This window comes from Anas acuta, chromosome 12 (assembly GCF_963932015.1).
Source record: "Anas acuta chromosome 12, bAnaAcu1.1, whole genome shotgun sequence".
NCBI lineage: Eukaryota > Metazoa > Chordata > Aves > Anseriformes > Anatidae > Anas > Anas acuta.
In genome coordinates this window covers 5435073-5579251 of record NC_088990.1, presented here as the reverse complement: position 1 = coordinate 5579251, position 144179 = coordinate 5435073, and the positions used below count along the sequence as shown (strand labels likewise).

Below are 144179 nucleotides of genomic sequence, written 5' to 3'. Positions count from 1 at the left end.
TAAATAAATAAATAAAAGAGGGAGAGAGTGAGAGAGTGAGAATAAAAGGAACTATCTGAACTTTGAGAGTCTGGAAAACCCAAACTGAGACTAAACTTCATAAATATCCCTAATCTCTGGTTTAGAAGCCAGGATTGTTTATGATTCATGGCATTTGATGACATTTAACAGCATGCAACCCATTACAGCCCTTAAGTCATTACACAACACGGCAGAAAATGTCATCAGGTGCCACAACAACAAGGCAGGTTATTGGAGGGGCAGGGTTCAGTTCAGATTAGTTCAGACTTCTGATGGATGCTAGCCTAGTTCCAGAATGAACCCAAATTCTGCTTGTCAGGCTTATCTCTCCAACAGATCATCCTTGCTTCTCTTTATGTTGTACAAGTTACTCCCCTGTAGCTTGAAATTCAAATTCCTTATTTGCTATTTTGCCAGTGAAGCACTGGTAAGATAACCACTCTTCTTATTCACAGATTGCATTATTTATTTTTCTAAGGGCAGGGGTCAGTCTGGAACATTTCTGAATAGGCAAAGAGTTACTTACATCTAATGATATAAGTAACTTAGTGATTTGACACTTCAAGATGCTTTCGTTGGGCCACACACTGGCGAAGCAGGTCTGAGTAGATTACACCATCCAGGGATGAAATCACTGTTAGGCATTGGTAAGGGAACCAAAAGGGTTAGTGAGTGACAGCAGTGTGTGTGAATTACATGCTTCATAGCCATGTTTCAGGGCAGTACAATTAACCTTAATAAAGTTACCAGCATCTGGAAACAAATGGGGCATTAAAAATCTGTATGAAATATTTAGCTGGAGATCTTCTTGTAACAAGTGGAGTGTGACATACCAAGTCCTAATCCTCTGTGCTAGGGAAGAATTTCCTCCAAAATAAGGAAAGCTTACACAAATTCCTGGGAATAAATGTCAACAGATAGCAAAGAAGACAGTTTTGATGGAGCTATGTTAATTTCGAGAGCCAGCTTCAGAAAGCATCACCTGTATTTAGTAAAATTGAACTTGAACAGGATGTGATGACTTCCAAGAAAAAAATCAACGCCTGCCAGAAAGCTGAGAAGTTCCCAGCATCTTATATGCGCCTTCAATGTCTAAACCCTACCAACCTTTCACATCAGAGCAGAAATTTCAGAAAAATGTTGTGGGGCTGTCTGGGGACCCTGCTTTCTGATTGTTGCTGATTTTTCCATTTCCGATGCTAAAAACAAGTGAAGCATCTACGGAAGGGCACGAGACAGAGTGTTAAGGGTAAGTAGATGGTGACCAAAGGAGACAATGAATCTTTGCAGCTTGAGAAAACTTTGGCTTTTAGATGTTGTTTTGTGTTTCCATTTGATTTATCTGAACCAATTTAGACTCCTTGTAACTAATTATAGTCTAGCTATCTTTTAGAAGCTTTTAAGTGGCCTAAAGTTACATGCAATGAGACACAAAGGCAACATTTTAATCTGTTGACATTGTGTCTTGTCTGGTCAAAAAGACAGCAGTCTTGTACAATTAGATTATTTATTTTGGGGAAGTCTTGGGGAGTAGATAATTTGATTCAATGTATATATCTTGCATAATAATAATAATAATAATAATAATATAATATACATGTATCATGTGCATGTGATTTTCCCTTCCATCTAACAGTGAGAAGGGGTGGGTATATCTACACATTTACACATAACACGGCACTGCATTATTTTGTCTCTTATTGAAGAAAAAAGATATTAAAAAATCCAATGACTGATTTTGCTTCTTGAACCAAGTCAAATATTTTCTTGTCAGTATGCTCATAACTTCAGACTGCAGAGGTCATGGCCTTGACTTTCTCCTTCAGATGGTTTGTGAGTGGAATGTCCTTGAGATTAAGGTTCCCTTTGTTTTCCTTGGGAGGGGCTTTGCTTACACTGGCAAGCAGCTGAGACTTGCCAAGGTCCTCCAGACTCTGTTTATTAGATTTTTATCTTCTTATCAGAGTCTTCCTCCTTAAATCATGTCAGCATTTTACCACTCTTCAGGGATTCCTGGTGTTTTATTGTCTCTGAACTGCTTGGGGGGTGGGGATGAAGGAAGATATCCTAGCAAAAATAACATTTATATAAGAGCGGAGATGGGAAAGACACAACTGTCTCCATAAGTTTCTCATTCTGACCAAAGTTACCGATAACTGGCCAGATTCTGAAGATTTAATTAAATCTGTGTTTAAACAAACAACAATTGATTTTGTTGAGAGTTTCATGACTGGTGAAGGAGTTTATAATATGGCCTGGCATTCTTACCCAACTCCGACATGAGAAAAAGCCAACATAGCTGGTTACTGTCATTATATTGTTTTTCCTGGCAAAATGGATTTTCTGATATTATTTTCATGTTAAAAAGTATATTGTGGCTTAATGTAAAAATACGTATAAATATTCAGTCTTCTGAATTCAATTTCTACTAAAATTAGGCAGTTCTGTCATGTAAAGATGATTCATATAAGTCTGCATATTACTAGTTTAGTATGTATAGACACATATACTCCAAAAGAACAGAATCTCAATTTTATCTTCAGTTGAAGATCTCTATAATTCTGAATATATAGACTCTTCTGAATCTGCTTTGGATTGAACTATGAAAAAATAATATAAACAAAGTGAACATGGGTCATTTCTAGACTGAGAGCTTTAAACTGTGCAAGAGAATGTAAATGATTCATGGCAAAGAGATAAGCAAATCACAGTTTGTGCCACTTGTGCCTACAGATTAACAGTGGCTGAATCTCAAAATGTTTGAAAGCACATGAGCTTATGGTGTGAAGTTGAAGGCTCACTTTCAGTTCTAGCAACTTGGTGAAATAATTAACCCATTTGAGAAGATGACCTGGAACAGGAATCCAAAGAGAAAATTCAACCAGTGGTTAAAAATTTTTAAGCAGGTCCAGACATAGTTTAAAACATGTCATATCATCATTAAAGGTATTTACCTGTTGGCATCAGCTAAAGATGTGCCCAGCCTGGTAATACAGCAATAGGCATATTAGATATGCATAGACAGACAGACCAGATTTGTACTAGTCTTTGAAATATATTCATCTTGGGATTGCTGTCACACTTTGTCAAGAGAATGAATCAGTGGGTCTGTTCATACTTTTCTGCTTTAGGTAACTATTCTTTTGATAATGAATCTTTAATGATAATTGCTCTTCTAAAGAGAGCATTTTCCACCCTTGTTAAAGCAATACTTTCTTGTGGAAATGTGCTTAACATTAAAGCTTCAAGACCAGTGTACTTTTCCAATTGATAAAGATCTCAGTGAAGGACAGAGACACAAAAAATTGGCGTAAGTGTCCAATACACAGAAGATATGAATTAATTGTGAAGAAAGATGTATGAGATGTTATTCGTGATGCTTTCTACAACATGTTAGAATAACTTATTTAGCCATAATGCTAAACCTTACCTCAACTAACCTACTATTCTTCATAAAATGAGTGAGAAAATATCCTTTTAACCATCTGTTATATGGACAATGTTGAGCTTCAAAATAGTTCAGATTTGGGGGCAAATATAAACCATATCATTCTATGGTTTGGTAATGAATCTCAGTGACCATTTAAAAGTAATGTCTTTACAAACTCAACCCAGTTTGAGAAGTTTACATATGACTGTTTTAATTTTCAAACAAAATTAAGCCTTTCTAGAGTGTTAGGTCTCAGGGTAGGCTTTTGATTGCAAAACTCATGGAATATATATTTAAAAGAAACTCAATTTGTAAAGCAATTTGGTCACTATGAGAAGTCCTAGAGAAGCAAGCCCATAGGGGTTTTTGCACATGGGGAGGCTTGCAGGAATGCACTTGTGTTTATTGCTCTATCTTCTACAATGGTAATAAACTACTATGAATGCTACATGAAGGAAGAACTCACATTTTTATGGAAATAAATATCACTTTCAAACCAACAAATTCCAGTGGGCTGATGTCTTTGTCTTTTGTCAAGTAAAAGTAATGGATGGAAAGTTCCGATCCACAAGAGGCCATGGTACTGGTACCACTTGTAACTATGCGATTAAAATGGTTCCAAATTATTACATCAGCTAAAAACTATTGTGCTGTTAAAGCACACTGGGCATGTACTCCAGCTCCAGTCCCCAGCTACAGATATGAGCCAGAACCAGCAGGACTGATAATGGACTCAGAGATGCATCCCTATGTCTAGGTAGATCACTGAATAATAGAATCATTAAGGTTGGAAAAGACCTCCAAGATCATCTGTTTCAACCATCTCCCTGCCACCAATATTACCCACTAAACCACGTCCAACCAAACCACATCTGACCTTTCCTTAAATACCCCCAGGGACACTGACTCCACCGTCTTCCTGGGCAACCCATTGCAATGCCTAACCAACCACCATGCAACCATGAGCTGAAAAACTGCATCACATGTTCAGAAACATAACACTACTACGTTTATCTGGCAACTGACAAATGGTAAGAACATTTTGGCTTTCATTTACTATAAAGAGTTTAAATGATAGAGGGAACTTTAGGCCACCGAGTTCCCTCTCTTGCCATTGCTTCTCAGAGATTTGCCCTCTGTATATAACCTGAGGAAGTGTAAATATTTTACCAGCAAGTCATTTCATGACAGTTAGAGCCATGTGCAGGAACTGCTGCAGCATGTGCCCGAGATGTGACTCTCAGTGAAAGTCTATTTACAGGATGGAGCATGTGATTTTAATTGCAAGTATGTTCCTTCTTCCTTTTAAATTCCTCATGCTTTCACATATACCATTAAAAGATTATCATATGAGCTTTCTGTGCACTCTTTGGCATGTCTTCCAGAATGAGAGGAGAAAAAAAATCCCTGCTAGTGCCAACAAAATCACATACCAAAAATGAGAAACAGATAAGAGAGCAGATTCAGTATGAAGTGGAGTGGGAGAATGATTCAGATAAGAGGAGATCCAAACTCTCAGGCTTTCCACACTCCACTCATTCTTTTACAGACTTGCTTTTATCCCCAATCCTCACTCCCTATTTTTTTTTTTTCCTGGGATCCTCTTTTCTTCATTATCTGACCTCACACCTCCAAATGCTGGGCATTCATTTCCATTACCCAGAAAAGCTCAGGGAAAGACTGAGAAAAGGATGAGGGGTTCAAAAAGGAGTACAGTGACTTCAGCACACACATTTGACAGAGAAAGTGTCATTCTGGTGACTGTGGGCAGCTCAGCACTGCCTTTGAAAGTGCAGAGGGAATAATAGTGCAGGCTTCAAGGCATTAGGCTTAATAACACTCAATAATTCAGGCTTCCGGATTTATGTGCACCATATAAGCAAACTTAAAATGATTTTACTATTAAAAAAATTGACTGTATTTTTAATGAGCTCACTGTATATTTCAGTGGGAAACATTCACAGTCTCCTTATTTCTGCTTCAGGCTGGTGGTATTTCACTAGCACTCTCTTTAAAAAAGAGATGCTCATGCTGGAACAAACTATAAAAAAAGGCAAACAAAGAATTGCATAACTACGTTTTTTTTTCCCCAGTAATTTATGGCAGTGCCAGCTGGTTATGCACGTCTTTTGCTTTTCAATGTAGTTAATCTCTTAACCAGAATTGTTTCTGGCCTTCATGAACCATTTAACAAAGTTCTGGTTGATTTTTGTAGGGCAAAAGTATAATGAAGAATCTCAAGGAAAAAGTATATAGGGAATGACATGTTTGTCTCATAACAGATAAACACCTCTTAAACAGCCCTGACATCATAATTTTCCATGTTCATGTCAATGTGTATTGTACATAATCTCTATCATGACAATGTCTGAGTGGAGATCAGAAACATAGAAAATGAATCCAAGCCACAATGTCCTGTAATAGAATCAGATCCAAACTCCCCAAAGAGTGGAGTCTGGCAGCCATAAACCTAAGTGTTGAGCTCAGTCACAAAACTACAATTTATATTCAGAACCACAGGGGGGGAAAGAGAAAAAGGAAGGAAGGAAGGAAGGAAGGAAGGAAGGAAGGAAGGAAGGAAGGAAGGAAGGAAGGAAGGAAGGAAGGAAGGAAGGAAGGAAGGAAGGAAGGAAGGAAGGAAGGGAGGGAGGGAGGGAGGGAGGGAGGGAGGGAGGGAGGGAGGGAGGGAGGGAGGGAGGGAGGGAGGGAGGGAGGGAGAGAGGGAGGGAGGGAGGGAGGGAAGAAAAAAAAAAAAGAAAAGAAAGGAGTCCTCGAGATTTGAACCTGAGTGATGTGCAAAAGTACTATTTGAGGGTCAGATTCAATTCCAGAATGAGTATGATCCTGTACTCCTACCCAATTTGAATAGTGCTTTCCTGCCCAATTTTATTTGTGCCTTTCCCATGTGGTGAGGCCACTTAAATTGTCAGAACTAACTGGAAAGTCAGGGACAGATCAACCCAGCCAAAGTCAGTGCAGCCTGGCCTTGAGAAAATGAACAAACTTACCCAACTGGCAAGCTAGGTTTGAAGAATTGTCACTGTTCAAATTTTCTCTTGCATCTTTGGTACTATAAGGTGATGTAGGAAGGTCCAAGAGGTTTTCAGCCTAAAAATATTGCTCCATAATCACTTGTTTAAAAAGAAAATCTACATTAATATCAATATCCCCCCCCCCCCCCCCACACACACACACACAAGTTTTATGCATTTTTTTTTTACTATTATTATTTGTGCTATATAAAATGTCATGTGTCATGGCAAATGTCTTGACCAGAGACCTGAGGTAAGTGGTAAGAGCAGGAAAACATCCTGCAGAATTAGAGTATGTTACTCTGGAATTCATGTGTTATGTATGTTCTACCACATGTACCATGAGAAACACAGATGTTTAGTTCAGTGCTGTCTAAGGTGGCTTTCACTGGGTTTGAAGTGGAGCTTCATATACTCCCTGCAACAGATCTCCACTTTATATAGCTCTTATTTTCAAAACAGTGAGTGAACAGAAAGTTTGGAAAGTGACGTTCTTGGAGTGGTAGTAAATTGTTGGTCTGTTTGCTTAAACCTACTTGCTGGGATTAGCTCTGTCCTACTTTGTGCGTTCTGGATTGAAGGTTAGACAAGGGTCAAGTAGGAGATTTCAACACTATCTGATACAGGCTTACCCCTCCAATAAGAGGAAGGCTTTTCAGCAACCCAGTCTAATGCTTCCATCTCAAACTTCGCTTTGTTTTGTTTGTATGTGTAAGGAAGTTTGAGGGCAAGAGGGCACAATTTTAAACCCCAATTCTCAATTCCATAACATCCATCATTATCTGTTTATGTGAGGTGATTATTGCCTTGCTTACAAAGCCCACTGTTCAAACACACCCAACTCTCCAGAAAAGGACATGTTCAACCAGGCTGTTCCATTGTTGAAACCTTTCTGACTTTTTCACCCATGGGCATACTTATGGCTACAAGAAAGGCCAATACTTTTACATTTGGCTGGGATTATCTAAATTACCTCCAAAATTGAGAATACAAAACCCAATGAAATGTTGTAAGAAATAGGCATGCAATATCTTAAATAAATATCCTTCTCCTCAATTTCTTACAAAACAAAATTAACCCTCTTATGTGAATCAAATTTTAACTTCGTGCTAATGAGGGGAAATTGACTATAAGAACCACGATCCAACATGATCCATGATTCCAAGCTGGAAACACAAAGGGATGGATAGGCAGACAGGGAGGCACAGACAGACACTAACCTTTCCCCCTCACTCATTTAGGACTCAGAAATGAGTCCCACTATAAAGAAGCTATGCAAAATGAGGAAGTTGTAAAGAATTACTTATTATGGCCTTAAATTTGATTAGATCATTTCTTTGGCCTGAAAGTAACAACAGGTCAAACTATACCTTTTAAAATGTAAAAATCAAATATTTTTCATGAGAAAGATAAAACATGCAGTGCTGTGGTATATTTTCTTACTGAGGTTCCTCTTTAGATATGCTCAGTGAATGCAAAACTCACTATCCTCAGAGTCTACACAAAGCAGATTCTTCACAGATTTGTTCAGGTTCACAACAGCAATGCAGAAACTAAGTTTGTCCTTCGAACCCTCAGTGCCAGCCCTGAAATCCAAATCCTCAGCTTCATTTCTCTTATGGCTTCATTTATATGTTCTTCATTTTGAACTGGTTTAAAGGTTCCAGGTTAGACAAGGCCCTGGACTACCTGATCTTCTGGGTGGCATCCCTGACCATGACAGGGAGCTTGGAACTAGATGATCCTTAAGGTCCCTTTCAACCCAAGCCATTCTATGATTCTATGATTCTATACGATATTATTAATATTCCCAGCTGATAGGGAAAAAATCAACCTTATATTCAATGTTCTTTGATTTAAAGTTTCCTTCCTATTCCCGGAGGAAAAAAAAAAAAAAAAAAAGGAAAAAGAAAAAAGACCTTCCTAGACCAGAATGCCAAAAAACAAACAAACAAACAAACGAACAAAAAAAACACCTCTTTCCAGATCAACGTGAAAAGATTGACTCTGGTCCTCAGAGTAATGGGGTAGCCCCTTGACATTTATAGTAAGCAGTTGCTGAGGGAGAGAATTGAATACTGACCTTCCTAATTCAGCAACAGAAGTAAGAAGAACTCTCCACTCTCCAGTACACTGAAATTGCACAGCATATAAAGGAACTCCCCCTTCAACATTATTTATTTGGGTGAACTCTATCTGTATCACAGAAAACACTATGGCATGCTTATTTTGCAAAAAGATCATTTTGTCCAGTTCCAAAGCAAGCACATTAGAAGAATTTCACATAGCCTTCATAATAAATCCAGCCAAGGCCCAACACCCACTTGCTGTTGCGTATGGGCTTTTTTTTTTATTTATTTAACCACCAAAAAAATTGCACACATAATGAGACAATGTCCTTCTCCTACTAGAGGAGAGTTCAATAGTTTAATTCTTGTTAACCAAAATCCCTTGTACTAAGGTAAATTACATTGCATTTTCTATTACTAGTTCTGTTAATTGTCAAGCAATAAGAGTTTATGCACTCATCCAAAGCAGCAGAGAATTTCCCATAATGTTACAAAATAAAACCTGACAAAGCACAATAATCTTTAGTTTATTGATGTACTACTAGGCTGTAGAAAGCATCAGATCTGTAATGTGCTTTTGGTTAGGAAATTGGTGGCCAGAAAGATATATTGGGAATGGCAGTGGAATGTCAGGTTCCTAGAATATATATATATACATATAACTACATGTGTGCATAAACTAAGGTACTTTTTTTTTTTTCTAAGGAAAATGATGATGAAAGACTTTAGCATTTACTGTAAAGGTTCTAAGACTGAATAAGAGCAAACAAAGAAAGTAAAAAGTGTGTGAATGCAAAAAGAACTTGTTAGCTAATAGCGTGTTAGGTAAATAGTGTTTAAAGGCACTGTAAAAATGAAGTAAGGGAAAGGCTTGATAGCTAGGATGGGTTATTAGGTGTTTCACTATTTCCCGGTTGCCCCCAGCATCTTCAGATAGTAGATATATGTCTAGGAGTCATGAAAGAATATATATGCACATTTGTGTGCCCCAAATCTGCTTGGTTTTGATGAGACAACCCTACTTCATTTAAGGTCAGAAAAACTCTTGGGAGTGCTGCAAAGATGATTGGAAAGCAGCATTAGAAATAGGTGGTGATTTGGGAAGCTCAGGTTTGAAAGAAATATCCCCCCAAAACACTCAAGGACTTGAAATTCCTTCTTTCTGTACTATACTACATGCTTTCAGGGATTTCAAAGAATATATAAAACAAGGGCTTAACCAGAACCCTAAAGAGTCTTCTGCATTCAGATAGGGGCTTGATAAGCCCACAGTTAGAGCACCTGCAACCAAGAAGCCAAGGGCCTGTGGCTGACAGCATACTCAGGTTTGGCTTTGTGGTATTGCAGTCCAATGGCTCAAGTAATCTTCAGTCATGCAGTCACACAGAGTCAGCACATGTCCACCTGCAAGAAACCATATAGACATCCCCACAGGGGAAGTTCTGCACTTCTTTCATGCCCTCTCTCAGGTTCTTGTGTAGGAGGTTGCAAAGTGCAGTCCACTTCTAACACTCAAAGTACATATCCATTGTACTGGTATTTGTTTTTTTCTGGTTTCAGTAGAGTCTATTTATGCCAAGGACAATGAAACAAAGTTTTTCAGTTTTCACAGGAAAGAAGTAAAGTGAACTTGTCTTTAGCTGGCGTGGTTAGGTGAACAGCTAAGAGGAGATTCTTAGTAATACAGAAGTAGCTATAGTTTGGAGTATTCCTGTATATTTTCTAACAGGAACCAGTATGGTTCTTGTCCTTCAACAAGCAAAGATGGAGAATGATTATGTAAGTTTCTGCTTCTTAGAACATTTATTTTAATTGCAAGTTCTTATAAACAAATAGACAGAGGGAAGAACTGGAGAAAGAAAGGGCCAGAGGGGGGCGGGAGTGGGGATGCTCTATTGTCCTGATTTTGCATTTAGAAAGTAGAAGAGAAACAGAGATTGAAAGATTCTCTACCTTGCAATAAAAGATGGCAAGGTGATAAATTAGTGTTCTCAGCTGAAATAGATTACTTTGTGTTCCTATCCAGTTCATATGAAAGCAACACAGATGCTCTGAAACACAGTAATGACACATTGGAGAAAACCTATCAGGTTGGCCTTGTGGAATATTTTTTCCCTTTCACTCCTCTTACTGGCTCAAAGGATAAACCACTATGTGCTCTGTCTGCACTAGGGAAAGACACACTCAACACACCCAAGACTCCTGCCTGGGAACTTTTCAGACAACCTAAATACTGAAATGACGAATGTCAGTGATTTTTTTCTTTCTTTTGCCTGGATATAGTTTTAATACTCAGAGGAAGCAACTTATGTAGCAAAAGGTTGAAGTAACATCTAATCACCCTAAGGCAATTATAACTAAGATGATACAAAGAAAACAAGCAATGGGGCATGGTTTATCAGCTTTTTCATTTGAATTTAGCTTTCCAGGATTCCTGCTGATAAATTTAGAGGGAGTGTCCCTATGGATATTGTGTTTTAAAATAAACATTTGGATTTCTGCAATGGCTAAAATGCTTCATAACTACTATCATTTCATGATTATTAAACCAGGGACTTGACAGCTTACATGGTATGAGGTATATGACCATTATGCCCTTTAGGAGAAGAAGGAATCCTATGCAATAGAATAGGTAGAAAAAATATGCTGAGAAAAAGTGCTGAGCAATTTATTGTTTTCATCTGTCAGCTCTCTATGTACTGAATGCATAATTAAGGAGATAATCCAATATGATGTACCAATAGAGAACACCAGAATAGCACCCTACATTTCTACCATGGATAACTAGACTCTAAAACTATTATTGAAAGCAGATGGAATGAAGGAAGACCTATGCAAGAAGTGATATAGTGTAATTTTGCAAACTTAAAAATGTCATGATCATTTTCATGGAAATGTTCTCCTATGTGTGAACCTACTCCCTCTCTTCTTCACTTGGCTTCAGTAGATATGATCAAATAAAGTCAAGAACCTTTCTCAGAGCGAGACAGTCAGCCAAAAACTGAGTCCTCTTTGCCCATATATATTTCTTTATATGCTTTGATGTTCCAGTATGTCCACTGATTTAAATCAGTTCAGGTCTTGTCTCCAAACCCTTTATCTTGGCAAAAGAAGGACAGAAAGCTTAGACATCCTTTGAAAAATGCCTAGTAATCACTGCAACTTGTCCCATGAAGTGGCCTCAAACCAAAGCTGTTCAGAAACTTCCAGCAGAGGAGAATCGAGCTTGTCCTTTAAAAGGAAGTCTTTCATTTAGCAGTGACTACATAATTTAGATGAATGGGGGGAGTCACATAAAATTATACTTACAAAAATTTAAGCAGACTCTTGTTGAGGTAGTTTTCTTACATTTCCCTATATTGTATAAAATAATAAATTATTTGAATAGTTCTATTATCTGTCCTTAACTGAAACGTACAGTGCCTGTCCTAGTTCCTCAAAAAGCTTGTTAATATGCAATCACCTAGTACAACTGCTAAGTTTTTAAAGGTCACCTATGTTTTATTCATAAAGGGTGGTTTTCTGGAGGGAAAAAGGTTACAGTGTCATGTAATATCATATTCTGATAGAGGCTCAGCTTCAAAAAAATTTATTTCCTTATAGTTTGTAGTGAAGAAAGGTGGATTTGTTTGGGTGCTCTTAGTTTGACTGAGACCTGCCATGTTCAACACAATATTTGCTATATGGAAATAGCACATCATTTTTCAGACATATCTAAAATGTTTAGATATTACTGGTGTTTCTCTTGTTTCCTCACTACCCCAGTTTCAGGAGAAGAGTTCAAATGGCCTGGTTGCATTTTTTTATTTACATTTAAAACACTATTTTATATAATGGTAGCAGAAGACTGTGAATAAATGTTGGGACTGAAATTCTGCATAAGTTTAGTGCAATGGGAAAAGCACAAGCTCCAGAACAAGGGGTGACTGTGCTCGTTGTGACATCAAAGTCTGGCCTGGCAAATTCTCCATGGTAGTTTATATCTGCTCTGTAGTGGAATATAGAGTATACATAGGTAGCTTTATGTCTCACAGGGCCCTGCACATTTCATAATATATTGAGTTGAGAATTCAACTTCCAACTGAGAATATATTCCCAAATCAGTGCTCCTGCCAACTTATGCCTTAGATGGCAACTATTGCCCCTATTTTAGAAAAATCCATTCTGTCCCTATAGGACAGAGCAGAAAACTGTATTGTAAATTACCTTGAACCCAGGTTATAATCTAGTCACCAAACTTTTTAAGCTGTAGACAAGTTTCTATCTGGACAAAGATTCAAGCCTCTGCGTTAAGGGTACCTCAGTCAAAAAACAAACAAACAAACAAATAAACAAACAAACAAACAAACAAAAAAATAGATTTTGCAGAAATGCTCATCCCTAAAATGTAGATATAAGGTTTATGGTGTCAACAAAACATATACAATATCTTTTGGGAGAGGTGTGCAATGGAGGGATGCTTTATTTATTTGTTCAAGTGTCCCATATTTAGTTGGACAGCTGGTATATGCCTTCCCCAGAGAAGCACTTACTGAAAGGAATGAATTTATTTTTCTTTATGGATTTCTGTTTGCCACAAAATGGGTGGTACGGATCACCATTAAAAGCAGTTCATATAGGGAATGTGACCCGAGCGAGTTAATTGGCCTGTTTCAATGAAAAGCTCCCAATTTGAAAGTTCCAGCACTACTGGCAAGGGTGCCAAATCCAGCAAGGTTACGAAAATAAATGTGAACCCTTCAAAACACTTGAAACACAGGCAATTGATGGAATAAAACCATTTTGCTTAGGACAGAGTAAGCTGACTGTTGTTATTCACTCTGTCTCCAGCTGAACTCAGAGCTAAAAGCCACTTTACTTGCTGATCTGTGGATCTGCTGTATTATTAGCATTTTATTCAATTTTGGGAAACGTGACTTTGCATTTGTAAGTGGATGGTGAGACTGCTTTTACCAAATGGACGGGGTCTTTGGAGTTATTAAATTATTGAGGAAACAGTTTGTCCCAATTTTCAGACCTAAGTTGGCTTACTAAACAAATTTCAATGTAAATAAGGTTCTAAATCTATGCATTCATTAGTACTGTTTAACAGCAATGACATTTCTTTGGCAAGAAAGCTTTCTTTGAGAGCCTATTTAGCCTCAGGTCACTTTAGCTGAGGCCCCAATGGTGAAGACAGAGAGGGGGAAAAAAAGTGTTCATGTCAATAAAAGTTTTGTTTTCACTTTTTCTTTAATGGCCTGGTACAAAACTTTAGTTTGGCAACTCATGGAAAAAAGAGGGCCAGAGTAAAGAATGTGTAAGGCAAAATTGTATGGAATCTGGAGAACAAATAAAGCTTTTTTATTCTGTGTTTTTATTACCCATACGAGAACATCATCTTAGTCATGAAAAAATTGCATCAGGGTGAAGACACAAGCCAGGAAGTGATAGCTTTGATCAAAATCACCCTCTGAGCATGCACACAGGCAGATGCATACCATGCTAACCTTGGAGAAGGGGATTGCTTTATAAAATAATAACCCAGTCAGAATTCACCACCCCTTCCCAGTTTGGGCCATCCAACTCATGTATAACGCAAAAAGTCTAATTCATTAGAAATCAGTGGTTGTAGAACACCAAATTAACCCATTTCTGTACAGAGCAGTGCTCAATGGGGAGCAGAGCAGCTTTGTGAGGGAAACGTCTCAAGAAAGAATTTGCTGAGAATGAATGAGAGGTTACTATCGCATTTCTTCCTTCCCTAACTTCTGCAGTGTGCAGATGATATCGCTATGGTTGTTGCAGCTGCCATTTAACCGTGTACCATGTATTATATGCTTTGCAAAACTTCTCTGCCTCTCCAGGTAACTAAAAGTTGACATGCTGTACAAATGGACACATTTCAGCTCCTTGACTGTGGACTAAGGTAGTCTAGAAAAATAATCTGATACTTATTTCATAAATATACATAGGTACGAGTGTTTGGGTCATGGGAGAATAAGTCGGTATTTCTAATGTGACCTGGCACTCTGAAATGCTGAACTTCTGTCTCTGTCTCTGTAATACTTGTGTAATCTTTAATTTATTTATCTCTAAAGCACTGCTTTGATATGGAAAACAGCTATTTGAACTCAGACAAGTAACAGGAGACTAGAGGCCAGGTCCACATTGAAAATCAGGCTTGATTCTCCATCCCTACAAATTTTCCTACTTATAATTTCAACACAAATCTGTTGTTACTGTTCATAAAAGTGTCACTGTTCATCTAGTCTCAAGCAACTAACTTTATGGCACAGTGGTTTTGTAGAATGAGGATTTGAAATTTACATCTATCAAGTTCAGACTAGTATGTTAATTGCTGGACTAGTGCTCATTTTTCCTATTTGATAATCTGTTTTGGAGATGGTATTGCTGGTTATTAGGGAACCAAGCCCCACAACATACTTATATTGTTTGCATTCAGTCCATTACCAGGCTGATGTCTTCTACCTTCACCAATGAAAACAACAATGTTTCATTCATGAGGTTCTGCCTCTTCCCCCTGCAAAGTTTTTTGTCCCTTTATCTTTTTATTTCTCTTCCAGCCCAAGAAGCCAAGTGCAGAGCATTCTACCTGCAGCTGGCAGATGATGAAGGAAAAAAAAGTGAATGGGAAGATCTCTCCAAGAATGTCTGTTTCCACTATATTTTCTATCCTATAACTAATTATTCTGGCTGGACAAAAAATAAAATAGAACACAATAAAGCACAATAAAAAACCTGGATGTGTATTGGATTCCCAAGTTCGCTTGAAGCCAAAACTTCAGGTACATGAAGGGGAAGCAGAAACGGTCCTCTTTATCCCTCAGCCAAAATATCAACATAACACTTGCCAGTCATTCTCTGCTGTGATTATCAGATTGGCATATAAACTGATAATTGCCATCCTGCTCAGAATGGAGCACACACACAACTTCAAACAAACTATTCTCTAGTGCTTGGCTTTATCAGTAACTCAAAACAACAATCGTAAAGCACGTCAGCTAAATTTCCCCCCCAGGCATTGCTGTGCCTCAGGTTTTATGTGCCAGCCTCCAGCAGGTCTGAAGGGGAGGAAGGAGGGAGCACAGTTTCCAAGTGTTGCTACAAGGCTAACACAGCTCCTTCAGCTTTCCATCACCATTCTTCTCAGAGCTTCCCTTTAGCTACAGAAATGGATGGCACCCTGGAAATGATTAGGGGCTTTGTGGTTTTCCACAAATCCAACATTTTTGTCTCTGTCACCCTGGCAAGAATCTCTTCCCTCCCTATCTGGCTTTCTTTTTCTCTATCTGGATTTCTTTTTATTTTTTATTTTATTTTTTCTCTATCTGGATTTCTTTTCCCACGAAAGGAGATCAAATTTCTCCAGGCTATGGAAACAGTGCAACTCACATTTATTGAGGGTACACAAAGCCTTCTGTTTCAGGAGAAATTATAAGAATTATAAAAGTAGTTAAAAACTTGTTGAACTTGTTGTTTTGTGTTTTTGTTTTGTTTTGTTTTGCTTTGTTTTGTTTGTTTTTTTTTTTTTTTTTTTTTTTTTTCGAATTATAGCTACCTGGAACTTTAAAAAAAAAAAAAAAAAAAACTTTCTTTAGGATGGGGAAGAGGGAAGGAAATCCAATAAAAACCTCTGTCATTAAATCTTTTAGATATTCTTCTCTGTGAAACACATGTCCAAATACAACAAGAAACATACTTGGATGGTATTTTTGATTTAGCTTAAGAGACCATGTCTATATGAGAGTTAGCTAAGAGGTGTCTCAGGAGAACTCTGATTTTGGCCTACATTCTGAAACAAAGTGGGTAACTTCTGTCTGGGACTAGCCTTCAGGTTTATCCAGGCTTTTAGCAGAAAATAAATAAATAAATAAATAAAAATAAAAAACACAACCCAAGATTCAAATGTGGGTATACATAAGAAAACTTGAGATAGAAATCCAAATGTAAACGTGGATCGGGGCTTATCTGCATGCTCCCACATTTCTAACTCTACTGGAAATCCTCTAATAGTGTTATTGCAGCTTCTCCTCATTTATCTATCTGTAGAAAACTTAAATCTTTGAGAAAATTTTATTTTCAGATGTGCTCCAGGTTTTCATAGATGCTGAGATCAATAAGATCTGCTGTACGTTAAATGAGCTGTCTGTTTGTCCTGTAACGTAAGAGCCACTTGCAAGACAGAGCCATACAAAACACACTAACAGCATCTTGCTTAAACATTACATGTTGCTCTGCAGTTCTGGACTGTTTTCTAGGATAGAAACATTCAGATAAAAATGGATAAATATCTGGATTCTTATCCCACTCTTACAAATAAAATTTCAAATCATTTGTGATTACTTTCTGGTCATTTTCACTTAGGTGTAGGCATTTCAGTGTTATAGCACACACGATTTTCTGTTTTCTGTGTATTATTTAAAAAAAAAATCTAAAAAAGCCCATACTTTTAAAAAATGGTCTTCTATAATATGGCAGAAAATCCTTCCAATGAAGATGCTGGTTTAAAACCTTTATTAATTATTATCGTGATAGACATTTCCAAGAAATTTCAATTTCAGAAGCCTCTACGGTCAACTAATAACTTATTAAATATTACTCAGTCATTAAATATCTTCAGTTTAAAAATGAATATTTGGGGGATAGACATCTGGTAATATGTCTTAATCCTATTTTTAGATTAGATCCTCTTAAGAAATTCCCATATGCTTTTAGATAAGTCTTGAACCTTGCTACTCTTTCTGAATATTCTTTGCCTGCTGCTCTGTACACACCAGTCCCCAAAAGCTGTACTTAGGGGTCATGTTAAGGTTCATATTTTACAAGGAAATTTCACTCCCTCATTTTCATGTGCTTTAGCACTAGAACCACAATAAGGGAGGAGGTGGATGGAAAAAAACAGGAGGAATCTGACAATAATGCCTGCCTATTCATGAAATTACTGCAAACTGACTAAAAGTCAGAATCAAAAATAACCCTGTCATTAATGGAATGCCTATGTACATCAGTTTTATAGAAAACTGGACTGTGTGTTGGGACTAACTAAAAAAATATATGATTAAATTAGTTCCCTGCATTAAAAATATGCTTGAAGGGATCTCTAGTATAAACCAATGGTGGGTGGTGAGTCTCTTTAGCAATGTTCCCATATTTTAACAGCATTGCTTTATCTAAATATATTTCTTAGAGTCACAAACCCTAAAAGGTATAAAATAAAGTAGATTGAGATGGATTAGGTTAATTAATGGCTATGAACTGGCCTTTCACCTCAACAATTGTAGACAAGTTCAACCTAAGAGCTTAAATCAGAGTTTGCTGTTCTAAGCTCTAGTAGACATTAATTCACATCATATAATTTGGCAGAGTTGGCCCAGAAATGAACTTGCCATGGATTTGACCCTCCAAGTCAGAGATGGGGCAGCAAACAAAGAAAAGAAAAAGAAAAAAAAAAAAAAAAAAGCAATGTCTTCCAGCTGCTCCCTTGACTTGTGGATAAAATAAGAGCATGTGCTGAGGGTTCACCAATGTGGACATCCTTTTGAATGGAGCTGAACACTGCAGATCCCGCCCCCCCAAAAAAGGCAAAGCACTGTTGGGAGCAATGGGGTGCATGGTGGAATTTCAGCTGGAGCCTTGATTTTAGAACTCCTGCCTCCTTTTTGGGAGGTTGCACCTTGGGAAATGTGTGCTTCGAGGTCATATTGATGGACTTGGTGTGTTTGCACAGTTCCTCAGTGCTTACAACAACACAGCAGTCACAGCTTTACAAACACCAGCTTTTTGCATACACAACCAGGGAGGAGCTGCAGTATCAGAGCAGTTTATTTGCCCTTATTTGCATTCCTGCAGCCTTCCAAGGGGTCGCTCTAGTAGAAATTGAAGAGAAGTAGATAAAATGAATTAATCCTTTGTTTTGTTTTTATTATCTACCTGGAATTCAGGCATGAAACCACCAGATCATTATTCACTGATAACTGCATAGGCAATAGCAAACTGTTCCACGAATTAATCTTTTGCCTGAATAAAGCAACAGCAGCAGTAATATGCATTTAATGGATTTATCAGTTTTACATTAAATGCCTTTTATTTGAAAGCCCCAATTAATTTCATAGATGCTCTTTTTAGGTATCAGCAGCGCAGTTTATGGTGGTCTCCTGCTGCAGCTGGGTTCACCTGGGGAACACCCGGTGTTTGCATGTATACCTGAGCATCCACTGCATTTATTTGACTGTAATCAGAAACCATAGCTGGTACCACTTCAGGAAAAGCAGACATGGGGGCCCATCTGTCTATAACTTTCCCTCCTGGTGCCCTAGTTGACCTCCTGAGATGAAGAGCATCAGCTGCGAAAGCTTGGCCACAGGAACCAGCACAGTGCTTGCACAGGCAGAGCAGGCTGGTATGAATCAGGGAGCTGTGAACAGCTGAGCAGTGGATGGATTTAAGGGAAGCCTTCTGTCAAAAACCAGGCCAGAAGAATAAGATGAAGCACTCCTCTGGGCCTGCAGGACTGAAACAGTTATTAGTGAATATTTGTACATTTGGCAGCAGGATTATTGTTTCACTGCTAATGCACTATTTTTATTTTTTTTTTCAACCCTGTGTGGCTGTAATATACATCACAGCCTTTTAATGAAAGTTATAGATAGTTTTAAAAAATAAAATAAAATAAAATAAAAAGAATGTCATATTCTAAAAATAGGTTTGTGCATTTGGAATTGTGTTCAGAGACCTGAAAGCATGGATACCAGCACAGCTTGACTGCTCTTAACTTTTTACATACTATAGGCTGTGTGTGCAAGCCAGTTGAAGCAAATATCTTCTATTTATATGGATTTGGGATACATAATAACCACAAAAGGAAAATATGAAGGGGACTGACAATGTCTGGATCAGAACTGTAGTTAAATCTGTCAGAAATATGTTGCTTAGATAAATTCTGTCAGAAAAAGGGTCTGGGCAAAGAACCAAAACATGGACAAATTAGTTATTTCCTAGTCTTATTTTTCCATCCAGTTTTACTAAAGAGTTTCTGCACTAATAAGATACTTGGGTTCATTTAGTGCTTTGGAAGAGGTCTGCACCTTAGAGGTATTTCCAATATGGAATTCTTTTAACTAGCCTTTCTTCAACCAACTTGAACTGAATTCAACCAATGACTGTCTCACAGAGCAAGCAGAGGGAGCTTGCTTAACTCTCTTGCTGTATTTTTGTATCATTATTTTTATTACTTCTGCCCACAACTAAGTCTATTCTTTTTCTTCTCTCTCACTGCATCATCTGTACATCTTTTCCATTCAAAGTGGGGTTCATAGATTGGTGTGAACCTCCTGCCGTCCTAAAAAGGATGAAACATGAGCAAACTCTGATGATACCTTCAGAAAAATTCCCCAAAGACAGTCTATACATGGGGAAAGATGAAGTCTGCAAAAGCAGAAGAGGTTGCCAGATTAGGAGACCAAATATGCAGAGGTTTCAGATAGTCACCAACCCCAAGTAAACACATTCCCAGAGAGAATACAATCCCCTTCTTTGCCACACAGTGTTCGTGTTGAAATGTAGGAAAATGTTATCAGTGAATGAAGTCACCCTGCCCCCCCCCCTCATCCCCCATATTTTGCACAGGTAGGATTTTTCTTTCCTTGCTCCAGGAGCACAAAAGGGAAAAAGAAATCAAAGAACAACACTGATGAACTATCATAACCCAAGTTCATCTTGGGTGAATGCAGAAATCTAAGTCAAAATCTTGTCCCACTAAGTGCTCGAGTATAATCAGAGTAGAAAAGTCCTAACATACTAAGATTACTCCATCTTATGTTCCAAGTGAGTGAGCAATTAGAGAAAGCTCCATAATTGCATTGGCCTAGCACATTTTTTTTTACTAAAGCTTTTCATATGAGACTTTTCACTTTCAACAGTATTTGGCTTAGTGGAACTATTTGACATAGCAAAGTCAGATCCCTATCTGGATGGGAGGTTTTATTCTTACCTGACATATATTCCGGGATCTATTTGCCACACTGTGCTATAGCCAAAGCTTCTTGAAGTTGTAGCCAGGATGGATTTTATATAAATACTCTATTTGGTATCTGTAATAAATTTCACAGAGAATGAATAGTCTACATGAATAGAAATGAGACGCAGGAAAAGCACTCGCTGCTGATAGGGGCTGCATGGCATGCCAAATTGGGTCATTGACTTCTGGCCTTTGACAGTCCTGAGGTTAGATCTGGCTTACATCACACGTGAAATGATCATAGGGGTTTTGCTTCAAAAATTAACACTCAGTTTGATTGAGTTTGACAGAAATAGCACACAGATGCCAAGAACCAAGTTAGACAGAACTGGGTTGTTTGGTGGTACATCTGTTGATGGCAATGCTTCTTTCTTTCATTTGCCCAGAGCCAATTAAATATATATATATATATATATGTATATATATATATAAAAAATCAGGTATGTGTATATATATATATATATATATATATATATATACACATACCTGATTTTGGTCTCTGACATAAGAAACAGCTGAAAAAAAATGTGGTTTTGAAAGCATCTACAGCATACAGAATACAAATTGTAAATACGTTGGTGGAACATAGAAGTAAATATACTATTTTTACTAGTAAGATTTACTTTCAGATTAGACTAACCTAAAATCTGCCCGGTACAAAAATCACTTAATCTCACTCTGACATTCTAGGTGTTAGATATTATCTAGTGAAACTCCAAACCTCAAAGTCCAGTTAGGATTCAAACTCACAATATCTGTGTGGTCTTAAGATCAGAAAATATCTGGCCCACAAATCATAACAAATCTTTTGTCTGTAAATCAGGGGAGAACTTGGATAAAAATATGAGTTATGTCAGGATTTTAAGTGCATCCTCCTTTTAGCCAGATCTAAATTGCCATCAGGATAACAAGTTTTTCTCATGGTATTTCAGCCCTCAAGTCTGCTCCCAAACAGGAAGTGCTGAAATGTGTACAAATAACTTCATAAAAAATAATTCAAGGCACTGCAAATAAAGAGAAAAACATTACACTAACTTTCTCATCCTTTTAAATGACTTAAGCTCCATGAGAATGAAATACCATGAACTCCCAAAGAACATCTTGCTGTTCCTTCTCATAGATGTGCTCAAACGTGACATTATGGAGGGCTGAGGAGATTGGTAATGCTTATAGGATGGGTTCAAATCCACTCTCAGGATTCAGTCACGGGGGTGGATTTCCTAGGGAAAATGTCTTTTTTTCTTTGGGCCTGGTTCTGGACTCTTGAGTCAAAGGAAATACCCATTAAATGGAGAAAGCACGGCACTGGGCCTCTGGAACAAAAGAATAGCAATGTAACTTCATAGAAAAATACTGGTTCTGGCATCAGCTGCACTTTAAGAAGATTTGAAAGAGTTTACAAGGTTGGCACTGACTTCCTGAGGAGCTGGGAAAAACGATCTGCTTATTCCCAACAAGACTGAAACATTTCATCCAAACACAAAAATGCAGCCTGTTGCTGTAACAACCATACTTTTATCCTAAATGCAGACTATTTTTCATTATGCCAGAACTAATAAAACGCTAACAAATATATCACCCTAAACCTTCAGAGATGGAACCAATTCTCAAATTTGTTTTTATTTGGTTTTATTCGGCTGAATCACTATTGTCATGGAAGATTTCATACACTTTTGCATCTTTCCAAGGAAGAATCTGGATATGTTTTTCAAGGTTTCTCACCAGACAGTAGGTAGGGGCACAAAGCCAAAAGGAGCACTAATGACTGCTTCTCTGCGGAAGCCTGGATAGGAATTTAATGGTATTTTTCCAACTTGAAAGGAGTGATCAACTTGCTGATTCTAAACAGCCACTGAGGAAATCTGTCCTAATGGAAGAGGCTTGTTTGTGGCTCTTGTTGATGAGAATGATGTTTTGTAGAGAGACCCAAAAGCTGAGATAATGTCTGTGTGCAAAATACTGGGCACACATATCTAATCTCACTCACAGGAGTGTGAGGTTGACAACACCTTGAAGGAGAGAGGCAGTCCCAAGCCAGGGTGTTTTCTTTTGATTCTTCCAAATGCCTGTTTTTCTTGGGAATCTCTTCTGAAAATAAATAAATAAATAAATATAAAAAATCACAGCTTTGTCTTTTCACACTCTTTTTGCATGGAATAAAGTCAGGAAGATGGAAAACTGTGCACATCACCTAACTCCAGCCATATGATTTAGGATTACATGATTATAGTTAGGATAAAATTAATTTCAATATGTTTTCCAAAATATTTTACTCACTCTATTTTTTCTGTAGAGAAACGGAGGCAGAGAAGAACAGGTTTCAGCAGGAGAGCTGCAGTAATCACAGGTGGTGCTCTGGACTTTCAATTTCTATCCAGCTCTCAAAATACAGGGCCAGTTACTACAGTGGGCATGGTCCTACTGGAAACATCTACACTGCCTTTGGTAGCCTTACTAGAAAAGGAAATCAGGTCCATCGTGCACCTGCACTCAAGCTGATAGCATTGATCTGGTCCATCTCCTGCTGTGCCCACACTTCTTTTATAGGCAAACCTCAAATTTCTGGCCCTATCATGTACTTTCATCCCTGTCCTTTATGAAGGCTTCCTGCCATTTTTAAACTTCTCCACTTTTTAGAGCAGAACCCATGCGTGTGGTGGGATGCAACTTTAAAAGTTGCCACTGTTTGACCTTCCTACTCTAAAATAGAAGTAGCTTAGTTAGATATAGAAGTAGCTTCGTTAGATAACTGCTGTCATCAATAGGTCCAAAAAAGCAGTGATCGTTTGAGGATGTTTTGAAATTATTGTACATGTAATGCATCTACACAGTGGATGCTTGCCTGAAATTTCTGATTGCCCAATGGCACAGACTCCTACAAACTCATAAATTCAGGAAGTAACTACTCAACACAGTTGTTCGCCACTCAAAGGAGCAGAAGCAACAGGTGTGACGGACCTATATTTCATCAAAGTGACGTAAAACATGGCTCAGTAACTTTTTTTTAAATACTGTTCTTTCCAAAGCTTTTGCTTATAAAACTACAGGCATAGAGCTGTCAACTGGGGGAAAAGGATACCTTTAAATCCAGCCTGGCATGCATGTGTATATTTATTTTTTTAAGTGAAATATAAACGGACATGCTGAGTTCCAAGTGCTTGATGGATAAAGGAATTAAATGATTTCATATATCTCTCTATATAAATATACAAAAAACTTTCCCCGATGGGTCACAGAGGATTTCATGTGGATGTGAACTCTGTTTACTGTTAGTATTAGGGAAATAGTGGCTTTTTAACAAGTTACTCATGCCTGGAAAAAATCCCAGTATTGCAAGTTGTCCTAGATTCTCTGCCAATTGTCCGTGGGAATCGTCAGGATGGGAAAAGTTCAGATGTGTTTTAAGGAACCAGCTTAATGGAAAATGGGAAAAAAAAAAAAAAAAAAAAAAAAAAAAAAAAAAAAAAAAAAAAAAAAAGCTACTGTGTCACTCTCCTGGGTAAGAAGAAGTAAAAAGTGATTTGACTGTTTTATTTCTTCTTTTTTTTTTTTTTTCCCTTTTCTTAATGTTTTTGGATTTTATTCTCACCCTTGCAAAGAGTTTTGTTCAGTTCATTTGCCCTAATGAAGAATGGCCTTGCTTCAGTTCTTTGAGAAAAATCAACTCCAGAGTCTCTTTCTCTATCACGGGAGGGTAATTATAAATTCCCAGAATTCATTCTTTAGAGCCTGTCAAAGGGCTCAGTGCTGTACAGATGCCCAGGGAGCCCTGGGCTCTGTGTTCTAGGATTTTACAACCCAGAATTTGGTCTCAGGAGCCTCCTCCACCTCACCATCCTGCAGGGAATGGGGCCACAGAAAGCCACACGCTGGGCTAGGGACAGGAGGGTCCCCAGGGACTTGCACAGTGGGAACTCACCATGGCTAAGGAAGGCTGGGACCCATTCCTCTGCCCATGCCAGTGTATTTGCATCCCTCTGAGAAAAGTTTCCCCTGCTCACTCATTTGCAATAAGGAAGATTGGAGCCTGCATTCCCCCCTGGGCTTCCTTGGGGAGAAAAAGTTGAGCCCTTCAGGATCTGGCTCTATGGATGTTCTCCCCCTCCCCATCTAATTTCACCAATAATCACTTGTTTCCTGTTGCAACCAAGACTTTTAAAACTCTGGGCATTGATTCTGTCACTCTGGAGACCACCAAGTGACTAACAGTGCTGGAGTGAGAATCCCTCATGGATGTCACATTTCGAGAAGCATTAACCCACTGATTTAGCTTTAAATAGCAATGGTGTTACAGAACATGTCACTAATTATTTGCTTTCCAGCAACAGTGTGGTGCCTTCTGGTACGTGCACACACAAAAAGATGAAGGTTAAGTAGGGGGCTTTCTTCAGTTTCGAATAGACACATTGTGTCATCGTGACACCCAATAAATCCACCCGCCATAGGGGGGAAGGACTGTGCTCTTCCCTTTAAATCCCTGGTTAAGATTCTGCAAACCAATTTTTTTACTTTTTTTTTTACTTTTTTTTTTTTTTTTCAGCCGCTTGTGTGGGCACCCCAGCCTGAGCCTTGCAAAGCAGAGAAGGTCAAAATCTCTCTATATAAATCTCCCCATACCCAATCTCTATGCCACACAACCAAGTTCAAAAAAAAAAAAAAACTATTTTGGAAAGTAAAAGGAGTAAAAGGAGCATTCAATATCATCTGGAAACAAGCTGTTAGTCTGGATGCATTTTTAAGATACAGAGTGGGGGGAAATATGGATTTTGTTGTGGATCCAATATTTTTTCATCTCAAGACCTAGCCAAAAATTAGCTTCATTTAAAATAAGATTAGTCATTTATGGGAACTGGTTGTACAGTTTGGAATTTTTAAGGAAGTAGAGAAAGCAGCTTTTTGGTATCTTAAATATTTATATTTGAAGAAAAAATTATTGAATACATCTAACGGCTACAGAACTTGCCATCGTTATTTTTCTTATGTGAAGTTCTGCTAAATAACAGCACTGCCAGATCAAATCTCTCCCCTCTCTCTCCCTCACACTCCAGCACAGGTATTCCCAGATTTGAGGGGTAGGAGGGTATCTGTTGCCTTGGCTATTTTAGATCACATTTATAGACTCACGGGGGGAGATGCTGCTAGCGTATTGTCACAAATATAAAACTGGGTTGAATTCTTTGGGACTACTTTTTATTTACAGAGCTAATGGGGTGTGGGGGGGGAAGGCTTAAATGACATTGGAATCCAAAAATTCTTCGTTTGATTTGGGGGGATTTTATTGTGATTATTGTTATGCTTACTATTATTAGTAGGACAGGAAGCTAATTCTTCATGTGAGATAAAGCCTGTTAGCATTTTCACACACACATAAAAAAGGCAGTGTCAAGCAGCCCCAGAGTCCATGTCATTTGCATTGCGCAGTTTTTATTTCCTTTTCTGGACCCTACCACGCAGAATTACCGTGTGATGTTTCTCCTCTGCAGCATGCCACTGAAATGAATAAGATACTGTTTACGACACTGCTCGCAAAGGGACATTGCAGTGAGAACACAACGCAGCCGGGTTGTGCAACATCCTCCCGACCTCAGCTGAGCAGAGGGCTGTGATCGCTGCTGCTTCTCTGGCAAGTGATGGACTCGCCAAAATCCATTTGCTGCCGGTGCTGAGAGCATTCTCCTGCAAAAAGCTTGGTGCAGTGCCAAGGCAGGGCTGAGGCAGCTCTGAACTTTGTGCCTTCTGAGGAAAGGTGAAATCTCTGCAGTGGCTTCAGCTAAGCTTAGCTGAACGGTTGGAGCAGGGGAATTTATTCTGTGACTACACGCAGCAGCAGGCTCAGAAGTTCCCAATAGCTATCACACAGGAGAAAGCAAAACCTTCCTCAGAAAAAAAGAGTTTGACACCATGATATCACCTTGTCTATTTATACCGTATCATGGAGGACATCATTTGTTACCTGGATACAACTTGTACCAACACTCATTTCTGCTACTTAAAATCCAGCATTAAATAACAGAGCCAAATAGATAAGATGACTGGTGGTAAATCTCACATGAGCCAGAACACTAACAAACACATTTCCCGTTAACCAATTCCCCCTTTTTCCATGGAAATTTTTGTTATTTCAGTGTTGGCAAATATCACTATTATTTGTTATCTTTAATGTATTAATTAAGAGAATAAGAGCCACAGAGAAACAGCTCTTCAGTTCCAGGGACATTCCTGTGATGCTTTTTTAAATTTTGTTTTGATATGCAATGAAAAAATTGTAAATCTGAAAAAAAAAATAGTAATAATAATCAGAACAATGACAACAAAAAAGTTGCAATGTCAAACATGAAAAATATTATATTTTGATTTTGCATTGTCATTTTTAAAATTACATTTAGCTTACTTCTTGGACATTTAAAAAACCCTTGTCTTCAAAATGTGAAACTCTTCCATTTGAAAATATCAAAGTGTTTGTCACTGTTTTATTTTGTTGGTTTTATTTTATTTTATATTACATTTTTTTTCCCCCCTGAATAAGATGTTAGACAAAAAGCTTTTCTTTCCCATTAACAATTTGACATCTTGGAGCAACAACAACAACAAAAAATGTTCAGTGAAAATTATGGCTGGGCCATAATTTTGAAGTCTTTTATCTAGATCAGGGACCTGCTGCATGGGGTGAGACGCTGAGAATCTTGTCTTGCAAACAAAGTGACCTGCTCATCAGCTGGTGTTTATACAGAAAATTTTCAACCCAGGGGTCAAAATCAGAAGTACATTAGAGTCAGCATTTGTTTACTGGCAGAAGATTAGTCTGTAAAGTAGCGGTTGCATAGATTTTTAGCAGGACCAACTATTCTTTTGACTGCTATCCAGACTAATAACGGGTGTTCAGGTTTCCAGCTGAGTGCTCGATGTTGGAAATACTTCTGCTCTCCAGCATCACTGCCCTGCTCACCACAGCTAGGGCATGTGTAGAGTGCAGCCACTTGAAGGCACCTTCTGAAGGAGGAGTTCACAGCTTGGGAACTTCCCACAGATCTGTCTGCAAACAGCAACTTCTGATGGCACAAAATTCATAATCTGCCATGAAAACACCTTGCAAGCCAAGTTGCCTGTGAGAGTTCAATCACGTGAAACAGGAAATCCCAAACCCTTTTCACTTTGTGGGTGTTCCCATCACAACCTGCCTAATAAAAGCCCCTACCAATGTGCTTGCAAGGCTCTAAGATTAATATTGATATAATGTCTCTATATTTCTCCTTGGCACCTGTTGAATTGTTGTACTTGCCCATTAGCACTCCATTTAACATCAGAAGTCAGTTAATAAATTCTTCCTTCCTGCATAGGAAATTGACTAAAAGACACAAAATTAGCTTTTAAATTTTAAAGAATTAAGATCTCTACAACTCACTTTTTCTCTTTATTACATTACCTTGAAAATGAGTGTCAAGCTGCATTCTCAGCACTGCTCTAACCTGGTGAGATCCTTTGCCTTTCAGCCCTCGCATTTAATGGCTGCAGACGAACAATGTGCATCTTTTCTCAGCCTCTGCCCTCGGGCAGTTCTCAGGAAAAAGCCCAGCTCGGCCAATTGTCCAGGCTTGAGGCCTGAGAGGTCAAAAAGTTCAGGCTTTTGTGCTAGGATGCTTCTTGGATTTCTTTACAGTCTTTGTCTGGTAACAGATAAATAACTGTGGGTTTCTTTTCCCCTTCTGCAAACAACTTAAAAAAAAAAAAAAAAAAGGACTATCAGTCCCTGAAAAGGGTAACAGAGTGGAAGAGTGGAGAGGGAGATTCTCTCCTTCTTGGACACTTTTTATTATTTTTATTGTTATAATTTTATCCAAATAATAATAAATAAATAAATAAATGAAAGACTAAAACTCATCAGAAATAACAATTAGCTATTTTGACATTTTAGCTCATCCCAATTTTGTCCGAAAAATCTGAGAGCCACACTAAACACTGGACCCAAAAAAACATTTCCTCAATCTTCAGGAATGCCTGGGTCTGGATCTCAGTCCTAATGGGAACAGCCCCATACCTGCAGCATTGTCATTTCAGTTTCCAACCTGAAATGACGTCAACGTTGGGCTTGGAGCCCAGTCTACTTCCCAGCTTCTGCCCATTCCTGTTTCCACTATGGAACAGTTATTTCATAAATATTGTTATGATCAGTCAGCCTGTCTCTGATAAGATGTTACATATTCAAACTTCAAAACAAATTGTTTTAAAGGTAGGTTAGAGTCAGTTCCTTCTTGCTTGAGCAGACAACGGAGGTCATAGGCAGGCTACTGGTACAATTCAATACAGTACCCAAGTCCTAGGGACAGACAGACATAATTATTGCTGATGGACATAATGATTTCAATTTTACTTTTTTCTTTTTTTCTTTTTAAATGTTTGCTTGTCTTGCTCATGATGCCCCTTTTATCAAGCAGTCTTTGAGGTGAATCCCACTTGTCTCACTCTTGGGAAAATCCCATTTCCCATTTACTAGGCTCACTCAGCTCAGGCTTCACTTCAGTCCAGCCAAAGGTTTGGGTTAAAAGGGGAAGGTTTGGCAAACCTCTGCTCCTCCACGGCCTTGTTGTTGAAATCATAGAAGTCCAGAACCAGGGTGTGGAAAGCTGTATTGTATAAACACCCTAATGCATGACACATGACTAAGTGATAAATCCTGACACATTTACAAAACAAAATGAAAATCTTCATTTGTCTTTAGGAAAGGGAAGTGCTCCCACGTGTTTAGACATCTGCACACTCAACATGTGGCAATTATTGCGCTGAGGAATTGGAGCACTTAACTGCTGCAGCAAATTACGGCTGGAGTGATCAGTACCTTCTCGACACCGCAAACAAAGCGATTGGTGGTTTTAGGACTATTCAACTCAAGGGATGCTTCTGAGTGGCTTAATCCCATCAATATAGATTTACCTCCAGCCTGAGCAATATCAGTTGTATCAATTTCGTTTCCATCTCCTTTGACGGTGCACAACCGTTATATCCTAAAGCAGTTTGTAAGCCTTACTATTGTATGTTTGCTTAAGTACTGAAATTAAATACACATAATGAAACCATCTGCAATGAGCAGAATTAATAACTGGCATACCATATTGCTATGAGATTGTTGTCTATACAAACACACAGTACACACACACACCGATCTCCAAAGAATTTGGCGTTTCTCAAAACTTTACAGTATTTGTTTGAACATATCCCAGATTCTTTTTTTCTGGTGGGTTTCTTGTTTATTTAGACTGGAAACTTCACCAGTAAGTTTATCTCATAAACTAATCTTTTAGGCTCCCTGTAAAAGGCCTTCTATTTAAAACAAAATTTTAAAAATGTAATGTAATATAGACTTTAAATAATTTGTTTGGGAAAATGGTCAAATGAGGATTGCAAAATGCCAGAAGTGATTTATTGCAATGATGATTCCTCTTGCAAATCTGGATATATCTGTCCCACACATGTGAACCTCCACTAGCTAAACAGTTCAGAGTTGCCAGTGTTTGTGGGTACATGATGCTCCAGTGCCTGGTTGTGATGACCTGCTATTATCTACCAGGATTTTCTGTGAAAGCAAAGAGAAGCTAAGAAGCAATCAACACTGGATTGTACCTGACTTCTGTACAAACATGTAAGGATCTGATTATTAATGCCTTCTCAGGCAAACCTGTGTTTGTCTTTATTTCACAAACCATTTTCATATCAGACTGAAAAATCAGAAGAAAAATCTCTGCTGAGCCAAGGTTAAACTGAACTTAACCTTTGAACTCTTACCAAGAAAGTAAAATTAAGTTTAAACTCACTTCTACGGAGTGACCTCTTTTGACAAATTAAGGCATATATGCACACACACACATGCACATGCAAACACAAATATACTTACATAATCCAATCAAAACATCCACTTAAATTAACATGAATGGAGTGCACATTCCCACATTTCCTTCTAAGCCCAATGTCACAAAGCAATAGTGCTTTAGTAGCAATTGCATTATATCGAGTTTCGTTTCAGGTTACCTAACACCAGTGGAAATCTAGGCTGTTTCAATATATTTTAAGAGTAAGAGCAGAAAAGTAAACTTAGTCTGAAATTACTATTTGTTTATTTTTTCACGCTTACTATTACAGTGGTTAAAGGGCAAGTGAATATGGACCATATTGCATTAAGAACCCTACAAACAGTTTGAGTATCTAAAATGAAATCTCAGAATATAACAGAATGGATAAAAAACCCCCATTAAGAATGCATCCGCTCAGCTCCTTTATTTTGTGGGTTTACTTGATTTTTTATATCCTTTTGGGCTAAGGGGGAGTTGTTTGTCTGTTTGCTTTTTTTTTTTTTTCAAGAAAGGTTTAAAAATTATCTTGCAGAAAGGATCACCTGGATTCCCCCAGGGGAGATGAACATTTTGCAGCCTCAGAGCAAGTAAATAGAAAAGCAGAATAGGGAAATAAAGTAAAAAGTAAATTTGGCATTGAAGGTGTCAGAGCTCTAGGGGCAAGTGAGAGGTAACAACCAATGTAGGAAACTGCAGCTGTGGTTTCAAATTTTCTTTTCTTCATTCCATCATTTCAGACTCTCCATTTCCTTTTGTTTACGTGAATTACCGAACACGCCAGGCGCACATTGGGCACCTGTCGCCTTATCAGATTGGCAGGAACATCTGACACCGTAAGAGGATGCCACCAACCCCACTTCTTCTCGTGGCCAGGAGGAGGTGTCCTGGGACCAGTGTCACGGCCAGGTATCCTGCACCCACTGAAGAGGGACTTCAGCCTCTTCCTCAGAGGATTCAAAGCCACTGGAGATGTGCAGGAGAAACCCAGCCCTTGACTACAATGAGCCTGTTACCCAGCAGTAAAAGCCAGACCTTCTTTTTGCCAAAGTGTTTGGGAGGCCGTTTGTTTCTCACAGCAATTGAGCCAAATCATGAGTTTTAATTTTATATATATATATATTTATATATAAATATAATACTTTAGGACTGTTACTATCTGCAAAGAAATAAATCACTTTTTGTAAATCCACTTAAGCTGTTGGCAAGGGAACAATTTTCTGTTTGTCAAAGTTAATGATGTTCATGGGCCTGAGAAAGCCCTCTTTGGGCCCGCTAAATTATTTGTTGCAGCAAAGCTGTGTCACCACTGGTACATTGCGCCTCTTTGCTCACAAACATCTGTGTTTAAGTTGCTGAGAGCATCTCCACTGCCCTCACATGCATTGATGCTGTGCCAAGGAGGCAGTGATGTAGCCAGCCCGGCCAACACGCGCTCAGGCAGAGCTCTTAAAGAGCAACCAGGAGGCTTTTGTACAGGGACCACAAAGGTTCTTTTTTATCTGTAGCCCTTCTCAGCAGAACCGGCTCATTGCTGATGCTGTGGCAGTTGCAGCCTTTCCTCCCGTGATGACACTGGGAAGAGCATTGTCCCGGTGTGATGCAGAGCCCAGTCCTAACTCTGCTCCCCACACAGCACAGAATGATGCTTCAAGGGGGTGTCTTGTTGGGACTTCTCCTATGGGTTGCATGTACCCCATGGGCATGGAAAGGGAAGATTTTTATTTTTATTTTTATTTTTATTTTTTTTCTAAAGGAACAAAAGGAGCCTCAGTGCTCTATGTGTTGGCTCCTGTATAAAGTTCCCACCACAATACTATAGGAGCAGGATTTTGGGAACCACTCACCTAATGGAAACACTTTGTGGAGCAATTATCACTGTCACATAAAGGAGGTCACTCACTCTGGTTATTTGGCACATAGGAGCAGCCTACACAGGCTTGCATCAGGAGATTCCTGTCTTTATTGGAAGCATCATAGGTAACCATTTTCCAAAGAGGAAAGAAAAAGGAGAGAAGGAATAAAACCACAAAAAAAAAAAAAAAGCTAGGAAAGAAAATAAAACTCAGGAACTTTAATTGTCCTGACATAGCCAGAGTATTAACAGAATTTCCCAACACTAGATTCTTTTACATACATGTAAAACAGCAAGTGCACTTGGATGCATTTGCAGCACTGTGTGTTTACCGTATCTGTGTTTTCAGTCCCCTGCCTCCTTCCACATTCTCTATTTTCCTTTAGGGCAGAGATGGAAAATGCCAAAGAGCTTGCCCCAAGCATCGCTACAGGAAAATAAAGCCTGCATCTGCAAAAATGAGTGCTGCTTTTTCACCTGAGAATTGCACGGCTGGGCAAAACAGCCACATGCAGTTTGCACAGTCACACACGAGTTGTGCACAAAGCCATTGCAGGATGCACAAGGCTGCACAAGACTCACAATCTGAACAGGGAAGATGTGTTTGAGTTTTGCTAGCATTTGAGAGTTTCACTGAGTTTCAGTAGCCCAGGTTAGAAGAAATTTTTTGTCAAAATCATTAATTTACATAAGGAACAAGGGGAGGATGACTTGGATCATTCTTTTGCTAACTCCGGGCAAAAAGCAAGATTGACCAGAATGACACTGATTTAAAACCAATGTGAGGAGAATCAGGCCCAATGGGTTTTAAATTTTCTATTAAAATGCTTACTTGCATTTCTTCAATAAATACAGACTATTTTAACACATGGGAATTAACCTCTTTAATGGTGCATTCTTCCTTCTGGTTGATGTGGGAGCTGGGTATTGATGTGTGGGTAAAGATTATGCACTCGCTTCCATGGGACTGGAGCTGAGTGCAGTCTGAGGGGACTTCTGGGAGCTTTATGGCAAGTGAAGAATTTCCTCAACCACTCTTCACTGTATTGAGGAAAACCCAATTAAATCTGACCAGGGACAGCTATAATTTGCTGTCCTGCTCTTTTGATATTATTACTGTGCTATATTTTTTCACTAACTTCCTCCACCTCCCACCCCCCAAGGGAAGCAAGAGGATATATTTCTGTTTTCTATAGTTATACTATGTTTGGGACATGTGCTCAATCCTTCCTGAAATAACTGTGCATCTTAAAAAAAAAAAAAAAAAAAAAAAAAAAGTAATATAGCCTTAAAACTTTGGAAAGCTTTGTGGGTCTCAGCTTTCCATACACATCACAATTTTCCTTTATTTAAGTAGGAGAAGACTACGAGTTTTAAGAAGGGTGCCAAAGGTCTTATTCATGTGAATCTAGAATAACTTCTTTAATTTCTACCATGTAAGATCTGACCTGCCATTTTTTGTAGTGAGTGAAACCAAGTCTGGATGGCCAAACACACAACTTTAGATAAAATCATACAAAAACCCTAGAGAAAACTGGATTGACAGCTAAATTTTATATATGGTCTTTATCTTCATCTTGCCTCATGTTTTGGAACTTGTAGGAAATTGGTGACACTTAGAAGCAGATGTGAGTTGAGTGAATTGGCCTTATTTGCAGTAATAAGAAGGAAATACGTGAAAATGAGAGCTGAAAATCTTCCCTAAGAAATCCCAAACAAAACATTTGACTGCATACATTTCTCTCTCACTGAAAAAAAAAAAAAAAAAAAAAAAAGGGAGAGAGAGAGACAACATACATATGACAGATGTTGGTTACATTTTTAGTTACATCACTTAATGAAGCCCTAGGAAGAAATCAGAATCTATGCAGCTGAGTAGAGCAGAGGATCAGAGGATCAGCAGAAAAGTGCGTAAGAGTTGGGTAAATCACTCAAATGTTTGAAGCCCCAGAACTATGTTTCAGTAAACTTGCATGATGAGTGCTTACATTTCAAAGGGATTTCATTGATATAATTTTAAAGTGAAACACCTTGTGAAAAAGTGCATTTTCACAATTAATCCCAAAATTTTCTCTGAAATTGTGGATTGATTCAAACGCCAGGATAGTGGCACCTTGCCTGGCCCAGCACAGTCTGCCTGTGTCACCAGAACTGAAATGTCCTGCTCCTCCATGGCTAGGGCCATTGAAGTATCATGTAGAGTTTGCTAAAGAGAACCTTCACATACTCTCAGGAAAAGACAGAGGTCCTATGTGCCTTGAATGGATCAATCTGATCCTTGGATATTATCCTGATACCTTTGCCAGACTTTGCATTTCCCATATTAAAGTTGACCCAGAGCACAGAATTTAATTCTCCAATAATAAATAAATAAATAAATAAAAGTTGTAAACAGTCAGTTAAACAATTTCTGGCAATAAATAAATAAATAAAAATGGTTATTTGGCTATTAGACCAATTGAAATAAAATTACTTTTCTTCCTTTAACTCAGGAAATCATGTTATATTTATAGCTGATGTCACAGAGGAACATTTTACTAAGAGCAGCATCAATAAAAAAAATTAATCCACACTAGTTCAGGTGAATGGAACAATAATAAAATATCCTCCCTTAAATATTACCATGTTCTCATCACATACCCCAGGATTAAGCTGTGTGAATGGGCAACAGGAAAAACCCAGGAGTATCTGATTACAGGAAAGAGCTGCTATTTATTTATTTAATTTCACCCCCCCTCCCCCCAATCTGGAAGGAGGGTGGAGGTGGGGGGAAAGAGGAAAAAAAAAAAAAAAAGCCCTTGTAACCGACTCCAAGAGCTGCCCCTGCTTGGGAGTTTGAACACAGGAGGAACAAGATAAATTCCTCAAAATTCTAATTGGGGAACAGTTGACTTAATTGGTGGCCATTTGGCAGACAATGGGAAAGGAGTCCTGGCTGGCGCTGATGGCACCCCAGGGGGATATAACCTTGCAACAGGCCAGAAAGCTCTCAGGGACAGATTGTTTCCTGAGAAGAAACCATGAGACCAAGGGCTGGATTAACCCTCCAACTGTCAAGCTTTATTAGGAGTAATCAGGCTAGATGTAGCAAGGGTTAAACACAGGAAACTGAACTGGTGATGATGACATATGTCTCTTTAAAAACAAGAAAAGCAAGGGAGAGAGAAGGATTTGGGGAAGAAAATACATCTAAATGAATGCAAGCGTGATTCTTTCTGGTTCAGATGAAGTACCCGCTGAACCTCAGTGGGGTAGCACATCACCTACTTGAAGTTTCTGGCTTATGGGCTGCACCAAAGTCCTGATTGTTTCTTTTACCCAAGCAGGATTCAACACTGAAAATTAATTGTTGCTTTTCTTGAGAATGTGCCAGTTTCTAAGGGTCTGATCCTGCACTGTGCTGAGCTCTGAAAACCAAATATATATATATATATATGGAAAGGTGCACAACAGTTTTTAAAAGGGACTTTCTTCCTTGCTCCCTGGACATACATAACTGCAGAGAGAGCTTTTATTAAATCAGCTGATACCATTGTAAAAGCAGACTATCCACATGGCTTTGGGAGCACAGACTCTTCTCTACTGTGAAGCATCCCAGATACCTGTAAAATCCCAGCCGAGCAACCCTGTTCCTTGCACACCCTGAACCAGGGCCTTTCCCAGTCTGTCCCCTCTGGCCTGACTGTGGGTCAGATTTTTTTAATGGAAAGAGGAATGCAAAGAGAACATTTGGGATACCTGAGCTTTTTAGCAAATACATCAAAAACATCCCACAGCTCAGCTTTAATCTTATTCAATACATAAAATGACAGCATATTTATATTTGTAATACATGTATACAGCAGAAAAGAAGTAGGGGGATATATATATGTGTATATTATTTTCATGATTTTAAATAGAAACAATTAACCTTAGGGTCAGGCATTCCCAGGCAGTTAATGACCACCTGGATTAAAAGCCCTCAGCTTTGCCTCAGGCCCTCAACTCCTGCAGTCAGTCATTAACTGCTGGAGATTCCCCTCCTGTCAAAAATCATTGTTTAATTACAAAGATGGGACTGAACCCAAATTGTCACTCTCTCTTGCCCCTGAATTTGGGAAAAAGTCAGAATTTGAGTTCAGATCCAAGCTTTGTTGTTCAGGGGTATCTCCACTTAATTATAAGCCTATCAGTTAATTACTAGCTATAAATTTCTGAAACACAGTTGGTTATTTGACAGCTTGCTAGCACTACAGTACAGCCCATATTTTGGACAAACCAGAGTGTCCATGGCAACCCAGTGGCCAACATGGGGAAAAGGTAATTACTGGAGTTATTTCTCCAGTTTCCACATTAAAGTTGCTACCAAATCCTGTTTGCAGCAAGCAGCATCGCCCTCCAGATGGGGTGTTCCTTGCCTGCTCATGTGCCTGGCTGACAGATCCTTGGTGGCCATCACTTGTTGCCAACAGGTCACTGCTTTTCTTGGTTGGTAGTACTCAGAGCTGAGCAGGGGTTAGGTTGGCAAGGGAAGTGATGAACCACTTTGCGGTCCTTTCTTCTGGTATATCTCATCTTTCTCTATTACACATTTTAAGAAATAAATGAAAAGAGGGAGGGAGGGGGAGAGAAGGAGGGAAAGAGTGGGATGGAGAGAGGAAAGGAGAGAGGAGTTAAGTTTACCTGGACACATGAAGTATTTCACCTGAGATGGAAACCAAGCGAGGAACCGTCAGCTGAAAACCCACTGCAGAGAGCTGACCTTTACAATGGAAGGTTGCTGAAATCCAATGTGATCTGTAGTCACCTGTCTGCCGCTGCCCCTTTCCTGAAATGTCAATCTTGTGGGGAAATTTGGTTATATAAGAGAAGAAAAATCCTCGTAGGCAAAAAAGGGAAACTGCTCTTAAATATAGTCCTTTCAATTCATATTCATTTCCACTTAGCGCAGCAAAGCAGGCCACAAGTCTTCTCCATCTAGGAAATTTGAATGGAAGTTGTTCATATGGACATAGTCAGCAACTGCGTAGTGCGGAAGAGATTTTTAATTTAGGACCGAGAAGGAGAAATTGCCAGCAACAGATCCAATTCTGCAGTCAACGGCAGAATTTAAAGGGGGAAAAAACGTGTGAATAGCACCGGATATCATTTGAAAAAAGCAAATAGTGTGTTTGATTCTCACTACATTTCAGCAATGTAATTGAGCAGACATATGTTCAAAAAGGGTTTGGGTACCAAAATAGTGCTTCAGCACTTTGCAGGCACCAAACTCTTAAATCCATGCTTGCAATCTGGGGACTCCTGCCCAAGCAGGGAACGTATTGTCCTGAAAATCCCCCAGGTGCTCCCAGCTGTGCCCAGCCCCACACTGGGTACGTGGGGTGTCCCCAGCATGGGCAGGTGGGACCCTGGGCAGCAGGGATGTCCCCACCTACCTCTCCCATGGGTGCTGCTCTGAACAAAGATGCTATAGGGAAGGAGAGGATTTGGGTCTCCAGCCCCCAAAAGGACAGAGCCATCAGTTTGCTGCCTTGACTCAGATCATCTCACGGTACTTTGCCTTTCCAATCTCTGAATTCTTACCTAACTAATCAGCACAGTGTTTGATCAGAAAATAGCATTTTGAATTAACTTTACCAGGAGCCTGAATTCACTGGTGGAGAGAACAGAGAACACACCCATGTGCCAAAACCTGCCTGAGACCCTGAGTGCTTCCTTTATCCTCTCTGCTGCTAGCAGCTAAAGCAAATATATAAAATAAATAAATAAATAATGGCTGGATTGTACCCAGACTGATATACTGTCTTTGTTTTCCCATTGTCTGACAGTCCAAGCCGAGTCAGATCCCTGAGACTCAGTCCTAACAATTTGCATTCTGAGTGTACAATCCTGCCTGGCACTTCCCATCTAATAACTGCTCCTTTTGTTTATCTATAATCCACCCCTGTCACTGTATACCTGTAGTGCACCTTTATCTCTAGGCCTCCTATCTCCCGTACAGAGACCATTCAGCCCTGGGGCTTGTCAGTTTTATGATTCATGGGTATATTGTACCTAAGATCCTACAAAGAAGGTCTTGAAGTAATTTAAAGAAAAAAGAAAAAAAGAAAAAGAAAAAAAAAAAAGGAAAGAAAGAAAACAGGTATTTCAGATGGCATGCTGTGTGAAAGAAATCCCTTATTGACTAGTCTAATCTTGTATAATGTAATCTAATAATAAAGCCTGTTCCCAGAGGTACTGCTCAATAGATGTTATAGTGTTAAAACATGTTTTATGCTGTGTTCTGAAACATATTAAGTGTAACAAAATTGTCCAGCTACTTCTTACATACCAGCTACTAAATATGGCATGAACGCTGTCAATAAAGCAAGCCATTACTATATTTTAGATTTCTCTGAGGCATAGGATTCGGTTATACTTTCAGTAATCAATTAATTGGCTGCTCATTACTGGCACAGATTGCTGGCAGCCTCCCAGGCTGCATGGGGTGAGCTGGGCGGTGCAGCCAAGCCCATGCTCTGGAGCACCTTTGCCTCAAGCATCATAACAGGTTCTTGTCTTGGAGCTGAAAAAAGAATGAAAACGTCTCCTTCTGGTGCTTCTTTCCAGAAAGAAAATGAGGGAAAATGTCTCTGTGGTCTCATGTAAGACTGTTTCTGTGGGTTATTGTACAGGGATGCCACACCTGACCAAAGAGATGCTGCTCTGGGATGGGAATGATACACAGCGGTGAAAGAGAAGCTTCTTCAGCTGGGTTCAGTACCACTGGATATGGCCATATAATGATGTCCCAACTACCATGCCTCATAAAGCTCCCAACCAGCAGTGGAACATCAATGTTCCCTGCCCAAGGAGGGTGCACGCTGCCTGCTGGGACCCAGCCCAGGCAGAAATTTCCAACCGGCCCCAATGACAAAAGGCTCTATCTCACCCAGATGCTTTTCAAAGCTTGGACCCCATCCTCTCTCTCAATACATGAATTTTCTTTGAACAGCTGCTAGTTTGTGTTTTTTTTTTTTTTGTTTGTTTGTTTGTTTGATTGTTTGTTTTTTGGTGTAGACACAGACTAGAAATTATGTCTTTCTTTTTTGTTGCTTTTTTTTTATGATTATACTTTATTGGGTGTGTGAATCATACAGCATTGCTTCCGTTCCTTGATTAAATGAGTGTGGCTCTTAGAACCAAGTTTTTAATAATAAATGTTGAATTTACAAATTCATAATTTGCAAATACTCTCTAGGCTTCTTTTAAATTGCTGCTTTCATCGTGACTTTTCTCTGTAAACTGAGTCGCACAAGTTTGATTTTATCTGTAGAAAGCAGACACAAAATGGGAGTAAAGACAAGAAAAGATAATGCTGTTGGTGTTGGTTTTTTTTTTTTTTTTGATTGTTTGTTTGTTTTGTTTTTTTCCTAGAAGGAAAATTTTTCATAAATTACTTGTTAATCATCTTATAGGTGTAGGGCAGATCCAAAATAATTTTATTGCTGTCATATAAAACGAGAGGCAAAATCTAATCTGTTTGGACAATAGGAATTATACTGACAGTAATGTTGTACTATGGATAGATTTTAATAGCAATAATTAGTGCAAATATTATTAGTGATATAATTGCCTGATCTGTGGTATTGTACACAGACTAGAAATTAGCAAAACAGAGAGCAGAATCACATACCGACACTTATATTATCTATATAATCATCACAAAAGCATGTATGGACTCTATATGAAAAGGTGTACATGTTTCTCCGAAAAGTATGTTTTAAAATGCCAAGATATGCATTGTTTTTTCCAGATTTGAGAAATAAAAAGGCATTGACCATGAACAAATATAAATAATTAAGACAGATTTTCAGCATATTTTATAAATGCAGTTGTTATTAGCATATGAGAAACATTGTCTTAAAATATGTGATATGTCATAAAACAATTACCAATTATTTATAACATTAATAGTCAAAATTGTATCCTGGATGGGCTTAATTGTGTATTTAAATTAAATAAAGACAGTCCATGTAAAGGAGAAATCAATCAATATATTGTAATTAATATAATCATATCTCTCTAGAGGTCTAGCAGGTATGATAGATATATATAGAGATGCAGGTTGTATGGTTTATAAAATAGGATATTCATCTGGTAGGAGGGCTGAAATACAGAGACTAAATATAGGTACATATTAAGTAACATTAAACATAGGTGCATGGTTATGGACCATGAAATTGTCAGCCTTTATGTAGTCCTAGCATCTTTTCAGAGTACAGTAGAATTATCACTCTAGAAAGCATTATGTGTTGACATCCAATTGGTACTTAACAATAAGACAATTGCCTTATTAAATCTAAATTAAATCCTGTTTAAGATAAATTTAATTTAAAGCATGGCTTAAATGGCTCACAAGAGTGACAAATGTCCCAAATGAAGCAGACCTATATCGTTTGTATTGCTTTATCATTTCTGCTGGATAGCTGCTTATTATTTTTGTATTATTATTTTAATTTATTGATATCCCATCTGCTTGCATAGAGTTATTTGAACAACCAGAACTACAGCGCTGTCAGATACTCTCTAATTCTAACCCAGAGCTGCTAACATTCCTCAGAAACTTTCATGAGCAGACAAAGTCATTAACATCATTTGACCATTTCATTTCAGGATTCATTCTACACAGCTGGAGCTGAGTTGTTCTGAGAATAAGGCATGCCTATAATTGACAAAACACAGGACTGGCCCTGAGTTGGTGAAAAATATAATAATGTGTTACTTACACCAGCTAAAGAGCTAAAGGTGCTTATAATTTCAGAGCTTTTTTGCCACAGTTTATTATTATTTTTTAATCTAGAAAAGAACAGTTCCAAAATAATCATCCAGCATCAGATCAGCATCCTATAATATCCTATATCTCCCTGGATGTGGTTACTACCACAATATCCTGTTAGATTTGTTAAAAACAAACAAACAAACAAACAAATGAACAAACAAAAAACAAAACTGACTTTTCCTCCTTAAGCAAATAATCACACAGGTATGTTCTGCATTTTCTATTCTAGTGAATTGAATCCCTCAGCACTCCAATTCCCTGAAAATTTTCCACATTGATTTGTAACCTTTGGGGGAAAAATTCTTAATTCTCCATGGTTTCTGATCACTTAGGTTTTTCTGGGCTTGGGTAACACAGCATGCCACATGTTTTCCTAACAAATTGCATTCGGACACTTTCCGACACTTTCATTATTTTAACTCAGGTAATAATTAGTCACTGTCAGAGCTAAGACTTAGGTTGTGCAAATCAGAATAAATTTACCTTGCTGTAGCAGCAGTCACAAATGAAGCAATAAATTAGAAATAGCAAATTGTTACAGACTTAAGAGATCACAACTCAGAATCGCTACCTGAAATCCAGGAAATGTTGCAGCACTGCCAAGATTTCCTTGAGAGCTTAATTTTTCCAGATAACTTTGTGTTTCAAGAATGTTATTGCAAAAAGCCCTGGAGAAAAGAAAGAAAACACAATGGGACTCTGCTATTGAGAGAAAAAAAAAAAAAAAAAGAAAATGACCAAAGAGTGTTTCTTATTAGTATGAAATGCATGTCTTTTGAAGGTCTTCAGGGTTCAAAGTCTCTCCCCCTTCCCAGCTTCCCTCTCCCTTGTCCTTACAGTTTGTATAGATTAAATGCATAGTGCAACCCCATGGGTTCTCTGTTGTAAAGCTATGTCTAATATGAGGCCACTAGACACTGTCACATAAAATCCATTAAAGTCCATCAGATGCACTGTCTTGGTAACATTCGGCTCATTGTCATTGGGCTGCTGCAATGAAGCATAGAGTGCCTGCTTTGAAACTTGATTAAAACAATTCATTAAAAGTAAGGCAACTAATCAGAACACAAGGGTTGTCTTCATAGGACTAGAAAAGTTCATTAGTGCCCCCACTATGAAAAACAGGAGCGGGAAAAAGAAAGAGGCAGGAGAGAGAAAGAGAGAGTCTCCTCCTCCTCCTTTTCCCCCCCTTCCCTCCCCTTCTCTCCTCTCATTTTCTAGCTGTTATCTAGTGGCTGGGGAGCCACCGTCCTTCCCCAGAGCTTTAATTGGTTTGCTCTGGTACCCCAGTATCATCCCAAAGCCTTCATTTGATATTGTTGCTCATTACAGTTTGGTGCCTCTTTTTCTCCTTTTCTTAAATAATGCTATTGAGCACAGTTTTATTCCTGATTTCACTTCTCTCACCCAGAAATGCAGATTTTGTCATATAAATGCCCTTCTTCATAAAATCATAAAAAATGACAAGAAAGCATATCTCAGTCTATGTTTAAAGTAAATGTTTGGCTTGTTTTTTTTTTTTATTATTATTATTATTATTATTTTTTAAACTATTTTCTCGCAAATCTCCTCCAATTTAATTTTTATCTAAAAAAAAAAAAAAAATTGAAATTGAAAATTGGTTAGAATTTGTCAAAACAAAGCAGTTCTAGCAAGCATAATTTATGCTTTTAAATCGCCAGAAAAATGTTCAAATTTGTCATTTTCATTCTCAACAAATTTATTTTCAATTTCAAAAATGGAAACAGCTCCAATAAATCAGTATATTTTGGCCAAGCTCTGTTTTTAACTCTTCAGTTCTGATTGACCTATATGAATCTCATCAAAATTGGTACCTGTGCCTGAATATGATCTTTCTTCAAAGCCTAATTAAAATAAAAATCCTTCACACAAATGGCATCAGTGTGTAGCAGCTGCTTTCTAGCACTCCTGTGTAGTGTTTGAGGATGGAAGGGGCTGCTGCAGGTCTGGCACATCATGTCGACTGCAGAGGTACGTTAGCTCCTAATCTTAACAGGTAAATAGCAGTAAATTCACAGAGCCTATTTCACCGGTGTTAATGTTCTTGTGAATAGTAATAGCAGAGCACCACTCCAGACATCCTTCAGGAGGGCTGTGATTTACGTGCCAAGGGAAAGGTCTATTCTCTTTGTTCAATATAAACCATAAACAAAATTCTTCCAAATGACTATTATGAAAAGTAGCTTCACAATATTGCATGAATCTTTCCACATCTTGTATCTTATCTAAAGTTTATGCCTGGAAGATGGACTACTTGTATTGCAGGAACTCTATAGATTATCTCCATTACCGATTAAAGAGGCTGTCTTTTTCTGTGCCTTGTGCCTACCCATTTGTTACCTCCTTAAATGAGTGAAGGGTCTTTTGATTACAGGGTTCTTTGCTCAGGAAACCACCATATTTGCAAACACAAATGCATATATACACTCTAATGAATAATGAAGGTTATTTATTGCTTGTGCTTGAAATAATGGTTGATTTTGGAGTGCCTTTCATAAAACCCACATCAGAAAGTGTGTTATGTCCTGACATTTTCATTGCAGTTCAAGTAAAATTGTCCTCGGAAATTGTCTTGCTACCAAATTGCAATCATAAAGGCATGGCTTCAGACTCTGAGAATCACTTCAGATTGTGAACTTCTGGATAATATATAACATAAAGAGTTTAATTGAATCAGCCAGTTGGGTTTTTGCCCAGAAAAGTAGAAATTTAAATGCTGATGCAGCTTTAGCTTCCAATGACACCAGTCAGCACTCCTTAGATTGGATTGTAAATAATCTTATTTGAGGATATGCAGTATGATAGGGATATACTTGTCTGTAAACTTGCTAGCAAAAGTAATTAAATAATTCCATTGTGTACTAAGACATATGAAAAATCACTGACCCCAAAGAAAGATTTGATAAGTATTTACCAGCAGCTAGGAGAAAATAGTGACTTTTTAGCAACTCTTATTTCAGAGTTGCCAGGACAAAGGAAAACAAAATAATAAATCAACACTCAGCAACAGTGAAATCTGTGTCTGACCCTCTTTGAAGATATTTGTGGCAAATGCCTTCCAGTCCACGTGGATGGCAATGAGAATTCACTATCTGAATGAAAGCTTGATTCATATCCCAGTGTTTAAAAGTTCATTTTTCTGAACTGGTGTTCTGAACATCTCAGATGAGCTTTTCCAGTCTTCTAATACATGTGATAGAAAAACAGATACAAATAGATCTCCCACAAGGTCCAGCATAAGGTATTGAATCCATTCAAGATTAAAATAAAAGGGAATCTGGTCAACACTTTTGGTGAAAGCAAATTTCACAAATTTCTCAAAATGATATTCCAAAAGTATTGCAATTGTTTGATGAAAAATTCTAACAGTGAAAAGTGGAGCAACTAACAACTGCACCTTTAAACAACTCCAACCTCTTTCTTTTGACTTTAGTTTCAGAGACAATGGGACAAATAAAATGAACTGAAAGAATTAAGGGGGTAAATAGAATATAGTGAAGCAAGAGTTCAAAAAAGTGTAAATATTGGTTTTGTTTATAAAATACAAAGCTGCAAGTGTTAAGGATTTTATTTTGTTTTTAAACACTGTAAAATAAAATTACAGCATTCACCTACATTTTTTCAAGAAACCAAAAACCTGAGTTAAAGCTTTCCATGAAATATTACCATTGTTTCCTGATCTCCAATTTCACTGAGGTGCAGTTATTCAATGTAAGAGGCATCTGATCTGAAAGACCTGAAGGGGGAAAAAAAAAAAAGTTTTCCATTGCCTTAGTCAGAGATAGCTTAGTTAAGATGGGAGATGGTCACCCTTTTTATTGTAGCTGTTAGCGTGTAGGAAAGCTAAAGAATTTGTATTAAGTGTGAATTAAGAATTCACACGTCAGATGTTCTTGTTTCGCTACCAATACTACAAAGCTTAAAAGCTACAGCTGCCTTCACCCATTCTCCTTCATGCTGTAGTAACAGCATGCAAATGCAAAAAAAATAGTCCATGCAAATTCAGTTATGTATGTCAGACAGGATCACTAAATTGGTTCCACTGGATCTCTAACTAAACAATTTGAAAAAAAATCTCAGGCTTTTCATAGAATGACGCAGATTTCCTGTAAGATCTTCCAGCATGGGTATTTCACTGCCATAATTGTTGTCTATGGAAAAGTTATAAGTTCAGACACTGTTGACTTGTAATTTTAAAGATCGTGTTTCACCTAGATGTATAAGAGTGGAAACTTTACAGATTTAGTCAAATTCCAGTTGGAGTCATCTTCAATTCCTAGCACAGTTAGCCACAGTTACTAAGTATCACAAAACAAACTTTGTTCGACTTGGAAAATGGCTCCCTGTCGTCAAAGCCAAGAAAATGTATCTCTGGGACACATTCACTCTTCTTTCCTTATCTTTATTTTCATTGAAATGTAAGAAAATAGCTGTTTGTCCCTACTCAAACTTTTTGTTTTTGAAAACTGCAGTGAGAGCTCTCAAGATATCTCATCAAGCTTCATTGTATAATACCTTTATTTTATTTCCCCACACAGTCTTTCTGTTTGTTTTCTCTTCGCGTGTTTCCTCATGGTGATTAGCACTATGCCTACAAGGAAATCATCCGTAGCTAATGCAAACCTCAGTGCACTTGTTTCACCCAACTGAAGATGTGTCCAACCATGTCTTTTCGTCTTTCACCATAAATATTCAGGATGCCTCAAAATATATTAAATTTGCTAAATAAAATATAGATTATTTTTTTTCACAGCTATCTTACTATGAAAACTTCTTACTAAGAAAACTTCAGAGGGACGAAAACCTAATATACAATGATAATTTGACTAGGTCACCTTGTTTACCATTCTAGGTAAAGGCTACCTGGCCGGGGCTGTATGGCTGCAGTGTATTCATTCTCAGATGCCAGCTGGAACCACAGAGTTAGAGAGAAATTACACCTATTCTGCACTTTTTTCCGTGTGTACTGTCTTCACCTGCCCCTGTAATACTGGCCTTCATTTTGCCACAGGTCTGTATTAAAAGTAGGTATGCCAAGTTGGAGAGTCAGCACCCCTGTTTCTCCCCAAAACTTATTAGCCACCAGACCTACATCACCTCCAAAAAATGTGAATATGTATCCAAAATCAACTTTTCAGATGGATTTTGCTTCCATTAAGTCTCACAGTGAAAAAAATAAAAAAGGGAAAAAAAAAAAAAAAGCCATACATAGGTTTTAATGTAATTATGGTCATACAGCACTTGGAAAAAAAAAAAAAAAAAAAAACTTCATATTTGGATTTATGGAATTATTTTACTGAAAAAGAATTACGTTACATATTTAAATCCCTGGTGGCTACTAATGTTTTATTAAATACAGTGTAAATCCAGCTGCGACCATGCAATAAAACCTCCAATGGGCAAAAAAAAAAAAAGAGTGTTTTATATTTGATTTTTGCATGCAACAACTTGGCCTCCTGAATACTGCCCATATGCCGTTATGCTCTCCTTGACATTGATCTTTAATAGGGGCTCAATGTACTGAACCCTTGCTTAAATGTACACAATGAACAGGGCAAGATTACACATCACTTATAAAATTTCATATATCTGGTCCACTCACAAAACAAAATATTGTGCAAATATTTTTATTATACAAATTATACAAATGTATTTACGTTAGTTAATAAAATACATAGAAATTCAGCTTGTCATAAGAGAAGTTTTATTTCATTAGAGAATTTCAAGAAATAATGGTATGACTCTATGGATTGATAGTCACCCATAGTAATTAGCTGGAGAGTAAATCCATTTGGTTTTTGCCTTTTTTTTTTTTTTTCCTCAGGACATGCATTTTCACTATCATGTGCTCAGGGTTTGAAAGGTTTACATTACATAAAATTAGGACTATATAAACTATGAGCTTCATCTGTTTTCTAATGCGATTGCCCCTTCCCTCGAAAAGAGTAGCCTAATTGATAGCCTCCATTGTATGCAATGCACGTCAATAAATACTGAACATGAATGTGAATCAATATTGTGTTAGTACTGGGATTAAGAAAGCTTCTCTCTCTCTCTCTCTCTCTCTCTCTCTCTCTTTTTTTTTTCTTTTTTTTTTTTTCCAGAGGAGATGAATATGAGTAAATAAAATGAGTGTCTGTCTGAAATTCTGCCTGGGGATTTGGTTTTACATTTCCCTGTAGGAGCACATCAGAAGTCACCCTGGGCCCTAGGACTTCGGCCTAACATGAACATTAGAAGCAAATCCCTCAGAAGACTGCTGGAAAGGACAGTCCTTTGTATTAAAAATACAGGTGCAGTTGCAGAAGCAAAGAGATTTTGCTTCTGATATCTCTTCTTTTTCAAGCCACAAATTAGAGGACAATTTATGAGAGTCTAGACAATAATTTATAGGACCAGTATTGACTGCTCTTGACCCTGCGTGTTATTTTGCAGTCTAAACAATGCCAAATCGCTTAGATGACCCAACACCATGCCAAAATCCATAGACACCTGATATATATTACACAAATTTTTAAAGCATGGCAAAAAAAACACAACCCAGTGATAAATGATCACATTATTTTAGACCAGTTCTTGCAAATGCACAGCAGCACAGCTTCTGCAAGTCTCTAAGGTTTGGGGAAATGAGGATTGAAAAAAATAATAATAATAAAAAAAAATAAAAAGGTGTATAATGTTAGGGGCTGCTAGCCATTAGATCAAACTTAAGATCTAAGCCTAGAAAGACAGGAGCTCGCTAAAAATCTCTAGACTAGTCATTGCCCATAAACACTCAAGTGCTTCAGATGTAGGCTAGACTACCTGCAAAAGTGCTTGACATCATTTTATGTGCCCTCGGGGAAACCTCCTCTGATTTCCGAGGGGTCAGAACTTGTTATCCCAACAACAGTGAGAGGTTGGTGCAGAAACTCCTTGCATCCCCTGCCCATTCCAGCAGCTGATTCCTGCGTGGCACTTACTGCTTGCTTTGAGGCTGAGGGCAGTTGTTTTTCTTTCTGTTTTGTTTTGTTTCTTTTTTTTTTAACCCAAAAGCACCTAAGTCAAAAGAAGTAGATCTTAGATCCAAGATCTTTAAGAGACCTAGGAATTTAAAGTAAAATTTTCCAGAAACATTTAACTATACTATCACCTCCAAAGACCTAATCTTCAAAAGGGCTCAACACTAATGTAAACATCAAGGTTAATGGCCAAATTCTCTAAGGAGCTAAATACTCCAAGGCTGGGGCAATGTTCAGCTTTGTGAGGGCTAATGTTTAGATTGAATATGTTCATCACCAGAGAATTTATTTGGGAGGCAGGAAAACTTCAGTATAAATCCTTTTTGTATTTTTTTTTTTTCAGAAGTGAAATCTAAGTCAACCACATCTGAAGACTGCCTGAACCACAGGTCTTTGTAAGGAAAAGTTCTTTTTCAGTATGCCATTGTAACTATTATTTTAAACATAACATTTTTATTAGAGAAGGAGCTGGGACATGGGTCCCCCATTTTACTCCCCTAATTGCTTGGAATCATTCCCATATTTCCTTTAGATGTGTTTTTTTTTTTTATTATTATTATTTTTTTTACCTGCACAGAAATGAATTTATTTTTATTTATTCACAGGCCATATGTGTATGGGCATTTCTATACTGAAAGTTAGTAAAACCTTTTAATTAAATATATTTGGATGTATATATGCATTCATATTTATACATGTAAATATGCATTTGCAGAGACTGTATGTTGAGTATGCATAAATGCATAACATGCAGAAGAGACAAATCATTGTACCAACCTCTTAAAATTAATGAATTATCATTTTTCTGTCTTGAATCTACAACAGTTAATTTAAATGGTGACTTGTGGAGAATGTATGGCTAAATCAAGTCTTCAGTTGGAGGGCTCAGCTTAATTTTCTGTGGCATTTTGTGTCACAATATGTCACATCACTGTGGCTGCATGGGTGGATGGGATACTCTTAAAGAAGGCATCACTCTTAAATGGGTTTTGCTGAAAAGCCAAACAAACAACAAAAAAAAATGTTAATGAACTGCATCACCATGTGTCAATCTGTTCTTACGGTTAATTACTGTACCAGTTGAGGATTTGGGGGAGAAAAGAGGACACAGATTTGCACTGAACACACATTTCATATGAATCTTTTGAACTTCAGTCTGCACTGACAACCACTCTTAACCTAGAGTACTACCCCAAAGTATCTGGGACATTAACAAGCCTGCAAATTCCCCCCTTTTATTTATTTATTTATTTATTTATTCCTGCATTTGCCTCCCACCCCTTTCCCTTTTGTTGCTATAGTAAAAATGTTTCTACTTTTCTACATCTGTCTGCTGTTGCCAACAAAACACTGGAGAACAGGAGGTGATCTTTCTGTTTTCGTTCCAGCAGCCTGGCCCTGAATGAGTTTAATCGGCTGAGAAACATGACTGAAAAGGGCTTTGCTACCCTTTCTAACTTCACTGCGCTCAGGCTTTCTGTAGCCTAGAGAGTGACACCCTATGCCTTATTTCACTGTGGATTATTTAGAATGCTTCAATTGTGACTTGTCAATGTGGTCCAGGATAGATCAAGGCAAAACCTCCGACAAGAAAACAGCAATGCGAATATGATGTGACTGACTGCTACACAATGGGCTAATACCTCTTAATTTGGACTTTTAGCAATCGTTTACCATCCCTATGCCCTTGAAGATTCCAAATCCACTCTTACAGAGAAGAAAAAAGTCCTTTGCTTTTTCATCCCTCTCCCCACTCTCCCCCCCACCCCATAACTCAAGTGTATCAATCAATGTCTCCGTATGCATTTAATAGCTTTATTTCAAAGCACTTTAGACTTAAAATCACCTATCACCAAGGCATACTATTGGAATACTGTGCAGGTGTAATTAAATGAGCCAAATTTTGGCCCTTGACTGCATTCTTGTTCTCTCTTTGGCATTATTACTACATGATGATGTTTGGTCATTTCTTATCTCTGGGCGGAAGTGATTTGGGGTTTGTCTCTCTCTCTTTTTTTTTTTTTAATTAAAAAAAATAATTAAAGTGAAATTAATTGGTTAAAGGTTAATAGATGTAGAGATTGACATCCTTACTAAAAGTACTCCACCTGAAATGACAGTGTAGGAGCCTTAATATATTGCTACATAGTTATGCCTGTACTACACCCAGGAGTAATATGGCCTGGGTGAATGCCACTGAATGCCAAGTATCCTGTGACTTTGCTGTGGAGACTGCTTCAAAGTTATTCAGTTACTCATGGATACTGTGATTGCATTTCTTATATTCACTAAGAACAGGAGTGAAACTACACATTTATTTCACATGGGAAGTTTTCACACAATGGTTTTTGCTCACTTCAATAACTAGGGAAACAGTTCAAAAATAGCATTTAAGAACATCAGTGTGAAAAAATTTCCTCTTTGATATTATTTCTGTTCTTGATCAGGCACTTTCTATTAACACTTGTCTGCATGAAACTTTGCCCACAAAAAAAAAAAAAAAAAAAAAAAAGCTGCAGTAGAGTCTTGTGGATGCTCATGCATATATATTTTCACCAAAAGGTTTAGGAGGTCAGTTGAAAGCTCTTTGCAATATGGGTGTCATCCAATAAAGACAGAGAAATGTAGCTATGCATCTTAATCAGGCATCATGAATAGGAAATACTTAAAGCAACAGTCATGGTGGATAGTCTGTCATTAGTCCACAAGCTGAAGTCAGACCACACAAAACACATGCCAAGTACTTTTGAATGGTGATCATATTTGTAAAAATTTCAATTTGTCAATAGGTAAGTCACAAGGAGAAAAAAAAAAAAAAAAAAGTATGAATTTATTAGAAGGTATGAATTTATTAGATAAATTGTTCACAATGGATATTCAGAAATCCAACCTGGGATAATATTGAACTTAATGACCTCGAGGAGAAGGGCTGGAAAGTCCATAACTAATCACCTCTGAATTCAGTGTACTAAACTGTCTATTTGAAAATTAAACAAAGACCCAACTGTAGTAATTGTATCACCTTATGTACTTAAAGCAATTTCCTCAGTTCAGCTCAATATCAGGAAAAAGAAATGGAGAAATTACTTCTTGTGTCTCTTCTCTTCTCTTCTCTCTCTCTCTTCTCTTCTCTTCTCTTCTCTTCTCTTCTCTTCTCTTCTCTTCTCTTCTCTTCTCTTCTCTTCTCTTCTCTTCTCTTCTCTTCTCTTCTCTTCTCTTCTCTTCTCTTCTCTTCTCTTCTCTTCTCTTCTCTTCTCTTCTCTTCTCTTCTCTTCTCTTCTCTTCTCTTCTCTTCTCTTCTCTTCTCTTCTCTGGCATTATATCTACTCATTTTTGTCCTCAGTGCTTACCTACTGCTCTTCACTAAAACATTGCAAAGTTCCACAGAACAGGCAATAAAATGCACAGATGGCTGACCCAACAGAAATAAAACTAAAACTAAGACCTTCACACAAATGTGAAAAGATGACACAAAAAAAAAAAAAAAAAAAAAAAAAAAAAAAAACTTTGCATAGCTGTTTTCCTTAAGTATTAGTCCATTTTGGCTACACTGGAGTTACTGAGAAAAATGTATTTATTTTCCAGATCACTTTTAGAATAAAATTACTTTATGTTTTTTAATTTAATGAAGTTAAAATAATACTTGATATGAATGGTATCAGTAATCAGGATGTGGCATAAACATTACCCTCTAATTTTGTGGGGTTATTGACTGAATAAAATCACAGTCTGCCCCTGAATGGGCCAAGAGCGCAGTTCCACTCCTCTGCAGCTAACATAGGCTGCTTGAAGAAGGGGTTTCATTCAGGCTGCTACTAAGCAGGCCTTTCAGATCCATGGAGAAGGTTTGAAAGCCTCTTCTTGCCCCAAGCCTCTGGGAGGGGTCCATGATTTGGTCCGCACAAGCTGCTACTGGATGACATCCCGTTTGTATCGCTGCCACCTGTCTAAAGAAAACATGAGAAGCCTTAAGGACTCCAAACCCATTATGATAATGATATTGATTATTTTAAATTATGATAACGGTAGCCTAAAAATAAATAAATAAATAAATAAATAATAGAATAAAAAAATCTGTCTATTAGCATGAAGATGGATTTAGATGGATTATGATTATTCACTGTTATTTTTCCATTATGTTCCAAGCTACTAAGTGATTTAAACCAGAACAGAACTGGTTTTAAATTCTCCTTCAAGACGAAAAATAACCCTCTCAACTAATTGTGCTTATGTTACCTCCTTCAGCAGCAATTATTTGGTTTCATCCCAACCTTCCTACTTACCCATAATTACCATCTCCTCTGACATGGTTAAATAAAAGCAAGTATTAATATGGATTTAATGTTGTTTCAGAAATTGGTGGAGCACTGAGGGTGCCAATGACCCTAATTTCACTTTGTACTAAAAATGTGTTGATCTGTGGTTTTTGGCTGCTGCTTGAATTTGACTTGAAGGTTGAAAGTAAACATATCACTCAAGCGCATGGTGCATGAATTAAGGTCTTTCTGTCACCAGCCTCTGCTTTTTTTCCCCTACTCCTTGGGTCAGGCACCCCATAACCCCCCTTTCCCCTTTCCTCTCATGGGACCCTGGGGAAATATTTCTCTTGACATGAACTCCTGCATGACTAACACCTGCATTTCTTTCAGTACACATTTCCATGGCGAAAGTTCTGCTTTTTACTTCTTTTTTTTTTTCTTTTTTTTTTTTTTTTTTTCTCCTCCCCAGAAAATATTTCTCTAAGAATGATCAGATTTTCCTAGCCACTCCACACACAGAGACCTGTTGCACTTCCAACAGTGGAAAGCACATTGCTTGACTTTGAATTCCCTCAGGCCAGGAGATCATCTACCAAAAATGTGTGTTTTAAAAGAACAAAGTCTATTTTTAATATGCAATATTATGGGTTGTGATGGAATTGGAGACCTAGCAAAACCAGGTTTTTCTGCCTCTCAGAATAATAATAAAACCTAATGTGGCAAATTTCTCTTGGCTTCCAGATATTAGAATGCATTCAACACATCTTTGACAAGTTTACACCTCCAAGGGTTTGATGCATCAAAAATCTCCTTCTTAGTGGATGCAGTTTTGAACAGCAAAAAGGAGCTTTGTTTGTTATAGTTTGAACCAGTTCCCTGAACAAAATAAAGCTAAGCTGTAAAATAACTTTTCTCAGCATAACTGTCTACACGAGGGCTTTTACTGGCATAAATATATTGGTTGGGGTGTATGTTGGGGGGATTGCTCTTTATTTTTTTATTTTTTTACACACATAACTGACATCTTTATTCTGGGGAACAAAATTAAGTGTAAACCAAGCATTACTGTCTACAGCATTTTCTTGGGGTCAGGGTTTCCAGGGAATAATAGAAGGAGAAAGCTTCCTAAAGACATATCTTTGTGGAGTAGGGATGGGGGGTTCCAATTTACTAGTCTTCATCTTATTGAGGGCAATAATTTCCCTGAAGACTTTATTGGCAGGGTATCACTGCAGAAAACGTTTGCTGCCGGCAACCCTATTATTTTCCATGAGAAATACAGTCCCGTGAGAAAGCACGTTCTCACTCTATTTCTGTGGGAAACACCAGGAGAAGAAGAATTCCAAATCCCGCGAGACCAAGCAACTGGAAACAACACCAGAAGCCCTCTTGTTTGTGTAACTTATTGCAAAAATATCAAAGGGGGGGAAGAACATGTTTTCATAAAATTTTCACTTTGCAAGAGCTCAGTTTAGAAAAAAAAAAAAAAAAAGGATTTATATTTGACAGCCCAAAATCCCAAGGATGCTCAGTCTATTTCAGTTGTCAATTTACGATCTTTAAAACATTTTTAAAATTGACTGAACCTTAACTACATCCTACCTCATCTTGTACTAGCCAAGTTTTACAGATGCCATCTTAAAAATCAATTCAAAGAACAGCCATAAACTTGAAAGCTTCCTATTTGAAGTGTATATGGCAGAATGCAATTTTGTTTAATTTTAATTGACAGAGATGTCAGCCTAAGAGAATATTTTAGAATATTAGTAGGAACAGTAAACTCATGCCTTGACACTTTTATGATATAATGGTATAATTCTCAGGAAAAAAATCACCACTGTCAAGATTTACACAAAAGCAGTGCATGTTTTACTTTTTCCTCGGTAAAGGAGTTACAAATGTATTACTAATTACACAATTACTTTAATATGTAGAGCCAGTAATAAAACCCTTGATGTACACTCAGCAAGGTTAGTTTCATTAAAAAAAAAAAAAAAAAAAAAAAAGTATTTTTTAAAATTAGTATTACAGTTTTTTCTGGTGAGGTTTCAGCCCGTGTGATGTAGTTCAGCTGCTTGCTCTCTGCATTTCGCAAAACAAAAAGCATGTTTACAAGGCTTGTTTGTTCCTAAGGAGACAAATCTTCAAATGGTGTAAAACTGCTATCACTACCTGTTTGTGCAAGCTCGGAATCAGGCTTGAAGAAACATGGTCAATTACTGCAAAAGTCTGAAATGTGTAAGACATAAATGCATGACTTAAAACAAGCTACTCATGCACTGTGTCCAGATGAAATGAAAGTAAATAAGAATAGGAAACTTTCTTTCCCTCTTCCAGTTTTGGGACTGGTCAAACTCTGAAACTGCTGCTTTTTGTAAAAGTCCGCATAACCAAAAACTGAGTTCTCACTCCCCCATTTTGGGAGCAGATAAAGTTCCGCCCCAGACTGTACCCTGTTGTCTCTCTCTGCACTGCTGTTGTATAGAAAATTCCCAGGCAACAAGAAAAGCAATGCAAAGGCAAAGTGAACAACTTGGCACTGCTGTACAAGGACACGTGCTCCCTAACTCCTCAAGGTCTGATCAAGCAAAGCAATTAAATATGCACATGAGTATATGCACTTTAAGCAGAAAAGTAATCCCTTTGACTTTAAAGAATTACTCACGTGCTTAAAGTTTAGTGCCCTGCTGTATTGGGACCTAGCCTCCAAAGCAAAGTATGGCAGAGATTTAGTGATTAATTACAGCCTGTAGATGGACAAGCCAGTTGGGTTAAACAAGAATTGGCCCAACCCTTTGCCCTTCTCCAAAAACAAATCTGAATAAAGGTCAAAAGAGTTTGGTTAAGGATGTACTTACCAAACTTTCAGACCTTTTGAGAACTATCCTCCACTAGTAAAGGCTCTCACATTGTATCCCTCCGGGAGTCCCATAGGCGTAGTCAGTTGTAAACTCATTTTCCTATATGGTCAGGCACGCGTGTGGTGGGAAGGAATGAATGACAATGTAGTACAGCCAAAGCTGGTGTCCTGTGACCATGGAGCTTTTAATATGGAGGCAACGGAATCAGGATTAAGAATTGCAGCTGCTAAGATGCTAAACCCCACATACAGCTCCCATGGCTCAGATGTTATCAAGCGTAAAATCTTTTGAATAAAGCCTTACATGGGGGCACCATTGTAAACTGCTTTCTCAGTTAAAGCCTTTACGTAGCAGTAAGAGGGAAAAGGTTGTATTTTGCCGTATTATTTTCAGTAATATGTCAAAGGCCACTGAAATCAATTCCCATTAATTTTAAAGGACTTTCCATAGTAAAAATAATGCCCAGTAAAATCACTATAACAAAACTGCTGTTTAAAGTATTCCAGTCCTCTAAGGATGACCAGCAAGTAATCTTCCACGAGACAACATTGTAGAAATTCCAGACTTCCACCACAGAAGCAAAAGCCAGACAGGTTTCAGTGATTTTTCAATAGTTTATCCTACAGTCTCTATGCATGTTTTCTTATATCTAATTCAGATTCCTTCTCTTTGGTATTGATATAAATCCCTGTATGACACGGACACCAATTTTTTATCTCAGCACTAACTAGGTCTGTGGCCATGAGCAAGTCCTCATCTAGGAAATGGCATGTGGAGAATGACTCAGTTAACATTGTACTCCGATTGGAAAAAAATAAATGATAGAAGTAACAGTTATTTAGAAAATAGAAACAGGATTTCTCTGTCCCACAGACAAAAGGTCTAGGAAATCCAGGCAAAGGCTCACCAACTCACCATCAGGGATGTAACATTAATCTGTTTTATTAGAATTCTTTTAGATTTACTCAGCAATGTGAAGCTGTCTAAATTTATCTCTAAGTAACAGAGAATAAAATTTCATGACAGAAAGCTTCATCTATACAGACCAGCATAGTAGAGATTACGTATCATGGAAAACCATAAGACAACAACAAGACAGCCTTCAGTATTTTTTGCTTAAATATTCTTGACCTTTTTGATGTTCACATTCTTGGCAAACGTATAGAATTTCATCCTATGTACAAATAGCAATAGCATTTTCAGTTTGAATGGATTTATACAGTTTTGTTGACTAAGTAAAAACAGCCAAAAAGAAAATCAAGACCATGGGTTTTCAAGAGTGAGACCACAATGTATAAGGACCCTCTGTAACGAGCAGCATAACACAAACACCAACTGCTGACTCCATGAAAAGTTAAACTTGCTGCAACCACATGGGTGGAAACACCACCAACAAGAGGAGACATTATGAGAGAAAAGAAATAGACTGGCAAGAGAAATAGGATGACTGGAGATGCAGAGATTTAAGAAGTGCTAAGAGGAAACAAGGAACTGATTTTTTTTTTCTCTATTTATTTTGTGGAAGAAATGGGTGGGAAAATAAAAGTCTCCCCCATCAGATTTGTCCCTCCGTATTCAAAACAGGCACCTGGCCCCTATGAAGGATTAACTGCCTGCTTGTAAAATGCTGTGTTTTGATATTAAGCCATTTTTAGCTGCAAGTTGGCCACGCAATGTGTGTGCTTCTGCCACCCTATAACTCATCCATAACTTCTACCGTGCTCTGCAGAAAGCACCACACCTGGATTGGCATCCTCTATGCCAGCCTTCAACCCTCTGAGATTTGCATTGAGGTTAGGGGATTATTGCACCTTCCAATGCAGGCTTTGTAAACAAAGAGTAAAAATAGTCATCACTAAAGCAGTATAGTAACACTTTGTGCAGCTGAAAAACAGTGGAAATGGTAGGTGGCTCTCCTTCCTCAGGAGCTATTTTTAAATGTATCTAGTATTTTTTGGACAGTATGAAAAGTTTCAGTCCATGTTATTGACTAATAGGGTATAAAATCTCAGGTTTGAACAAAAAATTTAGCTTATTTTTGTAATCCCTAAAAGAACTTCAAAACCACTACAAATTACCATATAAATGTTTTTTTCCTTGATTCTCCAGAACGTACATGTAGCTTACTTGATAGAGACTCAAATCAAAACCTGTTGAAGTCAATGAAAGCATTTTCATTGCCTTCAATGAAAGCTGCGTTTGGCCTAAAAATGATCCATTAGGTGAGGTGAACTTTCCCACCAAGTACTAGTCAGATCTAATTTTAAAAGTATTCAATTGGAAACCATCATTCATCCTTCTGGATAGTGTAAAGAAAAAGACTTCTTCGCTGTTAAGCTCTGAATCACTAGGTTTAAGACCTACCACTGGACATTTGGCTACCAGCAGTTGAATAACCTTCTTTTCATGACTTTTGTCTTCTACATTAAACAAAATCTAACTCTGGGTTTGGGGATGTGTTGGCTGTAGGTTTTTCTCACATTGGTGTCTTACCCTGTTTTACTGGCTCAGAATTTCTTTTATTAATGCTGTCAGTACGGATGCTGGACAGTCAAAGCCTTCCCAAGTAGTATCAACATTACAACATTTTCTGGTAACCTGAAAGGAAAATAAAAGAAAATATATATATGTTTGTTAATATATAGCATGAGATTTTAAAGTAAGCACGAGATTTTAGAGTAAACAATAATGAGAATATTTTATATAAATGTATAAAACAATGCACATTCTGAAATCTGTAAGAAAACCTGATTTGACCAAAAGTTTTAACATAGATTATCAGTTAGCTTCAGTTTCTAACAAACCATGTTATGAGATCATGTCTCTGTCTCATCTATCAGCCAGTTTCAATTCTGATGACAGGAGGAGGAGGAAAAAACTTTACATAGTTACTTGTATTTTGCTTTTGCTTCCAAGTGATATTGTGGGAGGCTCACATTATACAGATAAAATAAGTACACTGCTGAGTGAATACACGTAAGCCAAGATAAATTTATTTTTCCATGATTATCACATCACAGTAGATGTGGAGACTTAGTTATGAAGCCAAGGTTTTGAGAATGGTCATGTAATCTGAATGGGCCAGCCTCCTAGCAGTTCCCATTTTCCTTGAAAGGCTGTGAGACTCACTGAAACTGTGTAGAAAAACTGGAGCAGTTCATAGCCCAAAGTGGAAAGTCTCTCCACACAATGAACTTGAAAGTATTTTTCTACATTCTTATGGACTTCCACGTTCCAAACCTGCTGCAAATATTGCTAATTAAAATGGAATTCCAATGGAGCTAAGATGCAACCTGCCTTTTCCAGCTACTGTTCACCCTAAATTACTGTACTACGCAAAGATTTCTACTGTCTTCTACAAGCGCATATGGCTCTGCTCCCCCAAATTCATCCCAATATCTAATTCAAATTCAAATCATAGCTCAGCTCTAGAAAGAGTGGAGCCTAAAGAAAAAAGTTAAAAATGAGGAGGCCACCAAATTTTATTCCAGATGACCTAGGGTCTATCACTAGTATGCTCATAGACTATGGACAAGTCACTTCTTTTCCCATACCTCAGTTTCCTCAGCAATAAGTTGTATTGACCTCCCCTGTTGATCAGTACCAGATTTGCAGATGAAAGTCACTATAGAATACACGGGTTGTTGTTGCTTATTAATAGGCTACCAAAGGTTGTAGACAATAGTAGACCACAGCAACAGGAAGCATATGGGAGGCCAAAAGAAAAAAAAAAAAAAGTAGATATATTGGATCACTTAAACAATAGAAATAGAAAAATTTTCTTTCATTTTAACTTGATACAGGAGATTCTTTATGTGCTATATCGACAACGTAGTATTTTTCAGTGTCACGTCTTCATTAAAGAGTCACTTTAAAAGCAGTTGATGGGTTCTAGTATTATTCTATTCAACTAATAAAAGTATTCATTAGTTTATACATCATATTATTTTTCCTGCTGGTCTGGTAATCCTTAAATATGATGTCCCAAAGGTACTGATTGTGATCTCACATCAGTACATATTAGTAAATCCATTAAAGTTAATAGGTTATTGTCCATTGATGTAAGAAAATCAAGGCTAATGAGGCTACTTGAGTATGCAAGAATTACAGGATTGGAACCTACTGTCATTTAATATTTTGGAAGGTTATGTGCTTTTTTCAAGATAGGACATAACTTTCCTTAACATAGCTTTCAATAGAGGTGCATTAGCCTCTAGTGGCAGTAGAGGTGATATATTGTATTGCTAATTTAAAGGATTATGCATGAAAAGTGAATATATTGCAATAATTATGAAGTCTTGTTTGACTTCACTTTTCCACAAATGTACTTTGTCATGCTTTAAGTACACTGTGGATTTGAAAAGCAAAGTCAAGATGCTGTAAATCGGGGTGAAATAAAAATCTTATTAGCACATTTTAAGAGCAGATTTAGGTTTGGAATATTTTCCATGTGATTGCCATTATTACTGCATTTATATCTGAGCAATGCCTCTATTTGATTGTGAGCATGTGTGAGTTTGTGTGTGCATGTGTGTGCAGAAGGGGTCATGACATTTATTAAAGCAGTCAATAAGGCATGCATAGGACAGGCATCTAACCCTGGAATATATTTATATTTATACTCATTTCTGATATGGAAACTAAAGAGGAAAAATCAATTGGAATCTAACATTTCATTGTCCTTCACCTTGACTCTTTGGTTTAAAGTAAGCAGTTAAAGAATAAACATTGCTGGAGAGAAATAAATAAATAAATAGATGAAAAAGCCACTCTCTAACATTATTAGGACTTCCAAAGTAAATAAAAAGTGGTAGAGCTGAGAGCAAATTGCTGCAGTGGTGCCAGGGAGAATCCTGATTTTAGCACCACTGTACCAAATTTGTCATTTAGGAAAGCTCTTGTTCCCTTTATTGAGTTCCACTGTAGTGAACAATTTCTGTCGGCATCCCTCGTGTGTCCTTTTGGTTTATTATCTTTCACTGTGAATTGAGCATCCACAATCAGTTTCACAGGAAGCCTAATTTCACACACTGCTTATACATATGATGAGGACTTCCCTACTCCTCCCCCCTCCCCCCCTCCCCTTCCCCATCCCTTCTCCCAATGTTCTTATCAAATGAAGAATTGTGGATAAGGGTTAGGTGCAGATAAACATGAGTGTAGCACTTCCAGAAAGGTCATGATCCCCCCATAAGGTGCTTCTTGTTATGCCTGACCTTCAGATTTTCATCATCAGCCCGCCTGACAACTTAATAATGCAGAGGTGCAGGATTCATTTCTCCCCTCTGAGAGAGCCAGTACGGGACGCCCTTTTCCCTGATTATTTCCCTGCACTCCCGGCTGCCCTTTATAAGCCAACCAGAACTCCATCAATCATGCTCTTCTCTCCTTTCCTCCTCAGCCCCCAGTCCTGAAAGCTCGCAAGCTGCAATGTCCCCTTTTGTCTTGTGCTGCTACCCAGCTACAACAACAGAAAAGAATCCCTGCTTGAAAACACCCTTAGCAGGCAGCAATCCACCTTCCTATTAAAAAGAGAGTCGTTCACTTTTCCTCCACCCGGACTGTATTATCTTGCAGAATAACTCCTTGTGGGCTCTGCTAACTGTCAAAGGAGGGAAGAAATTTAAGCTGAAATCAGAAGTTTTGATTTCATTTTATTTGTTCTTTTTCTTCTGATTTCCTTTTTTTATCTTTTCCTTCTTGTTCTTCTTTTTGTTTACCTATAGGTTAATAACAATCAAAAAAAATTTTTTTTTCTTCTGAAAATAAAAGAGAAACAAAGACTTTATATATTCAGGTTATTAAGCAAGTCAGTTAATGGACTGAAATAACAGAAAAGTTCAGAAGAAAGTCTTCTTGGGATGGGAAGATATTGATTCAGATCAGATTTTAAAGGCTGCAATAAACTTGTGTTATAAAATATGAATTCATTTCACCCCAGCCTTCCTAGTGCTTTTTCAGCCAATGATTCCTAGAGTGAAAATGGGATGATAATACACCATGAGCATCTGGTGAGAGTGAAGTACAGTATGTTCCCTGACAGAGCAGGGATATGCCAAGGCCATCTCCTATCGCCTAAAGCAGCTGCCATTTGTACCTCCAAGAGGGGAAGTATCCCCTGGTAAGCTACAGCTCAGCTGGGTATGCAAGCTACACTGTACCCAGCAAGCAAGCTCAGATTCTACCCTGCCCAGTGGCAGCAGGATGCAAATCTGTGCCCAGCTGGATAGAGAAGATAATGCGATAGCCCAGCTCACCCATTAAGGCACTGTGCTGGAGCTGTAAGAATAAATAAATAAATAACAGAGCTGCATGAAGCACCGTAAAACCACTCATTTGCCAAATATCAACATTGTGGCTGAAATTAAGTTTTCCTAACTCCTCCTGTGCCTGGATGCACTCAGATAGCGCTGGTGCATGAGAAAGCTTGAACTCATTGCTGTTTGTTTTTCAAGTGAACCACCACCTTGGCGTGGAGAGCAAAAACTTGCTTAAAAGCAGAGAAAACAGCCCCAATGCCATTCAGTCTTCCAAATATGTATTGTGGGAATAATTGGGAGGCCCCTGAATAATGTTTTACCATCTGAATTATTTCATACATCGCAGGTTTGGAAAATCCCAACACAGAACTGGAGCTTGTAGTGAAATGTGGAATCGCATTTACTAGTTGTGAAAGCTAAATATCTCTTTAGAGCCTTATTTTTCTTAATAATAATAGTAAAAAGAAATCTCTCAGTGCAAATCTTCTTTCAAACTAATAACGTGTCAAAGATTGCAAACTGCCATCAGAAGAGAGCTGGAAAGACTAGTAAATGTTCAGGAGGTGCAAGAATGAGGAATTTGTCCTAAATCCCATTGATTAGTCAATTAGTGTCGCTTCTGCCTCCAGCGTGCTTTGGACAAAATCCCAAAGGTTCATCTGGTTCATTTTCAGGCTTTTCTCCACTTCAGTCAATGGCCTAAGACATCCAAAGAACATCTCCGAAAGACAAGAAAACATGAGTCAAAAAGAGTTGAAAAAATCTTAGGAAGCAGATAAAAGAAGAAGGAAGGAGAGATGGAAAGCATAAAGCACAACAGAGAAAAGGGAAAGATCATTCTGAGATGCTGGTGAAGAAAAATAGATGAGTGATAATGATCTAGGGGTGGGGGAGAACCTGTATGGAGGGGAGAGGCAGGTTTGGACAGCAAAGGGAAGCACAAACAAATGAAGCAGAAAAACAGGAAGGAAAGCAAACTTGCAGATACAGAGGAAAAGCAGCAGGAAATCTGCAGTACCCAGTATCCTTTCTTGACCACTAGACACAGGAAATCACACTTCAAAAGAACAGCCAAGAACGTGGGACCTGATAAGAGTGATAAAGATGCCATTGCCACCAGATCAAAGTGTTGGAGGGAGGTGATAGAAGGAGAAAAAGCAAAGGAATAAAGCATAAAAAGTCGATCTTAAAGCAGGCTGGATATTTTATTTTTTACCTTCATCCTAAAATGTGCCCAGCTTGAGTCTCTAAGTGGGGAGAGGGACTCCCTGGGATATTAAAACCATTCCCAAGCCAAGCTCCATTTAAGCTTCACAAACTACAAATGCAAATGCAAATCCCCTGCTTGGCACCTCCTCTTCATTTCAGCCTACATCAGCTGCAGCAGCGATGCCAGTAACTGTCCACAGCCCTTTGGCAAGGCTTTCCTAGCAGTCCCTCACCTGGGACCCAGGCTGCTCTTCTGCCCTCCAGCCCCCGAGCTCAGCACTCAGAGGGGCAGCACTGGGAGCTGCCACGGTCCTTGGGTGGCATCTTCATGTGGCCCCAGATCAATGAGGTAGTGAAAGACACATGGGGTCAGGTTGGCCCTTGGTTTGGAATTTCCCTCAGTGAAACACTGGTTTTACAGAGAGGAGGGAGATTGTCCTCTACTGATATTTGCCAAGGGAAAATGAGGAATAGTTTGGATCTGGACCAGAGGGCCATGGCTACATCCAAGCCCTTGCAAATTGACTTGGCAAGAGAGGATTCTCTCGAGGAGTGAGGAAAACCAGAGAGATGTCAGTCAGAGAAGTAAACACCATATGCTTGTCTCACAGCATCTGACGGTAGTGAAGTGGACAGAGCAGAGAGGCTGGCAGATCTGAGAAATAGGGCAGTGTAAATCAAGACACATTCTCCTTCCTTTGCTTCCCAGAGGAGTTCCACAGACATAAGCAGTGTATTCCTCCTAAATCCAGGAGCTCTTCAAAGCCGATTGGTGTTTTCCATACTGATTATTTACGCTAAGCCTCGACTGAATGAACTGTAGGTTACAGAGAGGTGACTTTTTTTTGAAATGTATGAGATAAATCCTTCTTCGTCTAGAGGGCAAAGAGTTAGTGATAGAAAGGAGAGACTACAGAAACATTTAATATGCTGTGTTTGGTTTTAAGTTAACGAAATCTTCTTCAGATACATTTTTTTTCTTCCTCTGCACTGAAAATTTGGTGGGCAAACCTTGTGCAATAGTTTCAATTTTCTTAGGAAAATACTGTCATTTGACTCATGTGGGGTTAGTGGGGGAGGGATGGCGGAGGGAGGAGGAGCCCTTCCCTGATGTTCCTTTGCTCCCCTTTTCTACCTGCTGCATTCTCCTTTTCCACCTATCGTCTCCTTCAGTTGAAAATTTTATCATGGACGCAACTCCCTCTCTAGCCTTCTCCAGACAAGCTATTAAGGAGCAGAGACTGGCTGTAGAGACGCCAGTGAGACTCCAGTGCCCTAGCAGAACTCATTCCTTAAGTCCATCAGTAATTACCCATGTGGCATTCAGCCCATCAAGTTGCCATTGTTTTAAAAATTGGTTTTAGGCACTCTGAAAGCTTTCTGAAAACACAGAGCAAAGATTATAGATATGGAAATAAACAGCTGAGAAGCCAGCCTACAGACAAAAAATGTAGGCTGTTGATAAGACAAGTTGATGAGAAAGGAAAAAACTTGCTAGAAAAAAAAAAAATGATTGAACTTCAAGTTCAAGCAAAAGCTTCTAAAATGTGTAATGTTGTATTAACTTATCCCAGACATATTTTGACAGCTATAAGAGGAAATAGCTGAATTAGAAGTTTTACAAGTGTAATCTCTGACAGGTTTTACACCAAATATTTACTTTTTTTATTCATCAGGTTAATAAACTCGTAACCTCCTCTTGCACTGGTCATTTCCTGATGAGATCCAATTTTCTCCTATCTGGCTGCAACATGCCTGTGTGTTCAAAGCAAGTTTTGAACACAGGTATATCTTCAGAGCCACCATTCAGCTCGGAGGAGGTAGAACTCACATGAAAATCAATGGGAGATTTACTTGCATGAGAATTGCAAATCTGAGCTATTTTAGAGTGCCATTCTGTTCAGCAAAGCTTTCTATTCCTCTTGTTGGCTCAAACCAAGAGTTTTCTGCTTTTCAGGTTACAAATAGGCAAACTTCTTGAACCTGAACTGTTCTGTCTCATTTCTCTAGAAAATTAATATTAAAAGTACAAAATTCTTCCTTTTCCTGTGCTTCTTCCCTTCATATATATTATGTATGTAACACACAAAAGAAGTCTAGCTGTTTGGGTAAATAATACCAGCATGACTTAGAAATTACCTTCTTGGACATGGATTTTCTTTTGTCTGATAACCCATGTTCTCTCAGAGTCAAATATTATAAATCTACTAATTTACTGTAGTAAGAGTACAGCAGTATTTGTGAGCAAGTGAGCAAGTAAGCAAATACAGAATAAGCTAAAAAGGAGAATTACAATATATAAATAATTTGTCTGTACACTTAATAACTAGTTCAAAAATTAGAAGATTTATCAGGGCAAAATAAAAGAATGTAAAATAAAATTTTTGTAATAAGATTCTGAGCTATAAACAATAACACATAGAAATATATTTTTTGTTCAAATACACTAAAGGTTCTATCAAGTTTTTTACGTCAAATGTAATACAATGACTCTTCTTTACTACTATTTTTGATTTACTATTTTTATCTTAGAATAATCCCCATGACCAAAGACATATGAAAAATCTATATTTTGTCATTGTACTATTCTTATATTCTTTTTAGTGATATGGTATAAAAATCATATTCTAATAAAGGACACCTGTAGCATAAATATGCTAAGACACTTTTATATCAATGGCAAAAATCTGTAGTCATTTAATACCCTAATAAGATGGATAAGAGCTCAAAAATAGCTTCAGGGGAGTAACCCTTGTGCTAAATTAACAAAAATTAATATTAACTTCTGAAATATGTGATAGAAAATCTTTAATGTAAAACCCCCAAAGTATTCATTCAAAAAGATGTATCAGTTCTTAACCCAACTCAAATGCAAGTGGTCATTTTCATCTGCAAAATATTTTCACAGGAATAATCATTACATTTAGTGAAAAGTTGAACAAAAGATCATGTCAGAATTAAGATTTGTGTGGAAAGAGCACACTACCTGAAACTGAAATATCAATTTCATTAAGTCTTCTTTATCTCATTCTGGTACAGACCTTCCTCTTTTTTCTGCTTGAAAAACTGCACCCAGCTTCCCTGTGTCCCAGCCCAGTGTTCAGTACCACTACATGGTCAAAGATTTACAATTTTTTTGGTGGGAGCAGATGAAGATCTTTATTTCTCCACCTTCTTAGCCAATATGTTCCAACTTGGGTCTCTTTCAGCAAACAACCCATATTGTTTTGTGGTTGTTAAAAAAAAAAAAAAAAAAACTAGCAGAAAACTCTTTTTTCTCTTTCTAATAATATGTTGGTTTAGCTTTTAATATTCCATATTAAAGAGGCAGAAAAAATGTTTTTTGAACTTCAAATACATTTTCCAATCATTTTTTAATTACTTCACTCTGCCACTCCACTGCAAATCCTAACACCTCCCAGCGTGATTGTTTCCTGCTAACAGAGACATTTTGCAGACAGATTGAGTGTCAATATTATTAGCAGCAAATTATTCACGTTGCGTGAATAGCCTTATAATCCTTATTTACTGTGAATATTCAGGAACCTATTGTTTTTAAAATAATAACTTTTAACAAGCTCTGAGGATTCTAATGACATTTTATCAATACTATCAAGGTTTTAGGGCAGCAGAGATAAAAATATTATTCTTTTGACTCAATGAATGACAGTGACAGCAATACCAAGTTTGTCCCTAAAATGGCAAAGACAGCAGAAAGCACATGTAGCAACCTTGCGTCCATGCTATCTGGTGCTAGTACTTGTCTGCCTGTGTGGTACTTAGATAAAGGTAGGGAATGAGTAGCTGTATCAAGTAGTTTGCTACTAAAATAGCCTTTCACTGTTTATTTTCCAGCTAAGTCAATTAGGCAAGGTGGTGCATCAACATTCAGTATGTGCTGATTTCAGATATATTGGCAGGCTTTTAAATAAACACCAATGAAAGGAGTATACATCTGTTAAAAGGAAAAAAAAAAAAAAAGCTCTTAGGGAAATAAATACTAAAGATGGCATGCTATAACCCAAAAACACAGGAATTGGAAGACTGCTTTGTTGTCTCAGTATTTTTTCTGCAGATGACTTCATTTCCCAAATAGTGTTGTTGGTGTGTTTTTTTTGTTTTTTTTTTAAACACAAAACTTTAAGCTTTCTCACAATGTTGTCTTGTTTGAATGCATGCATAAATAAATTTTGATCATCTGCTTCAAATCTAACTTTATGTGAAAGAATAAAGAAGTAGTTTTAAGCTTTCTAATTAAAACACTGAGACCTTCCCCATTAAATGACTCCAGTTTTATGCCGACTTGTATGCTGCTATAATTCAAAGAACCTGCTTGTCCCAATTCAGGTCAAGGTTTATTCAAATTGTTGAAGTAGACATTGGAAATGTATTTTTGGAAGGACAAGCCCTGAATGGAATTATTCTCTGCAATCAAGTTGAGGATGTGAGGATAAAGTAGAAGGAGAAAGTGAAGTGTTCAAGGTCAGAGAGCAAAAAATTTCAAGATCAAGAGTAAAACCTGGATACCCTAAATCCCAGGTCAGCACTCTACCCACTGCTTCTATAAATCAACAGTCATCTCAGCATGTAACCTAAATAACATTTTAGATGCCTTTGGTCCACAAGTGGATGCCTAACTGTACCTCCATCTTTTTATTTCCCCAGCTTAAAGCTTGTCTGATTATTCAGAGCTTGATTTCATGGATTTGTTCCTGTCACATTACAAAGGGTTGTAGTACAAAAGAGTTGAAGTCCACCAGAACAATGACTTTTGAAGACAGCAGTTCTCCTCCTCATCTCCCCAGACTCTGTTTTAATAAACACTTGACTGGTTGGCATAAATATTAACCATATGGTGCTGTTTGTAAAATATAGACTCAAGGCTCAGGAAGGGCATGATCTATTTAGCCTGTCTGTGCAAATGATTTCAGTGTTAACATCACAGTCAACTTACTATCATTAGTGGAGCATGAGCAGGAGAAGACTAGGTAACTTCTTAAACCACAGACCTAAAATTAAAGATATTAAATAATTTTAATAAGTCATTTGATGACTGAAGACGGAAAGAGTGTGAAGAGTCATGGTTTCATTGATTTGTCTCCAGTGGCAGAGATTGTATTATTCAAGTCCATTCACCATCGCTTATTAATTGTACAGTCACTGAAACTGAGTAAACTATAGCATTTGTTAACACCCATCTTAATTCAGAACATTTGTTTCACCCATGCCTTACTATTTGTAAACATACAGGCAAGTAGGTTTTGCTTAGATAAAGATTTAGGGGATGAATATTCCTACCAGGAAAGTGGCTATTTTCTCACAAAGGTAGTCTTGCATGTATTAAATATTTGACATTTCTTCTTTTCTGGCTTAAAAAAAAAAATAAAAAAATATACTAATCCAATCAAGAGTAAGAAAAATAGAAAGAATAACATTTGATCTACATTACTAATCATCCACCAATTAAAAATCCTGAGCATCATGAAGATGAAAAGTTTACACAACAAAATATCCCAGTGTACAACCATGCAAATAATCACTGAAAAAGAATCAATTTTTTAAAAAGCTGGATGTAAGCAGAAAATGTATTCATCCCCAAAGTCTCTGTAATATGAATAATTTAAGCAACTCGAGTAAGCAATATTAGGCATTCTTTGCAATGTCACTGAAATCATAGAAATGGCAGTCAGAAATCTTCTGTACTTTTTTGACTCTGTGACCCATGGGGAGTCATGGTACCTCTGGGTGACCCATGAGTTTGTCTGTCTGTAAAACAGGTATTTTAAATAATATGAATCTAATCACATGGCTGTTCTCAGTACAGTATGTTTGGGAAGTGTTCTCAGATCACTGGATAAAAGTGCTATATTAGTTCAAACAATGATGATTATTATCTTTCAGGGATTTTTATCCTCAGTGAAAAGCAAAAAGAATTACTGGCCAATTTTGTCTAGTAAATGCTGAATACTTGGAACGCTTCCCGTTCATAGTCATTCTGTGGCTTTCCTGTGTCTGACTTATGTTTATCTTCATTAAGTGGAATAATGCAAGTCAAAATAGCTACAAGTAAACTGTCTGCTGGATAGGGAACAGTTGTTAGTTCATGGGAAATGGATCGTAAAAAATGTGCTCCTTTGACTTTAGAAAAGAGCTCTAAATTGATCCATTTCCAGTTCAAAGCTCCTTAAAACATACTGAGCAATCTCACCTGATGTTTCATCACCATCATCACGTCTTTCTAGTTCAACAGGGGATGGATTACTCTGAAAGTTTTTGTCTCTATCAAAGTTCACCAGAAAGTCCTGATTCACAGGGGAAGGCAGGGAGAGCATCTCTTATACTTACTGGAAGCCCGTCCGAATAAGCAATTGTCCTGGGTTCTTTGAACTTTGGAAGAGGTGGAGATGCAGTCATATAGAAGATGAACAGCTTCCCTTGAAGGAGCACAGCACATATCTGTGCAGATTGATGGAGTCATAAGTCACTAGAAGCTAACCTGGGTACAGCCTGAGGTAAAGCTGAAAGCTAAAGTCATTCCAGGTGGGCTGGTGGAAGGAAAAAACAAATCCTAGACATTCACATATGAGGTCGTAACTTCTGTTCCATTGCAGCCCATGTATAAATATTTTAGATTTATATTTTAGAAGTTTTAAGCCTCTCTATAAAATGCGTTTAACTTCAGGTTTTATTTTAAAATGCCTCTCAAGTCAGCGAGGTGCCATACTCTCTCAAGGATTTCAAGCAAATCTCTCTTGACCAATCCAAATTCATAAACCAAACCATATGATTTCAAAATACCTTCAATTGCCTCCTGGATCATATGTCCACATCTGGAAATGATGGATATTCTCCTCCCAGCTGCAGAAGAGGGAAATTCTGCATTAGGCTAAAAACACTGTGTAAATTGCAAGAGAGAAGGGTCAGCTTTCTAAAATTACAGTGGTCAAGGTAAGTCAAGCACTTTAATGGAAGGCTCAGATCCAAGATCAAAATCATTTTACAAATCTCTGAGCAATTCCACCTAAAAACATGCAGAATGTTTTGGTTGGTTTTATGGTGAACACAGCCAACGGGCAGCAAATTCACATAGCTGGAGACTAATCTCCTTTCACATGGGACAAAAAGCAGGTGCTCTCCTTAAGGATGAAACTGTGCCCCAAATTTGGTTGATGTAAAGCAGGAGAGAACTTTCTGATGGGAAATGGTTATAAATTACAGGAAGATCAATAGAAAAGAACAATTCAAAGCTGAAATCGCAGTTTTGAGCTCACCTTGCTGAAATGTCTTTCTCTAAATTATTCTTTATCACTAAAGGATGTATTAGTTGATCAGTAATAACAGGAAAAAATTATTCAATAAAGAAAGACAGAAGCAACTGTGGAATTTTTATGATGTATGACTGAATTTACATCAATCAATTATGTTACCTTTCCTTGCACCCCTTTTCTTTACCCTTTCTGTGCAATTATCTATACTGAGATGTCATCTTCTATGGTTTATAAAAAAAATTACTCTTATATTAAGTGGTACACAAATAGAGCAGAATTCATTGGAAGGTATGTCATTTTGTGTTATCATTAGTGATAACACTACATTAATAATTAAGTTGAAACAAATAGTCTATTTGTCTGTCTATGTCTCTGAATCATTACCTCACTAAGTCTTTTCTGGGAAAGTCTTATTGCTCCAAAAGGAATCATGTTGGGTAGGACCTTAGGTAGAATTAAAACATCATCTAGAAAGGACCACAGTATAGACTGCATTAAAAAGGAGGGGGGAAGGAAATGGAATTTTCATCAAGATTTTTCTTATGCTACATTTCTTCATTCAAGAATCTTGGATATACATGCAAATAATGAAGCATGATGAAAAAAAAAAATTGAAGATGTCTGAAATGACTTGATCTAAAAACTCTCAAAGCTAGGATAGGCAAGTCAAAATGAGTTACAACTAAGTGAAAGAAAACTACGCTAAAGTTTGGGGATTGGTACAACTGCACATTCTTACAGATACCAATCTAAAATTCTTAAGTGGGCAGCAACTCTTGCAAGAATATAGTTTTCTCACAATATTTCTAATAGCTTCTGTTTTTAGTGAGTTTAGAGATAACAGGAAAACAGTATGTCTCCATGTTATTTTGACTCTTGCAGCTAAGTGCTGGCTGGAGTACTAGGGACTAATTCCAGAGCTGACGTAAATAAGCTTACTCAAAGACAGTGAAACAACATCAATTTACACAAACCATAGTTCAAGCCTGGGAAATTCAGATGCATGCAGAAGTTTAGATAAGATACATCTAGGCAAATATTTGAGGTATGTATACACATCTATATATAATGCTTTCTAAACCTCTTTAATCTCAATGTACTTATAGGAGCTGTCTAAAAATAAGAGGAATCTGCTATGGGGAACTGAGCTGTAAGGATGCAAGAAAGTGCAGAGAAGCTCCTAGTCCATCTGATTTGTTTCATATCCACAAGTACCCCACAGTATCCAGAGAAGGAGGCTCCTCACTCAGTGCCCTCTTGAAGAAGAAGAAGGGCAGAGAAAAAAGTCCTGCCAAGGGGCCTTTCAGAGGTGCTCTGAGCTATGTTCTGGAGGATATCCATCTTCCATGTTCTAAACAGGGTCCTGGGAATGACACTCACATAATTTAATCTGTCCAAATAATTAATTTCCCTAAAATCACACCATCTTTACCTTCCAAGAATATAAAAAGCATATACAGTGGAGATGATCAGCTCAAGCATCAGAGTAACCACTCCTGCATTTTAACTCCATTTGGTAGAGGAGACATAATTCTGTGGTACTGGTCAAGGAATAAGTTTGCCTCAGTTTCCTTGTCTGTAGAAGGAGAATGGGTCTATCTCCCAGATAAACACTAAGGTTTCATTAGAAGTTGGAAAGCATATCAAAGATGGGTTCTTAAACACATTTCACTTAGTCTAGTCCCCCATTTTCTCAACCTATTCCCCATCTCCCCATCTCTAGAGCAGAGTCATAGGAAACAGTTGCACTGAAATATTGAGTATTTATCTCGGGGGGGGGGGGAATGGGGGAGGAATATAAATAAATAACCACAAAGTCCAGGGTTTGTATTGTTTTAAAAGAGATATTCACACTGGGCTCTAATTATGCGCATAAACATTGCTAATGTATTTGCTATTAGTCTGTATGACACCTTATTCCTTTAAGTTTGCATCTCTTGGCATGGACTAGGAAAAGTCTCTCCTCTCTGAGAGGGCTAGTTAAGATGTATCTTGCTGTTTCCCCGTATCTTTAGTATGCAGGGAGCGCAGAGATGGAGATAAAAGGAGAAATGTCTATCTTTGAGTCCTCTGCAATACAGAATAAGTTATCAACCTACTAACATGCATGTCTGAATAGACTCCTTTGGCAGGAGGGAGATTTTATCTGTCCTGACATGCGAATTCCTCCCTCATGTCAATCCATGAAAGTACTAAAGAATAAACTCTCTAGTAAAATGAATGTGGCATACCACTGGGACTTAGAGAGCATCATATTTTCCCCTAGCTACTTTTTTTTAATTCTCCAACTGAATCCTTGATATCCATATAAATTAGTCACTCTGAAGAACTACTTGAAAATCCATTGCTTTAATCTCATAGGCTTGGGGAGGGTGGCTCACTTTACTAAGGCTTGGGAGTTCGTTGTCTCTTTATTTTTCCTCTTCAACTGAGCAATGTGCCATCACATCCAGCCCCTGTGCAGGAGCATTAAGGTAGCATTTGTGCTGGAAGCTTTGCAGCTGTGCAAGTCAAATGAGCAGGCACTACTTTGCCCTCAGATCTGGTAGGCCTCAAGGTGCAGATATGAGCAGTCAAAATGTCCTATTTAGCATCATGAAGTGCCCACCCATGCGCGAGGAAAAAGGATGCAATGTTTTCAATGAAGCTGAGCACAGTTGGTTATTGCATTTTGGGGGCATGAGAGGGAAAGTCACATTGGTCTCTTTGCAGTTAAATTTTCTGTCTGCTTTCACATATATTTGTTTCCACACTCAGCACCAGTGTGAGAAATCCTCATTCACCAGTCTCTATAGCACCTAGTACAAACAGGGCTGCCTCTCTGCTGAAATGGATCCCTTAATCTTCACTTATGCAATAATTTCACATCAATAGTGGTTGCATGAGAAGAATAATAATTGTTTTTATAGAGCAAAACATAACCAAAATGGTAAAGAAAAAAATAAAAGCAACAAAAAAAAAAAGTAAAATAAAAATGATCCATCCTTTCTTCTTTTGGTCTCTTGTGTTTATCCCTAGATATTTATGGTGTACTACATAACAACATACTGGTTCTCATTGTATTGTGTCGAAGGCAAGAAGTTATACTTTGATTTGTGTTTTGCCTGTGCTTTTGTGTCTCAGATAAAGAATTTAAATGCTAGACAATTCTTATCACTTTTTATTAATATTTTTAAGTAGTCTCTTAAGAATCAAGCACACAAAGTTGTTGTTACATCTTTATGGAATAACTCCAGACTCTAATGCCCTTCTTCACTTCCCCTTATTTTATTTGCACTCTATTATTCTCAACTTTTCTTTGTAGGTGGTACCTCTGATGCTAGATGCAGTTTGCTTGCTTCCATTCTTTTTCCTGACTCTTTGTGCATATGTAACTGGAGTTTTTATTAAAAAAAAAAAAAAAAAAAAAAAAGAGAGAAAAAGAAAGAAAGAAAGCTCATCTAGTTCCTCTAGGCTCATAATAGTGAATGGTAGTCTCTGTGACCTTCCAATGGATAGTTAGGGATTTGATAGGAATCTCCTCTACTGATCCTATTACCAGAACTCCAAATTTTAAAAAGTACACAGCTGAGGACTATGTAAACAAATCTAGAAGATGGATAGATATGGAAGGATAATCCACTGTGCCTTTTTGTAATTGAAGCAGGGATGGATGAGCCTAGAGAATAATCCTTATGTTTCCAATGGGTGTGCACTTGCTTTTGCCTTAAGTTTCCTGTAGGAGAATGGAGTCTGAAGTTTTGTCACAAAAACAAATTGATGGCAATTTGTTGTAATGACACCTCACTCATTTCTTTAAAAATAATCAATTCCAGAGGGTGACATTTTCAAACTTCTGTCATCGGGCCTTTTCAGCTAAGCTAAACTAAATCTTTTTCAAAAGCTTACAGATAAGGAAAAGAAAAAAAAAAAAAAAAAAAGGACCAAAAAAAAGAAAACTTATTTTATGGATCAAAGGATTTCCCAGTAGATTAAGACTTTTCATTTTTAATATTGCAAAAAAAACTGCACTCATTTTGAGTGCAGAACTAAGGGGGAAAATCAACTTAAGTGTCAGGCTTGGAGTCTGGAAAGGCATTGGTGGGATTTTCCTTGAGCCTGAAAAGCAGTGAAGGAAATAAACATACAAAGCAAGGATACTTATCCTCTAACTCTTTCCTTTACTTTGAACACCAACTGGAAAAGTAGAAAGCCTGGAAATATATGTAGCATTGAATGAAAAGTTGGAAAAATAAAATCAACCTGTTAAAGGAGGAGAGTTACACTCTGGGTTAAATTCAGAGTGGAGAAGGAAAACAGTACTGATCGGCTGCTTCATATCTGTCTCTCTCTAGACACATATGCACACACACACACACAAACACAGAAAATGTGTTTGATCCTGCCCTTTTCTATGCAAAAAGCGTGTCTCAGAGTAGGCGATAAATCATCCACTTGGGCATGTGCACACAGAAGCCAGTTTGAAAAATACAAGGAGCAGAGGAATTGCCATATTGAATCAGACTATTGGTCCATCAAGTTTGGTATCATGCCTCCAGCAGTGGCTAAACCCTGAGACTTCAGAGGAAGGCGACCCTCAAAATCCACAGAGCACTTAGCTCAGTCTGTAGATGGGGGAGGGAAATATGTTCGTCCTAACCCCTGCAGGCAGTAAATGTGTGTCCTATAGAGTGAGCTTGGATTTTCCTAATGTAGAGCTGCAACTATAATTACTAGTTTGAAGCAGGACAGCAGAACAATGTTTGCAAACATTCATTCACATAAAAAGCTGTTAATTCACTTTGACATCATTTGTGACCCTTTTCCAGGAAGGTTCATTTGAGCATGCAGTCTTGTTTATGGAAAGCAAAAGTTTGCTAAATACTCTGGAAGTGCTTCTCTGAACGTTTGTTACAGAAATGACGTACTCAAACTTTTCATTTATTTCTACGCCTCTCAGTTATCCACACAGGAAAGAGAAATGGTGCCACATAATACACACATTGACACAGGCAGTGAAATCATGGCTTACAAACAGTAAATATTCAAAGTAAAAGGCAAAAGAAATGCACAGTAGATCAACACCAATGTATGAGAAATTCCTGAAGGGATGTGCAACTTTTTTTCAAATGAAGTGTTCTGTGACAAAAGCTCTCCTAAAGGGTCAGCTGACATTTCTGGATAATCATTCAGACTATTCAGCCTAACCTCCTGTGTCAGCAAAATTCAGCAGCTGGACACACACTTCTGGGCTGAATCCACATTTAGCAGAAAGAGGAGATTGTTAGTCACCTGTCTCTAGATCAATTTAAATGTCACGTGCCACTGGAGAGCTAAATTTTGAGGAAAAATATTTTGCTATGCCATTTCCTGCCCACTTGCACTCACATTGTTGATTGCCCCTGATCACAAAAAATTTCCTTGTGCCAATACTCATACTCAACAGAATCATCCTGCAAACACCCTTTCCATTACTAGTGAAGTAGCAACAAGCCACAGATGTACTTCAGTAGAAATAGGTGGACTATAGTTAAACAGCACATAAAGTTTCTATATAGGAGCTGTCTTTCTTGTTATCAATTAGAAGTTGGTGTGAGGGATGGGAGAACATGCAAACAGAAAAAAAAGGTTTAATCTGGGCTAGACATCCTTTTTGCTTAATGCAAAAGCAACCGGTGGACTAGTAAAGCCTCTGGGGTCAGAATAATGTTGTTACATTTGTATTATAAAAGAGAGAAGAAAAAAAAAAAAAAAAAAACACTGAAAAATTGCAACTGTCAAAACGTGTCAGCCCGAGTAAGAACTTACTTGAAAAAAAAGGTTTACCCCAAAACACATATCTGTTTTAACAAGTCATATCTCGTTTTGGTTCATGTCCCTTAGTGCCCCCAGAAATGCAACCCAGTCACTTGATTTCATAGCTAGGTTTGCTGAAATTTAGTCTGGGTGACCTGGCCGAGGCTCAGCCAGGCCTCACCTCACCACAGTCCTCAGGCCTGTGTCCTCCCAACAGGTCTGTGGCTCAGGGAGCTGGGCAGTCTGCTCAGTTCCACCTAGAAGTTCTCGAGTGCAGGTTAACCACATGAAAATTGAGTACAACTTTGGCAGGTGGGTAACCCTAGGGTATGCAGAAATGAGGATGTGAGCCCCATTGTGCTCCCCCGAACCCCATTCTGCCTGCCTTTCTTCTCCCACCTCTCCAGATCAGCCTTATCAGCATGGCCTGCACAATGCAGGGAACAGAACTCAATGCGATCTTCTTCTGTTAAATCAATTTCTATTACAGTTACAATTTGTTTTGCAGCTTCTTTTGTGGTTTCTTTAAAAAAAAAAAAAAAAAAAGATCTCTCCTGGATTTTTTTTTTTTCTCCCCCAGTTCCCTACCTCCTCCCTAGGGCCTCAGCTTGTGCCTCTGTGCAAGTCCTGGGGTCTTGGGTGTCAAATGTCAGGCCTTGTACAGAGCTGTCAAAGAGGAGAATAGGCTGAGATGATTGATGACTGCAAAGCCTGAAATCCAAACCTCTGCTGCAAATGCTTCTTTTACAAAAAAGCTGGGGCAACCCACAGTGGCTATATTCAAGGTCAGCTCGCATACCATTACACCCACCGCTTTGGGCTTCTAACAAGCCAACGCATTCATAGAGGATTTCTCGTCTCTCTGTCCCTATGTGTGTCTCTCTCTCTTTCTCTCCCTCCCCTTACTCTCCTGGCAACCCCCTGCCAAAATTTTCAAGCACTTAATCCCAATAAAAAAAGGCATGGCCTTTTTTTTTCCTCCCCTCCCTCCCTCTCCTTCAGGCTGCATTTGCTATGAGGAGCCACGGGCTGAAGCTTAATGCTGCACAAGTCAGATGACAAGATTATTAATGGGAGCAGGGCAATGTCATATCTGATTTCATGCATATTCATGAACGGAGTCATACAGCTGGGACCATGCGCCATGAAGAGACAGAGCAAGAGAGAAACTTTTACACCCCCTCCTTGCCGTGAAGAATCTGATCCTGGAGATTAAGAGTCCTGCCTTGCAAAATTCAATTGTTCTCTTTATATGTTAAGAAAAAAAGGGGAACTGCTTGCATGTTAATAATGACGTGGTGCCAAGATGGTATGAATATCTCTTTTTTCCCTGTCACTAAATTAACTGCCCTGAAGCCTATCTTGGCCTGGAGTACACTTCCTGCAAGAAAAAGAAATAATAATAATAAAAATAAAATAAAATAAAAAAGTAAACTATCACCTCAAAACAGAATGATTTCCAAAAAGCCCCAGCATAGGTTAAAAAAAAAAAAAAAAGAGAGAGAGAGAAGAAAAGGCAGCTACACGTATACTTCATCATGCACCCTAGGACCCTAGGTAAAGGGGGAGAAACTGAGCACAGGAGAACTTTATTAGAGGTCTGCTTTGTACCCAGTGCCTGTTCTAAAGAGGTGAGACATGACGGTTAAGAGATTAATAGCATTTTACTCTGTAGCTTTACATGGCAGCTAGCTCCTCTTGCCTTTTCAGTAGTCCTTGCAAAATGTGAAGAATTTTATTCCCATTTTACACCTGGGTAAATTGAGGCATAAAGCTTTTATGGTTTACTGGCCCCATATCTACCTTATCAGAAAGGTTCCCATTAACTTAGCAGGATAGGACCTGTAGGCACTTTAGCTGAAGTCAAGAAGTGAATAGCAGAGTAGTAACACAGTTATACCAGGGAGTTAATTCCATCTTCTGTTCTATGTTGAGAAATAACACTTTTTCCTACAGGACACCAGAACAAATAGGAAAATGTAGGTACTGTGACACTTAGCAAAATATCTATGATATTTTTCCCTTTTCAAAATCCATCAGTATTATTTCTGAGGCTTTGTGAAAATTAAACTCTGTTATACCTGTCTCATGCACTATTTCTAAGTAAAAGGCTATTTTTCAGGCACTTAAAATATTCCATTCAGCTAAGCAGCAGCATTTATTTGTGAAGAGACAGAGGCACACCATTCCCTCGGACAGGTAAGGACCAAAATAAATAACAGAAGCAGCATGTGCAACTGTGAAATCAATTTGGAATTTAATTGCTGAAAACTATCTGACAATAAACTATAACAGTGCATGAAATGGTCCTGTAATGGAAGTGGTGGCTATTCCTGGAGTTATTTTGAATTAGTTGTGGATAAAGCACAAGATTACAGTAGGAAACCAGCCTAGATACTGGTCCTAGCAAATAGACAGATGACTTCTTTGCACCTTTAATTGCTATCATTCAAGGCCAGCAGCATATTCTCTCATGAGGATGCCAAACAATCCACGTGATCCAAACACTCTTTGGTACAAGCTGATCTGAGTTACCCGTAGGGCTATCACAACAGGCTTTCTGGCACAGAGTGACAGATTCAGGCTTTTTGAAAAGCAGTGGTTTTATTCTAGTTTGGGGAAAAGGGATGAAGACAAGGCTTTTTATTGTTTTATTTGAGGGCTCATTTCATAACTGTACATAGATATGCTCCCAGCTATGCAAACCTCATCATGAAGTATACAAACTTAGAGAGAGAGTCCCTATCTAGACAGTAGTAGGAAATAAAACCAGACGTATCACCCAGTAAGAAAAACTGAAAACTTGCTGGGTAGTGGCTCTAGCAATTACAGGTTAACAGAGGCTGGGAAAAGCAGCTGCAGTGTGCAAGTTTCACAGAAATTGTAGGGCAATACATCTTTACTTGATAGAGCTAGGACATGTTGCAGGAATCTGGCTCTGCCACTGGACTACCAAATGACCTTGGGTGACTCACTTTACCTTCTGGCCCTCTGTTTTCCCATCAGTAAAAGAATAGTGACAACTACCTTCATTAAGTGCTTTCAGAGCATTTTATAACAGCAAGATATTGCTGTTATTACCATGCAGATGGTTATGACTTTGTCGTAATCACCTATCAGATGATAGTGACAGTCTTAAGGGTTCCTCTTGAGCCCATGCATAGAATACTGTTAAATATCAAACCTTGTTTTAATTTCTACATTTGAAGATGTGACCTCATATCTGTAATCATTTCCCAAGTAGTGGGTAATTTAAAGGACTGAAAAAAAAATGACATTTTTCTCATTCAAACAAGCAAAATGAAAAATAAAATAAAATCAGAACCCACAACTGATAGAGATTATAGCAGTAGGAAGAACATGACAGTGATATCAGAACAGAGGAAATAACATGTTAATGACATTCAATATTCTCTCTGTGTCAAGTCATCAGCATTTTTATTGCCACTTTTCCTCCGAATACAGTATCAGAATTTATTGAGACAATCTGTCTCCATCACCTGTGATATAATATATTTTATTCAATAAGATACAGAATAATATTTATCTTTCAACTCCAATGACTAGTTTTAAGGGCAATAACAGCTTTTTATACAACAGTTACAAGTGTAGGAGTTTGTAAGTTTTAATGTCAGACCTAAGGGCTACAAAGACTTTCCCATCAGGTAGAGAGCAGTGAAACACTTGTACTTTTACCTCCCTAGTTTTCTGATTATTTGCCCTTTGATATGTTTCTCATTCATAAAAGAGCTGGTGCCAAAAGACAAAACAAGTGGTCCTAGTGCTGATCCTGCAAGTTAGCTTTTAATGGAAACTGAGGCTAGAAGAAGCTGGCACTTGTTATAAATTCAGGAACTCAGCGCCAGAGCCTGTATTTGATCTCCAAGGGGGGAGAGGACAGCCAAGAAAAACCTCTCCCATTACTGCAGAAGGAAGGCAGGCAGAAGAGAGGCTGGAAGACTAAAATGAAAAACACTGAGGGTTTATCACCTCTTGTGCAAAGCGTGTGCCTCCATTTTAACCAGCCAAGTCAACTTTTCTGCTGGCCAGCCTGGGTACCAATAGCACAGATTTGCAACCGTAGGCACTAAATCTCTGCTTGTGCACAGGTTTCCCATGCTCCCCAAAGCAGCTGCATTTAGCAGCTATGGACTGTATGGCTGTTCCTCCTGATTTCGGAGCAATGTGGAGGGAGGAAAGCCTGGCTGTCCATAAGTACCAGAGACAGAGGTGATATTGGCTTCAAAACAAAATGAACTCTCCAGGTTACCTGGGATATTTCTAATCTTGGGCAATAACCTTAAAATAAGAAAGGGAGGGGGAAGAAACAGAAGCACTGCAATTAAAAATTATTTGGAGGTTTTTTTTGTTGTTGTTGGTTTTTGAAAGAAAGAGCAGTAATGCTAGAGAGAAACCAACTTTGAAATACAGCTGCAGCTGCTCCTGTTCTTGCTTTCCTCCCTTCCCTCAATCACTCTACAAGAAAAGGCTGTGTACTTCAAATCATTTCCTGCCTGCAGCATCCTGATAAAGCCAGGCTTCCTGCCATTTGCCCAGCGAGCTGGCACTCTGTCCTGTTCTTGTTCCCCTTGACATGTCCTAAGGCCTTCAATCAACCTGCTCTGCAGATCCCTGAGCTAGCTGTGATCAGAGGCACCAGATGCCATCAAGGCCAAGAAGTGACTGTGCCTACAAAGTCATCCTAGGCAGTCACACCATCTCAAAAACCAGTTAATTCCTCCCTCCCCCCCTCCCCCCCCCCCCCCCCAACCTTGCTCTGCTGCCCTCTTTTCAAGCAGGTCCAGCCTGATTGATGGCTCTGAGCTGCCTCTTGCAGGTCACTTGCTCCACTTGGACATCCCTGGCTCTTTCTTCTCCAACAGCATTTCTGCTGCCTAGTAGAAAGAAAAATCACTTGCCCCATAGCAAGGTCCAGCCCTTTCTCACAAGGCAGGGCTTTGGAAAGGGGCTGAAGAGTGCACCCAATGCCTTTGTGTCTCCTAGCCCACTGGGGGACAGACTAGTACAGCCACAGCAACACCTTGTAAAGTTGGGGTTCTTGAAAGCTGACATTGGAAAAGTGAGGGAAACGTCAGAGAGCAGGGAATAACCTGACAGTGCTGGAATGGGAACGCCATCAAGTTTTTATGGCCCTAGTGTCTGTGACTCCACATATGCTGCCAAGAAAAGTCAGGAGACTTTGCAGAGTTGTGCATTCATCCCTGGAAACCCAGAAATGTTGATCTGTCTTCTGACAGCATTCCTTGAAAAAAACTTATCTCCCCACGTTTGAGTAAGGGATTGCCTGGGCCTGAGTTGCAGTTTGGTGGCTGTGGCGGAGGTCTGATCAGGTCCTTCTCTGTTCACTCTCCTCACAGTGCCCACCACCCTTGTGCCAAAGCAACAGGTCCCAGCAGGCCACATCTGCTTGGCGACAGGCAAATGTCATTTTCAAGCACATCATATTAAGCCTTTGTCCCTGTAGCCACATCCATCTAACGTATTAATGGCAGTGTGTTCCCTTTAACTAACCCCCTTTTAAAGGCTGAGGGCAAATATAAACCTTGCTTCTGAAGTTGCCTTTCATGGGCGAATGGCAACAACATCCCCACTGTTGTTTTCTGCACCAGCTGCCTGGCCACCCTGCTGGAGCTCACCTTGGCTTTCCACCAGGAAGCCTTTGGACTTCTGCAGCACTGCAGCAGGCTCCTGCAGACTCCTGCCTCCCGGGGCTGTGTGTATGCAGGTTCCTCCTACATCTGCAGCCAGCACCAAGGAAGGGAGCTGTCAGGGGGCTTCTCCGATGCCCACAAAGGTGTGCTGCCTCCTTCCCTCCCCTTCTCTCTATCTCACACTCCTCTGCTCTCTCCTGGCAGCGTGGCTCCTTGCCAGCACATTGCACTGCCTCCGGGCATCTTGCGCTCCCTTGCTTGGCTGGCTCTTTACTCACCTGGCCCCATCGGATCTTTCTGATTTCATTCCTGCCTTCCCTTTAGGCACAAAACTTGTCGTTATCACATTTTCCACTCCCTGCTGGGCTGTTGCTTTGCCTTCCTAATAATTCAGGGTAGTTTCAAGTAATTTTGGAGGGGGGTTAATTTGAATCTTTTCTTTCTTCTTCCTCAGTTCAGAGGAATTGGTGTGTATGCAGAGGAAAGGAAGGTGCTCCTCTGTGCATCAGCAGCCTTGCACACATGCATGCGTGTCATATGCATGTTCTAGCTAGTGATTGATGTAGGCAGTCTATATGTATATATATATGCAGTCTGATTGCTGTGAAGTTCTGGCCACCCCCTTCTCCTGTGGCACTGAGACATGTTGACCTCCCATTGCTTCCTATTCACTTGACACCAGGGTGTCTAGTTTTATCCAAATGAGTGGTTGAATGAGGTTCTCGGCACAATTTTTTTTTTTTTTATTTCAGAAAGGAAGACGAAAAGCTTTCTTGATACTGACTCGCAGAAGGCATTTCCCTTACCTCTGCTCCTACCCACATGCACCCCAGCCAGCAGGCAGCCAGGCAGACCAAACACAAAAAGCTTTGCAGGGGGGGAAAGAAATCTGCTACAGTTATTTGGAATCCCATCCTCAATTACTCTGCACACATTATCACAGTCCCAGCTCATATAAGAAATGTGGTGTGAGCAATATGGGCTGGATTTGGCCTATTTTACTTATTTCTACAGAATTACCCACCGTGTTTTATAGGACTTCAAATATTGCAGAAGCATTAAAAGGAAAGCAAACAGGTGGTCTTCTATTGAAAAACATGCTGAAGTTTTATAGGCACATAATATCAGACAATGTACATAGGAAATATAAAAAAAAAGTGCATGGGGAGGCAGCAAGCAAACACTCATCAAATTTTCATTTATAACATAAGCTTCCACCCTCATACCTATTGCACAAAGTTGGACCATTATTTCCCAATGGAGTCCTGAGAATGGCTTTTTCTGTCTTGAGCTTCCCACCTTTCTGGGCACAGTGGAAGGTGCTGAACCTGATTTTGGATATAGCTCTTTAATAGTCTGATGTCTTCCCCCTGTGTGACTGCAATGGTGGCACTGCCACACCTTCTTGATTTTATTTCAGGTCTAAGGAACTGGGCATCTTCATTAACAAGACAGCTTTATTGGGTGATACTAAACACAGGCTAATTTGCCTTCAGAATAGAGTTAAGAAGGTGACTGTTCTGTCGTTTGGGGGAATTTCTCACAAACCTTTTTCCTCCTCCTGTAAGCCTTTTATATACCTACGAGAAATGGAAGATAAGTCCCACAAAACAGACGATCGGATTTTGATGACAACTGAAAATCAGACAACTTCATGGGAGTTTCTTGAGTGTTATAAAAACATACATAAAAATGTAATGTGGTCCCCAAAAATTCACCAGGGGACAAACTGAAGAAATGTTGAATATTTTGTTAAAAAAGTCATTGCTGTGCTCTCCTGGAAGCCTTTGGGGCCACATTTGAAAATCAAAATTCTACCCACGTCTGTATTCCTAATGTTTCTTACCAGTTGATTTTACATTCTTCAGAAGAAAATAGTTAAAGGATATAAAAAAAATAAATCAGGGCATTGGATCTGAAGCTGTACCCCAGTGGGCTTCAAGTTGGCCACCTACATAGACATCCAGCCTCAGCAAGTTGTTTGGGTTCCCTCTCTAGACCATTTAGGCCCTCTGAAAATACAGCTCCTCCTTCTCCGCATTTCTCCACTGACAACAGTCAATGTTGTCCTCTGGTCACTGGAAAAATGCAGGTATTTTATCCGAAGATAGCTGTAATTAGTTGTCCTGTCAAAAGGCTTACTCCTCCATGGTCCCCAAAAACTCCTGATGACTGACCTTACTAATTAGATCAGGATGAAATTCAGAGGTGAAACCCACCTTCGTGATATGGTCTCCAATGAAATCCAGCTTACGCTTCCATTCTAGAGGTGCTGTGAGGCCCTGGACACTGCCTCGCATATAGCAAGGTATTTTAAAGTGCTATTAAAAATTCATGAACCTGAGTGCCAGGTAAGAAAAGCCTGAACAATATACCCAGGGATGAGCCTGAAGCAAACCTGGGTGCCCCATAAATGGCAGTGATGCCAATATGTGTGGACATAAAATTCTTCTGCTTCCTAATTCGTTTTTCTCTTTCTCTCTGAAGGAAGCGTAGCAAGCCCCACAACACCTCTCAGGTAGACCCATGGCAGGCGGTGGTGCAGATGGGTGAGGTTACAGACCCCTATCAGTGCCAACTGGCATAGGGGCACCAAGAACATTTGAAATCTGCTAATCCCTTTTCAAAAGATGCAAATTGCTAAGTCAGTTCTAATGCCAACTTGGCTGCTTCTCTTCAACCAAAGAATTTAATACAGCAGAGGTCCCCTGAGAAGGAAAAATAGATTAAACCCCCCCTAAAACTTTGGTAGTTGGTTTTACATACTGTGAGCCTCAGGCTGCTACTTGAATTTCACTTCAAACGTTTACTGCAAAGTATCAGCTAATTTTTTCTATCCGCCTGGTTACTCTTTAAAGGAGAAAATTTCATTAACAAACCATGGATATAAAATATGAAATCAGAGATCAGCTACTGCAGAGGAGAAGCCAAACATCACTAAAAAGGATTAGTTTCTTTCACTGTCTAGAAATTTCTCATGGAAGACCTTGGCTGCCCTTTTGATATTAAAACTTCCTAACAAGTATTACACAGGAGTTTTAAATTAGAACTTGCTGTCATTGGGACAGTTATAAACTCTTAAATACGTCCCTTTGCAAGTTGAGCTCCTGCAAAATGCATGTATGCACAGTGGAAATCACTGGGAAATGGGTGTGTATTTGTGGAGAATTGCCAGTCAGACCCATTAATTATGGCAGCAGATCTGCCAGCTGATTTATAAAATGAGCACCCAAGTTTTTCCAATTATTTCCCATAATTCCATTCTGGATAGTGATCCACGAGTCAAAGTAAAATAAAGTTTGTTCCCAAGTGCAACCCAGGAAAACCAATTTTCTCATGTGCCACGAATTCAATGGAGTTCAATGGAATTCAGTCTGGTTTATGTTGGGGGAGAGGATCATTGCTTCCCAGGTTGCTTTCTAATTAATAATTATATATAGTGCAGTTGGGCAAGGTTACAGGCCCCCTCCAGTGCCAGTTGGCACAGAAGCACCAGGAACATTTAAAATTTATTAATCCTTTTTTTTTTTTTTTTTTTTTTTCCAAAAAATGCAAATTGCTTTTAAAGGAGAGAGATGGAGGAGAGAGCAATACTGTTACTTTTAGGCACAATCACAAGTCGGGGACAGAGGCACCTGCGGCTACTAGGAAATATTGTCATTTCCATTTCCATGGCTTTGTTTGCCCTTTACCTTCTGATATTGGACAAATTCCCAGCCATCACCTGAAAGCCTAAACAGTGTTCCAGGAAGCTGTAATGTGCTCATGTGTGTGTAAGGGACTTCTGGCTCCCTTGAATGTCTGTATCAGGTCTAGGAATATATGAACTGTGACTAGCATAGCAATCAGTAGTGGTAATTGGAAACTCTATTTCCCATGGAAATTTAAAATTTGTATGTGAAAAGTCAAATCATTTTGGTGTTTGAGCATTCTGCTTCAACAGGGCATCAAGGTTTCCTGCAGACTGAACATTTTATTCCAAACCAGGGGGAAAAAGAAAAAAAAAAAAAAAAAAAAGAGTATGTTGTTAGCTCAGAAACAGTTTCAGACTTTCAAGAGAAATTCCAAGCAGGCTGCTAATAACACTTTAGTGGTATCTGGCATAATTGAAAACTCCACTGGAGCCAATCAAGTTAAGCCAGTGTAAAAATGGCGTAAGTGAGAGGAGAAGCCAGTCATGTTAAAATGGAACGAATTTATAAAACCGCACTTCCTTTTCACCTGTTGTGGAGGGCCTTTTTTCCCCCTTTCTAGGGAGTTGATCTATTCTTCATTCTATTTCAATTTCATTTTGTAGTTCTTAAGCCAACGAGCAACGTGGCCTTCTCTGGCTTTGAATGCTTTGCAACAATGAGTAAAATAATACCAACACAAAGCATTTTCCTTTAAAATATTTTATTTCTAAACATACATCTTCTCTTTGGGTTTTTAAGGTATTTTCTTTCAATGTAGAAGAGTAAAGCCAAGCAAAATCTTATTATACAACCTTTTATCCAATGAGTATATGAATTTCCCAGAACAACTTATCACATCTGTTCTACATCATCATATGTTAAGGTTTTGTGTTCATGATGTCACAATCTCCAAAACCCATGAACACAGCAAAGTTTACCCAGGTCACTTGCAAATCTTCCCCTCCTCCCAAATTTCTTCTTTGTTTGTTTTATTCCATTTTTGACAACAATAATCTCCTTTAATTGCCAGTTCTGCCAGTCACACAATGGACCTTGCCTTCTGTTATCTGACCAGTAGAGCTCATAATTAGTGCTTAATTATAGTTTATAGAGCCACTTTGGTCTGATAGGAAAAATCTGCTTTGTTACAGTCCATGAAATATTTAAAGCTATGTCCAGGGTTGGGATAGGTTTATTAAACACTTGGGTAAGCAATAATAAACTAACATTGATTGAGCAACTCGATAGCTTTCTTTTATGTGCTGGTTTAAAAAAAAAAAAAAAAAAAATCCAGATAGAATTAAAATTAACTTGGCATGGTAAAGGAATGTCTCTACTAAGAACACGTGGCTGCCAGTGGGGTCTATCACATTGGATGTAACTCAATCTTCAGCTCCAGAAAAGAGCACTTTGCAAAATATGTGGCAGCATCATCGCTATTATCTGAAAAGGAGGAGGGAGAAAGAATTCACTGAGGTCCTTCAGTCTGTTCAGAGCTAAATAAAGAATGATACTGCTGAGCATGGGTGTATTTCTAGGGGAAGCTGCCAGAACTAATAAAAAAGCAAGGAGTTGATTTTCTTTTTAATTTTGCTTGCCGCTTTCCAAGATTTTCAGGGAAAATTGGAGATTGTCCCAAAATCATGACAATTTTGAGTTTTGCGTACCAAATTCTGATACAGACACAAACACATTTTATCTGCCTGCAGGTGCCCTCACACCTATCAGCTAACTGAGACAATATTATTCTAGGCTTCTTTCCAGCAGGTCTGCCAGGCCACACAGATTGAAATGGGGAAAAGTGAAATAAAATAAGCATTTTTGAGAAACAGAGAAGGGAAAGGATTGTGCAACATCATTTCCCACTAGTTTTCACGGCAGGCAGTAACCTGTCTAACCACGTCATTCACCCCTCTAGATCAACAAAAAGGTTAACAAGAGGTGGCTTTTAAAAGACACAATGATTTTTTCACCAGGTGTGATTTTCAGAAGGGAAAAAAAATAAAGATCTGCATAAGAATTGGGTATATTCTCTAAGGGCAACACTAGTTGTCTAATGGGTAATGTTTATCAAACCCAACCCCAATTATTTTGGCCATGTAAGCTCCTATCTTCATACAGGTATATTCCTCAATTTTTTCCTTTCCTCCTGAACATGTGATGCACTTTTCTATTTCAAGACATGACAAGATTCCTCCTTTTTCAAGGGGACAAGGTGGGTGTTTTTTTTGTTGTTGTTTTTTGTTTGTTTGTTTGTTTTAGCTCTTCTTGAGAGAAGAGAGAGAAAAGAAAAGGGGAAAAAAATGAGAACATGAAATTGCCAAAAAAAATAATAAAAGATTTTCTAATGTGACAGCAGCATCCTTCCTTGTTTAGCTGTGGACAGATGGAAGGCCACTGAAATGTGCAGCCTCAGTTTGCAGTCAGTTTATTCCTTTCATAAGTTTTATTTCTTTGTCAGGAGAGGTGATTTAATCATACTTAAAATAAATAGCTAAACAGATTATTCATTCATTACATGAGGTAGAAGGGTGATTATATTTGACCTTTTTTGATGCACGTGGTTGTGGTTATTTAAACGGACTCGGATTAGGACAGGATTGGACATCTCTGAAAGTTGCATTTGCCCTGCTGCAATTGAGTTTTCTTCTGTCTCTTCCCAACCAATGAAGTCACATTGTTATCGGTGGTATATATAACACTGTAACATGGTATCGCCATATCTTGGGGAAATGGAATTTGCACAGGATGCCTGTGTGAGCTCATAGATGAATTTCTATTGTCCATTATCGTTTATATCTAATATGAACCGTTCTACACAGCTCGCCTCTAATCCCCATGCTTGTTAAGGAGCTTAAAGAGTAAAATCAGTTGATTTCAGGGCCTTTTGGAGTTCAAGGTCAAAGTGATTATTTCCTTTTTTTTTTTTTTTTTTTTTTTTTTAAAGGCACAGACTCATCACAGTTTCCAAAGTTCAGTTCTTTCCTGGTTCCCTAATTAGAAACTGTACTGTGAGCTTATCTGGAGCCTTTTATACATGAGATCTATCCCTTGCCCTGGGACCAATTATAGAAAAATAGCTTTACACTTTTCAATTTGAATACCCAATGATCATACATGCTGTCGTGTTCTACAATGAAGCCATGATAAAGATCATACCATAATTTCAGTATATGCCAATAAAGTAGTTTAAAATTTACAGACTGACCTGTAAATGGACTGACATGTATGGCTGCACTGCCTCAACTGTCTTTTTCTTGCACCAGGAAAACTTATCCACACCAAAATATAAGCCCATCGAGCACTACGTGCACAAATATGGAGTCATGCCATAAACATGCATGCATGAAATCATATTCATTGGATACTTATAGGAAAAATATTCATAAATTAGAGTCAGAACCAGATTTTTCTCTTTCAGACACCTCTCACTTTCCCTTTCGAAAAACAAACAAACAACAACAACAACAACAACAACAGTTCTGTGGAAAACTCAATTGCAAACAAAACCAGCAACAACAAAAAGAAACCCTCAATTTTCACTTTCACATAAAACTGGATATTTTCATGGAAAGAATGTTTCTCACAATTCTGATTGTTTGTTTAGTTAAAACCTGATCATGCTCAGGTGTGTATAAATTCATATTTACACTAATTACTGCAGAGTGACACATATGTCCAGTACGTATGTGTTTTTACAAATCAGAACTTGAATTGCTGCCTTACCATCTTTATAGGACTGACATGTATTCATATATATGTATATCTATGCCTACCTATATGACATGTAGACAGGTGTAAAGACATGGGCAATAAGCACCTGCATGCATTATCCTACTGCGTCCCTTTGTGCAAGTGCAAACTTTCTGTAACCACTGATTTTCCTTCAAATTTAAGCAGTATCTGAATGAGTCAAAGAAAGGGTCACAGATTAGAAGGGATTGTTTAGGATTCAGGAGAGTGCTTTACATTCCCCTTCTTGAGAGCTAATAAAACATACAATGCAGGAATGTTCCTAAAACACCCTTACTTCTTGCTCTGCCCATCAGCGCTTTGGTTCCCAGGTTGCTGCTAGTGCTGCCGTTCTGAGTCTTGACCATTGACCTCCTATTAACCTCTGTAGCAACCCATGGATATTTAAACGAAAGGCATGCCATGGAGCAATGCCTGATCTGGTGAGAGGCAGAATCAGCCCTGATGGTCCTGAGCTGAGGGTCCGAAGCGGAGAGTACAGGAGAAACGTAAGGAGCCCTTTGCTTAAAGTGTGCTTCCATGGCATGAGCGCTGGAGACCTTTGAAAGGGGCTGCTCTATCTGGAAACATATTAGGGATTCAGATCAGGCAGTATCAACATTTATCAAACATTTAGCTTTTAAGAAAGCACTGCCTGAGCATGACATCATAAGAGGCTCCATGCTCTTGAAACACTGCTGAAAGCCTAATGGAGTCGGCTCGGTTACTTTCACCAACCTTGTTCAGTGCTTTACCACAGGACAAAACACTTGACTTCCCTTTTTTAAAGTCCATAATGAAGACCAAATACCACTTCTTCCATTAATTAACATGGCTAGAGAGTCACAGACCCCTTTGATCCTTTGAACTGGTGCTGATACTCAGAGCCTTCTGCATCTAAGCCTCTAAGCCATTTGCAGTATCTATCCTGCTCTACCGTGCACAGCTTACAGAAAAGGGTTGATACTAGGTCAGTGGGGTCAGGATCTGCTGTAATCCTGCAGGAGAGTTCAAGATAGAGTCCAAGCATATCGAGCCAAAAAAACGTTTAGATTACATCTCACACATCTTTTTTTTCTGATTTGCCCCCAGGTTTCCTAGTTACTCCCAGGGCAGGGCATCCTAATGTAATATCAAAAGTAGTAAATTCCGCAGACAGAACATTTCCTTGGGATTTTGACAAAGGAAATACAACCCTGTAAAAGGATTTAAGTGGCATGTAAGTAGGGCAGGTCCTCTTCAGTTTCACAAGATAAAAAAGTCACTCTCTGAGCAGAACCAATGACACCCAGTTTCTTCAAGCTTGTGCTCCACACTGCCGAAACTGACATGGCACAATACTCCATGCTGCCTTTCTCTCCTGAATATCCCTCCCTGGACCGTCCTCACATCACCTGCCTTTTTGGCTCAGTGAAGGGTCAAATACACTATTTCAGACTGACCTGTAAATGGACTGACATGTATGGCTGCACTGCCTCAACTGTCTTTTTCTTGCACCAGGAAAACTTTTCCCTCCACCAGCTGCCAGTTCTCCAAAAGCTTTTAGTAGCATAATGCTAATGAATACCTCTAATTTTGTGCCAAATTTTAATGAAACTAACCAGCAAGTTCAAAACTTATGGGGGATATACTGACAGATGGATGGACAGAGTCAACTATATGTTACTAAATATTAACAGATTCTTCCCTGATGCCATTTTAGCTTAATTACTCATATCAGCACCTTCTCAACTAAACAGATGAGTTGCATCATGGTCAAAAGATCATGAAATAGGACCCTTGTTGAGCCAATGAGGGGAAATGGGTAAAGGAGTTCATGACCTTCAATTTGAATCAATCCTTACCAGCTTTTTAAATTCAAACAACCATTAAAAGTAATTCCAAACAGATTCTATCTGCCATAATAGTGACTAGTGTGCCCAAAGGAGAGATGTTTTTTAAAGTACCCAGTCACTTAATTTCATAGTGGTTTATAAATCAGTATCAACAACGTGAATTACTTCTGAAAGCAAAGTTGGCCTCTTGCAAATTCTGGGACCAATTCTGAAAACATAGAAATGTTTCTGTCTGCTCACATCAGCCAAGCAGCAAGGTTAATCTGAATGCCTGGAAATATTTACTTTTATAAACCCCATTGAAAAGTAATTTGGTAAAATTGCAAAGGGGAAGAGGAAATGGCTATCAAACTACTTCCATTTCATCTTTGAAAAAGGGGTGCCTGTCCTTGCCAGTCTCTGGAGGCAGTGGCAGAAGAAAAATATCTCTTCTCAACATGCTAGGAGCCAACAGTAGGAGATGAGAATATGAGAGGCTGTGTGAAGAAGGCAGTGGGGAGAAGAAGTAGGTTGGGGTGGATTAAAAGGTAAGTCCAGCCAAACAAAGCAGTGAACTTTCATCCAACTCATGTCAAAAAAGACACATAAGCCTTGTAACATATTGACAAATCCCTCACCAAACTGAAATACAAGTTGCAACTTGAAAAGCTAGCACATGCAAACACTTGCAAAATAGACCCTACAGCACTAATTCCAGCACTGCTAAGCCAACTAGGATGCTACTCCTTTGCATGAGGCACAAATAGCTTTTTTTTTTTTTTTTTTTTCCTGAGAAATCATCTCCAGCAAAATTGCAGAGTTTTTTTCCCAGTTCTATTAAGAAAACATGCCAATTTCAGGCTTCCAACAGGGAAAAGGAATAATAATAATAATAAAAAAAAAAAAGAGTTTATAAATTATGAAAAGCAAGTTGACAGTGTGTCCTTATAAATATGAAGATTACCTATGCTACCCTCATGAATCTGAAAAGTCACAGTTTTAAAAAAAATGGTAAAAACTACAGATTCAGCAAACTGAAAAATAATGGGCAGGTTTTGCTGACCAGGGAATAGTCTGCAATTTAGTTCTTTTCTTGTTTAACATTTACTGTATATTTCACCATCCAGAAATATTATTATGTTTACAGGAAAAGCCCCATTTTCCACAGAAAGGTCCCACTATTGACAATATGAATATCACAGTGAAATACAGTTTGATACCTTGGAATATCCTCTGAATCTATTTAAAGTCCCCAAGGAAAATCCTCTTTTTCTAAAAACAAAGATATTTGTTATGTCAGCCACTATATATTGACACACAGATATATATGAGTGTGTGATTCTGTATGAAAATGTCACACATATAGTTTCTTGTTACTATCGCTTGTGGCTCACCAAATCACAGCGTTTGGAAAGTTTACTTATAAACAGCCAGAAGGGTTGGCTTAAGAAATGCATAAACACAAATAAAAATTGTGTCCTTTTTTTCATCCAATGCCTATGTATATAGTACATTTCACGTTATAAACTATCTTGATCTCAGCTGAAGATTCAAGGCACTGCTACTAAAGGTCATCTTGCCCTAAGCCACAGCCAACACTCTGTGTTGATAGTCACTAGAATCACAATACCGTAAGGTGTCTCATCCAATAAATAGCCTGAAATTACAGAAAGCCTTAGTCCCAAACTGAGAAGAAGGTTTGTTCTGTTACCAAAAGTGAGTTTAGAACTTCAGTGTCAATTAAATTTGGCAGTTTATGGAACAATATGACAGTGCGTATTTTGATTACAAGCACAAATAATGTTGAAATGGATCATTTAATGTTTCCAAAACTTTAACAAATGGAACTTTTAATGTTTCCTCCTCAGTGATACTGGGGGCTGAGAATTAAATTGAAAATCCAAGAAAGGAAGGAGAGTCAGAGTTCCTTGCACATTTCCTTGTTACATCTGCTAATACAAGTTTGGTTTTCTTGGGAATTATTTTTTGAAACACACCAAGTTTTCTCCATTAGTGCTGTATAAATATCATCTCCAGTACAGAACCTGGAGGGAGTTCAGGAGTATGACTTAATCAGAATAACTAACATGTATTCAGAAGTTCAGTTTGGAAAGTAGCTGAGAATACTGAATAGATTCAGCCAGTCCTTCTTTGATTAAACAGCTCTGTACCTTAGTAAAAAAAAAAAAAAAAAAAAAAAAGGTAGTTTTCTTCACCATGGCACTAATCTTTTCAGTCTGAAAAGGTGCTCACTAGATATAGCATTCATCTTCAAATTGCTGCTAAATTTTGGACACAGACAGAGAAATGCTGAAAGGAAAAAATAATAATAATAATAATAATTTTGAATTATTGAGCAAGGTCAAAATATACATTTCCAATTTGGGAGATGAAAATTTTCTCTTAGAATAATTTTCTGCTGAAAAAAAAAAAAAAAAAAAAAAAAAAAAAAAAAAAAAAAACCTTTTCCTTAAATAGAGCCTTTCTATAGAAAAAAAAAAAAAAAGAAAAAAGTTTTATTCCACAAAGTTTGATTTTCTGTCAAGGAAGCTGAAGTGATACCTCCTGTAAGCCAACCTTGAAAGTTTTTGTCCAGTTTAGATTAAAGCCTGCAAATTAATCCCCCCATGCAAAGCTGGAACTATAACTGCCTTATATGGATAAACAAGGTTAAAAGCACAGACGAATACTGTGAAACAGCTGTCTCCTAAGGAAATAACCCAGCTGGAATCAAACCTGAAAGATCTCACAGTCTCCTCCTGACACTTGGTAGAAGCCTGGAGGATACCTACATGTAGGAGAATGTAACTACCAATGAACAGGAGAAAGAAACAAAAAGCTATCTCTCAGAAAAGTGGGAGATATTTTGGGGCATAGATTTCAGCTTCATGCCTGAATCTTACCCTGGGGTTAACAACCTTGTCTACTGTGTCTGGTAGAACCTGAAAATATTGCAGGGTTTAAGGGCCCCCAGTACCAGTATGCAGGAAAATATTTTCAGTTCAGCAGATGCTTTTTCCTTCAGGTTTGGTTTTCTTTTTTTTTCCCCTTAAAATTTATACCCTGAGGGGTTTTCTGGACTGTCATGTGCAGTTTCACATCCAGTGATCATCTACCCATATCAGGTCTGGCTAATTCAAGACTTAGTCACAGCCCAGCTCAATCTGAGCAACTGGAGAATGGCATTGAGAAGCTGTAAATCACAGTGGTTGCAGTATCTCATTATCCCTTTGCAGATCATTTGACTTTGTTATGTTTTATGAAAAAAGGTGTTGTCGTGAAACACCCAAATCAAAGTTTTGAAAGTTTTTTTGTCATAACAAACAAACAAAAAATAGCAAACACGTTTTATGATTTTTGTTGTTGTTAAGCAAAAACTGTATAATTTTTCTACAAGTCTTTGCTTTGTCTCCTAAAAATGCCATCTGAGGGCTATAGAGAGTGAAATGCTTCCTGTGAAATACCATAAAATGAATTAATCCTACCTATAAAAGTAAGGGGTGCAATACTCAGCCCAAAACACTACCTTATTCAGGCACACAGGTTGTGAAGATATGTCTATCTACTGCAGGGTGCTGGAGGGAAGGGTAGAGTTTTTTGGAGGGAAGCCAAAAAACTTTGGCTTGGGGTAGCAAAGATTTTGCATATATTTTTCTGCATTCTGATGTTAAACCACAAAGTTCTGGAGATGCCCTGTCTGACCCATCCCCACCACTACCCTTGGCCAAAGGAATGAGCCCAGAGTTGCGGCACTGAGCTGCAAGCTGTGGCTGAAGCCACTGCCATGGGGAAACGTGACCCACCAGCTTCCCATTTCGTGTCCAACTTCCCCATGCAGCAGCTTCATGAGTGGTTTAAGCAGGGTGAAAACAGAGGCACAACACAATGAATGCTCCCGTTGTGAACTGCAATTGGAGTTTGTCACCTTATCTCTAGAGCTGTCCTGTGTTTCCTCCTTTCTCGTTCTTGTGTTGAACATCAGACTTTCCATAGGGTACATTTCCCTGTTACAGAGCGCCTTGACTTTCCTAGTCCAGCCTCTTATGAACAAAGCTTAGAGCCCCCCACCACAATTTGGGCCTTGTCAGGGTGTTAGCAGCTCCCCACATCCTGGATGTATTGAGGAACAAATCCAGAACAAATCCTGGGGGATCAGAGAACAGCTTTCAAAAGCAACTTGATCGGCAAGTTTGGTTTTGTCCCGCATTTGTTCCACGGCTTGGAAGGTGGTGCGTACAACGCAGCGTGACAGACCGCCTGCGGGTTGCTGGCCATGGCAGACGCCTGGAGCAGGGGAAGAGGTGCGTTTTGGGGGAAAATTTCTGCCCTTCCACCCAAACCTACGCAGACCTCGTTTCTTAACCTCCAGCGACTCAGTTGGCTTGAGCTACAGGCAGGGGGAAGGGAGGAGGAAGTTGGGCTCCGAAAATTGATTTCATTCCAGGTAATACTTCTTTACACAACAATCTGTTCCTTTCAGAAGGACGCAGATTAGGGAAGTATTTGGTCAAGGGGCAGTAGAGGGCACTCCAGGCCAGATCAGGTTAAGTTTTGGTCACTTTATCTCTTCTTGTTGACGTAAAGGCTCGAGGCCATGGCCTGGGGTTTTCCTGCAGAAATGTGTTTACAAGCAGGTCAAGGACTTGCAGACAGATAACCATTAGCAAAACAACTTTTCTATTGACAAAAGAGCACAGAATAGTGCGTTGGCAGATGAATTCTCTTGGTTTGTTTTTTTAAAAAAGAGAGAGAGAGAAGTTAAATCAAAGGGCTGTACCCCAGCTGGTTCTCACGACCAGGTTTTCCAGCAAGGATTTAAGATTGTGACTTGCTCCCCATCCACTTACGGAGGACTCATGCCAAAGTGCTGCATTTGGTAATAAATCGAGACAGGATTTACTGCTGGTCAGCAAGTGTGCAAGTCTTGTTAGCAGATTTGTTAACTCTGATTCTGCCTTCAATTTGGAAATGTGTGTTAGTCCCGAGCCTGTGCAGCTCACCTGGAGTCAGGTTTCCTCTTAAACATCACTCCTCCCCGCCCCCAGCAGGTTCATTGAAAGGTTTTGCCAAAGTTCAGGAGCCATTCAAGCAGATCCTGGCCGATTTATGGGTCTCATGCACAAAGCATACAAGAGCAGCTCTAGGAAACCTTAAGCAAGCAAGCTGAGTTTCGCCCCAGTGTTTGATGCCCATTCAAAACCCCCAGCCTTGAACTTTAATGTTGACCAGTGCTGATATTTTCATAAGGTCTTTTTAGCTAAAAGCATGTTCTGTATGCACACAAAAAGGCAGGATTTTAAACAGCCAGGAATACGTCAATCAAAAAAATGTAAGAAAAGATATTCACAAAAAAATGCCACAAAAGCCATGGTTATTTGCTACCTGTCAGCCAGGGTTAGGATATAACTAGTGGGGGAAGTGGCTTCTCGGAAAGCCTTGTTCAATCCTACTGGAGGAATTTGTGGTCTGTTCTGTATACAGTTTGTGGTGTCTGAGTCATGACCTGACTCCAAGAGACTCTGGATGTTAAATGACAAACGCTGTCCCTCTGACGGAGGCCTCGCATTAGTCAGAAACCAAATGTGTGTGCACTCGGGAGAGCTGGGACATATGATGCCCAAACAATAGAGAAAGCAAAACAACATGAGCTAAGCCAACTGGAATCAGCTGAAGAGGTTTCTGGCTGTTCAAAAGGGTTAAGATTCAGCCAGAAGTGCAAGCAACTAGAGGGAAAGGCTGCTGTGCGGCTATGGGTGCACATCCACATCTGCATTTCTATACATCATATGGGAAAAGTGAAATTATTCTCAAGGACATCCTGCAAACTGAGAAGAAAGTGCAGATGGGATATCTCAGAGCTGTCTCATTAAAATAGTGACCCTTGGTTTGTTTTCCTTTGCGTTCCTTTTTGTCCTTCCCTCCCCACCCGTCTCTCCTCCATGCACACACACCCAAGCGGTCAGTGCGTCGGTGCGGGGTCAGGAGATTCTTGCAAACTTCTCCCTGTGGAAGCAGGACAATGCGGCATGTGCATGCTCAGCAGCCAAATACCATTCAAAACCCCTGCCTTCCCACCAGCCCTCCCTTTTAAAGAGACCGCCACTGTGAAAGAAGCTGTTTTTCCAAGGAAGAGCGGCCCTGTCAATTAATCGCGACACAGAGTGCCACTCAACCCCAGGCAGTTGTGTTCCCGCTTCGCCAGTGCCGCTTCCCTCCAGCCCCATTAATACTATTAAAAACTCAATAAATGTTTCTATCACCTTTGTTTAAATCAAATTTCTCTATGAAGTGTAGCTATTAAAAAAGCCTGTAAACTCTTCCTATTAAAATGACATTTTAAAAGGCTTGATTTGAACATGGCTATGTCACTTAAAGTAGAAAAGTTTCTGTGAGTTCCTTTCCAAGCTGTTAAAGATTAGCTTGATGTAGATAAGACTATTCCCCAAACTCATTATCTGTCTTCAAAATGCACCTTAAGGACTACTTAATAAAGTCAAGGTTACGTGAAGAGTATTTCAGTGAAAACCAGTGAATGACTATTAATAAATCTGCATTACAGATTGGTTATTTTGTCTCTGTCTTTCATCTGAGCAATAGATGATCCTTCTGTTCTTTTTTTAACAGTAAGCATGTGTTGCCTCCTTATACAGGTCACCAGTGAATCAGCGGCAGGAGCAGCAGAGACCATTTCAGCATGTTTACAATTAATGTGATATAAAATATTTTTCAGGGAAGAGTCACTTATCTCTGACCAGTATGAATGTACCAGGCCAAGCTTACATTTACACAGACAATCATTAGGCTACTATTTATTTAATTTCTGAAATCATTTCCTATTTATTTCAATGCTATGGGTATGAAATGTTAATCCCCTGAGCTTCAGTGCCAGATAGCAGCAAGCCCTTCCAGCAGTGAAGCAGCCCAACTTTTTGAAAACTATTTGCCTTGGCAAGATTCATTTTAAAGACCTTTGCATCTGTTGTCCCCAGCACAGCAGAGTTGGTGTTTTAGGAGCTAGAACCACAAAGTCAGGTCCTGGCGTACCCAATGTTGTCAGAAAGCTTCATCTTCACCTACTGCTGCCAGATCAACTTGGTGGTTTCTTTTGTCTAAGAGCTGGCATCTTACCCTGCAATTAGTTTCACTGACTCATCATGCAGCAAGGACGCTCTCTTACCCTGGATAGCAGCTCCAGCCTTATTCCTCTCCATGGAGAGGATCTAGCAGGTCCAGGGCCCACTCAGTGCCTCACTATGGATGTCAAGGGAAGTGGTATGGGACTATGGGAGAGAGATGGGGTGTTTCTTAAATAACATTCAAGATGTGAGAAAAAGCCTACCACAACCAAGACAGCTGGAAATTTGGTTTGGAAATCTAAACATGAATTTAATCTGTCTTTTAGTTTTCTCGGTAGCTTTTTTTTTTTTTTTTTTTCAATGTTTAAACTACTACTAGCTTCAGCTAAAAGCAGGCAACATAGAAGCTCACATCTGTGTATGCATCAAAAGTAACCACACAGATTTTTGCTAAACTGACTTGCTGGAAAATGCTGATTCTCTTTACATGGAGCAGCTCCAAACTATATTCAGTTACCTGATACCTAAAGGTTCTCCTGAACCTAACCAGTTTAGGAGACTTTGCATAACACAGATGTTTCCATATTGGCCATGCTCTACCTTGTACAGTAAAGATTAGCTTGACGAAAGCAGGAAAAAAAATAGATAAAATCTTTGAATATAATTAGTAGCTGCCCCTTACATTTATCTATAAGTACTTCTATGAATCCTATGTTTGTTATCTCTGAAGTGTATATTTTTGAGATGGGGCTGTATTTTTGCATGTATTTCTCAGGTATTAGGTCCTGAAAAAAACCTTTTGTGTACATCTGTAGGGATTACTGCACACAACTGAAATCCTACACAAGCTCATGCTCTGTGCTTGCCAGATGGAGAGCAGCTCTTGTCCAAGAGTCACACACTTTATTAGCATGATACTGAACCTGAGCCTCTCAGCAGGGTATTTTGACTTGATCAGAGTAAATTTAAACCTACCCACACTGCCAGCAGGGACAAGCCCACCATGGTCTGCATGTGCAAGTGTAAATAATAACAGCAGCAGCCAGCAATTACTCTGCAAAAGCTTGGATCTGCTTACAAACCACAACACAAATTTTAATGCTGCATTTAGGTTCTTCAGTTTAGGGGATTTACACATACGTTATGGGAAATCTGGTAATTAGGAGACAGGCCCTTACGAGTCTTCTCATTCTGCTTTCCAGATGAAATCTGATTCACCCTTTGTTTCACCTTTAGGATTTATTTTTTTTCTTGAAACCAAAGACAGCAAAAAAGCAAAAACATTTAAGTCCTTCCAGTGTTGTCCAGTCCCACTGTTGGCTGAAAAAGAGAAGCATATTAGAGTGAAAATACCAGCATAAGCACTGGGGCTTACTGGGCAAAATTCCCCCTGCAGAGCTGGTGGATCTAAGTGAATCATCATTCTGTTGCTTGCACATGGCCTGACAAAAGACTCGGTGAAAATGGGCTGAAAGGAGATGTAAATCCTCCAAAAAGATTGGGGCAGGAGCTTGTGGGGATGCAGCAAGGCAGTGTCCTTACTACCTGGGAGAAGAGCTGGGCCATCATGAATTAGCCTGGAGAAGAGCTCTGTTGGTATTTTTTTCCATAGATAGCAAAAGATTTAAAACAGGTGAGTCATATTGTACAACCTAAGCCTTTTTTTCTGCATTTCACATCTTCCTGGTTTATCTAAAACTCATGCTGCATTGAGTGAATTAGGAGGTTGATTGAAAAGTACATTATATAGTAGTTACCTGTGAGATGTGCATTTTAGAAGTGAAGGTTTAGGGGCAGAGGAAAGGCATATAATAAAGAGTAGTGTACTTTGAAAGGTCTAGGCAATGCTGCAAGAAATGGCATTACCTCACAGTTGTCAAGGCTCAGAAGTTTTATTACCAAGGAATTTCACTTTTGCCTCTTATTCTTAACACAGTGGCCAGTTCTGGGACTGAGAGGATTTGCTGATCTAATATAGATAGTGATTTCGTAGGTTTGTTCAGATTTATATAGACAGCACCTTGGGATCAGGAATTACATTTAAAATGTAATAAAATGTTCTTGTGCACTTTTACTCACAAATACTGTACTTAAAAAAGTAAACATCAAATAATCTCAGATATCTTTCAAGAAAATGTTGACATAGCTCCAAGAGCTCATACAGATGACTGAATAGTTTTCTGAGTAAACTTAATAAACTCATATTCTTATTCTTTCAGTGTAGTATGAAGTATCACATCATAAGGAAAAGAGAAAACTAAGCCATATAATTTAGCAGAAATCTGTTTTAAACACATTTTTCAACATATGAAGATGTAATATAGACATTTTTGTGAGCATGTTTTTACACTACTTACAGTCTTAGAGTTTAAAAAATACAGATAATATCTAAGCTTCACCCATGTAAATGAATTAAATCTGTAAAAAGTTTGTCTCTGATCCCAAAGACCTCAGCTCTTTTCCAATCAGCAGCAATATAACAGTGATTTCAAGGGGCAGGATCTGACCTCCTAATGTGTTCAGAAGGACTTGGTGTAAGTTCAGGAGTTTTAGCACAATTGCTCCTCTAAGTAGTCAAAATGATTCATCTACATTATCTGTCTTTATTAAACAGTCATTTCCCCTAGTAATTCCCACTCAAGGGAATCTTTATTATTCAGACAAGTCCTTACAGTCATAATGACACAAAATATATAGGAATAGTTAATAATACTGTTATTTCTATGACTGTGGATAAACATCAGCTGGTAACTTTATATCAACAATCCATTGGAGCAGAGAAAAATCTACAGTTTACACAAGCAGGGAACCCATGATAATATGCCAGGGGTCTGGTGGATAATATCAAGTAAGACAGACCCGTGGAAGATACCAAACTTAGATTCTTAATGCATTTTGTTCAAGAACATAAAATTAGCTCTTTCTTACAAGAATTGGTGAGACTGAGCAAATGTCATTTCAATCCCAGTGGAGTCTATAGTTGTGCCTAAACTGGTGGCATGATTGATATTATCTATCTGAAATCACTGAAGGACCAAATGACAAAATACATTCTCTGCTCCACAGGGAGGTGGATTCCAAGTTAGTACCTACCCAAACCATTGATGATGCCCCGGGCATCTCCAGCTAAAAAATACTGCCTTTGCAATCATTTCTCCTTCAAAGGACTGCAGGTAGACAACACAACTTAGTAATATCGGTGTGTCTCATGTCAGAATCCAAGACCAAGTCTGAAACCTCAAGGAGATCTTTTTGTGTTTGAGAATGGCTGCAACCTTTTGAAAATTTTATAATGCCAATCAGGGCCCCCGCTTCTAAGTCAAGGGGAGGTAGATGAAGCCAGTTTCCACTGTAACATCAGAATATAGGCCTAATGTAGGCCTCTGTAGGCCTAGGTAAACATTTCACCAGTTTCTAGGAAGCCAGTTTCCACTATAACATCATAGTATAAACCTAGTCTAGGCCTCTGTAGGCCTAGGTGAGCATTTTCACCTCCAAGGCACTTGTAATTTCAGATACTCTGGATGCTGAGAAAGCTCTTGATCCTTCAGCTCTTATTTTGTGGCACAACATACAGTTTTAAGTTTTTAGGTCCCTTACAATAAAGATCTTAGTTTTGTCTTGAGGAGATAGAACAAATGTGTCACGGATCTTAAACATATGCTGAAGGACTGGAACTTCATGACTCATGAGCTTGTGCTCTATGTTTCTATGCAACTTTTTTAAGAAGAAAAATGCATCATCCTAATAGACTGCTTCAGATCTAAAGAGGCCTTGGGATGGCCTTAAAAGTCACTGTCCTGCCTTGAAACAGTGCAAAATAGTTCATTTTGAGCCTACAGCTGAAGCAGTCCAAAAGTCTGAGTGAAATAAAACCTATTTTTCTCTCTCCATCTGTTTTCAGATGCTCTGTGCCATCCCTCAGTGTAGTACCACAGCCACGCACAGGTAAATTAGCTGCGGAATGAACACTGCAGGACTTTATGGAGTATGCCGCCCTTTGATCTCCCTGCTCCTGCCCATAGAGGAACACAGCAAGCTAAGCCCAGCAATTAGTGGTAACAGCTTTTAACAGGCTCCACAAAAGACACAAAAGGACACAAGTAGGTGGTTTACAGCGTGGTGGATAAAAACAAAGTGGTTACTTTCTTTTGCACATCATTCCTCCAGCAAGTTTAGGCTAAAGGACCAGGGGGCTAACTGGCAAATAGTTGGCTTCTAGTAAATAGACCTAAAAAAAAATAATATGTTGAATCTGTGGGTAGTTCCTGCAGCAGAGAAAATATGTTTGTCTTGTTCTTAGCAAAAACCTCTGTGGGCAAAAATGTTTTGAGAAGACTCTTCTTGACTTCAATGCTTTCTGAGTTAGCACTAAAGAACTCAATATAGATAATGCTATGAACACTTGGATTTCAGTGCATGAGAAAATGCAAAGGGAAAAAAAAAAAAAAACGCTCTGACTGCTCTGTAGAAGCATAGTACTTTCTATTGACTCTGTCACCCAAGGAGAGGCCACAAACCATGAAACTGCTTCTGTTTTTGGACAACATTTTACAAGCCTGTCCTTTACCCTAATCAGCTCTATGAAATACTGCAGTACCCTACACCAACCCTCTGCTGCTCAGACCTCAGCATTGCCTGGACCACAGGACTGAGCTAAGTAATACTTCTCCAAGTTGCTCTGTGGAGACCACTGAGCTGGTTAGCACAAGGTGCAGCCCATCACACCCTTGCTTTCCCAAACACATCCCCCTGGGCCTGGGACACAAGCTGGGGTGCAAGTGCCCTGTGTGATGCTTCTAGATCATAACTGTGATAGGTCACCCTGGCTCTTCACCCTGCTCTTTAGGTCAAAGCAGCCTCGTCTCAGCACCCCACAAGGCAATAAATGATGTGACCACATTCATTTGGCATAGCTTTAACAAAATCAAACACTGACTTTAGCATCCCAATAAGATGATAAATTTGCAGGCATAGTCTAACAAAATTATTTTTCAACAAGAATATCAGTCTTTAGACAATTCATAAGAATAGGAGGATATCACTAAGGCTAACGTTTACAGATACTTATATTTATACTATACATACATACATTTATAAAAAGCTGGAAAGCAAGTGGCAGGAAAAAAAAAAAAAAAAAAGACGTAATAAATCAAAGAACATCCAAGGATTTTTAGCCATAAGCTATTTCTTAATTCAGGAAGGAAAACATGCATTAATCAGGACATTAGCTCCAGACAGTGCAACAACATCAGGAACATTGCTACTGTACAGAAAGTCATGAATCATTATAGGCCTACGAAACGTTTATATAACATTAACATCATCACTGGCTTTTATCAATAATATTCATGAAAGTTAAAAGGTTGATAACTTTATCCCCCACTGTGAATTCTCAATGTGTAAAAATCTATAGAAATAACAATAACAAACTATTTTTACTCTTTGTCTGTTAGAACCTTGTCTGAGGGCATCTCAAAGAATATTAGAGACAGTGGCTTATATTTTCAGAGCCATTTGACTACAGCACTGTTTCATATTGACTGCGTAATCAAAGTAGCCAAAAAGTTGCACTGCAGCCTGGCTGCTGATGCATTGAACAATTTCCACAGTGCATACTATGTGCTCCTGCTCACGATCACAGGAGAAAAAAAAAAAAAGAAAGAAAAAAAAAATTCTTTGCTCTTCTCAGGAAAAGAAGAAGCTAGAGAGCTAGAGCAAAGATTTTGCCCAATAGAGCAATCTCTGTGGGGACTTCTGTGGCAGGGTGAACCTAGAGCAACATCTGGGACTTTTCAGGCTACAACACTCTGTAGAATGGGAAAAGGCGATTCAGTACCAATTTCATCCTCACACTAAGCTACACTAAGAATAAATCATTAGTCATATTTGGGAGATGGAGAAAATGAGGCACTGAGATCTAAGGGAACCTTTTCCTGATGACTACAAATGTATCCTTACTACATTTCCATGTTTCCAGACAGTTAAAACTATATGTTTCCCTATTACTCCCTCTGAAGTGACTTTACTCATACCCATGATAAAAAAAATAAAGAGATGGTTAGTTTGTCTGCTATGGTGTCATTTCCCTGGGATAAGAATCAACCTAGACAACTTCTTCATCACTTACTTTCTTTTCAGCCACTGACTTTAAATGCTTATTCCAAATAAACGGCAAACCAGAAAAATCAAAATTCTGATTGCTCTCCAAAATGTTGAGCTATATAGTGTTCTCTTTACCATCCTCCCCTTTTCTTTCCAAGTTAATTAATAACTTGTGTTGTAACTAATCTAATTTGGACCTGGAAAAAGCACTCAGCTCATATCTCTTAACTGGTGTCTCTAGGATGGTGGAGAAGAGTGTAAATTATCAAAAAGTCTGTCAAATGAGGAATGGGACCCTCTATCTGAAGGAGTTTCCATGGTCTTCCTACATGACAATATTTAAAAGTGAGTGCTTTGGTGAGGTGGGAATTATATTTAAAAGTTCTATATACATTTATATCAACTTAGCCTTGAAGGGACATTCTATCTTTTCCTCTAAGGGAAAAAAAAAAAAAAAAAAAAAAGTAAGGAAAAAAAAAAGTGTTCTTGGATTTAGTTTCATTTAATCACTTCTTTTTCCAGCTTTTAATGAAATTTCTTATGTTTCTTATGGTTGTTTGAAATTTGTTTTAATATCTTCCTTCAAAAACGAATCATATAACATATTCACTACTAAGATACAGTGAAAACATGGTAGAAAGAAATAAAAGGAAAAGATAAGTTTTCCTTCCCCCTCCCTCTTGTTCTTTCACAAAAGTGGTTAAAACCTGAGCGGAAGCTGCTATGTTGTTGTAACACCCTTTTTTCACATCTAATCTGCAGTACCGGTCATCTGATCCCAATTCTCCTGTTATTGTGCTGGGCATAACGTGGATTGCAATCTAGCATGGGGATAAAGAGCACATAAAACCTTCAGAAACATTTGTCAAGGTTTTCCCTTATACTTACAGATGTTAAAACCAGAGGCACAAAAGCAGAGAGCTCTAACATCTATGTTAATGGATGACAAGTGCTAACATGACTTCTAATGTGAATGCCTATAAAATAAAACTGATATTTCTGTAAACTTTCTATGACACCTTTTCCCTCATAAGCTCTCCCTAAAGCCTGTGCTTTTTAATATTATCTTTATCATCAATTTTTCAGAATTGGAATCACTGATGCAGCCACTTGATGAATATAGCAAATCTATCCAAAATCGTGTAACAGCTTCAACAGATAGTTTTCTTTGTTTAGAAAGTGTTCACTTTAACTACTCAACACTTGCCATTATGTGCTGGGACATGCTAATCACACAGTATTTTTTCCATTCTCTGATTGGAAGTCTTTAAGCTATTTCAAGGAAGATAAATGTATGATTATGCACATCTTTGAATATTTCTCAGATTAAAAGTTACTCTTAACAATAACTGTATATATTCAATGATTCAAAAACATATCTATAAGCATCTACTATCTGATTATTCACAACAATTGATGATGTGATTTCCTCATATACATGAACTAAAAGCTGGCACAAAGATATCCAAAAATTTATTTTTGTTATTACTCAACGGATTTTAAAAAAAATATTTCTCAACAGAAGAGTGAATGTCATTAGAAAACAAATATATATATGACTTATCATACTTAATAAATTGCCATACTTTAATCCTAAAAAAAAAAATAAATAAATAAAAAATAAAAAAAAAAATAAATAAGGAAAAGCAAACAAAAGGTATGAGACAACTTTCCTGGCAATATTAATGTATCAATTTCTCACCTGTGTAAATTGGCACAAATCACATTAGGTCAACAGAACAAAACCAGTTTCAGAGATCTGAGACTTTCTTCGAAAAATAATGCTTAGACATTTTACTTACTCATAACATTAGTGTACTTTTTTTTTTTTTATATATAGAAATAGGGAAAGAGAGAGAATTTTAGACAAGGCTTTTAAAGCTTTTGTTTGTTTTTTCTCCTTTAAAAAAAAATGCCTAAAATAGTCATCATCTAATTTTCCCCCCTTATTAAACAATATAAGGAAGGTCTAACTCTACATGTCAAAATTCTTCCTTTAAAATATTATGCAGCACAGCAAGACAGTCTCCATTAAGGCTTGTGGTATGTCGGTTTATTAAAAATATATATATATTAATTTTGTTATTAGTCATAGTGGCTTGGAAAATTCACTTAATTCTTCAGACAGTACAGAAGTCAGTGGACCTCAACTGTCCTTAATTACTTTCTCTGAATATGATCTCTTCACAGTGGGTCTGAAGCCAATATAAGTCCATTGTCTTTAATACTTCTGGTCTGAGATATAGACATCATTATTCTCCCCATTCTTTCTTCTGCCTCTCCAGATCAAGAGAAAATTAAATATGCTGTTTACTAGCCCACTAGACTGTGCAATATTGGCCCATTTCCATTACTGGCTGAATCAGGTCATGAGATCTGTATGTCTGAATTCAAGAGGGGTTTGTGTTGGCATCTGGTCTCAGACTCCATGCGGTAAAGATACAGCTATAGACAAAACTTAATTTTAAAGAGATAAGAGCTCCCTCTTAAGAAAAAAAAAAAAAAAAATCATTGGAGTGAATAGGATACTTTCACTCAAATAAATTAGTCATTAAACATAATGTTGCTGAATTAAATCATTAAATCTATTTCTTTCTCTTCCTGAGCCTTCCACAGTAACAGACTAGCTTTCTGCAATTTTAAGGTGGGGTGGGATGGAATTGCGTTTTTTCTTTTTAAAAATATTGTACTTACAACAGGAGCAGCTTTGAGAGCCGCACGCACACACACTCACACTCCCGCTCTCTGTTAGGCTTCATTTGATAGCTATGAACTGTGGATAAAGAATAAATATGGCTTTTCAGTGCCCTAGGACTCTCACCTGACTTATTTATGTCTGACCTGGTAGAACACCACTGACCTTGGAAAGTTTAATTGAGGCTGGGATTATATGGCACTGCTTGAGGCCACCTGAATTTAGAGGGTGTGACACACTTTCTCGCTCTTACTGACTCTCTCATGTCTGCTAGGGGATGCACACGTATGTGTGTGCATTTCTGTACCCTAAATTGAGCCTAGCAGTGGTGAAATACCTTGTTGTAAGCCTACAGCATGTGGTAGTGTAAGGGAAAAAGATTACTATTGTCAGGCAGACAGCATGAATGTGTATGTTGGGGGGGGGTGTTTGTTTTCTTTTCCCAGTACATTTTCTCCAAGATTTGATTTTTACTGTTGACTCTTAACTTTTTATGGACCTGATTTTGCCTAAGAACTGAGAGTTTAAAGAGTGGAGGAGAAAGAATTATACCAACATGGTTTATCTGGACCCACTCATATATATTGTGCTTAACATCCTTTAATTAAATTTAATTGAAGTGTATGATGAACATTGATCATTTTCACTCCTTTTTGTTTTCAATGAAGTTATACATACTTAAACTCCCCACATCTCAGTTAAACGTAAAAAATGTAAAGGAGGGGAAGCGGAGGAAAAAGATCCATAAGACTGAAAGGTGAAATAAAATGAAATGGCATAGATATCTGCCAGCCAAAGAGTACTATCTTCCTACTGGAGATTGTCCCTAGATGGATATAAACAGCTCTCATCTGGTTTTCTTCAAGGCTGAGGCCAACAAATATGCCATATTATGCACGGAGTCCTTTTATGGCACAGACTATTGTCCACTGGAGACAGAGCAGACACTGCTAAGCAAACCTCACCTACAGCCACAGGCAAGCATCAAGCCCAAAGGGGATTGCTCTCCCGTCAAAAACACGCTCCTTTTTCCAGCCTCAAAAATATATATTTTCCCTGTCACTCAAAGTTCAGCCCTGCCAAAAAGCCCAAGAAATACTCAGGCTTGAGCCATACAGGTAGATGAGAACATTCATCAGGAAAAGTTAAAATATTCCAGGATGAAAACAACCTACAGAAATTTCTTCAGAAATAAAACAAGTCTGTGATGATTTCAAGACCAAAATTATCCATTCTTTGCCTTATTTCTAATGCTGCCTGGACTGAAACTGTGACCGTTTTCTGTTTGTAGGTATCATAGGAAATGAAATGAGGAGAGGGTTGCTGTTAAGAGCAGTCTCAATTCCCCTATCTCTCTCCAACAGGCTATGCCATGAATCAGGATATATTTTATTATTTTTATAGTCCTACACAGTGATGTAACACTTACCCAAGTCCCTTGCAAGGTGATGCCGGGATCTAGATGCAGTCAAATCCTGGACAAGCTGGCAATTAAATGTATTGTTTGAAATTCATGGTCCAATTCTCTGCCACTATACCACTAAATTGACTTTGTTCCACCTAAATTGCCAGTTAGGGATAATTGCATCAGCACAGGAAAGCATCTAAGATGGGTGAAGAAAGCACAATAGTAAAGCTATCTCCAGCTGTCTCTCATCATTGGTGACATCCTACAGACTTAGGCAAACTATATTTTTAGAAGTCTGTGGTGAATGGAAGAGATTTTAGAATGAATAACAGATCTCAAGAGAGAATTCTGCTCTTTCTCTCTCTCCTTTTTTTCTTTTTTTTTTTAAGCAATTCCTCTCTTCCTTTTTGGTGAAGTATCAGCCTAAGAAGCAGACTTCCCCAACAGCCAAGAATAACAGCTACAGTCTATATAGCTGAACCATTTCAAGAGAGCTGCACTATGTTCCACAAACTAATTCAATACGCCACACTATTACCATCGGCTGAAAGCTGAATCTTTTCCATCTGGAAAGCTGAATACTCACCCAAACCCAAATATCAATGATATTGATCGTAGTAATATTTATACTTATTTTCAGTCAATTTCCATTCAATTCACCAGCTACCAACCTTCATCATCGTCTCAGACTCACTGCTCAAGATTTCAGAATTCAGTGACTTTTGCTAATACTACTGCTAAGTCCATAAGCAAGCCTGTAAAGCTGTCCCGCAAGAGTACAATTAAGTCTATAAATTAAAAGCACATATATTGAAAAAGTCTCATCATTAATCTGGACCGGCCAGAACTTCAATATAAGCTGACCTGCATTTATTGGTTCTAATGGGAATGGAAAAACAGCATGAATACAAGTACACTTCTGAAACACTAGAGACAATAAAAAAAAAAGAAAAAAAAAAAAAGCTACGGAAAAAAAAGGAATTTTTCTGTGATCCTTATTTATTACATTTTTAATAGAAAGTCAGTGGAGGTCTTATCTGATGTCATTTGGTTTAGGTTCCATGGTATTTTTTGTATTTGACCAAATTCCCTTATCTTCTCATTGCTTGTGTTCTGCTCTGCCAGCATCCAACAAACTGATATACTTATCTTCAATTTTATAATAAAGTTTTAGCTTCCACAGGATAAAAAAGAAATAGGGAGAGAGGGGAAAGGAAAATTGCATCTAAGATACTAAACATATCAGGCATGTGTGACTGTCAAGGAATCCAGCAGTTAACCTTGTTCTTACTATAGAAACTTAAATAGTTGAAAGACATTTGACTCAGGCTCATGACTATTTTTCTTTTATTTAAGTTCTTAGTTATTCCCATTTATATGGTCAAATTAAGATAACTATTATGATCTTAGGCATTACCCAGTGAATATTTTGAAGCAAGGTTGGTGATCATTACTTTTCTGTGATTGCAGTTAATAACTAAAGGTGAAAAGATAATTAGAAGCACCAATTCCTGAGGCAGGGAATATAAACCAAGGGCTAATGAGTAAGTTACTGTGTAAGTGTCCATTCCTCTTTGGAGCTTTATTTCCTGCTCTATCATGCCATTTTTTACCCTCTCCTACTTCTCAATGTTTCATATTTGCTATATCACCTCAAGATTCATTCTCTTCATAGCTCTACATAGAGTGACCTGGAAATCACTACAAAAACCTGTCTCCTCTCCACGTTTAATCTATTTGTTAATTTCTTCTGCTGATCTCTTGTTAAACCTGATTTACCTTTGTTTAGCATTAGCATGTCCTCCCTGGGTTTTGCTCCTTCTTCAGAGGTCCTATCTTAGATAGTCTCTTTCTTCTTCATAGAAACCAAAGCCTGCAGAGAAAACAAATTTCCATCAATTACCCATTTGCTCGTCTAATTTATAACTGAGTTTCATATGATCAGACTTGAGGATAAAGGCAAACATTTTTGATGTCTTTTGCTATAGTTAAGCAAAACAAAGATGCAGAAACCAAAGATGACACACTAAAGAGATAGAACAGAACAGAGAATGAGAAATAATTCAAGAGTCAGCTCCCCAGCTGAAATAAATGTGTCCCATCAGCCTAAGTGGAGCAACACCAATTTAAAACATATGAGAATCTGGCACAAACTTACCTTTATTTTACTTTGATTAAAAACAAACAAAAAATACCATCAATAAAACAATGAGCATGGACATAGTACATCAAGCTGGGCTGGGTCTGAAAAAGGAGAGCTAACTGGCTTATTATCTAGATGTTATACTTTGGCAAAATGTGACAACTATACCTTTTCATTTCCCCAGTGGCCTCCAGGAGACGTAAGATTTAGTATCTTATAGAACACTTTAAGCTTGAGAAACTTCTTCTTATGGTGTCTTATGAATCCTGGAGGCTGTGAAAACGATTACAGTGCTTTATATTCACTTCTCTCAGCTTGCAAGAGATATGCTAGTGGACTGATACCAAAGTCTCATCCTTGTCACTGATCTGCAGAAGTGGTACGTCGGAAACTACAAGCCCTTCCCTTTCAAGTCACAAAATGAGCTGTTTGCAACAACAGCTCCACATTCTTTCACAGCCCTGCCAAGTTCCAGGCCAAAAGTGTCAGCATTGCCACGGTTTCTGATCTTGTGCAGCCATCAGTTTAAAATGTGCAATTTCCATGCACATTTATTCTGGGCTCAGTGCAATTTCGATCCCCAGGACAGCCAAGGCATGGTGAGATCAAGTCTGCTTGCTCTGTTTTGAAGTCAGGTTGACTGGAAAATAAGAAATAAAAAAGAGAAAATAATAAAATAGGAGAAAAAAAAAAAAAAAAAAAAAGTACTTGGATATTTGACCATCTTTCCCTTTTCCCCACCTGACAGGATCTCATAAAATCCATTGGAATATTTTGTTGTGGGGTAGCAGATGAAAGAACAAGCTGCCATGTCATGCCTCGTGAAAGGTTTATATTGCTTGCACATCATTCAGCTGCCCTCAGAGGAAAGTCTATGTGATTTTTGGTATCTGAGTGAGCACGCAATGAAAACAGATTCAGATCTCCCCAAGGTTCCACAGTTGTAGGTCCACACAGGAGACAATTTTCTGTGAGTCATCCAAGCAAAGGGTGTCGTGGCTCTGCTAGGCACATTTGTTCTCTATATATATTTCTCAGTTTCAGCTAACAAAGGGAATAATAACAGGTACCTCTTGAAACCGTGTTTTCTAAAGGCTCACCTGGTGAATCATTCAGCCTAGTGAATCATTCTCTGGCCAAAATGAGGTGGTTTGGGCAATTTAACTGACCTGCCCCTAACTGATCTGCAAGTATTACGACGATGCTGATTTTGTCAAGTCTGAGGGCCTGAAGTATTTATATTCCCTGACATGATATTTTACAAAATCATGGACTTCTGGGATGCAGAAACACCACCAGATGCCCTTGGTCAGTGCAGTGAACCACTGTTCTTTCCAGGATTCATAAAGCAACACAAGACTGGAGAGAGCTAGACCCACATTAGCTGCTGACTTAATCAGTTTCTGAGACATCTTGTATCCTACAGTGGAGACAAAATGGGGCTGTCTGTCCCTACATAACAAAATTTCCACAGGACTAATTACCACTGCCTACTCTTAACTCCAAAAGTTGGAGTTAAGGAAGTTTCATGTTTTGCACATGTGGGAAAATTTACTTCAGGGAGGTGTCCTATGCTGTGTGCCTCAAGGACATTGGAGTGTTCATCAGTCTCTTAGGCTGAGAATTTCCTTTTTCCAGGAAGCAACAGGTGGTTGCAAAACACGTTGAACTGAAAAAAACACACAAGAAACACAATACTGTAGAAGTATTAAAAAATCTAGAATAAATCCTGGACTATAAGGCTATGAGCTGCTCTGCTGTCCTCTTCAGATAAAGCACGCTAAAGAAACACTGCAAACAGATTTTTTTTATTATGTTACTTCTATGTGTATTTACATTGTGTCTTACCTGGAGGAATAATATATATCTGGGTCAGCAAAGATCTAGGTTGCTTCTTATCTAGGGTTTGTGGACAGTTTATATTCGGCAGTATAATCTCTACCACACAAAAGAAGTGTAGTTTCTGATATGGTGAGAACTCTTTTTTTTTTTTTTTTTTTTTTCTCATGCCATGTGGACAAATTTAAGAATTTCCCATATGTCCACTGCTAAAGGTAAGATCAAAGTGCCTTTTTCTTCTGTCCAGCACAGGAAGCCAAATTACAAGGCCACAGACTGAAATTCCTGGGGACCTTCTGTACAAAACAGTTCTCTAACATAAATGTCAGCTTGAAAGCAAGGACCCTATGACTTCAGTGAAAGTCTTATATGACTGGTCAATCTGAAATTCTTTTGGAAGTTCAAATAGTTCTGCTTTTATATATATATATATATATATATATATATATCGTCTCGAGCACCTCAAATTTCTCAGTCCAAGCCAATGAGTCCATTTGAAACATTGCAAGAGATGTTGTCTGGTCCCTACGAAGTTCCGAAACATTTTTGCATCATTTAGTGCCTTCACTGAGACAACCCTCAGATAAGCTTCATAATTTGAATGACTACCAGCTTATCACAACTGCATCTTTTTACATTCATACTCTGATCTTCACATGTGGAAACAAGAAAAATAAACTCACGGATGAAACAAAACTATGCGCATACATATAAACACCTAGTTACATACACGTAGCCAGACATAATGCCAACATCCTTCATTCAGACAAATAACGTAACAGTTGTAAATCCGAGGCTGCAAATCTTTGTGACAGGATAAAAAAAAAAAGCAAGAAAGAAATATGAATACTTGCATTTGAGTCTCTTTGCTCTCCAATTGCTATCAGACCTTGGGTAAAGTTACTCTGTGTATGTGAGAGTGCATGCACACATGAACACTCATCTATGCACACGTGTCTATACACAGGCATACACTTCTGTATTTTGTACTTCAGTCTTTTGTTTCAGATTTTTTTATGCTTAATTACCATTTCCCCTCACTTGCTTTCTTTTCTCTTCAGCCCACTAAATGCTTCAGTTTCAAGTGTGTGAGAGGCTCAATTTGATTTACAGTGTTAGGAGATTTTAAACAATACATTTCATGCCGCTAGAGGCTTGAAGCAACATCCTGAAGCAACAGGCTATCTTTCCCTAAGCTTAAAAATTAAGATTCACTGGAGTATGAAGGTCAATGGGAGACTCGGGAAAGGGTAAACGGTCTGGTATGATTACACTATGTCTGAACCAAACTGGCTTTCCCAACAAAAATGTGTCAAGTAATACAGACAATTCATAGATATGAATTTCTTCTCTGTGTTTCTGCCAGTGTGATATTTGAAGAATCCTGCCAAAGAGTTCAGTCCCAAACCTTGTGTTTTGTATTAAATAACAGGATTTAATAAGAACTGTTTATAATTTCATGACATCAGAAAAATGTAATAATAACCTATAGAAAAATTCCTCTTTCCCAAGCTCAAATTTTAACATATCCTGAAACACAGAAACAGAACCACAACTGTGACAGAAAGACAACCAGAAGGAAAAGGCCCATCTGCAGCTCCTCCCTGCCCTTCTCTGGGACCATGCACCAAGCCTGTGACCCCTTCCTCTCTGACCTGTTTTCTAAGGACAGTTGAAGAGCACCCAGAGGATGGGTGAGCTACAGACAACAGCATTAATCATCTCTGTAGGTGTCCCTTGAGCCTTCCTTTGTTTTATGACCAGTGGACATCTATGGCCCTCATGAAGCAAGGACACTTGAAAAAGGTTACCCAAAGAGAGACCAGAATGCAAGCTGCTTTGAGGAGCAACTGTGCACTCCAGAGTAAGGGATATACTCATTCCTAGATCTAGCGTTTGTGCAAACCAGTTATAAGCAACAGGAGATGCTAAGCTTATAAAGAGCACTGTGTGCAGTTAAACCAATACTTTTTGGAAGCATCAGCCCTATTATGAGAATGCAGTAAATGCTGCCATATGCTGCCACAGTGAAGATGATAAGTGGCCTGCTCATCTGACTGCTGGGAACAAATAGGAGAGAAAGTGCCTCATTTAGGTTTTGGTCCAGCGTAACGAAAGGAGTTCAACACACAGGATTAAAATCAATTAAAGGTCAGATCTATTGAACTCAAAGTTGCAATGGAAAGTTTTGACTGATGAGGAGGGACAAGCTTCATTCGGAACATCTGATGAGTTTGGTGTCCCAACTGCCCCTCCTACCACCCCTTCCACAATCGGGTGAGCCATGGAGTCAATCAGCTCCTGAACCACTGCAATTTACCACGCACTCTTTGAAAGCCAGATGAAATTGGTGACGATTTACCATAAAATGCTATGCTGTAAATGGCAGTGTGTCAGGGGCTGACTGACAAGTAGTATAGATATCTGTGAAGCAGAGGCAGGGCTGGAGGCAGTAGCCTCATCTGATGTCCCAAGTGAAGCCATCTTGTCAATCAAATCCTTCACAACAGACCTACATATCAGGATTTCAGCGTACGAAATTCACTGTTGTCGAGAGATATGACAAGCTCTCTGAGTTCATGCAGTCTTACTTCAAAATACAGCTAAGTGGGTTGTAAGGAGGATGTATTTGTTGCACTGACCGCTGTGCAGAATTTCAGTCCAAAAGGTCTGTCCTCTACAGAGAGATCTGGTCAGAGATAATGTGTTACCCAAAACCATCTGAACCGCCCACAAATTTATTCTACAAAGGAATGGAAATTAAAGTGAAATGGTTAAAAAAAAAAAAAAAAAAAAAAACTCACTCTTTTCTACCCTCTCATTGTTTTCCTCTTCACCGGACACATCACTGTTGACTCAATTATGTAATGGGAACAGCAACAACAATAGAAATAGTGGGTATGAAAAAAAAAAGCTGGACGTATGTTTTAATTTATGTTAGCAAAAAGAACAGTCCTATCATAATATTAGCCACATATAGTCTAGTGTTAGCTACCAGACCTTGAAACCTGGGAAAAAAAGGCACAAATAGGAAGGTTAAAGCAGTTCTGGCTGAGTGGGGAAATGAGAAGGCCAAATGTACATTAGTCAAAGAAAGAAAAATAATATCCCAGAAAATGAATAAGAGATAACTATCCTCAGAATAATACTATATAAATACATTTGCTGTAGGTCACATAAAAGATTCATGGCACACACATGTACAGGTCAAATTACCTTTAAATATTAAATTTCTTTCCAGCGGGGAAGAATTTCAGATTTATGCTGTTTTCATAAAGAAAAAGGATGCACCCCATGCATTATTATTTGCTGACAAATGATAGCTTCTGGGTTTGCCTGCAAGATGTGGGTTAGAAACACTCTTTTTCATGATACACAAAAAAAAAAAAAAATAGAGGAAAGAAAGAAAGAATGAATCATCACGTAATTCATCTCTTCACCAAGAAGTTTCTGCTTTCTTTTGGCTCATTAAATCAATATTTTCTTATTATGGAACTATAAAAGTTAGCATTGGAGAACACCTATTAGGTCACTTAGAGTAGTCCATTTCCCTGCTAATGCAGTATGTTTTTTTCCCTGCAGCACATTTTGGGCAGTCCGGTTTTAAAAAGACAAGGTTACACTGTTCCTTGGAGACATGACTCCACACACACCTCACTGTTCAGACATTTTCATATTAGTAGGTCTAAGCAGGGATAACAGAGCCACACACACACAAAAAAAAAAAAAAAAAAAAAAAAAAAAAATCATGAAAATAAAGTATGAACTTATAGCTCAGCATACAATGGCACAGAGTGGTAAATCTATCAAACAACTGGTAACAAACTATTACTACTGAATTTATGGTTCCAGTTTGGCCTTTATCAGTTGAAAACAAATGTGTTATTATCTCTTGGCTCTTTGATGGTCTCTGTGGAATGAGCTGTGACTCTTCCAGATGGATAGATGTTCAAAGCGTACTACCAACTTCGCACCGATGGCCCTGAAAACTGAACCCAACTCTTGATTACAGTGCAGCAAGTCATTCATTCAAAATATGTCTGAAGGCCTGGTACAAGCTCCCAATAAAAATGTCTTCCAAACACATTATGGTAACTAACTAAAAATACTTAAACTGTCTTTAACAATATACTGTTAATGAATTATAACCAATCTTAATTGTGCTGGTTTTTGTTTGTTTGTTTTTTCATCTGATAAAGGAAGGATTGGCTTTGCATCCTGACCAGATAAGCCTGTGGAAGCACATCCTTTGCCTTCAGTGAGGCTCAGAAGTACACCCAAAACCGGGGGGGGGGGGGGACGGGACACCAAGAGATGCTGTTAGGTTTTGGCTCTCTTTCAGGGTAGAGCAGGAGATAAGCAGCAATACTGAACTGTGGAGATGAACTCCTTATTCCTAGTGGCATCTGCTTCAAAGAAGAAGAAAAACCTCACTGCCGGTATTTTCTATATCAAGAGAATTTAAAAGACTTTTTGCTTCCCACACATATTCAAAGTAATTGCATGGACCTGTTCACTTCTGGAGCTCTGAGTCATAGGGCTCTGGTGGATTTAGCAGTGGTGAACTCCATCATTCCCCTTCCTCTCTCCACTAGTCTGAACTAATGTGTGTGACTGCAAAGTGGCTGCGGACGTACCTTCTGCCACCCCTGCAGTAACCTCTGGCAGAAAAGCAGTAACCTCCGGCAGCTGAGACCACCGGAGTTTGTGAGTCAGCGCCTTCAGGCTGTGAACTCCCAAGCAGAGAGGCAAAGTTCAAGGCAGAACATATTGCACAGAGGAAGCTGCCTCCACGAGCTGAGTGTTTGAAAGTACAGCACATTTCGTCCTCATTCATTCAGGGTAAAATACGCACTGTCAGACCGGGGCTAAGTCATTTCAAGGGACTTTTGTCACAATGTGGCTGTTTGTATGTAAACCTTGGTCTCGGAGGAAAATCCTGCAGTCAGGTTATTGTTTAATCTTCATCGCTGCCTCTCTGGCAGGGTCTGGGGTAAGCCTGACTCTATGCTACCTACTAAAAATGCTTTCCTAGGAAGGGAATCTTGTGAAGCCTTTAGCCACTGGTGTGGCTTAGGTCCTATCTGCAAAGGTGGTGGTAAGATTCTTCCCCAGCTCAGTGCATGGTCTTGGTGGCCCCACTCTGTGGAAGGCAGTGCCAGTTTGATCTACATTACTTCCTTAGGATTATTTTCATTCACAGGGTGTCCATCATTTGCAATTAAAGCCTTGCTGAAGCTTCTTGAATAGGAATTTATTATATTGATTTAAATCAACAGAAATAATAAATACAATGAAATATACCACTTCAGACAGGAATTATCAGACATGGGAGCTAAAAATTCTCAGGCCTCAAGTTTTTGTTAGACTAGTAAAACTCAGGGCGTAGAGAGACCCATGGAAGGCAAATACAATAGAGGCACGAACACACGGGCACAAATTTGTTTTCCTTTCACTGCAAGTGAACGCTCAGGGGAAAATGTTTGCAGTGTTAGGCCAGCTCTAGTTTCCATAGTCTCCTAAGGTCCTGCTGAGGGCAGGAAAGCCATTCTTTCCATTCATGGCGTTGACTTTTTGCTGCCACCATGCTCAGGCAGCTCCTGCAGACCATCTGGCACAAGTGAACTGGCTAACCTCATTTTCCAAAGTGCACACCTCACCCCGTCGCCGTTCCTCTGCCGGAGGACACCAGGATTTCTTTCTCTTTTCTCTTCCTTCCCTTTCTCAGCATTGAGGCTTTGAGAGGGGTAGCCCCTGTCTTCCTCAGAAGAGCCCCTCGATCTTGGTGTGCTCTCTTTTCACTTTCTTGACCCCCCACCTCTGTGCCCGTCTGCTTTGTGTTTTATCTCTGCCTGTAAAGTTGTGTGATTATGGATAGAGAAGTCACCACACAAACAGGATAGAATTCACCACAATGGCTGTTTTGTTCATATACATTTCACTGTCTGTCTCTTGTCGGAGCATGGCTATCATCTTCTACTAACAATATCCCTGGGTAAATGATAAAGTCAACTCTGGAGTAAAGTTAGACGTTTTATCAGCATGTTCAAACTATCCCCTTACAGCTCTGTACTTGCCAACTGCACATCCTTTTCCTACACAAAGACTCAATGCACATTAAAAAGGCACTTATTGAAGCTGGTGTTTGTTTGCAGAGAGGGTGTGGATCCTGCTCACTGTGGCGGTCACCCTCCGTAGTTTTTCTCTCATCACCCAGAGAAAACTAGGCGATGCAGTTATGCTCTCTGACAATCCCTTGGCTCAAGTTTGAGGTTACTCTGCCTCTTGCCAGGTCATTCTTCTTCATTCCTCTGCTGATGCTAACTGATGGATTTCCCCTAAGCTGACGACGGAGTTGATCTAATGCCTTACTGCAGGAGAAAAGTCACCGCAGACACAAGATAAAAGATAGGAAGCTCAGAGGTCTGTGTTGGCTGGTATCCTGAAGCCACAAGAAATTGATAACAGGGGACCCTAATATACTATCCATACGTCAAAAGGCACAAGAATGATAAACCTCCAAAAGTCTTTCCCACTCTCAAATTTGGCGATCAGATTAATGCTGTGAAACAATCTCCTAATAAAACAATTGCATCCACATCTTTCCAGGCAAGGATTAGCAGTCATCTGTTTTGATAAAGCTTGACCTGTAACGGAAAGTGGAGCTGTGAAGCAAAGGTGGCTTTTACATTCATTTATTTCTCTCTCTTACATAAACAGTGGTTAGGGTTAGTGATTTTGGCTGTGAGTGTGATACTTTGCCTGAAAATGTTCTTATTACAGCTGTTTCTCTGACGTTAGGATCTGAGTGGATTTCTCAAAAACTTAATTCTCTTTGAGTAGGGTATCTCTTTCTCTCCGTCCTTTTCCTTGTGTCCATTTAAAATAAAGAGCCTTTGCAGAAGAACTGCCCTGTCCTCTGAGTTTATATTGCAGTTAGTGCAACAGGACCCTAATCCTGGCCGGATGTTTAAGAGATTAGGAAGAGGAGGAGGATGCATGTTTATACAGAAGGCTTTCTCTTGTTAGTCAAATAAAGAGAAAATTTCCTATTGGTTTAATTCTTAACTGTTTTGACCTCTTACAGCAGGGTTAAATTTGGCCCTTTGTTCTATTGCAGGGTAAGACACTGTGAGCAGAGATGAGCTAACTACTTAATTTAGTTTCAGAGGGGTTGATGCAAAGGTTTGCCTTGCTCAGAATTTCCAGCTTGCTACATCCCAGGCTAATTCCAATCAAGCCCCATGGGAGCTTAGCTCCTGAATGAACATAGCATCTCACAAGTCAAATAAGTAAGAAGAAAGGGATGAAAGATTGAATTTAAAGAGAATGAAAAACATTTTTCCTTGTCTGAAGATGTGGACCCTTCTACTTTTGCCCGCACTGAATATTATTAAGCAGAAAAAGACTGCACTATAATGATTGCTTATCTCTGTCTTTTCTCTATTTCCCTTGAACAGTGGTTGGGAGTTTTCATTTCCTATGTCATTTATAACGTGCTGAGTTTTGTATTTTTGTTTTTGTTTGGTGCATGTGTTGTGAAAAGAGGGCCCATTATAGATTGCATCACTCTTCCTCATCCCAGCCAGTTTTAATGTTAAAGTCACAATTTCCCTCAAGACTGCAGCCTGTTCTGGTGGAGCTGGATGACTTGCAAAACTGCATACAGACCTAAAAGCTCCTTAACACTTGGTCACTGATCTGAATCCAGTCTATAACAACAGTAAGCTTAGGCAAAATAGTGTCTGTAATTTTGTAAGTACACACACAATGAGGAACCACTTCTAAAAATACCATTATCTGGCAAACTCAGCAAAAAGACGAAGGACTGCATAACAGTCTTGAAACCCAAGCCAACCTCTACCTCATAAAAATGGTCTTTCTAGGTCAGGGTTAAGGCACATTGGCAAACGTGTTGGATGTGCTCTACAGAACCTGTCTTGTTCTGTTCATTATCTAAGACTGTCCATCTGGAATAGTAGAAATGACCATAATTCTAGTGTGTTTTTTGTTGTTGTTGTCTTATTTTTCCATTCTTTTTCTAATTCAATTCCCACTCCGCTTCCCACCAAGGCCTTATTAACCTATTGCACTGATGGTTACCAGAATTTTGAATTTTCCTCAAATTTATCCCAGTGCAAGTACTCGTTTTACTTGCTTAATTTTGTATCCCAAAGCCAAACAAACTTTTGCTTAAAATCCTGCAATTTAAAATAGTAGCATTCATAAGAACCTTCTCTTCTGTATCCATTTTCTAACACATATAACAAATGCTGTACCATAATTGACTGACTGTCCCAGGTCATTTCTCCTGGGGACATTAGAAAAAGTTTAGTTTTAAGATTCATATTGAAGTGTTGCCATCAAAGAAACATAAAAGGTTTCTGCAATGTTAGAAGCTGTTCTGCCGCTGCCTTGCCTAACAAGTGGCTTTAAGACTGCTAAGCAGCTGAACACATCTGGCTTCAGTCACCTAAGCTTGCAGGTCACTGGATTGCTCTTTCTGTTGTCTTTTGCCATAAGGATTTTTCTCAACCAGATCGAAAGCTTTTAAGTAGCTGTATGTTTGTGCCAAACACTAATTGAATGAAAGGGAAAGATGTGAGCCAGATGCAACAGGCTAAATTCCCTCTTGAAGTTAATGGAGTTACTTCAAATTTAAACCGATGAATCTCTGATGAGGATCTGGCCTCGATGTTCTCTTCCAAGAAATAGTAAGACGTATTGAAAAATTGATACATCATTGTCTAAAGTTAGAGCTGGAGCAGAAAAATCTAAGAAAAATGTGATATGCAGATCAATGAACTTTTGATTAAAGATACCTATTTCCTGTTACAAGCAACAATTTGTATTCCTCAATTCTGCAAATGAGTAGAGGATTTTACAAAAGGTAATTTATGTATTTTGTTTGATGTACTTTGTTTGAGTCCCTTTTATCTGATTTTTTATGTCAGTGGAGTGAACATTTTGCATCTGCATAACAGCTTATGAAACAATGCTTATCGGTTATCTTCCTCACTGTCAGCAGGTACATGAATCACTTCTTTAAGACATATCTCATTGAAAGGCAGTACACAGAAACAGTGGTGGTAGAAATAAGAAAATATGCAGAGTTATAATATTGGAAATATTTCCCCACCATTATGATCTGAGTTAAACCTGCCAAGAAATAATCTTTTCCATAACAGTTGCTATTTTCCCATGGAGTTCCCAAGCTAATGAGGATGCCCACTTGAACATGTAACCCAAGCTGTTCCAAAAAATTCTAAAAGGTATGTGGATTTGAGCAGGAAGATTTCTCATACAAAGGAAGTGCTACTATTTTTTGTTAATGGTCTTTTTCCTATTTCAAAGCAAATTTAACATAAACTGAAATTTCAAAATAAGCTTATTATGAGTCAAAATAAAACATTTCATCTGTGTAACATCAGAGTAGTTATTCACACAGTGACCTTTTATACTTGAAAAAAATGCACAATAAATACTGGCTTTTCTTTCATAAAAGCCACTTGACATGAAAACTTAATCTATCCTTCTGTATAGACATATGATATTTCAACATTACTGAATTACTTCATTTCATTGTATTACAAAATCCAACGTCATTCAAATTGATGTTCTGCTCTAAAATAGTGATTTATTTTCTTTTTCAAGTTGCATTTTTACTCTCCAGAATTACTTTGACAAAAATTCTAACTAGTTTGAAATCAGGCTTTCTCGTATTGAGAATATTGGAAGTTAAGGCACTGGGTAAAAACCTGACCACCCATGAGAGTTTTGCTGTTAGCTTCAATAGAGCCCAAATTGCCCCCATGGAATTCAATGGCGTCATGAAATTTAGAAGTACTGGCTCCACACCATTCAATGGCAGCAAGAGATTAAAGAGGAGTTACACAGGATGGTGATAGTAGAAAGTAATGTATATGGTTCAGATTTAGTACGTATCACAGAATAGGCCACAGGGGTGAAAGGGGAGCTGGGCAGGAATTCCAGCTGAACTAGCTCACTTGTCCCTAATCCCTGATATCTGATGAACTGCCCCTGGCAAGGACCACAGTAGTACAAAAATTATGCCAGTGTTCTTGTGTCAAAGGTGATAGAAAGCTAGAAATCACTTTGCATCAGATTGCTGTAAAAGATTTCCAAAGTTTGGCCTGGATCAGTTTCCCCAGCCATTCAAGAAACAAAAGTAGAGCTCCACATCAGCACATATCAACACTAATTCCTGTATATCATTTCTGAAAGGCTTCAGCTCAGAGACGTGTTTTGTCCCTCAGCCTGGCTCAGAGGTGTGTCGACAAGGGAATATGAAGAGACCTGACTTAAAAACTCTGTCTGTGCTACAGAACAATACAAGGAATGAAGGGGAGGGGGGAGAAGACAAAGCTGGGAGGGGGGATAGAGGGGGAGAAAAATAAAGCACAAACATACACGCACACACACGATATATATATATATAACCTTTTACATTTATGAGAATAAAATTAATTCCTCTAGTCTGACAGATGATCATACCTGTAGATCTACCTACAGACTTCGATAGGCACTTAAATGTAAGCAAAAAGAGCCAATTTGCATTTTCCTTTTTGTTGGCAAACATCATGCATCATTTCACAGTTACCATTAAGGGTTAGTGTTGTCTTAACACAGTGCCTTAGACAGTTGGCACCCATTGTTTGCTTGCTGCCCCAGCAGAATGTCTCAGTCTGCTGGTATTTTTGCACTGATGTTGCTTTTGCCCTGTTTTAATACCATTAACTGGGACATGTTTATTCCAGAAAGGTTTCTTCTAGACCTGAAAACCATCCTCCGTAAAAGCATGTCACTCACCACCTCCTCATACAGGCTTATTTAACAGTGCTGAAGGTCTCATCTCCCATATACACACTCTTACAAGTTCTGGGGTGACCAGCCTCATAAAGCTTCTTTTGACCTTAAGAGAATGAAACTCATATGCACGGGCACAATCTTGGAGACTACTTGGGCTTTAAACAGTGCCATAATCAAAATTTAAATTAGCAAATTCTTTTCTGATCTGTGGCCTCCCTCCCCCTTTTCCTCTTCTCTCTCTCTCTTTTTTTTTTTTTTTTTTTTTTTTTTTTTATAATTCCAGGGAAATGGAAACAAACCACAAGCCTTCATTAAGCAAACAGCTGTGGACTGGAAGAGATCAGAAGTGCAGTCTGGAAACCATGTGTGCTTCTCATGTTGCAATAATTGGGAAATGATGATCAATAGCAGGTATGGACAGAAAATAGTCATAGGCATGTTGAAAAAAAGAGTATATCCAAATCCTGCTCTGAATAATAGATCCACCCTGAAATCTGCTTGATCACTGAAGAGCTGGTTTGCAGCCTAGAGAGCACAAATAGGCAGCATGTGAATCTACTCAAGTGCTGACAGAGTCCCCTCCCCTCAAAAATATATTTAGATAGAATACAGTGCAAACGTCAATTAAAAAGGTCGTGTTTAGCCACCACATTTTATTTTCTTCTCAGCCTGTGATGTAATCTGTTCATCTGTTAGTTGCTCACTACATTAGGGACATATGCTTCATGCCAGTAATGAATGTATTGCAGAGTTGTGCTTCTTCTGACTTACCTAAACCACACAATTTTATAAATTCTAGCTTATGCGCCCAAGGAAGTCTTGCTGTCACACAATGCCATGGGATGGTTTAACATGCGAACCATTTGCCTGTTGTCCATAAATGAAAATCACATGTCAACATGCAAAGAATTCAGCTGTCTTCGCATTTTGAATGGAAATAGCCTTCTTTATTTCACAGATTTTTTTTATTCATTTGACGCACCAAGGATGTTGACTTTTTATCTCCACAATAAATTAAGCTAAACAAGCTTAATCTGGACTTTTGAGTTTATGTTGTATCCACACACCATGGGCATGTTCCAGTGGGCTGTGGGACAATCCTGATGAACATTCTCCATACCACAGCTGAAATTAGCAGCACTCCACATACCTTGCCATTGCTATTGTCTCATTATAGTGTTATGCTGTATTGGAGGAATATCTATTAAAATACTTCTCATTTTCCACTTAGTCATTGACCTCCCTGTTGAGAACACACACATGCACACATAAAACCAAATTATATTATTAAAATACATCTGGACTAAGAACTTGAATTAAGACTGATGACTGAGTTTTCATAGGTTTCCCAGCTGACTTTGGCAATACACTCCAATTGCAACTGGCCAAAGTTGGCTTCACCTCAATATTCAAAGGTTTTATTCCTTAAGGCAAATTTTTTAAAAGTGAGAGCCACATTTCTCTATCTGTTTCCTCACCCAGAAGAAAACAGAACAAAAGCAATTTCTTTGTTTTTCCGCTCTCTTAATGTGGGATAATTGTCTTGACAGTGATATCCCAAGAAGTGGGATAGGAAGAGAAAGGGACATATTCAGGGTTTTCCCACTTCATCAGACTCAGAAATACCAGTTTTCACGTAACCATTGCGTGTGAATTCTCTAATTAGTGTAAACATTTCTAGAGCCACAGACTTTCATCGCTGCTACACTGAGCACCAGAACAGACCCTTCCCTAAGAACATGCCAATCTCTCCTCCAGATTGGATAGAATGGCTCAAAGACCCTGGAAATTAATTAAAAACCACAAAATAATTGCTTTTAAGGTAAATTAATGCATGGCCCTTTTCTTTCTTTTTCTATTTTTTCTTTTCCTTTATTTAGAGACATTCTTTCATTATAAACAAGGTCATCTTAAAATTATAAAGATACAGTAAAACATATGCTTTGGGGGTTTAGTGCTAAGCCTGTACAGTCAGTCTTTTTATAGGGAAGCTCTAAAATTAACAAGGATTTTGTAAAGTCCAGAGACCTTCTGAATGTATTTCAACAGAGCAAAATGCCTGCTCCAGTGAATGAATACTCTGTTATAGTGAACAATCATTTGGCAGCATAGGTTATTTTAATGGACACATCACTTTAAACGAAGCCTTCACCATCTGTTCTGCCCTCTAATTACAGATGCAAAAAGAACATAATTCACAATTGCATCATAAAAAAGTAAGATATAAGTGATTTAAATGCATGTGTATGTTCTTTATTCAATGCAGCATGCAGCTGTTATGTTGTTTTCATGTTTCAGACACAAATCAGGATGAAAATGGCTCTCTTTTGATAGAGTGAATTCCCTCATACAGGACATTTTGTGTGCAGCAAGCAAGAATTCACCGAGGGCAAAATCCCCACTTTTTTCACATAAAAAACAACTCCACACTCAGTAAGAGGAAGATGGAATTTATATCCCTTAGCCACGGATTCACAAGGCCATGAGACAGCCTGTTCACAGCTATTCCCCTGGAGTATAGACAGCAATAGCAGTCACTGATGCTCCACAAGGCTAATCCAGAGGATATTGAAGTCCCGGAAGGGTTAATCCATTGATATCAGTGGTCAGTGGGTCAGAATACACACACATAGAGAGAACATTTTTATTTTTTTTTTTACCTTTGGTGCTGCAGCAACATACTTCTCCCTGCATCATTGTGCATCCTTCCTACTTTGGTTTGTTTTAATTCCCTGGGGAACACAACCTTGTCTTTGACCTGTAACCCAGCGTTTCAGCTCTCTTGAACACCTTGCTACAGGGCAGGAGTCATGGCAAGACACTTCATCCAGCCCATTGCACCAGGCTGGATTTCAGCCTAATAGAAGATTTCACAGTAGCTGCACAGTATATAGCTCAAAAAGAGAAATTGGAGAGTTCCCGCTGAGTGGGAACTCATCTATCAGCAGCAGCAAAAGGCAGGAATATGCAAGCAAATAATCCATTTTAAAACTTAAATGATGCCATAAAATGAAAGAAATGCCAATTATTCTCAAGTGAGTCAAGATAGTTAAAGTGCAACCTTTTATTGGACTAACAAATCGGTTAGAAATAATACACACAAGCTTTCAGGATGAAAATGTATTTTCTTCAGGTGCTGGCAGCTTTTAAATTGAGCTACGGTCCAATCCAACTTTTTCTTAAGGATCAATATGGCTCCAGACATTTTATTCTTTCTTTCTTTTTTTTTTTTTTACTCTTTTTGATCCAATAAGTTTTCCTTAAAGATGACCGTTATTTTTTATCTACTTAGAAAAAAATCAGGTTTCAAGTAAAGATTTTTTTTTTTTTTCACAAGCCTATAAAATTATGATATTTTTTCTTTCTAGCTTCAACAGGAAAGGTAGCTTTAACAAAACTTTATTGTCTGTGTAGTTCTGTTGAAAATATACTTTAAGTTGGAGATGCTCTTTTTCTTGACACAGGAACTTAATAGTATCTTGATTTAGCTATGTATTTAAATATGCATCTAAGCACAGATTAGTTTTCCTGAAATCATTCAAGACCATTCAAGTCAATACACATTATCATCTCAGCTCACTGGTTGAAGAATATAAACATTTTTTCTGCTCCTTTTTTTCCTGTGGAGGTCCTTCAGAGAAACAAATGTAAAGTCCAATGTTTACAAGATCTGTTACCTGAATGAAAATGTTTCAGAAAACAACAGTCCACCACTCCAGGAGATTAATCTAACTTACTTTCAATGCTGTGGAGAATGAACTAAAAGAAGAGGAACCTAACAGCTTATATGTCTTGGGTGTTACGAGGCAGACTTAAGACCAGTCAGTGCTGGTCTTACTGGTGTCAGATTTTGTTAGACTACAGAGTTTGTATAAGACGGATGCAAGGAGTATTTTTGTCTCACTTCCCCTGTGCCTCAGTCAAACCATCTGTAAAATGGAGATACAAATGTTATCACATTTCTTTGAAACATCTTGAAATCTGCAAATTAAAAATAATAATAATAATAATAATCCTACATGAAAGCTTCAAGAGTACCTTGTTATGGGTAAGGCAGATGAAAAAATAAAATTACAAAATTTTTATTAACTGTTTTTGTCTTTTCTTTTGCATCCACTTTATGAGATAGTCAAAACATTTCATCATTCAAAATACTCATCAGAAGTCATTTGCATTTTTTTTCCAAAATATTTTCTGTTCCTTGTCTGTGTGCTGCAGATGTCAGCTCCAAGAAAGCTCTCACATGTGGTGGTTATCTGCCTGCAGTGGAAGGACAGGACAATCTCAACTATCCTACACACAGCATTTCACCGTTCTCCCCATATGTCACGGTATTACAACCAGTATAGTCAATTCTGTTTGATAGCTGAGCATATAATATGAAGTAAAAGAAAATTGGTTAGGTATGTTGGACCTCAGACAGTTAAGACTTAAATGTAAGTCAGAGAACTTCAAAATCAATGGGAGTTTTTACAAGGCAACAATTCAAGAAAAGAGTTCACAGTGCCAAGACAGCTGTGTACTGGTAAGAATCCTAGCCGCTTCTTTGGAATAAAGCATATACTGGAAATAATGCAATCAAGCAACTCCTCAAAATGAAAAATTACAGTAAAGCATCCTTAAAATAACAGAAGACTCTGCCAGCAATTCCAGCCTTGGTATCGGTAGTGTGCAAGATGCTGCATTTCTTCTGAGTAAGCTATTACTGTCAATTCCCAAGAAAAAGAATATTGACCAGCATTGGACTTTCCCAGTGTCATAATGTTCAGCCAACATAAACAGTTCAGATCGAGTCATTGTTTGTCTCATTTCCAAGACAGTTTTCCAACATATGCTAATTTGTTTAGAGAAAAGAATCACATAGAGGAGGATGCCTATTTAAGCTCAGTATCAATGATTTTCCCCAGGCACCTAGAAGGAAAATCTTGATGGCAGAAACTTGCAGTATTTTAAATAACTACTAGAGAAAGACTGGCTCTGGAAAGGGAATCAAAGGGCTATTTTTTGGGCTGAAATGAGCTAGTTTTGACCTGGGATTGGGATCAGAGCAGGGGGTGGGAGAAAGGAGACGCATCTTCATGTTCCTCAGTCTGCTTGTTCATTCTTGGGGGAATCTGTCACACCCCTGGGGATGCTCTGATACAAGCCAGCTGGAACAGCCTTCCAACGAGTTCTGCCAGCCCTGACTGTGAGAATGTCCTGAGCCTTTTTCAGCCATGCTCTCGGCCTTCCACTCTTTATAGGGCAAGGAAAACATGGCACAGACCCAGCTCTGCTAGTTTTATACTGCACAAAGACACCTCTGTGAGCAAGGACTCTTGTTTTGGCTGCTTGGGACCATTTTACCCTCCTTGAAGAAGGCCTCTGCCCAAGTTCTTCTATTTTGCTACTGAACATTTCTTAAACTGTTAAAAAAAAAAAAAAAAAAAAAAAAGAGGGAAAAAGAAACAATAGTCAGTATTTGGGGAGCCTAGAGAGAAGCGGAGTGGAGCAGAGCAAACCCTTCTTATCCTTGCTATGATTTTGAGCACAGAAGCTCTCTGCACATTAGGCAGAACATCTCCACAGGGGTTGCAGAGATGAGTTAGGTGAGGATGAAAGGAAGATCCTATCTTCAGCTTTCTGTATACACTACTGTGCAGATCAGACAATCCCGTCATACTGAGAGGTGGTCATTTCCAAGGGCTGACTCTGCCGTGGTCTGTATGGGGGAACTGTGTACCCCTGCACCGAGTGTAACATCTCTGTGTACACCACCACCTCTTAAACAACTCAGTGCCCCCCCACCTACCCGCCCACCAACATAATCTTTACACTGCTCTAATTCCAGCACCTATTTGGCCCTCAGCCCAAGTGAAAGACTTGATCTCTTTCCAGAGCTGAGGCATGCATTTACATACACTGAGATGTCTCTCTGCACATTTAAGACCTGCCATACAATTTTAGTGCCTCTCCTTTCAGTGAGGTCATGGGTGTATGGGCACCTTGGAAAGAAAAAAAATATATATATACTAAGTATAAGAAGATGGAGTCCGATTTTTAAAGACACTTACTCATATAAAGATGCAGATAGGTAACAAATCGTTTGCTAAGCTGCTTTAGTACCTAATTTAAGATGGCTTCAAACAACTTTGAAAATTCGACTTCAGTAGCCTGATTTGATTTTGCTGACACATAAATAAATATCAGTTGATTTCTGGAAGCATAAGTGAGCAAGGAGCATTCTCAGCAGCCTTTTACTTTGGATGATGTTCAGTGCCCTAGAAATTAGGTCACTCAGTGCTGAGGAGGGTCACTTAAAAATGCAGGCATAGAAATAAGTGGGCAGTGTTTGCTGGGGTGACTTGGGAAAGCAAGAAATTAGTTCCTGGCCAAATTGGCCAGGACTGTTCCCAGGGGACAGGTTCTGTCCCAACACAGTCAATTGGACTTTGTCATTGACTCCCTGGAGTTAGTAGTTTTGCCCAGGACTTTTCTTGCTGCCAGACAGCTGTCAAATCCACTGGGCAATTTTTTTCTTTCTGTTGAAATGCATAACATAGTGATGGGGTAGACAGTTATACCATTTGCAGAAGACAATGCTGAAGAAAAAAATCTTCTTTTTTTGCCTGTCCCTGGTATCTCACAGAACTGAATTTATTTTTCAGATACATAAATTTTCATCTTCTGTTTAGTTGCCAAGTCCTAAGGGCTGATAGGACTGAAAACAGCCTGAGAACTTGCCTGTCTTTATTCTCGTAGATTTGCCGACAACTTATCAAATAGATACAAACTACACTATTTAAGCATATGACTTCCTTTCAAGTCTTTCCAAGATCACAGGTCAATGAGAAGCCAAGAAACAAACCTGACTAGACTACAAGGCTTGAAAAACTAGCAATATTGTTAACTTGGGAAATGGAAGCAATCATTGTCAGGCAGGAACTTTTCCATGAAGCCTTCCTCCAGCATACTTCTGTACAAAAAAGCAGCCACAGGTGTTCCTGTGCTTTTGACACTTGTGCATGGAAGAGATAGCTAGTCCAGCTTTGAGCAGCCTCAGTTGAATACTAGAAGCAATCTAGCCACAGCAGCATAGATCATAGGCTAGATTATTTTGTTTCTCCCCAGCCCTCATGTCCCAGGTCTAACATTATTTTTCTTACAACTATAGAATTCCCCTTAATACATTTTTAATTAGCTTATTCATCCTCTGTGGTGTCATTACCACAAGTCCACTGCGGAGAAGGAATAAGAAGGGTCAAGCTGGACAAGTACGAATTACTTGCAGTATTCTCCTCATCATCTGCTGAGTTCCTACACAAGATGAAATGGATGCATCCAAAAAGACACTCTTCATCCAGTGAGCACAATGCCAGGCACACCATTTTCTATACAGTTGAACTTGGCTATGTCCCACCAAGTTCAGATGTGATTGGAAGCTCATCATTGATGAATTTCCTCCCTCACTATCTGCATTGGTAAAGATGCTACTATTTCCATGCTGTGTCCAGTAAACACTTTGATTCTGTCAACTTTTCCTGGTGAAATACCCATTGTTCTGGTTAAAAGACATTGAAGGAATTCCTGGGTGACCATTTTGCAAGGGAATTGGATGCCAACACATTCTGGGAAGCTTTTCTGCTTCCCAGAAGCAGCAGAGGAATGCCACAGAAAATTCAATATTTCTTCCTGGTATAGACCTTGTGGGAGCATATTTTTTTTAATAGTTGATGCTTTTATACATCATAGAAATCTGTAAATTTGTCAGTTTTTTTTTTCCAAGCTTTTCAGGCCATTTCCAGCTTTCCCATGAAAAAGAAAAGAAAGCCACCATAACAAAGCTGGAGAAAACCACAGTCCATCTCATTGCTGGGCAAGAGGTACCAGGGCTTGGGTTTCACCTCTCCTCCCTTTGCCCTCTACTACCTCTAGCCCGTCCCCACCCCCAAGAGAAGGAAGATGGTTCTAGCTGCCTGAGGTAATAAAGTAAGGCCTGGGAGGAAATGTTGTCTTTTGGGAAAACGCAAAATTGTGTGACTGCATTAAAGTCAACACTATTTATCTTCACCTCTTGTCCTACAGGACGACAAAGGGACACAACTGTTAGACCCAGCCCCTCTGTGCAGCTGCAATGCAAAAAGGGCAGGGACTGGTACTTTCAAGTGTCAGACCTTTTGTGCCCAACTACTAGTTTATGAGGCTGATGTCAAGCATCTCACTCAATGAAGCCTTTGTCCTAGGTGTATAGGGCAGGACAGTGGAAAAACTACCCTGTCTTATATCCCAGGCTCATCCATCTTCAGCTCACCCGGTTGCTCCATTTTTTTTTTTTTTTTGGCTACCCGTTGTGTTGCTAGTAAGGATTCCCCCCTCCCGGGTTAATGTACTGGAAAATTGCTCTGCATGTTTATGTGGGGGTCCCTTCCAACTGAAAGAGAAAAGGAAAGAGGAAAAAAAAACTATTTGGAAAGAGGAATATTTTTCCCACTGAACTCACAGGGCAGACCCCAGCTTGTGGGTTCTGACCCTGATTAAGAGAATTTCAATGACCGGCTAGGAGGTTTATTGTGAAGTTTGGTAGAATGCACTTCCGAATGAAATTTTTTATTATTTATAATCACAAAGGTGGATTTGAATGGTGTACATTCCTCTCCTTCACCGGCCTCCTCACTCTGAGACCCCAACATTAAACCACCCAAGATCCCCAGATCCAGTTTGCTTCAGTTCTTCTCCAGGTCCTGGGCCTCAGCCAGGTTCTCTCCTTTGTTCCAGTCATTCTTGGTCTTTTATACAGTTAAAAACTAGATTGCACAATACAAATTTAGCTGCTGTTGACTTTGGACCCAAGGACAGGGCAACACAAGTGATAGCACAATGTGAGATAATTTGTAGCTGCTGCTGTATAAAAATAGCCAAAATACACACCTAAAAACAAGAAGTTTCCAGCATTGAAGCTATTTTTAGCCAAAATAAAATTTTACACGGTCCTGGGGTTTCATCTGTGACTAACTATGGACAGAAGTGGAATACCACAAGTGTCACAAACAGTGTCTGTAAACAAGCTACAAATCAGCAGTCCTATTTTCCCAGGTCCAGAAGAGCACCTTCTTGTTGTATGTTCATAGATACTCAGTCATCAGCTGAGCATCAGTTCTAAAGTCAGGTATTAAAAGGAACTTACTAATTAATTGAAAAAGCCAGTGAGTTGTTGTCTAGTGAGATCAACATGAGAACAAAGCCTTCAATCTTGTCAAAGCTTCTGGGACTCAGAAAAAGATCCACAACCGTTTCTTCATTCTTCTTTCAGCAAAACTGTGCCCTGTTACCCAAGCTCCTTCTAGCCAGTAGGAATAGCGAAAGGTTCTGGGATTATAGTTCATAAAATGATGTCATTTCTAGGTATGGCTTCTCAAAATGAATTTCAAATACAGCTGTGTGGGGACATTAACTCTTACTGTGTAGAGTAAGGAATTTCCATATGTGGAGTTTTCTGATATAGCCAGTAGTCACAAAATCTACCACAGAAGTTTGTGAGGTCCTACCCTTTTTGTAAGTTTCTGGTTACATCTTGGCATTAGCTCTTTCTTTACTAAATATAGATGCAGACAGGGACCAGGAATCCTTATGACTGATGGTGGGCTCAAGCCAGGGGGTGGACTGAGCCTCACCTCCCAGAGCAGCAGTTTCCACCCTTCCCATTCTCCTTGCTAGGAGTCAAGTGACGTCAAACACCTCATGACCTCAAATCCTGGCCAGACCGTCGGCATGGTTGACCTGTTTATTTGGGTAGAGCATAAAAGAATTTCAGCAAAACTGACAAACCAGGCTCAGATAAGGGGAAACCTTCAAGTCAAACACAAACGTTAATATGAACACCCCTAATCTCCCAGTTTGTCCCTTTCCATAGGCAAAGGTCAGGAACATTTGGTCCCCATAGACCCTTAACAAGCAGATGTTACTGTAACATGCCCAGGGAATCAAGCATAAATACGACCCCTGACCCCAGTTGTCAGCTGATCCGCTGAGACTCTTAGAAATATACTCTTAACTTTTATAAATTCCCACTTTTTCCCACCGTCCCACTCCATTCTTTCAGTCCCCTCTCCCTTGTGTCCCCGAGACCCGTAGCTGCCGAGCGGCGCTTGCACAGTTGCTCCCAGTCTGACCCCTCTCTTCACCCGGGTCAAAGGCCCTAGACCCAGGGCAGGGCTCTTTTCTTGCTAAAGGCCAGCTGATGAATCATTCCCAACTTGAAGGGAACAGAGGAGAGGGGAGGAGTCTGTCTCTCAAAAGGCCCTCAAACAACTGTGGCCTATATATCAGCATTTACACTATTCTGACACTCTCCAAAATTCACTTTTCTCTCTGGGAACAGCAACAAAAAGTGAAGGGGATAGGGCTGGAGGGGCTGAGGGGCGCTCCCCAGCCAGCCCAGGGAAAAGCCCAGTCCTGATGGCAGCGCAGGGTTGCCGAGCAGAGCATCACCCTTTCTTTCTTTGTTTATTTATTTGGAGATGCAAACGTGAGCCTTGCTCAGTTCAAAATACAGTCCTGTTGAATGAGAGGAAGGAAAAGAGGGTTTCCAGGGAAAGTTTGGATGAGCCACACTAGACAGCTAAGGTCCAGGTGCTGTCGGATGGGGCAGCTTTGCCCAGCAGTGCAAGCTGTCAGTGTTTCTCAGCACTCGCAAGACAGCTCCTTCTCCTTCCGCTCAGCCCCATGTGGTGTTTGATTTTTGCCTGTAACATCTTACCTCGCCTTCTGCCAGATGATGCGCTGCAGACCTGCAGAGTTCATCTGCAGAAAAATGTTTCGGTTCTGGACTGTGTCACCCCGTCTACCAAGGAGGGACTGTCTCATTCTAAATTAGCTGCAGGAATCACAAAAACCAAACCCAGACACCTTCCAGCTCTGCTGAGACGTTGCTTCGGCTTTCCAGTGGATCCACCTCAGCATGTGTGACTCAGACCCTCCGGCATCTGGAGACCGCAGGCAGGGGGATGCGTAACGCTCCCTAGATATTGTTTATTTTTGTTTGATTCCCTTCACCTTTATAAAATCTCAAAGACATTTTTGGCGTCACACCAGCCTTTGATTTTGAAGTGGGGATTTCCCTGCCTGTGGTACGGTTCACATTCCCTCTCTGGACACTGCTAAACAGTATCTGCAGGAGATGACTTATCCTTGACTAGCATGGTTGCTCGGTCAGATGTGGCCACGGGCTGCACCAAAATCCCTGTGCCTCCACTGCACCTTGGCAGCGGCCATCCCATGCTGCTGCCTGCTCAGCTGGCCTCCTGCTCACTCCCACCCAGTTATGTTGGGTGAGAGTAAGCAGGAGAGTGAGCACCACATAAAATAACACTGGTCTGCCACTATTAGCACCAGAAAGATTTAAACTGTTAGCTTTCCTTCTTCAAATACAGGTCCTAGTCAGAAGAGAAGGAGGGAAGGGAGAGTCTCACTGCTCCCAGTTTAGTTTCAGATTTTGCTCAGCCTCATTTTGTATTTCTTTTTATTTTAAATACATGTCATTATTTGCTCTGCAGCTGTTCTTTTTTAAAAGCTTTATTGTGCAAGGTGATCACTTTAATATTCTAGAAATGTTACACAGAAATACCACATAGAGCATTATCCAGATCTCCTTCCTGAATTGGGGCTTACGTGTGTCAGTAAGTAGTTTCAAATATTCTCTGCCATGCTTTTGATTACCTCCTGTCTGAGTTATGGATGTGATACCATCTCGGATGTTTCTTTACTTTCTGAGGTAGAAACCTGTATTTGGTTTTGGTGTCTTTATTCACGTGGATGCCATCATGGCTTCCTGTTCTTCAGGGTAGAAGCACTCTTTTAGTCCACTCTCTGTACTGGTTTTACTGACTTTCTGGATGTCAGTGGTAATATAGGGCCTGATTGCAATAAACCATCATTTACAAGACTTCTCAGTCACATTGCAGAAGGTTTGACTGTTTTATTTTTTTATTTGTGTACTTGTGTATTAGGGTAGGAGGTTGGAGAAGGGATGTGACCAGCATGCCTTAAATGGAGCTGAAATTTTAAAAATACACATTAGAGTGGCTGCTGATGTATTCAGTAAAGCACAGTCTTGATTTAAAAGTCTATCTTGCGAGGACAAGTAAGAAGCATGCTTTTCTTCACACAAAGACATTGCATCCTGGTTCCAGAAGTCAGTGAGAATTTTGCCATTAACTTTAAATGGAACTAAGGCTTCACCTCAAAGCTTTTAATCAAAAAGTGTGAGCTTGCATGTTCTAACAATACCTTCAGATCTTAGTCAAGACAAAATCTATGACTGGCAAGGAAGAGAGGCCTTATTTGAAAGCCCTTCATCCAAACTCCTGGTTACTGGAGAGAAGCCTAACTTGGATGGCTGCACTCCCCAGTTCATTTTCTGGTAGTTTAAATTTGAAATCTTTGTTCCAAAGTAGAAACGAATTTTCCCAAGTGTCATCAGCCCTCTGGGGGTATTTTAGCATATTATAAAATCTTCAGATGATCCAGTAGGACTTTCTTTCCTGGGACTGGCTTAGCCTATGCTGTGTCCAGCCTGTGATGTCATGTAGAAATCATGCACACAGCTATAATGGAGAGAGAATCCACAGAAGTACCCACAACATTTCCGTACACATAACTCACAATTTAGATCAAGACAGGAAATTTTTTTCCCCTCCCATGTGTACATTTGACATTTAAAAAAAAAAAAAAAATGTTCCTATCTCAAATCAAGATGAAAAGAAAGAAAAAAAAAAAATCCAATATTTTAGACACCAAAATTCTACACGTGCACCAAAGAGGATTAGACTGCTTGAAGCATTTTCTTTCCAAACAGTTGCATTTCTTCTCTAACTCTATTTTCTTTCACAGAAGTTCCTCTTAACTTACATTGCAAACAAAACAACAGATTTTGGTCCAAGCAATGGAAGAATTTTGAGAAAGTGTTGAAGTAGAATTGTTTACCAGTTTCATCAGTCCTTTTCTTTGCATAGTTTGGCATCTCAGAGAAAAAGATATGTTGAACAGAAGAGGATTTGCTGACAAACTTCCAATCACCTCCACTGTCATTGCATTACTTAGATCCAGAAGTATATCTAAGTACTTTTCCTTCTACTGTGTACATCTCTGTATACTTATGAACCAGTAGGGAACTCGATGAAAAACTGGGACATTTGTCCTAGATGACTCCCTGTAGCAAATTCAGGAAAGTCACTTTCTTTTTCCAGAGCTTGCAAGACAATCCTCTGTGTACCTCTTCCTTCAAATACCCACATGGCATAGTCCTGCTGTCTGCCATGTCTCACCGCACTAACTGAAGAGACAGGCTACCTGGTAAATAATATGAAACACACAAGGCAGCATGACACTAAGTTGTGGGGAAAACGTTATTTGTGAACGCTGCCTGATAAACGATCTTCTACAAATTTGCTCCCTTTGACAAAGGCAGTGTGAGCCACAACTTTGAGAATTATCCCCAGGCCAATAGACTGAGTGCATCAGATCTTCTATGGATGACAATTTAAACCAGCTGAGGTACACATCCTGTGGATTCTCCCCATATCACAAATCAGTCTTTGGAAAACAGATTCCTCCCATTGGTGTTATTTTTTACCATAATGTGATTTCAAACTTTGTGCCTCTTTTTTTTTTTCTTTGGTGTCTTTTTCTATCACAGTCCTGACATCTGATTTATTTATTTTGCCAATCTCTCATGCCTAGCCCACTTTTATTAACTGACAAACCATTAAATCAGATTGAACAAAGCTGGTAAGGAACTACAAACATTATTTTTCTACAGATTAAAAAATAATTGTGGGAAAATAAAACCTGCTTGTATTTCTAGTTTCCAAGTTTCTGCAGACTTACGGAGTTTTCTCCCATCTACCTTTACTTACCCTGTTTTGGATTTTTAACCTCAGTTGCTACCACACTACACAAATAGTAGGGGGTAAGGGTGAGGGCAGAAGCCTAACAGGTGAAAGATTGAATAAGTTGGAAGAACTGCAGTTTTCAAGGAAAAAGCTTAGGTTTGGGACCTCTCAGTTACTCACATGTAGTTGTCCCCTGCTTACGTGACCAGGTCAGTGCTATTATATTTTTGACAGTCATGTATTTTTTCTTTCATTGGGTTTGTAATTTTCACCTTGTCCTCATAAAACCTTATCTTTTTACTTAAGCATGTTACTTATCCCTTTTCTTGTTTAGTTGTTTCTTCATTTTTTAATCTCTTTGCCTTTATTTTCCATATATGTCTGACAGCTAAAAGTGTAGGTATTTGGGACGATGAAATATCTAGCATATTGGTGCCCCAGTTCAACCAGGCTGGGAGATGCTACAATAAAACAGAGCACACTGGTGTTTCTAATCATTGTGCTCTTGAAATACATATGTATATATATATTCAACATTTAGGTTGGTTTTAAACTCAATTCCAAAACATAAATAAATAAATAAATAAATAAATAACATTTCTTCTTTTTGTATATGTTAACTGTGAGAAAATGCCATCACTTTCTTTCTAAGCAAGGAGCAATTTTGTCCTCTGCATGGCTCTTTGTTGTTGTATGTCTTCTTATTTTCTAATAAAATGGAAAAAAAAAAAATAATAATTCCCAACTATAAAGGATATGGTAGTGTTCTGAATTATTTCTTTAACTATTATACATCCTAGAGCTGACCTAGTTAGGTTTTCTTTTATTATTATTCAATGGCATGAAGCAATTGAATGAAAGCTAAACAAAGATAAAGTTAAGGTAACACCAGCAAAAGTACAGAATGTTTCCCAAAGGGACATCAAAAAGTTAGGAAAAAAAAATGGTTCCACATATACCAGCAAGATCAGGGGTATTTCTTTGTTCTCTAGAGCCAGGACTATCGTCAAGGAGATATTTATCTGTTAAAGTCCTTTGCCTAGAAAGAAAGGAGTGATGAAGCAATAGCAGTTGAAGACAGATAGACACTGATGTAATGATGTTTGCAGATGCTTTTGGTTCCAAGAAATACAAGTAAGATTTCCATGTGAGGGCCTCCCTTTTTCATTTTGTTTTCCTTGATTACCTGCTCATTGGTCAATAATCATACTTAGACTCCTACAAGGGACTGAGCCAGTTTGGCTGTTGCAAACGACTATGGTGAGCTAATGGTGCTCAAATCTAATGACCAAATAAAAAATCTCCTACATGAGTACAGAGCTTGGAACCCTGGAAAACTGTCAAGGAATGTCAAACATGAACATCTATTCACTGGAGCACAAGCAGTGAATGTCCTGGCTTTGCTACAAAGTTAGTTCTGACCCTGCAGGAGAAGAGGTGGGTCCCCCTTGGTCTGGAAGGTGGCACTTGAGAAGGATTACTTGCTTTTCTCCCTCCCCCCCTCTTTTTCTTCCCTCCCTCTCCTCCCTCCCTTCCTTTTTTTTTTTCTTTTTTTTTTTTGTTTGTTTGTTTGTTTCCAGTTATTTGCTAAAGTTTTGTTTTTACAGTAGCTGAAAAGCAAACATTCACAGGATAAGAAAACTTTCTTGTGCCACAGAACAACATTACCATGGAGGAACAACAGCTTAAACTGTGCTTCTCCGTGTTCAGGATATGTTCTTTGACCATAGGCCATTCATCATGCATTGCAGCTATTGCCAGTGGTTAGACCACAGACATCCAATTGCTCAGAATTAGCTCCATGACATTCTCTGGTTAAGTTAGTGCACATGGCAAAATACATCATATACTTATGGTTAAACTCTAATTGCAACTCTCAGAAAGATCTTTCTACACGACTTCTTAGTGCTTTCTCTTACAGTCAGCTACTAGCTTGTCCTTTAAGCATACAAATATACTAGTTTCCAGCATCTTTTTTTCCTTGTCTGATAGAATTAGAAATATAAGTACTTGGAACAACAAGAGGAATAGGCTCAGCCCTAATGGAAATGTAAGGGCTGGAGAGCTGTGCTCATGTTACAGGACAGACAGTGCATGCTGTTTTGACTGATCCTGGGGTGGAAGGGCCACATACACTTAAGCTACCTTTGCCCTACTAGTAAATTGGAAGCTGATCATTGCAAACACCAGAACCCTCCCTCAAGGCTATAAGAAACACGTCCATTATGTTAAAGACAGACGAATCCTTTTTTATGAATCCTACAATAAACACTCCTGTGGTCATGGATTATCTTTCATAACGGAAGGTGTGTGCACAGAAGGCAGTGAACTCACTTCCAAACCCTGGAAATAATTTTGCATTAGCTGCAGTGGTTTCATCAGTATTAAACCCCCTTTACAACAGTGGAATCCTCATCACAGCATCCCTATATGAAACCAGCCCATGACATGCTTGATGTTCCAGGAAAGCTGGTCTTCAGTCAGACACTGGACTAAAAATTCAAAAGTTTTCTATATAACATCAGTATGGCATAAGAGCCTGTATGCACAATTATAATAATAATAATTAAAAAAAAAAAAAAAAAAAGGCACAAAATGATAGCAATAACCCCAGTACCCTGTTTGGAAATCAAGCACAGATCCTAATAATAACTATATTGGACTACATGGAGAAAGAAGAAAATGGGAAGGGATGTGAAGAGGAGAGGAGGAAGGGAGAAATATGAATGCTTTATGTTTGACATTCTAAAAGACTAGGTCTAAAAGGCTAGATTCAGCTCTGGTGAGGGAAATTATGTTGCACCAGACAAGAATTTGGCCAAGAGTTGTGGTGTGTTGCTTTTTTTTTTTCAATTCCTTAATGGCTAAAACTATCCCATATGCTGCAATGGGTCAACAGAAGCCATATTCATGTATTTTCAGTTTCACTCAAGCATAAATATTCATTGCACTGCCTTTTTTTCCGTTAAGTGAAATTTCAGGTACGTGAAATTACCTTGCTTCACAAAATTCCCTTACTTTCACAACGCTAATTATAAGTAATTACTTGCACTGTTCCTTTAAGAATAAGAACATTATCAGCCAGCCCACCTCAGGGAATAAATATGCATCTCACTGATGAAATTTGCACACAATACAGGTCAGGTAGTTAATGAAGCCATAAACCATAATATGTCTGAGGCACTAAACATCACCTTATTCATTTGGCCTTGGTGTTTAAGAGAGCAAGAGATGTTTATTGCCATGAGACACCCTCCTCGCCTTTAGGATCACCATTCATAGCCAGCTCTTTGTAAATAAACATATAACCTTTGCAATGGTAATTTAAGACTGTGCAGTAAAGAAGATGCAGTGAGTGCATGGAGAGTGGAAGAGAAGATAAAAAACCTCATGAATAAAGTCGAAGGCTGCAGGCTAAGGTGTTTATTAAGTCCCAAGCTGTTTTTTTCCTCCACTTTTCCTCTCTACTGAAATAAAAACAATGATTGCTATGATGCTCTAAAATTAGAGCACATTTGTCGTTTTTAAAAGCAGCTAACAACTGAACTTCAACTGTGCAACAGCATAATAGGTGTAGAAAATAGGTCTGCCCTAGGCCTAGCCTCTTCTGTTGTGTAATCAGCCAGTGAGAAAGCAGGAGATCAGCACAGATAATGTCAGTTTTCCACTCTAGAGTGGTGAAGGTATAAAAGGTATACATTAAAATGCATCAATGAAATACTGCAGTCCACCAGGCTGACTTCCTGGGACAGAGCATCACACACAACTGGTTAACTTTCCAGCTACGGTGCCGTATCTTTAATACATGTCACAAACAAAATCCCACATTAAAATAAATAAAACCCTGAATCATAAAAAGAAGACTTTACATTTCATTCCCAGGATCTCAAAGCGTTTTTCAAGGAGGCATGAATTAAACCTCCTGATGCCCTGAAAGGTAGTGAAAGAAGATAACTCTGTCTGTTTTATGGCTAGGAAACCGATACACAGGGCCCTGACCAAGGTCACATAGCAACTATGAGACAGATAATAGTTAGATCTCCTGATTTCTGCTCCTGTGTTTATTCCTCTCTTCTCATGCCCTGCCTCTTAGTCTGAAAAATGGTGTCATAGCTTTCTCAAAAACTCTCATAATTCTCATTAATCATTCTCCACTATTTCTACAGCAGAAAAGGCAATGGTCTCCATGTTCACATGCCAGAGGGGTTCAACAAATACTGCAAATCATCAGTTTTACCTGTGATCACCAAATCACGATGAAATCACATGCCTTCTAGGTCTTACTGAACAATCCACAAAGAGCAGGGCTTATCTTTTAGCTCCACAAACCACAAAAATACCGGCCCCATCACTGTATTGTCTGAAACAAAGCATGCAAACACAGAAACATGCACTACTTGTGGCTCTTAATTGCTTATTACTATCTGTGATAGAAGGATTGTTTGATCTTTGGGGATACTGAGATGTTTAGAGATGATGGATTCTTCAGTGCAATCAGCTTGTTTAATCACAAGGGCTTTTAAGCTACCTTTATTTCCCCCAATTTTTGTTACAAGTTCACTTTTCATGATAACTTAGACAAACCTCAGGGCTGCTCTTTTTAAAGTGCTTGGATCCTAAGACCCTTAAAAATCAGCTGATGACAAATACCAGGCATAGTCTGTCACTCCTTACTCTTCATCTAACTATGCTAAAATCTAGGAGGTTTACCATTGTCATTTCTACAACAGCACATGAATCTGAGATTGCACTACCATCGAATCTTGCAAGTGACATATTGAGAAAAATCACTAACTGCTTTACATTAGCATCAGAGAGTAAACAGTCGGGATATTCCAGTGAATTTGTGCTAATCTCATCACTTTCAAATATTCATGTGTTTTACATTCGTACCTCCAGAGGACTTCTACAACCTATTGCATCACAGAAGCCAGTGGATATAGGTTAGAGTAAGAACTCACTCTGCTGTGACTGGCTGCTAACAAGGAAAGTGGGTAGATCCAATAATAAATACACTATAATGACATAGTAAAAGTTTGGGAAATTGCAGGAGTCATGTTTCTCATTCAGAAGCAAACTTAAAATAAACTTGAAAGCCTGCAAACATCACAATTTTCATCTGATGAAAAAGTCCCGACTGAACAGCTCAGTGAAATGACTTTGCAAGAGTATATGAAAGACATACCACAGGCAAATTGAGATACAAAGTTTGGGTTTTTGATCCCAGAGAGAGAGAATAATGTGTCCCTCCATTTATCCATGAACTCTGCAGCTGGCAGGGGCTGCTTTCTGTTAGTAATTACCGTGAACAGATGAGGGAAGATTTTTTTTCCCCTTTTATTTTGACCTGCAGTTAAAGAAAATTTGCTTGTTTTATTTTAGGTTTAAAAATGATGAGGCAGCATCAACCTGTGTTTCACCCCAGAGCTGTTGATTTTCCCCTGTCTTCTCCCCCTCCCTTCCTTTCTTTCTCCCCCCACCCCCCAGCATCTTAATTTATTTCAGACTATGAGTGTGCAGATTCCCAATTTAGTGAGAAATGCTTGCTGCCAAGGCCCTTCAGGGGCTTTCTCTGCAGTTTATTTTCTTAACTACAAGCTTCAGGTTGTTTTGTGTATGTGAGTGGTAGGGAAGGAGGGAGGGAACTGCATTCCTTCCTCCAAATTTACAGCATGAAACATTCAGATTTGCTTTTAGCCAAGTCTTGTCCTTCCTTGTCCTGCTCTGCATTTTGTTGCTGCCTTCCTTCAGCAAACACCCAGCCTTGGTGACCCACTGATTAGAAGTATTAGACACATTTCTTGCTGAAACAGCTATTTCCCTCCTCTCCCTCTTTCTTCACTGTGTGAAATAACTGCTCACAGAAATGTGACAGGGCAACAGCGTGCTCATGCCTGGCTTCTCACAGACATACTGGGAACATCTCTGGTGGGGTGAATTCTCCTCCCCTTGAAGGTGGAACGCCATGGGAGGAGCCCTGCCTAGGCCCCTGTGGGCCGGGACCACAGGCACAGCCACAGGAGCTCTGTGGAAATGTTGAAAAAATAAAAAACTTGTTTTTAGCAGAACCTGAAGTGCCAAGCTACAGAAAGAACATCTCAGCCCCCTTTGGACTTGCCCCCTTTTTCCTGTTGGGAATTTAGTTAAGGGAAAAATAACGGCAAATGTGGCCAGTGAGCCAAGGCTTCTAAACCACCTGGCTGAAGCTCAGCTCCACCAGGCCGTGGGGTGGCCCTGACAGGGAGCCACAGGGTGAACCCACCGCAGGCCGCGGCTGTGCCGGCAGCAGGCTGCAGTGGCACCCGCCATGTGCACCCCATTAGGCCTGAGGATTTCCCGGGCGGAAACGCAAGAGGCCTTGCCTCGCTCCAAGTTTTAAAAAATCTTGGTTGCTGTTCAAGTGGGAGGAGAGCCAAACGGATAACAAAAAACAAACCTGTTTCCTGCACGCTGGAAAGCCTGTGTTGTGGTCGGTTGTAGCAGCCTGCTGCCTTCCAGCCGGGGGACAACACTGGAGGGGGACAAAGGGCCTCCTTGGTGCTGGTCTAAGGTGAGGAGAGAGCTTCCAAAACTTCTCCTCTCTGTATTGCCTCCTCCACAGCCCACCCCAGCAGCCTTTATTTTTGGATTTGCTCAACTTCTAGGGTCCCCAGCAGCATGTCCCTCTCGACTGGGACATGGAAGAGGTGAAAAGCAAAGCAGCCTGTAACAAAAATAGATGTGGCTCCAACACCACACAGTGGTTTCAAACACTTGACCCAAACCCAGATCAATCCTTAGAGGAATATGCACATTAGAAACAAGAAGCATATGCAGGAAACCCCAGAATGTTATTGACAGTCGTTGAGCAATAATAATAATATAAGGTTCATTTCACTGAGGAAATTATTTAATATAAGCTCTTCACTCAATTCCAAACACAGGACAGCAATATAAAGAATATGAAAATAGTTTTACTTTTGTAAAAAAATAATCCTGGGCAGGTTTTCTTTAGGGAAAGCAAAGCTTCCCTCCCATTAGCCCACTTCCTTCATTTCCACAGTGCAATTGTGTGTTGGGAATATACCCAAATTTATTTTTATGCAGATTACAGTACTCTCATATTTCCTAAATACAGTTTCATAGTTGATTTCCTTTGCCCATGCTAACTGAAAACTGTTTAACATATGCCTCACAACCAGCTATTGTCAGGCTTGGCCTAGCTTTGTGACTCTTCTTGTGGGTTGGTTTTTTTTTTTGGTGGGGGGGTGGTGGTAATTGTTGTTGCAGGAACTTTATGTCATTCTGTTTAAATTGATGAGTTTAAAAGTTTTAGAAGAGATATTTTTTTTTCACATTTCCAAAGAGTTCTATGCACAGTGGGCTTTTAGTTGTGCTTTTCACATAGTTTCTTTCTGTTACTTGTATGTCCAATGATCTCCTAGTATTTCAGATGACTGCAAGGGATATGTTATTCTGTTCCTGGTTCTAATAATTGTGGTCAAAAATAAAAGGGATTTTCGTAGGACTAATCTAGAAGCTGTCTCTAGGGCTACCAGCTCCTAAAGATGCTGCCTTCAACGCAGCACCTGGCCACTGTGCCTATAGGCTGTTCCTATAAGGTA

General features: G+C 38.8%; 1 long non-coding RNA gene across 3 annotated transcripts; it reads right to left on the bottom strand.

Annotated features, from left to right (window-relative positions):
- Nucleotides 1-50613: 50613 nt before the first annotated feature.
- On the bottom strand, nucleotides 50614-110675 carry LOC137863271 (uncharacterized). Of its 3 annotated transcripts, XR_011100819.1 has the most exons (6): nucleotides 110207-110675; nucleotides 109675-109768; nucleotides 69475-69534; nucleotides 67631-67685; nucleotides 57701-57805; nucleotides 50614-52034 (listed from the first exon to the last, which is right to left on the bottom strand). It is a non-coding gene; the product is annotated as an uncharacterized lncRNA (long non-coding RNA). The 3 variants fall into 3 exon arrangements; XR_011100817.1 differs by lacking the exon at nucleotides 67631-67685 and having other exon boundaries at nucleotides 50616-52034; XR_011100818.1 differs by lacking the exons at nucleotides 67631-67685; nucleotides 69475-69534 and having other exon boundaries at nucleotides 50618-52034.
- Between the last annotated feature and the right edge of the window lie 33504 nt (nucleotides 110676-144179).